The sequence below is a fragment of the Nerophis ophidion genome, linkage group LG12 (assembly GCF_033978795.1).
Source record: "Nerophis ophidion isolate RoL-2023_Sa linkage group LG12, RoL_Noph_v1.0, whole genome shotgun sequence".
NCBI classification, from domain to species: domain Eukaryota; kingdom Metazoa; phylum Chordata; class Actinopteri; order Syngnathiformes; family Syngnathidae; genus Nerophis; species Nerophis ophidion.
Window position 1 is genome coordinate 4,626,896 of NC_084622.1, and position 144,179 is coordinate 4,771,074.

The 144,179-nt window shown below is 41.5% G+C and overlaps 1 protein-coding gene across 1 annotated transcript; it reads left to right on the plus strand.

The window, feature by feature from the left end:
• Nucleotides 1–17,175: 17,175 nt before the first annotated feature.
• Nucleotides 17,176–104,819, plus strand: nuak1b (NUAK family, SNF1-like kinase, 1b). Its single transcript, XM_061916726.1, has 7 exons — nucleotides 17,176–18,201; nucleotides 48,372–48,492; nucleotides 73,591–73,742; nucleotides 86,482–86,547; nucleotides 86,626–86,745; nucleotides 95,607–95,739; nucleotides 97,616–104,819. Exons 1-7 carry the CDS (start codon nucleotides 17,950–17,952, stop codon nucleotides 98,707–98,709), a joined length of 1,938 nt encoding a protein of 645 aa, XP_061772710.1. The 5' UTR covers nucleotides 17,176–17,949; the 3' UTR covers nucleotides 98,710–104,819.
• Nucleotides 104,820–144,179: the final 39,360 nt, after the last annotated feature.

The window sequence follows — 144,179 nt, forward strand, 5'->3', positions numbered from 1 at the left end:
GGGCCAACACAGATAGACAACATTCACACTCAGATCACACACACGCTACGATTAATCCATCCCATCCATTTTCTACCGCTTATTCCCTTTTTGGGGTGGCGGGGGGCGCTGGCGCCTATCTCAGCTACAATCGGGCGGAAGGCGGCGTACACCCTGGACAAGTCGCCAACTCATCATAGGGCCAACACAGATAGACAACATTCACACTCACATCACACACACGCTACGATTAATCCATCCCATCCATTTTCTACCGCTTATTCCCTTTTTGGGATGGCGGGGGGCGCTGGCGCCTATCTCAGCTACAATCGGGCGGAAGGCGGCGTACACCCTGGACAAGTCGCCAACTCATCATAGGGCCAACACAGATAGACAACATTCACACTCACATCACACACACGCTACGATTAATCCATCCCATCCATTTTCTACCGCTTATTCCCTTTTTGGGGTGGCGGGGGGCGCTGGCGCCTATCTCAGCTACAATCGGGCGGAAGGCGGTGTACACCCTGGACAAGTCGCCAACTCATCATAGGGCCAACACAGATAGACAACATTCACACTCACATCACACACACGCTACGATTAATCCATCTCATCCATTTTCTACCGCTTATTCCCTTTTTGGGGTCGCGGGGGGCGCTGGCGCCTATTTCAGCTACAATTGGGCGGAAGGCGGTGTACACCTTGGACAAGTCGCCACCTCATCATAGGGCCAACACAGATAGACAACATTCACACTCACATCACACACACGCTACGATTAATCCATCCCATCCATTTTCTACCGCTTATTCCCTTTTTGGGGTCGCGGGGGGCGCTGGCGCCTATCTCAGAAACAATCGGGCGAAAGGCGGTGTACACCTTGGACAAGTCGCCACCTCATCATAGGGCCAACACAGATAGACAACATTCACACTCACATCACACACACGCTACGATTAATCCATCCCATCCATTTTCTACCGCTTATTCCCTTTTTGGGGTGGCGGGGGGCGCTGGCGCCTATCTCAGCTACAATCGGGCGGAAGGCGGCGTACACCCTGGACAAGTCGCCAACTCATCATAGGGCCAACACAGATAGACAACATTCACACTCACATCACACACACGCTACGATTAATCCATCCCATCCATTTTCTACCGCTTATTCCCTTTTTGGGATGGCGGGGGGCGCTGGCGCCTATCTCAGCTACAATCGGGCGGAAGGCGGCGTACACCCTGGACAAGTCGCCAACTCATCATAGGGCCAACACAGATAGACAACATTCACACTCACATCACACACACGCTACGATTAATCCATCCCATCCATTTTCTACCGCTTATTCCCTTTTTGGGGTGGCGGGGGGCGCTGGCGCCTATCTCAGCTACAATCGGGCGGAAGGCGGTGTACACCCTGGACAAGTCGCCAACTCATCATAGGGCCAACACAGATAGACAACATTCACACTCACATCACACACACGCTACGATTAATCCATCTCATCCATTTTCTACCGCTTATTCCCTTTTTGGGGTCGCGGGGGGCGCTGGCGCCTATTTCAGCTACAATTGGGCGGAAGGCGGTGTACACCTTGGACAAGTCGCCACCTCATCATAGGGCCAACACAGATAGACAACATTCACACTCACATCACACACACGCTACGATTAATCCATCCCATCCATTTTCTACCGCTTATTCCCTTTTTGGGGTCGCGGGGGGCGCTGGCGCCTATCTCAGAAACAATCGGGCGAAAGGCGGTGTACACCCTGGACAAGTCGCCAACTCATCATAGGGCCAACACAGATAGACAACATTCACACTCACATCACACACACGCTACGATTAATCCATCCCATCCATTTTCTACCGCTTATTCCCTTTTTGGGGTCGCGGGGGGCGCTTGCGCCTATCTCAGCTACAATCGGGCGGAAGGCGGTGTACACCCTGGACAAGTCGCCAACTCATCATAGGGCCAACACAGATAGACAACATTCACACTCACATCACACACACGCTACGATTAATCCATCCCATCCATTTTCTACCGCTTATTCCCTTTTTGGGGCCGCGGGGGGCGCTGGCGCCTATCTCAGCTACAATCGGGCGGAAGGCGGCGTACACCCTGGACAAGTCGCCACCTCATCATAGGGCCAACACAGATAGACAACATTCACACTCACATCACACACACGCTACGATTAATCCATCCCATCCATTTTCTACCGCTTATTCCCTTTTTGGGGTCGCGGGGGGCGCTGGCGCCTATCTCAGCTACAATCGGGCGGAAGGCGGTGTACACCCTGGACAAGTCGCCACCTCATCATAGGGCCAACACAGATAGACAAAATTCACACTCACATCACACACACGCTACGATTAATCCATCCCATCCATTTTCTACCGCTTATTCCCTTTTTGGGGTCGCGGGGGGCGCTGGCGCCTATCTCAGCTACAATCGGGCGGAAGGCGGCGTACACCCTGGACAAGTCGCCACCACATCATAGGGCCAACACAGATAGACAACATTCACACTCACATCACACACACGCTACGATTAATCCATCCCATCCATTTTCTACCGCTTATTCCCTTTTTGGCGTCGCGGGGGGCGCTGGCGCCTATCTCATCTACAATCGGGCGGAAGGCGGTGTACACCCTGGACAAGTCGCCATCTCATCATAGGGCCAACACAGATAGACAACATTCACACTCACATTCACACACATGCTACGATTAATAATGAATAAATTCACTGAGATTTTTTTTGTAGTCTTCAATTTCAGTAACCAACACCTTTTAAAGGCCTACTGAAACTAGGCTGACCATATTCTGAAATCCCCAAAAAAAGGACACATATATGCGTGCCAAGGCCGGGACTCGGTGAAAATATGCCAATGATACTCGAACTGGCTTTATAAATAATATATTCATTTAAATAAAGCATTTTTTCTCCTATGTTGACAGCAGTGTTGGCGCTATTAATTTTAAAAATGGGGTCCCAGGGACCCCATCAAGTCATAAAAATGGGGTCCCTTTGTACATTTTTAGGGTACCACTTTTTTGTAAGCATTTTGAAAAAAAATGACAAACGTATGCATTATCCTGTTATACCAACCGGTATAGCTCGGTTGGTAGAGTGGCCGTGCCAGCAACTTGGGGGTTGCAGGTTCGATTCTCACTTCCGCCATCCTAGTCACTGCCGTTGTGTCCTTGGGCAAGACACTTTACCCACTTGCTCCCAGTGCCACCCACACTGGTTTAAATGTAACTTAGATATTGGGTTTCACTATGTAAAGCGCTTTGAGTCACTAGAGAAAAGTGCTATATAAATATAATTCACTTCACTTCACTTCATCTAACATTCCATGTTGTGTTTTGGAAAAAGGTTGTCATAAACATTACTTCATCCATTAAAAAAATAATTTCAAAAAAGAAAACACATTTGTATGCATATGTAAATGTATTCAGTTATAAACATTCATTCACTTTCTTCTTTTCTTCATGGATCTGAACTTTACCGCTGCTGGTAGTTTTTTCTGTTTTTATTTAATAAGTTGTAGGTGTATTTATTTCAGTATAAAAGTGTAAAAAGTGTTTTGTTTGGGTCATGAAATGATGATAATGGTGTGCCAGGGCATACATACATTTTATATTTAACACTAAAATCTCTGGAGTCTACATCAACTTCTTATCCATCCCTCATTTCAAAATGTTTTAGTTCTTTTTATGTTGTTTGTTTTCTGCCCTTTTTTTGTCAAACAAAACTATCTTTTCAATGGCAAACGCACAAAATATGCAAAATCTTCCACCAAAAACATTTTTCAAAGTGGAATTTTTGATGTGATGTAATGGGAACCTTGGATAGGTCAATAATTCATAATAACATTGATTTTGATTCAATATTATGTTTTCAGCAACATTGCAACTTTTTCTAAATTATATTTTACCTTTTAAGCTTTTTTATTCACTTTTTTTATGTTTTTGTTTATTTTAATAGTATTTTTAGAATGTGCCAAGGGCCTTTAAAACATTAGCTCCGGGCCGCAAATGGCCTCCGGGGCACACTTTTGACACCCCTAATTCTGATAAATCTATCATAAAAAGCAGAGCCTGGCGACGCATGCGCGTTTATTATAACTCTCTTGCTCTCTCTGTCCATCCCTCACGAATGCTGCAGCTTGCGCACACTCCTTCACAATTTGATTTATTTTTAACCCCTTCTTAACCTTCGTACATCGAAAATACCGTACACGCAACCCTAACTCAAAATACCAGACTTTTGAGGCATTTAAGAAATTCCGCCCGAACAGCCCCGGCCAAAGACTACGTATGGTCAGTCTAACTGAAACCCACTACTACCGACCACGCAGTCTGATAGTTTATATATCAATGATGAAATATTAACATTGCAACACATGCCAATACGGCCGCTTTAGTTTACTAAATTGCAATTTTTAATTTTGCGCAAAGTATCCTGTTGAAAACGTTGCGGTATGATGATGCGTGCGTGTGACGTCACAGATTGTAGCGGACATTTGGATCCAGCACTGATCCCAGCTATAAGTCGTCTGCTTTAATCGCATAATTACACAGTATTCTGGACTTCTGTGTTGCTGAATCTTTTGCAATTTGTTCAATTAATAATGGAGACGTCAAAGAAGAAAGATGTAGGTGGGAAGCGGTGTATTGCGGCCGCCTTTAGCAACACAAACACAGCCAGTGTTTCCTTGTTTACATTCCCGAAAGCTGACGGTGAAGTTTTACTATGGAAAAGAGCGGTCAAGCGAACATGGTTCCCAACCACATGTCAACCGGCAGGTTTCGGTGAGAAAATGGTGGTAATAAGTCTGCTCTTACCGTAGACATGAGCGGAGAGCTTGCGTCGTGCCTCCTGCAGCTGCTGACTCTCTTGCCTCCTCCTACCGGCCGCCCCCGACCGTAGGATGCTTACACCGTGGAGGAGGGAGGGGGGGGGGGGATCTCAGCCCGGCTGCCTCTCAGCCTCGTTGAGAAACGTGGCTTCCATCGAAGACACTGGCGGTCACCACACCCGTGGTCACACCCCTCCGACTTTCAGGTACGACCATATAATCTCACTAAAACACTAGTAACACAATAAGCAGATAAGGGATTTTCCAGAATTATCCTAGTAAATGTGTCTAATAACATCTGAATCGCTCCCACTGCCCTCATCTTTTTTTTTTTCTAGTCCTTCACTCTCTCTTTCCTCATCCACAAATCTTTCATCCTTGCTCAAATTAATGGGGAAATCGTCGCTTTCTCGGTCCGAATCGCTCTCGCTGCTGTTGGCCATGATTGTAAACAATTTGAGGATGTGAGGAGCGCCACAACCCGGGACCTAATGTGCACATCGTCTGCTACTTCCCTTACAGGCAGGGCTTTTTTATTAGCGACCAAAAGTTGCAAACTTTATCGTCGATGTTCTCTACTAAATCCTTTCAGCAAAAATATGGCAATATCGCGAAATGATCAAGTATGACACATAGAATGGACCTGCTATCCCCGTTTAAATAAGAAAATCTCATTTCAGTAGGCCTTTAAGCCAGATAGCAGGGCCACTTCTTACCAGCGACGTGCTGTCAGGGGAGGCAAGTGAGGCAATGCCTCACCTTGCCGCCAGGGGGGTAAAAAGGCTTAACCATCCATCCATTTTCTACCGCTTGTCCCTTTTGTGGTTGCGGTGGGTGCTGGAGCCTACCTCAGCTGCATCCGAGCATGAGATGTTCAAAAACGAAGTAATAAAATAAAACAAGTTTTAATATTTCTCTTTTGGGCTATGCTATCTATGTGATTTTGCTGTTGTTCCTGTATAAAATTGCGGAAATTCTGTGTTTCCTGACACGAAGAAGTGAGGCGGACACAGGAAGTGCCTCCACGGCTACACACAAAGTGTATTGAGCGTGTGCGTGCGAGGGGATTGATTGATTGATTGAAACTTTTATTTGTAGATTGCAAAGTACAGTACATATTCCGTACAATTGACCACTAAATGTTAACGCCCGAATGAGTGTTTCAACTTGTTTAAGTCAGGGTCCACGTAAATCCATTCAAGGTAAAAGGGACGCGAGCTTGTTGCCACGGGGAAAAGGCAGGCCATGAGGCAGCAAGTACCTCTGCCTCAAAGTACGAGGTTATATATCAAAAGTTCATGAACTGCCAACATCGGTTAACCCTTAAGAAGTAGAAGAAGAAAACAACTGCTATGGTTTTCGCAAACAGTGACACTTTTTCGCCCTAAAAATGGAGAATTTGATTTCTAAAATAAGGAATTTTTCAAAACTGGAGGCAGCACGGTGGCAGAGGGGTAAGTGGGTCTGGGTCTACCTCACAATACGAAGGTCCTGAGTTCAATCCCGGGCTCGGGATCTTTCTGTGTGGAGTTTGTATGTTCTCCCCGTGACTGCGTGGGTTCCCTCCGGGTACCCCGGCTTCCTCCCACCTCTAGAAACATGCACCTGGGGATAGGTTGATTGGCAACACTAAATTGGTCGTAGTGTGTGAATGTGAGTGTCAATGTTTTCTGTCCATCTGTGTTGGCCCTGCGATGAGGTGGCGACTTGTCCAAAGTTTACCCTCCCTTCCACCCGAATGCAGTTAAGATAGGCTCCAGCACCCCCCATGACCTCAAAAGGGACAAGCAAAATGGATGGATGGATGGTTTTATGGTCAAAATCGTTGAATTTCAGTGTTTCCTGATCAACATAATGCGGCAGACGAGAAGTGAGGCAGACACAGGAAGTGCCTCCACGGCTACACACAAAATGTATTGAGCGTGTGCGTGCGAGGGGGCGCGTGCTTGTTGCCACGGGAAAATGGCAGGCCATGAGGCAGCAAGTACCTCTGCCTCAAAGTAGGGGATGATTGATCAAAAGTTAATGAACTGCCAACACCGGTTAACCCTTAAGAAGTAGAAGAAGAAAACAATTTATAATAATAATAATAGATTTTACTTATAAGGCACCTTTCTGGGCACTCAAAGAAACCGTACAGAATCAAAACGGCATGGCGTAGTGGGTAGAGCGGCCGGACAGAAACCTGAGGGTTGCAGGTTCGCTTCCCACCTATTGACATCCAAAAGATCGCTGCCGTTGTGTCCTTGGGCAGGACACTTCACCCTTCGCCCCCGGTGCCGCTCATACTGGTGGATGAATGATGAATGATTGATAGGTGATAAATGATAAATGGGTTGTACTTGTATAGCGCTTTTCTACCTTCAAGGTACTCAAAGCGCTTTGACACTACTTCCACATTTACCCATTCACACACACATTCACACACTGACGGAGGGAGCTGCCATGCAAGGCGCCAACCAGTATCCATCAGGAGCAAGGGTGAAGTGTCTTGCTCAGGACACAACGGACGTGACGAGGTTGGTTCTAGGTGGGATTTGAACCAGTGACCCTCGGGTTGCGCACGGCCACTCTCCCACTGCGCCACGCCGTCCCTATAGGTGGTGCTCGGAGGGGCCATAGGCGCTAACTGGCGGCCACGCTTCCGTCAGTCTACCCCAGGGCAGATGTGGCTACTGATGTAGCTTACCACCACCAGGTGTGAATGAATGTTGAGTCCCACTTCTCTGTGAGCGCTTTGAGTGTCTAGAAAAACGCGATATAAATCTAAATCTAAGTTATTAAAACAATAAAATCAATTGGATAAAAACAACAACAACAAAGATCGATAAAATTTACAGTGAATAAGCAGTCAGGAATAGGTGTGTTTTGAGTCTTGATTTGAAGAGGGATATTGGGTCTAGGTCTGGTGGTAATGAGTTCCAAAGATGAGGGGCAGAGCGGCTGACACTGCTACGCTTCTCGCAAACCGTGACACTCTTTCGCCCTAAAAATGGAGGATTTAATTTCTAAAATAAGGAATATTTCAAGACATTGAGGCAGCACAGTGAATGAGGGGTTAGTGCGTCTTCCTCACTATACGAAGGTCCTGAGTTCAATCCCGGGCTCGGGATCTTTCTGTGCGGAGTTTACATGTTCTCCCCGGGACTGCGTGGGTTCCCTCCAGGCACTCCGGCTTCCTCCCACCGCCAAAGACATGCACCTGGGGATAGGTTGATTGGCAAAACTAAATTGGCCATAGTGTGTGAATGTGAGTGTGAATGTTGTCTGTCTACCTGTGTTGGCCCTGGGATGAGGGGCGACTTGTCCAGGGTGTACACCGCCTTCCGGCCGAATGCAGCTGAGATAGGCTCCAGCACCCCCCGCCACCCCAAAAGGGACAAGCGGTAGGAAATGGATGGATGTATCGCAAAGGATTTTGAGCACAACCCATTGGGGAGGACACACGTGTCATTTACAGTCAGACTATGTTTTTTGCTCTTAATAATATCATTTGGTTCAGTTATTGGAACATTTGAGCCTCATATGTTTACCCAGAAGTTAAAAACACTCCATGTACTCTTTATTGGGGATGATATTATCCTTGGTAAGCATATTTGCACGTTGTGTCCGCGGTAAAGAATGTTGCCGCTTGCTGCTTGATCGCATTAATAACAAACTGCACCACTGAGTCATCAGTCTGCTGATGACTCACAGTGAGAAGGTACCTTCTCATTATGGCCTCCCTCTGCCGTGAACAAAAGGTCAAACATATACTGTCTAGTCATATACGCCCAGATTTTTTTTAGCACGACAGTTAGTTGTTAATGTGCCCTCTGGTAGATTTACAGAATGCCATTGTGTGGTGTCAGTCCCAAAGTAAAAAAAAGTCCTTTACCCTTACAGGCACCCTGTTAAATGTAGCAGAAAATGAGGCTGCTGTATTACTTTTCTACCGCAAGAGGTCAGTGTTGCTCCTTACTAAAGCACACCTGGCTTACAGTGAGTACAGTACATATAGTAGTAGATTTATACAATATAAAGAAAAAGCTGCAAAGTGGAACGCTTTGAAGCCTTCTATTGCAACTAGTTTCCAGGACAACCAAAGCAGGATGATTTTTATATCCGCCAAGGATGTGGTTTTCCCTTACCATTTGTCCGTCTGTCACATTATCTGTAAACAGGATTATGCAAACAGTAACATGATGACTTTTACAAGAACTCTTATGTGATGAGTGAGGCGTGGGCTCAGGAGGAATTCATTAAAAATGTTTCTCCTTTTTTTTTCGAATGCTCACACTGGAAGCAACTAATGTCCTTATTGGATTAACTTGCTTAGTGGTCTTCTATTACACAATGTGCAGTCATGACTCCTTTCATATTGTAACAGTTTACAAGAAGGTCCTGTACCGTGTATTGATGAATGGATAATGTTCATCCAGCTGTTATTATAATCACTGCTTGTCCATGATCACAGGGCCTGGGGGGGGGGGGAAACCCAGCTGACAAATAGCAAGGGGCATAGACGACCAGGACAAATCACACGTCAATCCCAAAGCAAGGTATTTCTTCACCTTTTTTATTGATTTAATTGCCATTTGATGGATTGTATGCAGGATTACGCAAAATATTAACATTTTAATGTTTTCACTTTCACTTTGACATTGTCTTTTCACATATATTTAAAAATGTGATGTATTATTCTTCATCTTAATTTGTATATAGTTTCAATGCAATGCTCTGACATATTTGTCATAAATGTATCAAAGATCCTCTAAAAGAATTACTAAAACGTTTTTCAAAGATCATATGGATGACTCGAACACGCTGCTGTTTTTAGGGATGTACTCCAAAAATGCAAGTCAGAGGTCTTCTACTATGACAGAAGCTCTACTGTTTTTACGGAAAAAGCTAGTCTAAGACACTCTAAATGACAGGAGGGCTCTTTTTTTTTTTCTTTTTAGCAATATTCTGTGAAAAGGCTAGTTATAGATCTTTTATGTAACAGGAGCACTCTTCTGTTTTTGAGTACTAACTGCAAAAACGTGATTCAGAGATATTTTCTATGACAAAAGTGCTCTGCCTTTATTTAGTAATCTACAGCAAAAAAGCTAGTCAAAAACATCTTTTAGACATAGTTTGTTAAGATCTTTTTTTCAAAGGCTATTGCAAAAATCCCTAGTGAAAGATCCTCTATTTGACAAGGTCAATCTACTGTTTGTAAGAGTTTGATGCAAAAAAAAAAATCCCACTAGTCATAGGTTTTCGTCATGATTTTGGCAGTTTTTGTTTTTTTAGGAAACTGAGCGATGTCAAAGATCTTCTATACAACACGATTTGTAGGAATCTTCTCTAAAAATGCTTGTTAAAGATATTCTACAGTTTAAGACAGGATTTCTATGCAGTTTTTTTTACGAGTCAGATAGAAAAAAACATGAGTCAGCTAGAGTGCTTTGCTGTTTTTTAGGAATCCAATGCAAAAAAATATGAGTCAAAGATCTTCTGTAAAACAAGATTGCCATGCTGTTTTTAGGAATCTGAGACAAAACAATTGAGTCAAAGATTGTCTAAATGTCTAAAAGTTAACATCCATTGTTTTTTAGTTGTGATTACACTGTTTTTTATTTTAGAAAACTATCTTAAATAAAGCCTTATATAATGCCTTATATACAATCTGCTGTTAAATAGGAATTCGCTGCTAAAAAGATTGTCAAAAGTCTATAGAATTAGACAGGATTGCTTTGCAGTTTTTAAGAATCCGATGCAAAAACGTGAGTCAAAAATCCTCTATACAACAAGAGTGCCTTATGGTCTAGGATTCTGACAGACAAATTATGGTCAAAGATCTTCTAGATAAGAGGAGTTGCCTGCTGTTTTTAGGAATCTGATGAAAATCCCTCACTAATAAAAGATCCCTCATATGCCAGACAGGAGTGCTCCGCTTTTTCTTTTTTTACGAAACTGTTTTAAATACAACTTTAGTCAAATACATTTGATATAACAGGAGCAGCCTGCTGTTTTGTAGAAATCTACTGCAAAAAATGATTTTCAAAGATCTTATACAGTATGAGATAGGATTGATTTGCAGTTTTTTAAGAATCAGATGCATAAAATTGAGTCAAAGACCAGTGCATACAAAAATGCTATTAACGATCCTCTATATGAGAGGAACTGCTGTTTTGTAGGAATCTACTGCAAAAAACTTGGCAAATATATTCTACAGTATAAGACTGGTTTGCAGTAAAAGATGCTCTGCTGTTTTTAGGAATCTGATGTAAAACATGTGAGCCAATTCAGAATTTGATACAAAAAAGGCTAGTCAAAGATCTCCTACAGTATAACACTAGGTTGCTACGCAATTTTTACAAATCAGATGTGTGCTTTGTTATTTGACACAGAAAATTCTAGTCAAAGATCCTCTCTATAACAGAGGAGCGGTCTGATATTTTCCAGAATTTGATGTCCAAAAAAGTTTGTCTGTGAAACATTTATACAACAGGAGCAGCCTGCTGTTTTGTAGAAATGTACTGCAAAAAAAGATTGACAAAGATCTTATACAGTATGAGATAGGATTGATTTGCATTTTTTAAGAATCAGATGCATAAAATATGATTCAAAGACCCCTGTATGCAAAAATGCTACTAAAGATCCTCTATTTGAGAGGAGCAGTCTGCTGTTTTGTAGGAATCCACTGCAAAAAAAAGTTGGCAAAGATATTTTACAGTAGAAGACTGGATGGCTATGTAGATCTCAGTAAAAGATGCTCTGCTGTTTTTAGGAATCTGATGTAAAACATGTGAGCCAATCAGAATTTGATGCAAAAAAAGCTAGTCAAAGATCTCCTACAGTATTACACAAGGTTGCTCTGGGTTCTCAGTTCTCTGTGAAATTCTTTGAGTGTCTAGAAAAGTGCTATATAAATCTAAACCATCATTATTATCATTATTTTGCAGTTTTTCCAAATCAGATGTCAAAAGCCTGAGTCAACAATAGAGCTTTGTTATGCGAGTCAAAGATCCTCTTTATATGAGAGGAGCGGAAATCAGATGCAGAAAAAGATGCTCTGCTGTTTTAGGGAATCTGATGTAAAACATGTGAGCCAATCAGAATTTGATGCAAAAAAAAGCTAGTCAAAGGTCTCGTAAAGCATTATACAAGTTTGCTATGGGTTCTCACTTCTCTGTGAAATGCTTTGAGTGTCTAGAAAAGTGCTAAATCTAATCCATTATTATTATTATTTTGCAGTTTTTACAAATCAGATGTAAAAAGCCTGAGTCAACAATGGTGGTTTGTTATGCGAGTCAAAAATCCTCTCCATATGAGAGGAGCGGTCTGCTATTTTCTAAAATTTGATGTACAAAAAAAGCTTGTCAAAGATCTTTGAAACAACTCCAGCATGCTGCTGCTTTTAAAGGCCTACTGAAATGAGATTTTCTTATTTAAACGGGGATAGCAGGTCCATTCTATGTGTCATACTTGATCATTTCGCGATATTGCCATATTTTTGCTGAAAGGATTTAGTAGAGAACATCCACGATAAAGTTCGCAACTTTTGGTCGCTAATAAAAATGCCCTGCCTTTACCGAAAGTAGCAGACGATGACGTCACCGGTGTGAGGGCTCCTCACATCCTCACATTGTTTATAATGGGAGCCTCCAGCATCAAGAGCTATTCGGACCGAGGAAGCGACAATTTCCCCATTAATTTGAGCGAGGATGAAAGATTCGTGGATGAGGATATTGATAGTGAAGGACTAAAGAAAAATAAAGTAAAAAAAAAAAAGGCGAATGCATTGGGAGCGATTCAGACACATTTACTAGGATAATTCTGGGAAATTCCTTATCTTTCTATTGTGTTGCTAGTGTTTTAGTGCAGTGGTCCCCAACCACCGGGCCGCGGCCCGATTGGTACCGGGCCGCAGAAGAATTTTTCATTCATTTTTATTTAAGAAAAAATATATATATATATTTTTATTTTTATTTTATTAAATCAACATAAAAAACACAATATACACTTAAAATGAGTGCACCAACCACAAAAACCTCATAACAAAGAAGAAAAAAAAAGAAAAGAAAAAAAGATTCTGTCCCCCACTACCCCCGGGCCGCGGGACAAACTATTAAGCGTTGACCAGTCCGCGGATACAAAAAGGTTGGGGACCGCTTTTTTTTTTGTGAGTTAAATAGTACCTGATAGTCGGAGGGGTGTGTCCACTGGTGTGTTGACGCCAGTCTCTGAGGGAAGTCACGGCAGCTGCATGGACGGCGCAAGCTCCGCTGATCCCCTGTAAGAGGGGCTTTTTACCACAATTTTCTCACCGAAACCTGCCGGTTGACAAGTGGTCGGGAACCATGTTTGGTTCCATAGTAAAGCTTCACCTCCAGGAATTTTAAACAAGGAAACACCGTGTGTTTGTGTGGCTAAAGACTAAAGCTTCCCACCTCCATCTTTGTACTTTGACTTCTCCATTGTTAATTGAACAAATTGCAAAAGATTCAGCAACACAGATGTCCAAAATACTGTGTAATTGCACGATGAAAAGAGACAACTTTTAGCAGCAAGTGGTGCTGCGCTAATATGTCCCCTCCAACCAATAACGTCACAAACACCCGTCATCATTCCGTGACGTTTTCAACAGGAAACTCCGCACGAAATTTAAAATTGTAATTTAGTAAACTAAACGGGCCGTATTGGCATGTGTTGCAATGTTAATATTTCATCATTGATATATAAACTATCAGACTGCGTGGTCGGTAGTAGTGGCTTTCAGTAGGCCTTTAAAGGCACTTTTTGTTGGAGGCTCCCATTATAAACAATGTGAATATGTGAGGAGCCCCCACACTTGCGACGTCATCGTCTGCAACTTCCCGGTAGAGGCAGGGCTTTTGTCTTAGCACCGAAAGTTGCGAACTTTATTGTGGATGTTCTCTACTAAATCCTTTCAGCAAAAATATGGCAATATCGCGAAATGATCAAGTATGACACATAGAATGGACCTGCTATCCCCGTTTAAATAAGAAAATCTCATTTCAGTAGGCCTTTAAGGATCAAACGCCTGAATAAATATGGTGACTGAACAGTGTAAATAAACTCCTGTATCCAGACCCTCACCAGCACTCCCGTCCAAAGGCAAAACCTAGTAACTCGCTTGTAGCTCATTTTGAGAAAACAAAGGAAAACCAATCTATGTTGATGCTGTCTTACAAAGATCTACAAAGTCATCAAACGTATAGATGTTTTCTTGAGCTTTCATTTTCTTGCCGATTGAGCCATCTATTGAATCTGCTCTCATGAACGTGTGCCCTTTCTCCAGATATTGTATCACAATCTCGGGTGGGCCCCAATTCTGCGTTTGGGTACAGCGTCCAGTTTTTATTTTGACCTCCACAGTTATATGCCCAAAAGAGTATGCAAGGGGAAGAATCAAGAACAATACATTTAACGAAGGTGCTTGCAACATCCTGGGCCAATCTTCCAAATATTCCCTTGTGCCATAATATTACATAATCAGGTTGACCGTCGGCCCCCATTCGTGCAAATGTCTCATTAAAGACAATAAGGCGACTGACAAAGAAGCTCCGATTGGTCCCTTGAGATACTAGGTTTTTCTGTTGTATCTACGCGGTTATGTGGTAGTTGCTAGGTCCTGCCATGCGCGTAACAGCTTACTTACGGAACAAATTACCATATCGCATACACTAATGTAAAGCATATCACCTAGGAACTCAAAAATTATTATCAGATCAGTTTTGACCAACATTGAGTTACTGGGTTTTGCCTTTGGACGGGAGAGCATGTAACAGGGGTGTCGCCAGACATATTTCAGTGGGGCACGTGCCCCACTGTTGATCTGCAGTGCCCCAGTAAAAATTTCACCAATAAAAAAAACGCTTCAGAGTTTTAAGTCTACATAACATAGACAACAGCGCACATACTACTTAGTATGGTAATTGATTGCTACTGTATTCACTCCAGGAAACAGTGAGCACATGGCTACTTAATATGGTAATTTATTCACGTGTGGATCGAGACTTCGCTGAGAGAGAGAGAGAGAGGGGATTCGAATCACTGGGTGAGGTAGGTGACGTTAGCCAACAACAATTTGTTAATTACAATATTTTGATTTTGATTTGACTCAAACTGTAACTCCTAGATGGATTTAAGAAAGTGTTTCGCCCGCAGCAGAGAAGAAGCGAGGAATGAGAGATGTAAGTGAAGTCCTAGCTAGCTAGGCAACATCATTGTCTTAAGTTGATGCTAAGTTAGCTAACGTTCTTCCTTGTATCAAGACAAACTCTGTTCTACATGGTAGTGTGCTGGGGGGGGGGGGGCGGTACATCTAAGAAGGACAGCTCCAGACTTGAGAAACTGATCAGGCGGGCCGGTTCTACAATCGGAATGAAACTGGACTCACTGGTGACGGTGGCAGAGAAGAGGACTGTGGACAAACTAGTGAGCATCCTGGATGATGCCAGTCACCCTCTGCATAGCCTGTTCAGTTCTAGACTGCTTCATCCCAAGTGCAGGACTAATAGACTCAAGAACTCCTTTGTCCCACACGCCATTAGACTGTACAACTCCTCTCTTGGACGGGGGACGGGGGGTATTAGGATGACAGGGGATCCAAAACATTAACAGTGCAATACGTTTTCATAACATGGTCACTACTGCCTACTTTGTCTTGTTATATTCTTATTTTACTGTTATATTGTTATTCCCATTGTTTTTATTCTTTTTGTAATATTTCTCTATTTTGTTTCCTTTTAAACCCCCATTTTTTACTTTTTAATTTGTTCTTTAAATTGATCTCAACTCTGTACACTGCTGCTGGAATTTTAATTTTCCTGAAGGAACTCTCCTGAAGGAATCAATAAAGTACTATCTATATATCTATCTAAACATATTCATTTGCTGTACGAGCTGTCGGGGGAATTTCCAATGAACATGAAACATAATGTTGGTTATTGTCTGCTGGTTCTGCATCAATGATGATTTGGAGTAAGCATGTGTGAGTTGAGTGCTTCTCAAATGGTTTTATCTTCAGGAAGAAAAACATTTTTCCATATCAAGTCGTGAGCATAATTTTTAAATCATTCAAGTTTATTTCACAGAAAAATAGCAAGGTAGTTTTGTCTTGTTAATCGGTGCGACTTTGACTAAAATAATCTTGTTTTATCACTAGAAAAATGGCTACAGCTAAAGCATCTGGTTTTGTTTCCAGAAAAAATAGTAACATTTCTGTATTTGTTTTCAGAAAGATGGCTGAAAATATCGGGTTTTGTTGCCCCATTTAGATTTTTTTTAAATATATTTCCATGTCTGTCCGGAGTCCTCCTCCAACTTGTTAGTCGGTTTGCCTTTTGCTAAAATACTCACTAATAGTCACTAGAAAAAAGGCTAAAATAATCTGGTTTTGTTGCCACAATTTGATTTTTTTCTCCCTAAATTTGTTTTTTTCATGCACACATGTGACTGCGACTCACTGAAAATGACACACAATCCACTTTTATGTCAGGAGCCAGCAGTTGGGAACCACTGGTCAACTGTATAACAGTTACTGTAATATTTCCATGTCTGTCCAGAGTGATTGACTACTTTGCAAAAATGAAAAGGAGACGTTACAGTTTACTTCTCAGAAAATGATTCCCTGAACAGACACACAACAGTTCTTCATTTATTCTACTACTGTGGCTTTATTGTTTTGTGTATATTTTATAGTTTTGTGTATCTGAAATAGGATTAGCCACATTGCCATACATGGAAATTAAATAATATAAAAGAACCCAGAGATGTAGTGGTGCTTTATTTTTTGTTTTACTTTTGTAGATGTTCAATTTGCAGATGATTACTGCAATATATATTTCAAAACGATTCATTGCTCTTCCTTTTTGCTTTTACCAGTAGCAGTTTAGAAGTCTGGAGTAAAAAAGTGCACAAGTAGGTCAAATGCATTAGTTAATTTCAGGTGGTTAATACAGGATCCATACAACATAATCTGATATGATTTCATAGTTTAAAGCACTATTTATGTATTTTTTATGATAAATAAGTGCTAAAAATGTTTTTGCTTGCGCGCTTTGCACGCTCACATGAATTATTTGTGCCCCAGGTGTGCCCCAGTACAGTATTAGGTCTAGTGACGCCCCTGGCATGTAATGACTTTTTCCTTGGTCCTTTTTTTTTTTTTCAAAGGAGCGGGTGAAAATAATGAAACGTCCAGTGCGTTTTATGTTTGCACAGTATGTTATTGTCTTTGTAGTGGAGGTGGCCCTGCCCCCAAAGTGGCGAGTTACGCCCCTGCTCGTCAGCTGCAGTGTTCTGCGGGATGAAAGCGCTCTCACAAAGAAGCGGAGGAAGACCTCCGAAGCCACGCCCTCCGGACCCCGCTCCTCCAGCCTTCCCCTTCCTTTACGTTAAGAAAAGCGAGAGAGAAGGCAGCAGCCAGCAAGACACGCAGGATAGGGGGAAGAAGAAAAAAAAAAGCGAGACAAGACGACCGGGAGGGAGCCAGTCCAGCGACCATGGCAATATCCACCGCGTCTCCGCTCCCGATCGTGTCCGGGCACCGCGCACTTCCACCCGGGTCGAGCACGGCACGGAGCCCGCGGGCGCACGACGACACGCAGCTGGGTCCGGATGAATGAGGAGCCAGCTGGGGGGCAAACATGAGGGTCATCTTCATCCAGAACGCCGGTTTCGTCGCAGCTTTCTCGCCTGGTAGATGTCGGCAGCGTTTCGGAGCACAGATGTTGCGAGCGAGCCCCAAATTAGGCACAAACAGACATTACTAGTCGATTGAGGAGTAGCTCGCTACTATATATTTATTATTAGAGGTGAAGTGTAGACTATCATCTTGAAATGATATTATTATACACTATTGACACGATATGTATGTCGTTATTATAAGCAAACCATGTGTAGACTTTTTGTATGCTTAGTGGACAAAACAGCCTCGTTAACAAGACAATCTGGAAATGTTTCGACAAATATGACAAGTAGCTTGCGCGTTATTCATTGTAATTTATTTATTTATTACTATTATTAGGCCTATAAGTATTACTGTATATTAATTATCGTATCGCTCGCTTATTTACAAAGAAGTTAAGTGCGATGGCTTACTTGGCGCCCCGCCGCGGGGAAAGCCGTCCCGAGGCCCCCAGGGGCCAGAGCTGCGCGCCCCAACTGGCGGGGGGCGAGCCCGTCCTTGCCGGAGGCTCCCCCGAGGAGAGCCAGAGGAACCCCGGCGTGAAAAAACACCACCACAAGCACAACCTGAAGCACCGCTACGAGCTGCTGGAGACTTTGGGGAAGGGGACGTACGGCAAAGTCAAGAAGGCCATTGAACGCCACTCCGGCAGAGAGGTAACACGCTTTATTTACACCTGTCACTCAAGCATGTCTGTCTAATGCACTGTTTTCCAACCACTGTGCAGCAGCACACCAGTGCAGTGTTTTGCAACCTTTTGTGAGCCAAGGCACTTTTTATTTTCAATGAAAAAATCCCGAGGCACGCCACCAGCAGAAAACATAAAAAAATGAAACTCGGCTGCCAATATTGACAATAAAAAGTCGTTCTCGCAATTTTTTGCTTATGCATTCAAACCATAACCAAGCATGCATCACTGTACAGTGGGGCAAAAAAGTATTTAGTCAGCCACCAATTGTGCAAGATTAGATAGATTAGATTAGATAGTACTTTATTCATTCCGTCAGGAGAGTTCCTTCAGGAAAATTACAATTTTCAGCACAATCCCATTCAAGATCAGACAAACATTACAGGGAGACAGAACAGGATCGCTGATGGGTCTGCCGGCTTCCAGCGCCCCTTACAAAAAAAGATGAAATACAGGTAAACAAGGGGGGGGGGGGGGGGGGGAATAGAAGATTAAAATGAAATAAAAAAATCGGTCTTAGCCTGGGCCTTGGAGAGGGGGTGCAGACTCAGGCCAAGGGGAAAAAAAAAAAAAAAAAGTTCTCCCTCTTAAAATGATGACAGAGGTCTGTAATTTTCATCATAGGTAGACTTCAACTGTGAGAGACAGAATGTGAAAAAAAAATCCAGGAATTCACATTGTAGGAATTTTAAAGAATTTATTTGTAAATTATGGTGGAAAATAAGTATTTGGTCAACCATTCAAAGCTCTCACTGATGGAAGGAGGTTTTGGCTCAAAATCTCCCGATACATGGCCCCATTCATTCTTTCCTTAACACGGATCAATCGTCCTGTCCCTTAGCATAAAAACAGCCCCAAAGCATGATGTTTCCACCCCCATGCTTCACAGTAGGTATGGTGCTCTTGGGATGCAACCCAGTATTCTTCTTCCTCCAAACACGACGAGTTGAGTTTATACCAAAAAGTTCTATTTTGGTTTCATCTGACCAGATGACATTCTCCCAATCCTCTGCTGTATCATCCATGTATCCATTTTGGTATAAACTCAACTCGTTGTGTTTGGAGGAAGAAGAATACTGAGTTGCATACCAAGAACACCACACCTACTGTGAAGCATGGGGGTGGAAACATCATGCTATGGGGCTTTTTTTCTGCTAAGGGGACAGGACGATTGATCCTTGTTAAGGAAAGAATGAATAGGGCCATGTATCGTGAGATTTTGAGCCAAAACCTCCTTCCATTAGTGAGAGGTTTGAATGGTAGACTAAATACTTATCCATCCATCCATCCATTTTCTACCGCTTATTCCCTTTCGGGGTCGCGGGGGGCGCTGGCGCCTATCTCAGCTACAATCGGGCGGAAGGCAGGGTACACCCTGGACAAGTCGCCACCTCATCGCAGGGCCAACACAGATAGACAGACAACATTCACACTCACATTCACACACTAGGGCCAATTTAGTGTTGCCAATCAACCTATCCCCAGGTGCATGTCTTTGGAAGTGGGAGGAAGCCGGAGTACCCGGAGGGAACCCACGCATTCACGGGGAGAACATGCAAACTCCACACAGAAAGATCCCGAGCCTGGATTTGAACCCAGGACTGCAGGAACTTCGTATTGTGAGGCAGACGCACTAACCCCTCTGCCACCGTGAAGCCCCACTAAATACTTATTTTCCACCATAATTTGCAAATAAATTCTTTAAAATTCCTACAATGTGAATTCCTGGATTTTTTTTTTTTTCACATTCTGTCTCTCACAGTTGAAGTGTACCTATGATGAAAATTACAGACCTCTGTCATCATTTTAAGTGGGAGACCTTGCACAATCTGTGGCTGACTAAATACTTTTTTGCCCCACTGTAGATCGTGTCCTATTTTTTTGTTGATTGTCATGTCATGTACGGATGTACTTTGTGGACGCCGTCTGCTTCACACGCTGTAAGTCTTTGCCAGTGACGTTCGGTGAACTATACTATGCATCGATACTTTTGGAGTTTTTTTCCTTCTTTTTTTTTAAACTTAAATTCATACGAGCAGTTCTAACCATTTTAGATTTAGGTTGCACATTAGAATAACAGGAAAAAGAAGGGAGTAATTTGCTTTCATAAAAACGTTATAATGATATTATGATTTGACAAATTGGTCCAAAAAGTATTTGACAAAGTGGTTATTAAATACTTTTTGATCCCATTTTCTTTTAACAAAATAAATCAAGTATTGTGAGTGTGTCTTACCTTTCTGTATTTGTACCTGAAGCAGCAATAACACCCACAAACACTGGCTTACCCTAATAAAAATGCCATGTTTGTTATAAATACAGTTTAAAAAAAGAAAAAAGGCTGGCTTCTGCTGGAGAGACATGTGTCTGCTAGCTTTAGCGCCCCCATTTCTCCCAGTGTGGTGAGTCAGATTACTGCTGAGGCATTGAACAATATATTGCCCCCTACTTTGAGGCAGAGGTACTTGCTGCCTCATGGCCTGCCTTTTCCCCGTGGCATCAAACACATTTACCCCCTTTTATGCACACGCTCAATGCACTTTCTGTGTAGCTGTGTAGGCACCACCTGTGTCTACCTCACTTCTGGTCTGCTGCGTTATTTTGATCAGGAAACACAATTTCCGTGATTTTGACCATGAAAATTATCCAAATATACAGGAACTACACCAAAATCTCCTGGAAAGCAGAGACCAAAAGATAATAATTCAAACTTATTTTATTACTTTGTTGTTTGAACATCTCATAGTTAAGCCTTTTACCCCTCCTGGTGGCAAGGTGAAGCACTGCCTCACTTGCCTCCCCTGACAGCACGTCACTGGTCTTTGCTGTCGTCCAGCGTTCTGTGTTTGTTTACTTTGTAGCCAGTTCAGTTTAATTTCATTTTGCGTAGCCATCCCTAAGCTTCAATGCCTTTTGTTTATTTTTGGTTTAAGCATTAGATACCTTTTTACCTGCACGTTGCCTCCCGTTGTCGTGTGCGTATTGGGATTACGACAAACAATGTTCCCAACATCCATCCATCCATTTCCTACCGCTCGTCACTTTTGGGGTCACGGGGGGTGCTGTAGCCTATCAAAGCTGCACTAGGGCGGAAGGCAGGGTACACCCCGGACAAGTCGCCATTTCATCGCAGTGTCTACAAAGCAATTCTACCTGCAGTCACTTTCTGATATGGAAGAGTTTTACACGTTTACTCAGCCGAGCTCGAACCAGCAAACGACACTTTAGCGGATTATGATTACTGATGTGCATAAAATGTTTTAAACCCCATTAAGTGAAATTACATAATCTCCCATGGCACACCAGACAATATCTCACGGTACACTAGTGTGCCGCGGCACAGTGGTTGAAAAACACTGCACTAGTGTACCGTGAGATATTGTCTGGTGTGCCGTAGGAGATTTTGTAATTTCATCTAATTGGGTTCAAAAATGTTTATGCAAACCAATAATTATTAGCTGTGAAGGTGCTGTTGTTGAGTGTCTGTGCCAGAGTAACCGTGTATTACTCTTCCATATCAGTAGGTGGCAGCAGGTAGCTAATTGCAAACATGGTTTGTCGTGATCCCAGTACGCAGACGACAGCGGGAGACAGTGTGCAGGTAAAAAGGTATGTATTGCTTAAACCAAAAATATGTGAAATAAAACTTAACTGGCTTGGCTGCAAAGTAAACGAAAACAGAATGCCGGACGACAGCAAAGACTTACATACAGCAAGTGGAGCAGATGGCGTCCACAAAGTACATCCGTACAAAACATGACAATCAACAATAAAATAGGAGCGCAAGACAAGAACTACAACACTACACGCAAGAAGACACAAAAAAACTCAAAATAAATCACGGCGTGATGTGACAGGTCATGACAGTACACCTACTTTGAGACAGGAGCTATAATGATGCATGCTTGATTATGGTTTGAGTTCAAACCCAACAATTTCGAGAAATACTTTTTATTGTCAATATCGGCTGCTGAGTTTCATTTTTTAATGTTTTCTGCTGGTGGTGAGCCGTGGGATTTTTCTCAATGAAAAAAATGTGCCTTGGCTCACAAAAGGTTGAAAAACACGGGTCTAATGTATTCCAACTGCTGCTGGGGATTCTCCAAAGGGTCCTTTGGGGCAGCTGCACACACGCCTCAGCCTATGCAGGGCAGCACGACCGGATGCTGGGGTGCAAAGCAGCAAACACCCACTCATAGACTAGCATCTTATTTAGGCAAGGCAACTTTATTTGTATACCACTTTTCATACACAAGGCAGACTCAAAGTACTTCACAGACAACAAAGTGAAATGAAAGAAAATATAAGAAAAATTAAAATGCAGACAATAAAAATAAAAACAGTGCGGATGTTAAAAGTTAAAAGATTTAGCTGAAAGCTAAGGTGAACATAAAAGTTTTCAGTCTAGTTTTAAAAGTAGTCAGAGTTGGGGAAAGTCTGACATCTTCAGGAATTTTATTCCAGCTATTTGTTGCATAGTGACTGAATGATGCTCTCCCTTGATTTAAGTTTACTCTGGGATCCGCCAACAGATTGGTCTCAGAAGATCTTAGTGATCTAGAGCATTGGTTCTCAAATGGGGGTACGCGTACCCATGGGGGTACTTGAAGGTATGCCAAGGGGTATGTGAGATTTTTTTAGAAATATTCTAAAAATAGCAACAATTCAAAAATCCTTTATAAATATATTTATTGAATAATACTTCAACAAAATATGAATGCAAGTTCTTAAACTGTGAAAAGAAATGCAACAATGCTATATTCAGTATTGATAGCTAGATTTTTTGTGTTCATGTTCCTTAAATATTGATGTTAAAGATTTCTTTTTTTGTGAAGAAATGTTTAGAATGAAGTTCATGAATCCAGATGGATCTCTATTACAATACCCAAAGAAGGCACTTTAAGTTGATGATTACTTCTATGTGTAGAAAAATATTTATTTATAATTGAATCACTTGTTTATTTTTCAACAAATTTGTCGTTATTTTTATATCTTTTTTTTCCAAATAGTTCAAGAAAGACCACTACAAATGACCAATATTTTGCACTGTTATACAATTTAATAAATCAGAAACTGATGACATAGTGCTGCTGTATTTTACCTATGTATCTCTTTTTTTTTTCAGCCAAAAATGCTTAGGGGGTACTCGAATTAAAAAAATTAAAACAATTTTCATGGGGGTACATCACTGAAAAAAGGTTGAGAACCACTGGTCTGGCCTACTGGTACTAAAGGCATGTACAGGTTTTTCTAAGTCTTGAGCTGACATGAGCCCTCTAAGTCTTGTTACATTTTTGAGGTCATAGTAGGCCGATTTTGTTACTGATTTGATGTGACTGTCGAAATGTAAATCAGAATCTAAAATAAACCCAAGATTTATTGCTTTATTTGAGGTGTTCAGGGACAGTGTTTGAAGGTGTTGGATGACTTTAAACCTTTGTTTTTTAGCACCAAAAACAATTATCTCAGTTTTATCTTCAGTTAGTTGTAGGAAATTTTGGCACATCCAGTGTTTGACTTGCTCAATGCACTGGCACAGAAGATTTATGGGGCGATAGTCATTTGGTGATAGGGCTACATAGATTTGGGTGTCATCAGCATAGCAATGATGGTCAATGTTATTATTTTGCATGATTTGTCCTAGTGGGAGCATACAAAGCTTTGGTTGATATCAGTACTTTGTCATCAAGAATTGCATAAAGAGAGAAGTGGACATTGAAACAGTATAGGTCTTACTTAGTAGGATATGTACAGCGAGCAGAGAACATAGTGAGTTCAGATAGCATAAGAACAAGTATATACAGTACATTAGAAATACATTCGATTATTTACATTAGGTTATTTACTATCCGGGGAGATGGGATGAATGGAGGAGGGTGTTAGTAAAGGATTGAAGTTGCCTGGAGGTGTTGCCTGGAGGTGTTGTGGTGGATGTACAGTAGATGGCAGTATTGTCCTGTTTAAGAGTGTCACAACATTGCTGTTTATGGCAGACAAACTGCTTTACGGTAGACAAAAACGTGACTGCTGTTGTTGTGTGTTGTTACCGCGCTGGGAGGAAGTTAATGAAACTACCTAACAATAAACCCACATAAGAAACCAAGAACTCGCCCTCTATCATTCTACAGTTATAACGTCATTGGGCAGACACGCTGTTTATATTGTGGGAAAGCGGACGTGAAAACAGGCTGTCCTCACTCAGGTCCGCATGGAGCTGGAGGGGGCGTGGCCTCCAGTTCCGCCTGAATTTCGGGAGAAAATTTGTCCCGAGAGGCGCTGAATTTCGGGAGTCTCCCGGAAAATCCGGGAGGGTTGGCTAGTATTAAAATGGGACACAATTAGACTGGTCACGATGTCTCGACAAACGGCTTTGTTAAATAGCATTTTTGTGTTAATGTCAACATTTCATTTTGATCCTGTCTTATGTGGAATCCTAGGACTTTATTATGTATTGCATTGTACGGAGGATGTCAAAGATCCTCTATGATGGGAGTGCTCTGATTTATTTAGGAATCTGATGCTAACCTGCTCTTCAAAGATCTTCTGCTCTGTGTATATTTAGCATAGTTTTTTATAACCCACACTTTGGATTAAACCAGCCAATCATTTTAGCAATATGTCTGTTATTGTAGTGCTAGGTTACTTTTGCACTTTTGTCCTGATACCAATATTTTGGTAACGGTATCAAAATTATTTTCTATAATTTTCGGTACTTTTCGATTCTTTGCCAAATAAAGGGGACCACAAAAAATTTATTTTTGGTTTTATTTTGACAAAAAATCTTAGGATACATTAAACATATGTTTCTTAATACAAGTTTCTCCTTAAATACAATTGCGAACATACCAGACAACTTGTCTTTTAGTAGTAAGTAAACAAACAAAGGCTCCTCATTAGTCTGCTGACATATACAGTAACATATTGTGTCATTTATTATTCAATTATTTTGTCAACCTTAATAAAGACAAGTAATAGAAAAATAATAATTAATCTACTTGTTCATTTACTGTTAATGTCTGCTTACTTTCTGTTTTAAAATGTTCTATCTACACTTCTGTTAAAATGTTATAATCATTTATTCTTAGGTTGTTTGGATGCTTTACATTAGTTTTGGATGATACCACAAATTTGGGTATCAATCCAATACCAAGTAGTTCCAGGATCATACATTGGTCATATTCAAAGTCCTCATGTGTCTAGGGATATATTTCCTGAGTTTATACACATAATATAAATAAATAAAAATACGAAAGAAAATGTTGTGATACCAAACAATATTGACGTAATCATTGTAGTATCTACTAGATACGCTGCCTAACTTGGTATCATTACAGTGGATGTCGGGTGTAGCTCCACCAATGGCGTTTGTTTACATTGTGACGCCGGTGAGCTACGGTGTGTAGTGAAGCATGTTTAGCTATTCCTCGTCCTGCAGGGATAATACTTGTAAAAAAACGTACTTTATTTGTCGCCATGGAGGCGAGGATTAGTGATTTAGAAGTATATAAACACAGCCGACTGGGGCTGAATTTTAGCCGCTAGCTAGGTAGCCATGTCTTAAAGCACCTCTTCCAGTGGGCGTTTCAGTGTTATAACTTCACCTTTATCGTTACTTTTTAAGCCAAAATGTGTCCGTTCTCCCTTTTCTGTCTACACACTGTGTCTGCGTGTAAGTTCTCCGTGATTGTGTGCTGCCGAACATGCTCCTCTGCTCGTAAAACCAGCAATGTCATGACGTGAGGGGCGTGCGGGAGGGTGGCGGATTGGCACTTTTCAGACCGACTATGATTCATTAGTATCGCGGTACTATACTAACAACCCTGAGTTGAGGTGTTTCTTATATTTTGACCCACTATGTAACTTAATAATGTGATTATCGGAAACTTCCAGTCCTGCGGTTGCCATAAAGATACATGTCTTTGGTTTAGGACAGTGTTTCTTAACCATAGTTGGGCTTCTTAGAGGGCCGTCCAAAAAAATCTATTTCTCGGTATTGGTCGCAGCGGTACCCATTTGTAATACATGTTTCCACCACTTGTGGCAGTAATGACAATCAAACAAACAAAAGAAGTCTGGATCTAAAGTCATATAGAAGTTGCTTAAGCGCAAAAATTATGACTAAAGTGGTGAAGCTGTATTTTCATTTTCACTTCAATTTCATTATTGATTTAACTACAATTGATTTGTTTTAGAATTGCATAACTGTATGTACATGTCCCTCCTTTTGTAGTATATTTGATTAGTACTTGTTTTTGTAATCAGTCTGACCTAAGCCTTGATAATAATCTTTGTGATTAACACATGATTTCCTTTCATTTGACAAGGTTTTTCCAGTTTCCTGTAATTTGATTGGATATGTTTGAGCATGATTGAGAGTAAGATTACTATTTCAGTGTAAATATTTGAGTAGGTTTCAGGCCCTTGTGTAGTGAAAAACTTGGGCCCAGGGGTTATAAAGGTTAAGAACCCCCCCATTTAAGAAATACGTGACAGCATGCAACATAACCGATGTTGAAACTGTTCAGTCATCATACATTTTGCAGAACAATCCTCAAGTCAGGGGCACAGGCAATATTTTAAAGTGCATGCAGATATAGATAAAGCTGCTGGATGCTGACCACTGTGATGGTGATACTTAAAATGCAGCTATTGTGATCTTGTGATGTCTGTAAAAATGTTATATCAGTAGGTTGTCTACAGCCACAGTTGTTAATGCCACTGTTAAACAATAGAGACCCTGACAGTTTTGTATGTACCACACATCCTCTAAGAGACTCTGCGGTTAATTGAAGAAAGGCGTTTTATGAAAGCAGTAATGGTTTTGTCAGAAATGTGTCTCATTTTTTGGTCCATGTTGAGATTTTAGTACTCTTAAAACACACAGAACTTGAACATTCTCCAAATATTCTGTATGACGTTTCAGTAGCAACATTTTAAAGCGTTGATAAAGTTGTTAGATGCTCATCACTCATGACACTTCGAATGCAGCGGCTGCTATCTTGTTATTTGCATAATTGGAGCAGTTTAATAACAAATTCCTGTTTGTAAAAACATTCATTTCCTGGAAAAGTTGTGGAATTATTTTTTTTTGCTTACCGAGACAAAATCAGTGAAACTATTGTCAAGATCATGCTGATGCAGCTCTTGTTTGGCACCGTATTGAATTGTGCAGGTGTACCTAATGCAGTGGCCTGTGTGTTAGTCCCTGAGCAGTTTGTTGACGCAAACACACCCAGCACTGCCGTTGACAACGCCATCATCACGTTTGAGATCTATGATTGTCGCTCCCCTCTGCGTCACATTATTTCCACGTGTGGGGAAATTCTCACCCCCCCTTGCCCTCAACTAACCTGGCGGGACACGAGGAACTTTCCATGAGCTAAAAATACGTCCAGGAAACTAAATATAGGTCCCCTGTGTCGCCCCCACAGTGATGCTTTTGCCCCCTGCCCCTAACGACATGCTTCCAGTTGGTTTTGTTATTGACGCAGCTTTACTGTGCTCGTTAAATTATGCTTTGTGGTATCTCATGCAGATAGCAGGATTCCCTTAAACTGCCAAGATAACTGTGGTGGTGGGGGCGTGGTCACCATGACGTCATCGACTAATTTGCATAATTTGCAGTGATATGATTTTCTTTAAAAGGCTCAAATATGTAAACATTATTTTTTTTTAAACTAATATTATTAATGATATTAACTAGGGCTGCGAATCTTTGGGTGTCCCACGATTCGATTCAATATCGATTCTTGGGGTCGCGATTCGATTATATATCGATTTTTTTTCGATTCAACGCGATTCTCGATTCAAAAACGATATTTTTCCGATTCAAAATGATTCTGTATTCATTCAATACATAGGATTTTAGCAGGATCTACCCCAGTCTGCTGACATGCTAGCAGAGTAGTAGATTTATTTTTAAAAAAGCTTTTATAATTGTAAAGGACAATGTTTTATCAACTGATTGCAATAATGTAAATTTGTTTTAACTATTAAACGAACCTAAAATATGACTTATTTTATCTTGGTGAAAACATTGGACACAGTGTGTTGTCAAGTTTATGAGTTGCGATGCAAGTGTAAGCCACTGTGACACTATTGTTCTTTTTTTTTATTTTTATAAATGTCTAATGATAATGTCAATGAGGGATTTTTAATCACTGCTATGCTGAAATTATAACAAATTTTGATACTGTTGTTGATAATATTCATTTTTGTTTGACTACTTTTGGTTTGTTTTGTGTCGTGATTGTGTCTCTCAATTGCTCTGTTTTTTGCAGTTCTGAGTGTTGCTGGGTCAGGTTTGGTTTTGGAATTGGATTGCATTGTTATGGTATTGCTGTGTATTGGTTTGTTGGATTGATAAAAAAAAAATGAAGCAACATTTTTTTTTTTTTTATTTAAAAATGAGAATCGATTCTGAATCGCACAACGTGAGAATCACGATTCGTATTCGGATCGATTTTTTTTCCCACACCCCTAATATTAACATATATTTTATTTTTAATTGTTTTGCCAAATTTTCGATTGTTGCTGCTTTTTGTACTTTCTTGAGATTTGTTTCAAGTATTTACAGACTTTTTTTCAATCAAAAACAACTAACAACAAATCTTACATCTTCTTCTGGTTTTATTATAGAATGTATTCATGTTTAGAGACTCTACTTCTGCCCTGACTAAAGAGGCTGCAGCCAGCATGACATCACGCTTGCTTGGCGCTTTTGCTCCAGTTTCACTTTCTCTTCTTAAAAGGCGTCACTGTACTCTTAATATTTGCACATTTTGTTGATGGCTCTGCGCAGGTATATCTGCGATATACCAAAAGGACGTCGTCATTGCAGACATGCTGACAAGGGGGGTATTGTTGAGCTGGGGGAGGTTGCAGGGGTGAATATATTTTCAAGTATTTTATACATATATCCATCCATCCATTTTCAACCGCTTATTCCCTTTCGGGGTCGCGGGGGGTGCTGGCGCCTATCTCAGCTACAATCGGGCGGAAGGCGGGGTACACCCTGGACAAGTCGCCACCTCATCGCAGGGCCAACACAGATAGACAACATTCACACTCACATTCACAAACTAGGGCCAATTTAGTGTTGCCAATCAACCTATCCCCAGGTGCATGTCTTTGGAGGTGGGAGGTAGCCGGAGTACCCGGAGGGAACCCACGCATTCACGGGGAGAACATGCAAACTCCACACAGGAAGATCCCGAGCCTGGATTTGAACCCAGGACTGCAGGAACTTCGTATTGTGAGGCAGACGCACTAACCCCTCTGCCACCGTGAGGCCCCATATATATATATATATATATATATATATATATATATATATATATATATATATATATATATATATATATATATATGTATATATATGTGTGTCTATATATATATATATATATATATATATATATATATATATGGGGCCTCACGGTATGGCAAGATGGCGGCGCCCGGACGGGCTGCGACACTGCGGTGCTCTTGCTAAAGATGGAACATTTGGCGGAAATGCCGGACAGTTCTGCAGACTTCATGGCTGGCTCGCATCGTGGTCACTCCGTGATCACGTACGACCGCCAGACACTTCTGGATATGGACACATCGGGCCGTTTTGGACTGATAGACGCGGGCGTGCTAAACATGCTAACTAGCATGGGGATACGTCGGCGGCTACATCCAGCGGCCTGTGAAGCAGCGGAGTCTAGTGGCAGCGGGGGCCGTCTACGGAGCAGACGCCAGCGGTGTGATCGGAAACGCGGATGTCGAGCGGGGCTAAAAACAAAGCAGAAGGCTAATCCCCACAGAACACCACTTCCCTCCACCCTGAAGACGGATTTAAATAAGGGATGCGAGACTACTGGTCTGGGTAAGGAGTCAGTTAAATTAGAACAAGTTTTTTCTGCTTTGAGTGTTTCAGAGTTGGACATGTGTTTTACTGAGGTGGCTAACTATGATGCGTGCAGTTTATCAAAGCAACAAACAAACACTCGGAAAATCCCCGTTACTGAGGAGGCTAACCATGATGTGTGCAGTTTATCAAAGCAACAATCAAACAATCGGAACATTCCCGTCGTATCAATTCCTAGATATGGTCGCAATTATACTGAATGCACTGGGCATAATAAACACAACATTATTAATATTGCTACTACGGATAATTTGATCAAAAATTCCCTAAAACAGCCCACTACCTATAATATAGGTTTTTTAAACATAAGATCATTGTCTCCCAAAACGTTGTTAGTTAATGATATCATCAGAGACAACAATCTTAACGTCATCGGTCTCAGTGAAACCTGGCTTAAACCAAACGACTTTTTTGCGCTAAATGAGGCATGTCCTCCTAACTTTACACATGCGCATATTGCCCGTCCGCTTAAAAGGGGATATACAACGAAAACTTTAACCTTAGTCCTAACATAAATAATAAATATAAATCGTTTGAGGTGCTTACTATGAGGTCTGTCACACCGCTGCCTCTACACCTGGCTGTTATCTACCGCCGCCCAGGGCCCTGTTCGGACTTTATCAATGAATTCTCAGAGTTCGTTGCTGATCTAGTGACACACGCCGATAATATAATCATAATGGGGGACTTTAATATCCATATGAATACCCCATCGGACCCACCGTGCGTAGCGCTCCAGACTATAATTGATAGCTGTGGTCTCACACAAATAATAAATGAACCCACGCATCGCAACGGTAATACGATAGACTTAGTGCTTGTCAAGGGTATCACCGCTTCCAAAGTTACGATACTCCCGTATACTAAAGTATTGTCCGATCATTACCTTATAAAATTCGAGGTTCAGACGCATGTTCGTCAAACTAATAATAATAATAACTGCTATAGCAGCCGCAACATTAATACGGCCACAACGACAGCTCTTGCTGACCTACTGCCCTCGGTAATGGCACCATTCCCAAAGTATGTGGGCTCTATTGATAACCTCACTAACAACTTTAACGACGCCCTGCGCGAAACCATTGATAACATAGCACCGCTAAAGTTAAAAAAGGCTCCAAAAAAGCGCAGCCCGTGGTTTACAGAAGAAACTAGAGCTCAGAAATTATTATGCAGAAAGCTGGAACGCAAATGGCGCACGACTAAACTTGAGGTGCACCATCAAGCATTTAGTGATGGTTTAATAACTTATAAACGCATGCTTACCTTAGCTAAAGCTAATTATTACTCAAATCTCATCCACCGCAATAAAAACGATCCTAAATTTTTGTTTAGTACGGTAGCATCGCTAACCCAACAAGGGACTCCTTCCAGTAGCTCCACCCACTCAGCTGATGACTTTATGCAATTCTTTAGTAAGAAAATTGAAGTCATTAGAAAGGAGATTAAAGACAATGCGTCCCAGCTACAACGGGGTTCTATTAACACTGACACGATTGTATATACGGCGGATACTGCCCTCCAAAATAGTTTCTCTCGTTTTGAGGAAATAACATTAGAGGAATTGTTACAACGTGTAAATGGAATAAAACAAACAACATGTTTACTTGACCCTCTTCCAGGGAAACTGATCAAGGAGCTCTTTGTATTACTAGGTCCATCAGTGCTAAATATTATAAACTTATCACTTTCCTCGGGCACTGTTCCCCTAGCATTCAAAAAAGCGGTTATTCATCCTCTTCTTAAAAGACCTAACCTCGATCCTGACCTCATGGTAAACTACCGACCGGTGTCTCACCTTCCCTTTATTTCAAAAATCCTCGAAAAAATTGTTGCGGAGCAGTTAAATGAACACTTAGCGTCTAACAATCTATGTGAAACCTTTCAATCCGGTTTCAGGGCAAATCACTCGACGGAGACAGCCCTCGCAAAAATGAATAATGATCTATTGCTAACGATGGATTCTGATGCGTCATCTATGTTGCTGCTCCTCGATCTTAGCGCTGCTTTCGATACCGTCGATCATAATATTTTATTAGAACGTATCAAAACACGAATTGGTATGTCCGACTTAGCCCTGTCTTGGTTTAACTCTTATCTTACTGATAGGATGCAGTGTGTCTCCCATAACAATGTGACCTCGGACTACGTTAAGGTAACGTGTGGAGTTCCCCAGGGTTCGGTCCTTGGCCCTGCACTCTTCAGCATCTACATGCTGCCGCTAGGTGACATCATACGCAAATACGGTGTTAGCTTTCACTGTTATGCTGATGACACCCAACTCTACATGCCCCTAAAGCTGACCAACACGCCGGATTGTAGTCAGCTGGAGGCGTGTCTTAATGAAATTAAACAATGGATGTCCGCTAACTTTTTGCAACTCAACGCCAAAAAAACGGAAATGCTGATTATCGGTCCTGCTAGACACCGAACTCTATTTAATAATACAACTCTAACATTTGACAACCAAACAATTAAACAAGGCGACACGGTAAAGAATCTGGGTATTATCTTCGACCCAACTCTCTCCTTTGAGGCACACATTAAAAGCGTTACTAAAACGGCCTTCTTTCATCTCCGTAATATCGCTAAAATTCGCTCCATTCTGTCCACTAAAGACGCTGAGATCATTATCCATGCGTTTGTTACGTCTCGCCTCGACTACTGTAACGTATTATTTTCGGGTCTCCCCATGTCTAGCATTAAAAGATTACAGTTGGTACAAAATGCGGCTGCTAGACTTTTGACAAGAACAAGAAAGTTTGATCACATTACGCCTGTACTGGCTCACCTGCACTGGCTTCCTGTGCACTTAAGATGTGACTTTAAGGTTTTACTACTTACGTATAAAATACTACACGGTCTAGCTCCATCCTATCTTGCCGATTGTATTGTACCATATGTCCCGGCAAGAAATCTGCGTTCAAAGGACTCCGGCTTGTTAGTGATTCCCAAAGCCCAAAAAAAGTCTGCGGGCTATAGAGCGTTTTCCGTTCGGGCTCCAGTACTCTGGAATGCCCTCCCGGTAACAGTTCGAGATGCCACCTCAGTAGAAGCATTTAAGTCTCACCTTAAAACTCATTTGTATACTGTAGCCTTTAAATAGACTCCCTTTTTAGACCAGTTGATCTGCTGTTTCTTTTCTTTTTCTTCTATGTCCCACTCTCCCCTGTGGAGGGGGTCCGGTCCGATCCGGTGGCCATGTACTGCTTGCCTGTGTATCGGCTGGGGACATCTCTGCGCTGCTGATCCGCCTCGACATCTCTGCGCTGCTGATCCGCCTCCGCTTGGGATGGTTTCCTGCTGACTCCGCTGTGAACGGGACTCTCGCTGCTGAGTTGGACCCGCTTTGGACTGGACTCTCGCGACTATGTTGGATCCATTGTGGATTGAACTTTCACAGTATCATGTTAGACCCGCTCGACATCCATTGCTTTCCTCCTCTCTAAGGTTCTCATAATCATTATTGTCACAGACGTCCCACTGGATCATTATTGTCACCGATGTCCCACTGGGTGTGAGTTTTCCTTGCCCTTATGTGGGCCTACCGAGGATGTCGTGGTGGTTTGTGCAGCCCTTTGAGACACTAGTGATTTAGGGCTATATAAGTAAACATTGATTGATTGATTGATGATATGTGTGTGTATATATATATATATATATATATATTTTTTTTTTTTCAATATATTTATATAAATATAAATATATATATATATATACACAATAATCAGTTTATGAACGAGTATATCCGTTCGGCCACCGTGTTCAATAGAGAAGTCTGATCTACAAAATTTGCAGGCATCATACTCCTCCCCCTTCGAGCTGTCTTGGATGAACTCAAATAATTTTTTCCAATCATTTTGGAACTTCCAAGCGTCCTTCGTCTTCTTACTCATCGTCGCCATGTATATTTTTCGTTCTTCTGCTTCGTCTCTGTTATGTTTTTGGACATTACTACTTGCTGTAGTTTTGAAACAATGCATGATGGGAATCCGGAAATAGTGTATTAACGTGCCGGCTGAAATAAACACACACTGAGAAATAGCTCCGTGCCTGTCTACTTGATGGGTTATAGATAAACCTATGGATAACGGAGACATATATAATAGTCTCCTTTTCAGGTGAGAAAGGACGCTAAAGGCAGTGCCTTTAAGGCACGCCCCCAATATTGTTGTCCAGGTGGAAATAGGAAGAAATACGGGAGAATGGTTGCCCTGGTAGATATTCGGGAGGGGCACTGAAATTTGGGAGTCTCCTGGGAAAATCGGGATGGTTGGCAAGTATGTTGATGATGTTGTTATCGTTTCACTGGACGACAGAGGAGCCTTCCCATGCTACCCTAATACGCACTACTTCGTGGACGCCATCTGATCCACATTTCCCATGAGGGTTTTGCTGGGTTTCAGCAGTTTTGGTTAGTTTTTTTCATAGTCTGTCAAGGGCAGAGCACTTCTCGTTGCTCTCGCTTTTTGTTCGTTTATCCATAAATACCCCTTGTTATCTCACGCTCCTACTGTACCTCGTTTATCTGCATCTTCAAAATCACAACATGACGCACCATTTATCAACACTTGACAGAAACCCTGGATCATGTTTAGCTTGAAAGGAAGTCTATGCATAATTAGTTACTAGAAAGTCGTATTATACGGCTGTTTAGTCAGGCTTTTTATTGTGGAATACCTTGCTGATGTGGCAGAAAAGCCTGTAATATTCATTGTCAGCGCTTTTCGCATCTCTTTGTTGTCACATTGTGTATCTTTTACTCCCTTGGAAACATAGCATAACATAGAGCGTCTTCTCTACAAGCCGCACGTCGTTAAAATTGCTCTGACATTTGACCCTCGCTATGATGACTCAGTGCGGTGGGACTGTTCGTTACCCAACAGACACTTCGCCGCAAACCTGTGGATAGACAGAAAGTGAGTGGCCCACGTGCAGCATGGCCTCCTGTGCACTCGGAAGAAGATGGATGCGATGCGCGGCAAATGTTGAGCTGTCGCCGACTGTCTGCTTTAATCCTCACGGGCCGTATGTTGGGGGTGAGGGATCTGAAGGCGGGTGACGTGCAATTCATCACAAAGGGATCACGCGCCCATGTGTTTTTGACGCACGCCGCCTCTGGATTTCATCTCGTGTTTTTATAGGGTGGCGAGTCGGGCACGCGCGCGTTCATGTGGCGTCTGTTGTCAAGATGAATTAAATTGAAGGGGCTTGCGGCGATGAAAAGAGCATACACAGAAGGATCAAACTCTTCGCCTGAAGGCGCCACTTTTGAGACGTTTGACATGATATGTGTACGCCCACCAAAGAAGGCTTCACTACACATCTTAAATGAAGCCTGGAGCTTTTCCAACTATCCGCTACAGACTTGGGAGCGGCCTTTTTTTTTTTTATCATTTAGGGCCTGATTTATGTGATTTGCGTGTGCATCTACTAACTAATTGTGATTTGCGTGTGATCTACTAACTGAAAAGTGGTGCGGATCCATCCATTCATCCATTATCCGATGTTTATCTGAGTCCGGGTCGCGAGGGCAGCAGTCTAAGCAGAAATGCCCAGACTTCCCTGTTCCAGGCCACCTCCTCTAGTTCTACAGGGGGGGGATACCGAGGCGTCCCAGGCCAGTTGTGACACATAGTCACTCCGACGTGTCCTTGGTCTTCCTCGAGGTCTCCTCCCGGCCGAAACAACTCCCCAGGGAAGCGTCCAGGAGGCAGCCGTAGTAGATGCCCGAGCCATCTTAGCTGGCTCCTCTCGACGTGAAGGAGCAGCGGCTCTACTCTTGAGTCTCTCCTGGAAGACCGAGCTCATCACCCTATCTCTGAGGGTGATCCCAGACATCCTGCGGAGGAAACTCATTTCTGCCGCTTCTATTCGCGACATTGTCCTTCAGGTCATTACCCAAACTTCATGACCATAGGTGAGCGTAGGAACATAGACTCATTTGTAAATCGAGAGCTTCGCCTTCTGGCTCAGCTCCTTTTTCACAACAACAGACCGCTACTGTGACTGTCAATCTTGCGTTCTATTCTTCCCTCACTCCTGAACAAAATCCCGAGATACTTGAACTCCTCCACTTGAGACAAAACTTCACTACCGACCAGAGGGGTGCAGTCCACCCTTTTCCGACTGATAACTGTTTGGTTTGGTTTTTATTCAGCAAATAGGCTCACCTTGCATGACATTGTTCAATTGTGAGTGTACTGTTAGCATTGCAGCTCATGTGGCTATGCTAGTGTTGCAAACGTTTGTGTCCTTCTGTCCCACTCCTTAACGCTACGTTGCCGTATTTGATACATGGCAAGAGGTTGGACAAGTGCAGAGTTACATTGAAAAAAAGTGCAAAATAGCACTATTATGGAGACATGCACATTGGCCTAGACAGGCAAAGACCATCTCAGCTCATTAGCATTACAGCTACCGGCACACCAGTGTGGCCAGCCGTGCTTAATAAAGGCACTTTAAACTGTCTAAATTCCAAAAATCGAGGCTATATTTTGGACAACACATTTCTGAGACTGATTTAAAACTGGTCAAAAATAGTATAGTGTGGGACCTTGAAGCGTTTACGCCTAATGTACCGTGTAAATAATGCCTCAAATCGCACCTTTTTTTCAGCTATGCATCAGAATAAAATGGCTTCTTTCTTGGTCACAGTTTTGTCGAACTTTGTTTCAGCTATGTGAACCACTGCACTGCCAGTGTACTGGAGTCACCTGGAAGTTAGTGTTGTCGCAGGTGTGTAGTTTCCAAATACATAGGAAACTCTCGCGAAGAGAGCCCCTTTTCAAGGCGTATCGATAATACATTATTTAAGCTCTCCCCCAAACTGCCAAGATACCTGTGGGGGCGTGGTTATGGGCGTGGTCACAATGATTTCGTGGAGTAATTTGCATAATTTGCTATGATGATATGATTTTCTTTAAAAAGGCTCAAAAATGTATAATTTTTTTTATATTTAGGACAAATCTGTTATCATTAACACACACACACATGTATATGTATGTATATACATATATATGTATACATATATATATATATATATATACATATATATATATTCATTCGCTAACGACCAAGTAATGTTAATGTTTTACGTTCGTGTGGTTTGGATTTGATGTCAGTGTTTCACATGTTAACAAACAAACACACCGTCCGTGCCTGAAAGATGATTGGCGGAGAATGAAGAAGTGTTATGTGTGACCGGCGGGAAAACGAAGACCCAAGGAGACAAAAGTGTTTTCATGGGAAGTAGAACCTGTTATAAAATTGGTAATAAAAGTTAAAAATAGCATCGGAATTTGTTTGATTACTTCAGGGAGCTACAATATATCACATTACTTTAATTTGTTTTCAAATACCAACAAAACCAGACAACCTTATTTCAAGGTGTATCGATAAAAAAAAAATATGCTGTGGCGGTTCGCCACATTCAATTACATTAAGGGGAAACCTTGTTATCATATTAATACAAAGCGCCACGTTACATCACCTTTCAATAATGGAGAGGTACAAGAAAGGGAAACAACATGGACATTCCTCCGCTCCTTGCGGCGCTGTTGATGAGGTATTACAACTTTTGGCTGTTTTAGGGATTGGAAACGTTCCTCCTCCTTCGCTTGAACTGTGACTCAATCCCAATACGTAAGAGATGATGGGGGTCTTGAGAAAACACCGGGATGAGCCGGTTTGCGATGAATCCTTCATCTGTTTTAATGATCCGAGAACAAAGGCGAGAAGACTTCAGGCTCCAGTGAAGCGGCGCATGGTCTTTCACTTCAAACAAGGGGGAGTCAGCCCTCCATACCTGGCAGCGAGGGTCCAACGTGGGCAGTGTTGACTGTGAGCGACATTAATAGGGCTCCACTTCAGGACAAGCGTGGCCGAGTCTGCCAGCTGGCAAGTGGACGGTCTGCGGCGCTGTTTAATGGTCCACGTCGGGGTCAGGAACACGAGGAGATACACTACAGATACCTGGCTCGCTCTCAAGGCCTTTTTTTTTTTCGCATTACGGCGCCGAATCGGGATCATTATTGCGGTTCGAGATGGATCGCTACCCACTTCACTTGGCACGCTGCTTTTTGTAGGTCATTACTCAGGTATTTCCTAAATAAGTGAATTCCTGATTTAATAAAAGCAAGAGGATGACTCACCAGATTAAAGGATCGTAAATCTTAACAAGCTAAAAGGGAAGAAACACAAACAGCTCTTACTAATGATGAACGCAACACTTGGAACCCCTGGGGCGCCATCGTGTTTATTCTTATCATTTCTTCAAATTCAATCTAATAAAGGCATGCGCTTGAAGCCAACTATTCTGGTTTGGGGTTATTTTTATTGATGCCCACGGTAATTAGCTCGGCACTGGCTACTGGCCTGTGGTTTTGGCCTGCATGGGAATAAAAACTCTTCAATACTATACTGGTGCTTCGATAGCAGAGGACAAAAGTTTAAAGTAACAAATGAACCGACTGCTTGCTGGCCTCATCAAAGGAAGGACCAGGACTCTGTCCAGAATGTTTAGGCTGCAATTACAGTAAACATGTGCAGCACTGTATATTTTCAACGGGGTTTATTTAGAGTAGCCTCTCATTTAAGGCGTGCATATAGACCGAAGTTTAGCCACGGTAGCTTTGCCGTGACGGTTAAAAAAAAATCTTGACCTCCTGTTGGCATCACTCACTCATCCTACTTTTCCAGATTCCTCTTTAAAGAAAAAAAGTCCCAGCCGGCTTTCAGAAAGGAGGCCAAAGCTTTTTTTTCTTCTTCTGAAAGGGAACTACTAAAAATAAATGTGCTTGCGAGGCCTTTTGGACAGGTGAGTCAACAAGGCTTTTTCACCTTTTGAACTCCCTGCCGTAATCACAATGGATAAATCGCCCCCTTTTCTTTTTGGCCGCAGTACTCTGTTGCTCTTTCGACGCCGTTTCACAAGTGTCCGTCAAAAATGAATTATGAAAGTCATTTCACAATGGAAGCATATGTTCCAAAACACATCTGGATTTCCCCTGGATTGCAAAGATACCTGTGGCAGTGGGGGCGTGGCTAGGAGCGTGGTCAATATGCGCCACCGTGCTGTAGTAATAATATACCATATTTTTCGGAGTAAAAGTCGCTCCGGAGTATAAGTCGCACCTGCCGAAAATGCATAATAAAGAAAGGAAAAAACATATATAAGTCGCACTGGAGTATAAGTCGCATTTTTTGGGGAAATCTATTTAATAAAACCCAACACCAAGAATAGACATTTGAAAGGCATTTTAAAATAAATAAAGAATAGTGAACAACAGGCTGAATAAGTGTACTTTATATGAGGCATAAATAACCAACTGAGAAGGTGCCTGGTATGTTAACGTAAAATATTATGGTAAGAGTCATTCAAATAACTGTAACATATAGAACATGCTATACGTTTACCAAACAATCGGTCACTCCTAATTGCTAAATCCCATAAAATCTTCTATGTCTATTCTCTTGCGTGAATGAGCTAAATAAAATTATTTGGTATTTTACGGTAATGGGTTAAAAATTTCACACATAAGTTGCTCCTGAGTATAAGTCACACCGCCGGCCAAACTACGAGAAAAAATTGTGACTTATAGTCCGAAAAATACGGTACACAGATTAATCCAAATTAAAAAAGTGTGATTAATATTAATTTAAAAAATATTTGATTGACAGTACTACTAATAACATATAGTGCAGGGGTAAGGAACATATGGCTCTCGAGCCAGATGGGGCTCTTTTGATGACTGCATCTGGCTCTCGGATAAATCTGAGCTGAGATTGCTTAACATAATAAATAATTCCACTTGTAATCACAGTGTTAAAAATAATGTTCAAAATATAAAACATTTTCATGCATTTTTAATCCATCCATCCGTTTTCTACTGCACCTGTTCAAGAAGTTGCGTTATTGGTAAGAAGTTATTTATTTTTCATTGGTTAGTGTGGGGCTTGCCCTCATGGGGGTCCTTCAGACCACCAAGCACCGACATGAGAGCCTGTTTCTAGGTCACAATATTGGTTTACTTTTCAATAAATCTCTCAGTTGCTTTCCACCAATTGTCTTTTTCTTTTTCGTTCTCGCTCGCGCTCTGGGTCCAGCCCCAACCCCGTCTCTCCTCCTGGCTACTGCTTATAACAGAGTGACAGGTGATTAGATATCAAGGCCCAGGTGGGCCATCTACGCACCTGTCACTGACTTCCAGGCCGGTCCTGGCACACCCCGTTTCGCTGCAGGCCACGTCCCCTCCACAGTTAGCTTCAGAATAACAATGTTATAACAAACAATGAGAGACCTACTATACTCTAAAAATGTTGGTCTTACTTAAAAATGCACGCGTTTAGTTGTGTTCAGTGTAAAAAAAAATATTATATGGCTCTTACGGAAATACATTTGAAAATATTTGGCTTCTTGGCTCTCTCAGCCAAAAAGGTTCCGACCCCTGATATAGTGTAACTTTTGAGGGGTTGATGATGGAATGATGGAAAGCTCAAATATGTTTTCTAGTGTACAAACTATGTGTTGCTGAAAGCTGACAAAAATTGAGCTGTTTCGGCATTACTGAAAGTAAAATAATTTTTTGTAAGAGTTAAAATGTAGGAAAGAAGGGCTTAATACGGGAGCACAAATGTATACACTACAAACTTGATTGGACACTTTTTGTGACATACAAGATGACATCACTCAAATATTCCAAATCAAAATGCCATATGCTGGGTTGACTATGTAGGATATCATTTTATTAAACTTTATTTGCCGGTTGAAATGTTACCAAAAGATTTTGAAGCATACGTGAGAGACCGTACTTTCAGCAAAGCTTCCTTGTTGCTGTCATTTTGACATTGGTCCGCGTCTTTGGTACCAATCTCCTAAGGTCCGCTTGTTTTGTACACATCAGGGTTCTAATGATTGCATTAATATTAGACCAAACAGACGATAGCAACAAATAATATGCAGCCAAGTTCCTTTTAACCAAACTAAACACGACAGTCAGCTGCTTCCGGGTAGACCGCTATGGAAACCCCCTCCTGCAAATCTCTCCCCCTGATCTCACAAAGGTCAGGACCCAGGCACTGACTAATACCTGGTTGAATGTAGTCCTTTGGTCCTGCATTAAAGGCCTCTGCATGCCAGTCAGGTCGTCCCGTCCCCCTTCAGACAGCTCCTTCACACTTTCAAAGAGGCTCAGTAAATTGCACAGTGTGAATGACGCCGCTTATTCTCTGACTCATCTTGCTATCGTGTCAACAGAGGCCGCTGATAGGGTCAAAGGTTGCCACTGTGCAACAAAAGGAGCACTCAGAGGAGGGCTTGATGGACTAGAGCAGTGGTGCCCATTACGTCGATCGTGAGCTACCTTTCAATGGCAGAGGGTGTGTCAGTCAATCGCCAGCCAGGCAATAAAAACATACACCTAAGAATTAGTGCTCATCAATCTTCACTATAACGTCACTTGATTGGGTCTCGTAAGCTGACGCTGGCTGCTGCTAGATCATTAAGACAAAATGACTGACAGGAAGGCGAGAAACACTTTTTATTTCAATAGACTCTCGCGCCGTACCTGATGTCAAAACTCTAAAGACTTGACTGCACAGTTCCTGTCTTCACAATAAAAGGGGTGCTCTATCCTGCCTGCGCTAACAAAATAAGAGTCTCAGTAAGCTAGCGCAAACAAGCCAGTAAGCTACGGAGTTTGCCGCCAATGTATTTCTTGTAAAGTGTATAAAAAGGAGTATGGACAAATAAGATGCCAAAAACCAACCACTTTCATGTAGTATTGGACAGAAAGGCAGACTTTTTTTCTCCTCCATTTGAAAATGTGGACGTTTTCAGCACTATTGTCTTGATTCCAATCAATGCAAGTCATCAGAATCAGGTGATCCATGTGTTAAACATGCTTGTATTTAGGGCAGGGGTCAGGAACCTTTTTGACTGAGAGAGACATTAAAGCCAAATATTTTAAAACGTATTTCCGTGAGAGCCATATGATATTTTTAACACTGGATACAACTGTCAGGTTCAAACACTGATGACATCTATTAAATAGACAAAAAGCAAGGAATTAAACAGAGACAGGATTCAATTTAGCTCAATGAGGAGAAACAAGCGAATTCTAGGCCTCTTTTATTTGGACTTTCCCTGATTACTACAAAAAAATGCGTGCATCTCTTATTCTTTTTCAATTGTTATTCTATTCTGAAGCTAACCAATAATAAATAAAATACTTTTGAGCATTAATGCAACTTCTTGAACAGGTGCGATAGAAAAGGATGGATGGATTCAAATGCATGAGAATGTTTTATATTTTGAACGTTATTTTTTACACTGATTACCAGCGGAATTATTACTTATCATGTTAAGCAACGTCAGCTAAGATTTACCTTAGAGCCAGATGCAGTCATCACAAAAGCCACATCCGGCTCGAGAGCCATAGGTTCCCAACCCTGATTTAGGGCTAGGCGATATGGCCTTTTATTAATATCTCGAAATTTTTAGGCCATGTCACGATACACGGTATATATATCTCGATATTTTGCCTTAGCCTTGAATGAAAACTTGTTGCACATAATCACAGCAGTATTATGATTCTATGTGTCTACATTAAAACATTCTTCTTCATACTGCATTAATATATGCAAATGTAAAACTTCCATGCAGAGAGGGAAATCACAACTAAGTCAATTTACCAAAACTGTATTTATTAAACATTTATTAAGCAGTGGCACAAACATTCATGTCATTTCCAAAACAGAAAGTGCAAGATTGTCAAAGACATTTTAAAACAAGCTATGAGTGCTCTTTTTTTTATGATGTCACTAAGATGACATATCAAAACAACACTACAAGTGCACTTTTTGTACAGAACGCCACTACAATAGTTTGTGAAACAAAGTGCAGTTTTGTGCATGATGTCACACAAGATATTTCAATAAAAATGAACTGCATAATAGGAAATCAAAATGTGTATGTCCTTCGCTATGTGGTAGGTTCCTGCAGATGTTATCTCCTTTTTTTTTCATACGGTGTTGATGTGGAAATGGTTGCCTCTGCATTTTGTTGGTGTGGCACCAAACGGAGATGTTGACATGCAGAGTATCAAGCACTCCGTATTCTCTAGCGAGTAACTTTTCAAATGATGCTACATTAGCAGCGGTGCTACTTTTTGCCGCAACGCTTTTGCCGCATAATTGTTCAACATTTTCCCGCTTGAAGCCAAACCACCGCCAGACGTGGGATCCTGTGCTGTTTTTCTTAAGAATTCATTCTTCCTTCATTTGTTACCAGATTTGCAGCTTCATTTTCTCGTATTACCACCCGCACCGCACCGTTAGCATCACAGCTAACGTTACCATGTCGCTACCCGTCTGCTCCGCGGGAGCGTGTGACGTTGCACACGTGACATATTTAAGATGGTGCGCTTGTTTTAAGTCTCTGTGAGAAGAGAGACAAAGATTGGGAAACGCATGCAGTTAAAAGCAACTGCGTAAGAACGTATACGAGACAAACCCGTGACCCAGCCCTACTTGTAATTTTTTTTAAACACCTTAAGCATGTTTACAAAAAAATTCTGTTTGTAAATGAAAAATATATATATATGAGGTCGATTGCCTCGACTTGGTCATTTAAAGAGTAGCTCGCGATCGACGTAATGGGCACCCTTGGGCTAAATGAATTGCAGAGTGTATGAAGCCAGGTATTAACCCATGACGTACAGTGTGTGTAGCCTAGTTTAACGTCGTAGATAAGGCAAATGTGAAGGTCCGATCTCGCGCTCAATCATCCCGTTCAAACATTGTATACGCATGAATTGATGTGCAGTAGCTCCAAGTCGTATGTCATGAGTTGACCCACAAAAAAATGTCTCAACAGCCCATACCAGAAAATGCACACAAAGTCAGCCATTTTGATTTCAAGCACCAGTTACAGGGCTAATTTTGGTGGTCTTTTACAAACAGACCAGTCCGATTGCCACCAAATTTAAACCATCAATCAATCAATCAATGTTTATTTATATAGCCCCAAATCACAAATGTCTCAAAGGACTGCACAAATCATTACGACTACAACATCCTCGTAGAGTAGTCCGATTGGCAAAGCTAAAGATTAGATTAGATTAGATAGTACTTTATTTATTCCGTCAGGAGAGTTCCTTCAGGAAAATTACAATTTTCAGCACAATCCCATTCAAGATCAGACAAACATTAAAGGGAGACAGAACAGGATCGCTGACGGGTCTGCCGGCTTCCAGCGCCCCTTACAAAAAAAGATGAGATACAGGTAAACAAGGGGGGGGAGAAAAAAATAGAAGATTAAAATAAAATAAAAAAATCAGTCTTAGCCTGGGCCCTGGAGAGGGGGTGCAGACTGAGGCCAAGGGAAAAAAACAACAACTCATAGCCATAGTACACATCCCTCTTACATGTGTGTAAGAGGGAAACATCAAACATCAAAGAACACATAGGACATTAAAGACATTGAAGCAGCAGATACAACCAGACACTTCTACATACAGCTATGAATAAAAAGTAAAAGAAACATATCCACTGTGGTGGCCTCTGCGGTGTTCCACGCCATCGTCCGCTGTGGTGGAGGGAGGATGGCCAGAGACAGGAGCAGACCCAACAAAGCAACCAAGACAGCCGACTCCACTCTCGGCCAATGTCCAGTCCGCATGGATGAGCGATGATACGTCCAAGGAGACTGAGGTGTCCGACACCTGCTCACCCAGCCAAGACACCGCGAAGCCTCTCCGTCCCAGCGCTCAGTGCCAGCTCCGCAGCCCTGTCCCCTCATCCGCATCTCCTCCAGTCCCTCCAAAGCGACTCCGGTGTGGCAAAGACCCAGCAGCTGGTCTCCATGGCCAAAAGGCTCCCGGGAGGCAGATCCAGAAGTCCACAAAAAAAAAAAAGCACCACAGAGGTCACGAAAGTGCCACCCCTTGTCACACAGTCCCAAAGGGTCCCTGGACCAAAAGGCAAAAAAATATAATAACACATGAAAACAAGAGGGAAACACAAAAGGATGACACAAGAGCACAGAGCTCCTGCCTACAGCAAAGTGTGAAAGGTTTGCGTTTTCGCTACTGAATGGGGGAGGGGCAAATGCCAAAATGTCTTTCGTGCATGCATCTAAAGCAGATCTACTCAACAATACCAGCCGAGTTCCGTACAACATTTTGAGACAAACATTTTTGCAGCAAGTTCCGACAAACACTCGAGTGCTCCTGTTGTATAGAGGAACTTGGACCATTGTATACACACTGGCAGATCCTTGCATTGACATATTAACCTGGCTAGCAAATACTGGGGGCCAAATTCTCGATTTACCCCTACTGGCAAGAATGTATCGACACGCGAACCCAATATACTCCTTGACCGATAATGTTTCAGTTTCAGTTCAGTTTCAGTTTATTTGGAACATGCATATGAAACAATGTTATTCATCACGCGTTCCAGTTGTTTCATTACCGCATGTCCGAAAAGGAGGAGAAAGAAGCTGAGCTAATTTAATCCTACCCCTTTTCATACCATAGCAATTTTATCCTATTTCCGTGTTCTCTGTAACAAAACTGTCAACAAATAAATAATAAACAAATAATGGTAACACTTTAGTATGGGGAACATATTCTAAGTAACAAATACTTTATTTAGAGTTATTTGGTTAGGGTTAGGGTTAGTTGTATAATAAAGCCATGCAGAATAAGGCATTAATAAGTACTTAATAATGACTAATTAAGAGTCAATAGGTTACTAATTTGCATGTTAATAAGCAACTAATTAATGGTGAATATGTACCCCATACTAAAGTGTTACCCAAATAATATAACATAGTAAGTAAACAAATATTAAATACATAAATAATATCTGTCTCAATTAAAAAATAAAAAAAATATTAAGATATTGATCATAATTCTTGTTCTGTGTACTTTTTGAACACCTGTAGTTTGTACAGTCTTTTAAACCGAATCATATTTCTGCTTTGTTTGATTTATTTGGTTAATCCATTCCAAAATTAATCCATAATAGTTCACAGTAGCACTATACATACTCCTAATACCAGGGTGTCTAGTGAGGAGCATTTTGTACTCCCTCGTCCCAGGAAGAATGCTTTGCGGAAATCTTTTATTCATAGATCTGTATCGCTCTGGAATAACCTGTCTCGAATTCTCCCCAGCATTGAAAGTAAACAGGTTTTTAAAAGGAAAGTAATATTTTATGAGTCTTTAAATTAGTTTGCTTGTTGATGATTTCGTTTGGTTTTGTGTTGTGTAGTTATATTTATATAGTAATTATTATTTTGTGACTGTAAATTGTGTGCTTGTTTTCTTATTGATGCTTTTATATTTTTTGTGTATTGTGTAGTTATGGTTGTATGCTTTTACTTGTAGTTGTTTTGAGTTTGTGGACCCCAGGAGGACTAGTGGGTTGTTGTGGCAACCAGCTAATGGGGATCCTTAATAAAAATCAAAAATCAAATAAAATGTTATTCCACATACTGATATGCTTAATGTTTTAAGTGTTGTACGAGCATACAAATGTTTTAAAATAGATATTCCTCTAAAGTTATATTTCTCCTCTTTTGTTGAGAAGAACTGTTATACATTCTTGGCTAGCAGGTTATATTTTGCTTTGTACATCATTTTAGCTGTTTGCAAATGCACCAAATCGTTGAATTTCAATATTTGTGATTCAATAAATAAAGGGTTTGTATGATCTCTATGTCCATATGCATACGTAGTATTCTAACTGGTATTTTTTGTAACACTGTTAGTGAATGAAGTGCACATTTGTGGTTGTTTCCCCATATTTCTGCACAATACCTCAGATATGGTAACACTAGCTAGGAGTAAAGAATATGAAGTGATTGATGGTCCAGAACATGTTTTGATTTGTTTATTATTGACGTGTTTGTTGGTACTTTATGTTGTATATTTTTTACATGAGGTTTCCAATTAATTTTATCATCTAGTGTTACACCCAAAAATGTGTTTTCTTTTACCCTTTCAATGTCTACTCCGTCTATTTTTATTTGTGTTTGACTTTCTCTTCTACTGTTACCGAAATAGCATTATTTTAGTTTTACTGAGATTCAATCAAATACAGTCTGGTTTTTTGTCAAACCATGTTTTTAATTTGTTAATTTCGTCAGTTATTGGTTGTACTAAAGCATGGGTGTCAAACTCTGGCCCGCGGGCCAAATCTGGCCCGCCGTGTAATTTAATTTGGCCCTTGAGGCAATATCAATTTAGCATTAGAGCTGGCCCGCCGGTGTTATACAGCGTCGGTGCCGCTGTAACACCGCATTCACCGCTAATACTCATACTTGCCAACCCTCCTAATTTTCCCGCTAGACTCCCAAAGTTCAGTGCCCCTCCCGAAAATCTCCCGGGGCAACCATTCTCCCGAATTTCTACCGATTTCCAACTGAACAACCATATCGGGGGCGTGCATTTAAGGCACTGCCTTTAGCGTTCTCTACAACCTGTCGTCACGTCCGCTTTTCCTCCATACTAACAGCGTGTCACATAATATTTGTGGCTTTTACACACACACACACACACACACGCACAAGTGAATGCAAGGCATACTTGGTCAACAGCCATACAGGTCACACTGAGGGTGGCTGTATAAACAACTTTAGCACTGTTACAAATAGGCACCACACTGTGAACCCACACCAAACAAGAATGACAAAAACATTTTGGGTTAACATTCGCACCGTAACACAACAGAACAAATACCCAGAACGCCTTGCAGCACTAACTTTTCCGGGAAACTTCCAGCAAACTGACCACTAATTAACGTTTTATTCATGCATTTTCTCTTGCTACTTCAAGGCTTGAATGTTTGGTTCATTCATTATTGTTATTTCATTTTCTAATTTATTATTAGCCTGTGGAGAAAATGTTATATTTACCTCAGAAGATTGCAAATAGAAAAAAAAGGCGTACAATTTTTATTTAAATTTTATTTGATATGCCATTGATATTTTTTGTATTATTATTAATATTATTTGAAACTGGATTTTGCATGTCACCAAAGTTGTATAAGCCTTGCTTGTTCAATATCTAATGCAAAACTTGTTTGGGTCCCTATTAAAAGGTTAATTTGTTCAACCTTGGCCCGCAGGTTTGTTCCGTTTAAAATTTTGGCCCACTCTGTATTTGAGTTTGACACCCCTGTACTAAAGGGTTAATCAAACACATACTCTCTCTTCACAGGTGGCCATCAAGTCGATTCGGAAGGAGAAGATCAGGGACGAGCAGGACATGGTTCACATCCGCCGAGAAATCGAGATCATGTCGTCGCTCCGCCACCCGCACATCATCTCTATATACGAAGGTGAGGTTGACCGCAGTTGAATACAAATGCAGATGCGGGATTGGTGTCTCGGCCGTGGGACTGTCGTGTTACGACAGGCAAAGGTCATTTAAAAAAGATCTGGGATGTTATTCATCTCTTCTGCCGCGTCTGTAAAAGTCTGGACGGCCTTAGATTGTGTGTGCGCCCGTGTGCTCTGTTGAACGTATAAGAGGCTTGGCGTTCCGAGGGATTGCCTCTCCCACATCTGAAAGGTTTCATCCCTCGTCTTCGGTCTTGATCTCTGGGCCAGACATCTGCTGACACTTAGGAGACAACAGCAGCTGGGAAGCAGACTCTGCTTGTGAACATTGCACGTGTGTGTGTGTGTGTGTGTGTGTGTGTGTTTGTGTGTGTGTGTGTGCGGGTGCGTGTGCGTGCGTGTCTCTTGGATTGACCTCTGTCACTGGGCCCCGCACACTGTCTGACTGCTGTCCACTTGTAATGATGAGAGAGGAAAGATCTTAAGCCTTCCCTGAAGCAGCATCCATCTAGGCTGGGAGGCAACTATCAAAACGACAAGCCAAGCTCGTCCATATATACACAAATATTTCTGAAAGACACATTTCTTCTCCACTCCAGGGTTGGAAAAAAAGTCTACACACAATGTTGTTTTGCTTGCTGTGTGCATTGGTGTTCTGTGAGGTTTGTATTTGCCATATAAGAAGGCTTAAAAATCTCAATGAAATGACAGTAGTATTTATGTCAGGGCAGTCAAAAACAACAAGTAAATTCATGTAGTTGATCATAGAAAATACTGCATTAATCGTAAATACATACACAGATTAATCACAGAATTGATGTTTATGTTTAAGGGGAACTGCACTTTTTTTGGATTTTCGTTCACAATCATTTGGAAAGACGACAATTTTTTTATTTTGATTAAAGATGTCCGACAATGGCTTTTTTGCTGATATCCGATATTCCGATATTGTCCAACTCTTAATCACCGATTCCAATATCAACCGATCCCGATATACCGTCGTGGAATTAACACATTATTATGCCTAATTTTGTCGTGACGCCCCGCTGGATGCATTAAACAATGTAAGAAGGTTTTCCAAAATAAATCAACTCAAGTTATGGAAAAAAATGCCAACATGGCACTGCCATATTTATCATTGAAGTCAAAAAGTGCATAAATTTTTTTTAACATGCCTCAAAACAGCAGCTTGGAATTTGGGACATGCTCTCCCTGAGAGAGCATGAGGAGGTTGAGGTGGGGGGGGATAGGGGCTAGCGGGGGTGTATATTGTAGCGTCCCGGAAGAGTTAGCGCTGCAAGGGATTCTGGGCATTTGTTCTGTTGTGTTTATGTTGTGTTACGGTGCGGATGTTCTCCCGAAATGCGTTTGTCATTCTTGTTTGGTAAGGGTTCACAGTGTGGCGCATATTTGTAACAGTGTTAAAGTTGTTTTTACGGTCACCCTCTGTGTGACCTGTATGGCTGTTGACCAAGTATGCCTTGCATTCACTTGTGTGTGTGAAAAGCTGTAGTTATTATGTGACCGGGCCGGCACGCAAAGGCAGCGCCTTTAAGGCATGCCCCCAATATTGTTGTCTGGGTGGAAATCGGGAAAAATTTGGGAGATTGGTTGCCCCAGGAGATTTTCAGGAGGGGCACTGAAATTCGTGAGTCCCTCTGGAAAATCGGGAGGGTTGGCAAGTATGACTGGGAGACGCAACTGCTCTGTACTTCTCCCTACGTCCGTGTACCACTGCGTACAGCAGCGTTTTAAAAAGTCATACATATTACTTTTTGAAACTGATACCGATAAATTCTGATATTGCATTTTAAAGCATTTATCGGCCAATAATATCTCTAATTTTAATGCATTCAATATATTACAAACCCCGTTTCCATATGAGTTGGGAAATTGTGTTAGATGTAAATATCAATGGAATACAATGATTTGCAAATCCTTTTCAACCCATATTCAATAGAATGCACTAGAAAGACAAGATATTTGATGTTCAAACTCATAAACTTTTGTTTTTTTTTTGCAAATTATAATTAACTTAGAATTTCATGACTGCGACACGTGCCAAGGTAGTTGGGAAAGGACATGTTCACCACTGTGTTACATCACCTTTTCTTTTAACAACACTCAATAAACATTTGGGAACTGAGGAAACTAATTGTTGAAGCTTTGAAAGTGGAATTCTTTCCCATTCTTGTTTTATGTAGAGCTTCAGTCGTTCAACAGTCCTGGGTCTCCGCTGTCGTATTTTACGCTTCATAATGCGCCACACATTTTCGATGGGAGACAGGTTTGGACTGCAGGCAGGCCAGGAAAGTACCCGCACTTTTTTTTTTACGAAACCACACTGTTGTAACACTTGTCTTGCTGAAATAAGCAGGGGCGTCCATGATAACGTTGCTTGGATGACAACATATGTTGCTTCAAAACCTGTATGGACCTTTCAGCATTAATGGTTCCTTCACAGATGTGTAAGTTACCAATGTCTTGGGCACTAATACACCCCCATACCATCACAGATGCTGGCTTTTGAACATAGTGCCTAGAACAATCTGAATGGTAATTTCCCTCTTTGTTCTGGAGGACACCACGTCCTCTGTTTCCAAATATAATTTGAAATGTGGACTCATCAGACCACAGAACACCTTTCCACTTTGCATCAGTCCATCTTAGGTGAGCTCGGGCCCAGCCAAGCCGGCGGCGTTTCAAGATATTGTTGATAAATGGGTTTGGCTTTGCATTGTAGAGTTTTAACTTGCACTTACAGATGTAGCGACCAACTGTAGTTACTGACAGTGGTTTTATGAAGTGTTCCTGAGCCCATGTGGTGATAACCTTTAGACACTGATGTCGGTTTTTGATGCAGTACCGCCTAAGAGATCAAAAGCCCGTAATATCATCGCTTACGTGCTGTGATTTCTCCAGATTCTCTGAACTTTTTGATGAGTTCACGGACCGTATATGGTAAATCCCTAAATTTCTTGCAATAGCTCGTTGAGAAATGTTGTTCTAAAGCTGTTCAACAATTTGCTTACAAAGTGGTGACCCTCATCCATCCTTGTTTGTGAATTATGTAGCATTTCATAGAAGCTGCTTTTATACCCAATCATGGCACCCAACTGTTCCCAATTAGCCTGCACACCTGTGGGATGTTCCATATAAGAGTTTGATAAGCATTCCTCAACTTTATCAGTTTTTATTGCCACCTTTCCTAACTTCTTTGTCACATGTTGCTGGCATCAAATTCTAAAGTTAATGATAATTTGCAAAAAAAAAAACGTTTATCAGTTTGAACATCAAATATGTTGTCTTTGTAGCATATTCAACTGAATATGGGTTGAAAATGATTTGAAAATCATTGTATTCTGTTTATATTTACATCTAACATAATTTCCCAACTCATATGGAAACGTGGTTTGTGAATAAACCGAAATAAAAGTCCGCTTGCAGAGGAGCCAATGGGAGTTCCACTTTTTTGGCCATAAAATCCGATAACTATTGAAAAAGCACCAACAATACACCATTTAAATCTTGTGACTTGTATATTAACCAAGTGTTAGTAATAGTGTCATTATAAGTATTCATAGCGACACCGTGATCACTTCATGTGTGCCAATGTTTACATCATTGAGTTTTTTGCTGTTTCCTCGCTTCCCTGCTCCCTATAAATTTATTGTGGATCATAAATTATGCCTCTCACCTGAAAAGTAGATGGCTAAGGATACAATCCAACAAGTTGGGACACTTTGACAGCTATTTAGGACCTGAAACTACCCCCCACCCACACACACAACTCAACCCCGCCTACCTCAACCTCCTCATGCTCTCTCAGGGAGAGAATGTCCCAAATTCCAAGCTGCTGTTGTGAGGCATGTTAAAAAAAATAATGCACTTTGTGACTTCAATAATAAATATGGCAGTGCCATGTTGGCATATTTATTTTCATAACTTGAGCTGATTTATTTTTGAAAACCTTGTTACATTGTTTAATGCATCCAGCGGGGCGTCACAACAAAATTAGGCATAATAATGTGTTAATTCCACGACTGTATATATCGGTATATGTTGATTGGAATCGGTAATTAAGAGTTGGACAATATCGGCTTTCAGAAAAAAAGCCATTAGTGGACATCTCTAGTATAGTTCTTATATCTGTCATACCCCATATGGAAGCGCTAAAATCCACAACATGGCTGACGAGGGGAAGACACAGTCCAAGGGAAGGCATGTAAATAAGACCGCCCACAAAATGGTGCATTCTGAAGGGACAGTCAGGAACCGGCTTGAAGATGGTCTGTAAAACGAAATCCATGCAACATTTTGACCAAAGCACCACCATTACATGTTATGTAGACCACAAGAAAGTGTTTTAAATCTACAGGGGAAAAAAAGTCACATCAACCCTTTAAAACATTGGAACAGGAAAAAACAAAAAGAAAGGAAAAGAAAAACATATTTTCTAAAAATACATGTGTTTTTGGGCGTGGCCTAAAACTGAAAGCATCAGCCTTTTTCTGTTTTTTTGAACGCCTTTAGTTATTTTCTGTAAAAAGAAAACATCCAGCACAAATAATGGCAAGTGTAAAAGGTTGAGCAATTCCCATTGAATTCTTTCAACATATTGCTTGCAATCCATCATCCCTCACAATGTCGCCTTGGCCCCCGACGCAGGCAGTAGAAGTCACCAGCAGGCAGTTTCACTTGATTTGTTGCTGGTGATTATTTTTATGCCCTTGTCAACACATGGCAACGCATTCAGGACTCCGCCTGGCACAATGGTGCCAGGCGGAGTCCAAAAAAAAACTGGTCTAACGACTGTCCCTTTGTTGCGTCTCAAAGTCCTCGAGGTTGTTATCAGTGCAGGGAGCATAAAACAAACTGCAGGGTTTGTTTTTGGTAAGGTGCCAGCATGTCAGCCATGTGGAGGGCTAAAGGGCAGCTGACTTCATAATAAACAACCAAAGTATGTGTTTTCACCGGTTGGACTCCAGCAGGAAGCTTGACCGGATACCTCGAAACACGGCAAGGCCTCCGCCCAGGCTGGCTGCAGAGATGTAAAGGAGGCCCCCAGATTTTGCTTATCCAGCAACACCCTCTCCAATAGCTCCTGCACTTGTGTGAAGCAAAGCTGAACCAGATGTGTGTGTGATGAAGACGCAGTAATACCACTCCCTTTCCACAGTCACATTCTGCAGCCATCAGCATGATGGGAGGGACTTTAGAAGAGGATTTTGTTCTTTTAAAACAAACAGTCAGATAGTGTTGTGAATGCACAAATTGCTACAGGAAATTCAAATGTCAGTAACCCTAATTGGAGTTGGGGGTTTAAATAATAACTCTAAATGTAAAAAAAAAAAAACCTAAAAAAGCATGTTTTACACAAGGGTTATTCAACTACATCATGAAGAGGGCCGCGGTTTCAATCAAAATGTAGATGTTTCTTCAGAAAGTCCCGCCGGAGACTGTGTTTACTTAATTGCAAAGTAAACATCAGTTTTCGTAGTACACTGACAATAAAGTCATTATTCTGACTTGGCTACTCGTTTCCAACCAAATACTTTAGAATGCATTCTTCTCCTTTAGGTTTGTAAGACTGGAAATATAAACATAAACGTATAACGTACATTGCATATTTTACATAAATAAAATAGTTTTAGTGCTAGTATATTCACACTAGGGCTGGGCGATATGGCCTTTTTTTACAAACCCCGTTTCCATATGAGTTGAGAAATTTTGTTAAATGTAAATATAAACGGAATACAATGGTTTGCAAATCATTTTCAACCCATATTCAATTGAATGCACTACAAAGACAAGATATTTGATGTTCAAACTCATAAACTTTATATATTTTTTCTCAAATAATAATTAACTTAGAATTTCATGGCTGCAACATGTGCCAAAGTAGTTGGGAAAGGGCATGTTCACCACTGTGTTATCACCTTTTCTTTTAACAACACTCAATAAACATTTGGGAACTTAGGAAACTAATTGTTGAAGCTTTGAAAGTGGAATTCTTTCCATTCTTTTTTTATGTAGAGCTTCAGTCGTTTAACCGTCCGGAGTCTCTGCTGTCGTATTTTACGCTTCATAATGCGCCACACATGGGAGACAGGTCTGGACTGCAGGCGGGCCAGGAATGTACCCACACTCTTTTACTACAAAGCCACGCTGTTGTAACACGTGGCTTGGCATTGTCTTGCTGAAAAAAGCAGGGGCGTCCACGATAACGTTGCTTGGATGACAACATATGTTGCTCCAAAACCTGTATGTACCTTTCAGCATTAATGGTGCCTTCACAGATGTGTAAGTTACCCATGCCTTGGGCACTGATACACCCCCATACCATCACAGATGCTGGCTTTTGAACTTTGCGCCAATAACAATCCGGATGGTTATTTTCCTCTTTGTTCCGGAGGACACCACGTCCACAGTTTCCAAATATAATTTGAAATGTGGACTCGTCAGACCACAGAACACTTTTCCACTCTGCATCAGTCCATCTTAAATGAGCTCGGGCCCAGCAAAGCCGGCGGCGTTTCTGGGTGCTGTTGATAAATGTGCTTGGCTTTGCCTAGTAGAGTTTTAACTTGCACTTACAGATGTAGCGACCAACTGTAGTTACTGACAGTGTTTTTATGAAGTGTTCCTGAGCCCATGTGGTGATATCCTTGACACACTGATGTCGGTTTTTGATGCAGTACCGCCTGAGGGATCAAAAGTCCATAATATCATCGCTTACGTGCAATGATTTCTCCAGATTCTCTGAACTTTTTGATGATTTTACGGACCGTAGATGGTAAAATCTCCAAATTCCTTGCAATAGCTCGTTGAGAAAACAATTTGCTTACAAAGTGGTGACCCTCGCCCCATCCTTGTTTGTGAATTACTGAGCATTTCATGAAAGCTGCTTTTATACCCAACCCACCTGTTCCTAATTAGCCTGCACACCTGTGGGATGTTCCAAATAAGTGTTTGATGAGCATTCCTCAACTTTATCAGTATTTATTGCCTTCTTTCCCAACTTCTTTGTCACGTGTTGCTGGCATCAAATTCTAAAGTTAATGATTATTTGCAAAAAAAAAAAAAATGTTTATCAGTTTGAACATCAAATATGTTGTCTTTGTAGCATATTCAACAGAATATGGGTTGAAAATGATTTGCAAATCATTGTATTCCGTTTATATTTACATCTAACACAATTTCCCAACTCACATGGAAACAGGGTTTGTAATATCTCGATATTTTTAGGCCATGTCACGATACTCGATATATATCTCGATATTTCACCTTAGCCTTTAATCAACACTTGATGCATATAATCGCAGGAGTTTGATGATTCTATGTGTCCACTTTAAAACATTCTTGTTCGTACTGCATTAATATATGCTCATTTTAAACTTTCATGCAGAGAGGGAAATCACAACTAAGTCAATTGACCAAAACTGTATCTATTAAACATTTATTAAGCAGTGGCACAAACATTCATGTCATTTCAAAACAGAAAGTGCAAGATTGTCAGGGACATTTTAAAACAAGCTATGAGTGCATTTTGTGCATGATGTCACTAAGATGACATATCAAAACAACACTAAATTAAAGCGCACTTTTTGTACAGAACGCCACTACAATAGTTTAAAACAAATAAAATGAACTTTTGTGCATGATGTCACATAAGATATTTCAATAATTTCAAATAAAATTGAGCTGCATTAAAGGAAATCAAATAGTGTATGTCCTTTGCTATGTGGTAGGTTCCTGCAGACGTTATCTACTTCTGTTGTACTATTTCTTTCATACGGTGTTGATGTGGAAATGGTTGCCCCGGCATTTTGTTGGTGTGGCACCAAACAGAAGTTTTGTAGCAACGCTTTTGCCCCACACTTGACAAATTACGGTTGTCTGTTCGACTTATTCCCGCTATAAGCCAAACGACCACCAGGCGATGGACCCTGTGTTGTTTTTCTTGGGAATTCATTCTTCCTTCATTTGGTACCAGATTCGCACCTTCTTTCTCTCGTATTACCACTCGCACCACAGCTAACGTTACCCATGCTGCTACCTCTCTGCTCCGCGAGGGCGTGTACGTATGTGACGTGTGTAAGAAGGTGCGCTTGTTTTATCTCTCTTGTGAGAAGGAGACAACAAAGAGAAACAATAGAGAAACGCCTATGGTGTAATGCAAGCTGCTAAAAGCAACTACGTGAGAACGTATACTCAAATATCACGATATAGTCATTTTCTCTATCGCACAGAGACAAACCTTTGATGAATCGAGTATATCGATATATCGCCCAGCCTAATTTCATACAATAAACTACAAATGTTTGCACATATGGACATTAAACAACATTGCAAGCACTGTATATGACTTATCACAGTTAAACCTAAGGTGAAATGTAGTGCTACATGTTTAACGAGTTTGATCGCAGAGTTACTCTCAGACAAAAACAACGCGACCACTAATACAAAAGACTTCACAAAGTCAGCCATTTCAATACAAAACCAATTAAATATATTTATGCAAAATATCTACTAACGAATGTTTGACCAAGTTAGGTGATGAAGCTTATACGCTGGGATTTCTTCCATTGTTGGTGCTTGTCTGGTTCGATGTGTCCGTCACTTAAAAAGTCCGCCAGAAAACAATGACACAAGCACTTGTTCGGGGCAGAACATTCATATTTTGTTGTCCAGTCGTTGTTGAAAGTCCGATTTTTGCCATTTATTTAGATTTTTTTTTTTTTCATTGTGGCACATATGCCTTGCTGTTGCCCCCTGCGGGGTGGTGGGAGTGCTGCATACATGATCAACCCTTAAAATTGCAGTAGAGTGGAAAAAACAAGTTCCCTCTATATTGAAACTATTATTATATATGTCCGATTTATGGCACAAAAAGACTTCCAAACTTTGAGAATAAATAGATATGATCAAAATAGTAACAATCTCACGGAGATTTCCGAGCCATTTGAGAGACTGAGGAACCCAGTCTTATGATCGCGTGACAATGAGGCGAGGAACCAAAGATCCCTTCCCCATCAACAACAGTGCCAATCAAGCAGACATTGTGAGAGCCAACAACGATTACTTTTGGAAAATATATGATCCTAGACCTTATATTTTTGAGCCCGAACACAAAGAGGATGGGCAATTAATTTTAGAAGCTGAGTGACGGATGCAATTTTATTGTGACCCAATAGCATCCACAGCATTGCTCGGTGCTAAACATACAAACTATAAATAACGAACCAGAATAAAACAAACACTATAATATTTTCACTCTCGCTGGGATGCCGACCGACGGGACGCTCACATAATTCCGTTTGGATGAAAATTCAATCACAATCTTCGCGAAGGGTTCCTACAGGAAGCGTCTTGTGGGGTCTATTTCATGGCCACATTAATAAAATATTTCTGATTCTGATTCTGATTTGCCTAGTAGTAGGTGAGAGATGCATGAATTAGGATCTGGAATTTACTTTTAGGAAGTTTGACACCAAGCAGAAGCAGACGTCATCTCAGAGTGTCAACAATAGCAGCGTAAACTAGCAATAGCTCACTACTATCGATGCGCTGCTAAAATAGTCGGTCTGCGTTAGCACTTATAATAACAATATTACTAATATTTGGTTCATTTTCAGTTCACGACATGTAAATGTAATATTGTTGGCAGTTTCTGGATCTTTTTAGAGTGTGTATTGGTAGGACCCTCAATCTGTAGACCCAGTTGTTAACTATTTAGGATTTCAAATGCATAAAAAAGCCAAGCATATGTGTTCATGTCTTACATAAGGATTGTGAATGATAAACAACACATCTCTTTCTAATTTTTGTTTATGTCCAGTATGTCTGATCTGATAACATGGTCAGAGTGCAGAAGTGTTACTACTGTGATGTCAATCTCTGAAAATAGCCAAAGGTATTCGGAGTGCAATATTCAAAAAGACTGACTGAATATTTGACGTTTTGCGATGTTTAAACAGTGTTTTCATACACTATGCAGATTGTAAATATAATTGGATATGGTTTAATAGATAGAATAAAACACAAATAAGCTCAAAGTCAACGCGTTTCTCCACTCTACTGCTACTTTAATGGTTTCATCAACCCTATTTGTGCGATGTTCGGCGGGCCAAATAGAGAGCTTTGGCGGGCCGTGAGTTGAATAGACCTGTTTTTCACAATAACATTTAAAGTTCCCATATTACTGTGTTTTCAACAATTTCGAACAAGTCCATTAATATAATAATACATAAATAAATGAATAAGTTCCAGTCACCATCAATGGCAATGTGCCATTGTTTGTGTCTGTAGCTTTATACTAAAGATCTGTGCTTGCATGCCTGTCTCCGACGGAGAGAGTGTCTCCAAAGGGCGTTTTAGGATAGTTGGCGGAACCCCATGATTTACTTTGGCCCGAGTTACATGACAGTTTAGTGGGGTAGCAGTGTGATCCGGTCAACCCGACCATCCTGAGTTATGTGAGCCAGGTAATTACCCCACCGCTCCGGGGTCAAAGGTAAATGGAAGTGCAATCTGAGAATTTGCGCTTTAAGAAGAAAAAAAAAAACCCTGCCGCAGGTCACCATGAATGTCAGGCCGGGTCACACGGCTCCGTCCACCAATCAGACGTCCCGGTCCCCCCTTAACATCCAGTCTGTGACGTCCAGATAGTCACAATCAGGCAGCATTAGCATCACTCAGCAACTGTGTGTTTTTGTAGAGGATTAAATCTTTGAAAGGACCCCAGGAAAGACAGGGAGAGGGGGGGAGCTAGAAAAGTCGTGGAGGTGTTCACTCAAGGGTGCAGAAAGCAGAGGCCCTCACCCCCAGTGACCCAGCTGTGTGGGAAAAGCAAGGCCCAGAACGGTCAACTGTTATCTTCTTGGTCCCGAGCTCTTAGAGTGATTTATGTTGCTTGAAACGATTTGTTTCACTGCAAACGTATTGCCATCCATTTACTTTATACAGTGTTTATCAATTATTATCTGTTATGCCCCCCCAGGAAGAAGAAAACATTGTGATTTGTCTTAATACTGTATTTTTTCGGACTATAAGTTGCAGTTTTTTTCATTGTTTGGCCAGGGGAGCGACTTATGTGTGAAATGTTTAACACATTACCGTAAAATATCAAATAATATTATTTAGCTCATTCACGTAAAAGATTAGACGTATAAGATTTCACGTGATTTAGCGATTAGGAGTGACAGATTGTTTGGTAAACAAATAACTATAACATGTTCTATATGTTATAGTTATTTGAATGACTCTTACCATAATATGTTAGGTTAACATAGCAGGCACTTTCTCAGTTGGTTATTAATGCGTCATATAACGTACACTTATTCAGCCTGTTTTTCACTATTCCTTATTTATTTTAAATTGCCTTTTAAATGTCTATTCTTGGTGTTTATCAAATCAATTTCTCCAAAAATTGCAACTTATACTCCAGTGCGACTTACCTGTATACTCCGAAAACTACGGTAATTGGTCTAAGTACACTTCTGCATAACATTGTATACTCATTAACATTAAAACAAAATAAAAAAGAAGAGAACATTTTGTGCCCTATAATAGTATGATTTGTGTATAACATAGGCACAGGCAGCGGCGGCGATGACCAAGAAGAACGCGGAGTTGGAATAAAATTACAACACTTTATGTACATATTTATATAATATTTACATATTTATATAATATGTAACTACAAGCTCCATTCACAGACAGAGTCCCATTGCTTTTATAAGCGCTCGAGCGAGTCAAAAGCCGAAAAAAAAATACAATTATCCATCCATCCATCCATTTTCTACCGCTTATTCCCTTTTGGGGTCGCGGGGGGCGCTGGCGCCTACCTCAGCTACAATCGGGTGGAAGGCGGGGTACACCCTGGACAAGTCGCCACCTCATTGCAGGGCCAACACAGATAGACAGACAACATTCACACTCACATTCAAACACTAGGGCCAATTTGGTGTTGCCAATCAACTTATCCCCAGGTGCATATTTATATATATATATATATATATATATATAATTTTTTTTTTTTTTTTTTTGTTTATTTTTCTTTATTTGTGGCGGCCGTAATTCTTTCGTGACGGGCCGCCGCAAATAAATGAATGTGCGGGAAACCCTGATACCTTTGGTAAGTGCCAGAGTGAGAAGAAGTTTTAAAATAATTAGCACTTTAACCGCATGCCTTTGGTAAGCGCAGGAGTGAGAAGAGGTTTTAAATTAATTAGCGCCCCGGCGGCAATTCAAGGAAATACGGTATATACTTGCAGTGTGTATATTGTACATAATACACATTTATATTGTTATGAAGGTGTCTTGTTACTACATTTTATATATATATATATATATATATATATATATATATATATATATATATATATATATATATATATATATATATATATGTATATGTATATATGTATATATATTTATATATGTATATGTATATATGTATATATATTTATATATGTATGTATGTATATATGTATGTATATATATGTACATATATATATATATATATATATATATATATGTACATATATATATATATATATATATATATATATATATTCATATACTTGCAGTGTGTATATTGTACACATTACATTTTGTTATGAAGGTGTCTGTTACCACACAATATATACAAACCCCGTTTCCACATGAGTTGGGAAATTGTATTAGATGTAAATATAAACTGAATACAATGATTTGCAAATCCTTTTCAACCCATATTCAGTTGAATGCACTACAAAGACAAGATATTTGATGTTCAAACTCATAAACTTTTTATTTTTTTCAAAATAATAATTAGCTTAGAATTTCATGGTTGCAACACGTGCTAAGTAGTTGGGAAAGAGCATTTTCACCACTGTGTTACATCACTCAAACGTTTGGGAACTGAGGAAACTAAATGTTGAAGCTTTGAAAGTGGAATTATTTCCCATTCTTGTTTTATGTAGAGCTTTAGTCGTTCAACAGTCCGGGGTCTCCGCTGTCGTATTTTACGCTTCATAATGCGCCACACATTTTTCATGCGAGACATGTCTGGACTGTAGGCGGGCAGGAAATCACCCACACTCTTTTTTTACTAAACCATGCTGTTGTAACACGTGGCTTGGCATTGTCCTGCTGAAATAAGTAGGGGCGTCCATGATAACGTTGCTTGGATGACAACATATTTGCTCCAAAACCTGTATGGACCATTCACCATTAATGGTGCCTTCACAGATGTGTAAGTTACCCATGCCTTGGGCACTAATACACCCCCATACCATCACAGATGCTGGCTTTTGAACTTTACGTCTATAACAATCCGGGTGGTAATTGTCCTCTTTGTTCCGGAGGACGTGACCCAGGACACGTTGGGAAGATTATATCTCCCGGCTGGCCTGGGAACGCCTCCGGATCCCCCGGGAAGAGCTGGACGAAGTGGCTGGGGAGAGGAAGTCTGGGTTTCCCTGCTTAGGCTGTTGCCCACGCGACCCGACCTCGGATAAGCGGAAGAAGATGGATGGATGGATGGATGTTCCGGAGGACACCACATCGACAGTTTCCAAATATGATTTGAAATGTGGACTCGTCAGACCACAGAACACCTTTCCACTTTGCATCAGTCCATCTTAGATGAGCTCGGGCCCAGCGAAGCCAGCGGCGTTCCTTGGTGTTGTTGATAAATGGGTTTTGCTTTGCATAGCAGAGTTTTAACTTGCACTTACAGATGTAGCAACCAACTGTAGTTACTGACAGTGGTTTTATGAATAGCTCGGTTGGTAGAGCGGCCGTGCCAGCAACTTGAGGGTTGCAGGTTCGATCCCCGCTTCCGCCATCCTAGTCACTGCCGTTGTGTCCTTGGGCAAGACACTTTACCCACCTGCTCCCAGGGCCACCCACACTGGTTTAAATGTAAAAATTAGATATTGGGTTTCACTATGTAAAGCGCTTTGAGTCACTAGAGAAAAAGCGCTATATAAATATACTTCACTTCCTGGGCCCATGTGGTGATATCCTTTACACACTGATGTCTGTTTTTGATGCAGTACCGCCTGAGGGGTCAACGGTCGGTGATATCATCGCTTACGTGCAGTAATTTCTCCGGATTCTCTGAACCTTTTGATGATTTTACGGACCGTAGATGGTAAAATCCCTAAATTCCTTGCAATAGCTCGTTGAGAAATGTTGTTCTAAAACTGTTCAACAATTTGCTTACGAATTGGTGACCCTCGCCCCATCCTTGTTTGTGAATGACTGAGCAATTCATGGAAGCTGCTTTTAATACCCAATCATGGCACCCACCTGTTCCCAATTAGCCTGCACACCTGTGGGATGTTCCAAATAAGTGTTTGATGAAAATTTTTCAACTTTATCAGTATTTATTGTCACCTCTACCAACTTCTTTGTCATATGTTGCTGGCATCAAATTCTAAAGTTAATGATTATTTGCAAAAAAATAAATGTTTATCAGTTTGAACATTAAATATGCTGCTTTGTATCATATTCAACTGAATATGGGTTGAAAATGATGTGCAAGTCACTGTATTCCGTTTATATTTACGTCTAACACAATTTTCAAACTCATATGGAAACGGGGTTTGTATCTCTACTTGCAGTGTGTACATTGTATATATTACATATTGTTATGAAAGTGTGTGTCACTACATTATATGTATACTTGCAGTGTGTATACTGTGCATATTACATACTGTTATGACGGTGTCTGTTACTACAATATATATATATATATATGTATATATATATATATATATATATATATATATATATATATATGCATACTTGCAGTGTGTACATTGTATATATTACATATTGTTATGAAAGTGTCCGCTACTACATTATATGTATACTTGCAGTGAGTATACTGTGCATATTACATATTGTTATGAAGGTGTCTGTTACTACATTATATATATATATACATATATATATATATATATATATATATATATATATGTATATATATATATATATATATATATATATATACTTGCAGTGTGTATATTGTACATATTACATATTGTTATGAAAGTGTCTGTTATTACATATATACAGACTTGCAGTGTTTATAGAAAATGTTGCTGAGGGCTTTGAAGACTACAACAGTCATCTTTTGTCATCTTTTAAATCGTAAAGAAAAAAAAAGATGTGTGTTGATGTGTTGTTGTTAAAAATCCACAAAAAGTGCAGTTCCCCTTTAAGAGGGGCTTTGTTTTTAAGGCCTTTGGAAATATTTCAGCCTAAAGTGAGATATTAACTCTGACTTGATGAACAGTGGTAACAAACTGCTCAGCACAGACTTTCGAAATCTAGTGGGTTTACTCGTCACATTAACATTGACACAAACTGTAAAAAAAAAAGAAAAACGAATAATAAGCATCATAAAGCAGATCATTTACTTCAACAACCTTGCCAAAACATTTTGGGCCAGTTAGACGATCAATAAAATAGCTTTCTGCATTGTGGTTCGGTGACCCACAGTTTGTGAAACCCCATTTTGTAAAATGATCATTAAGTCATCATTTTAATATTAGTGTATGTATCGCAGCTGTCAGGCACAGAATTTGAATGGATCTTGTATGAACCCTTAAGAAAGATGATATCATTGTTGAATTAAAATGGACGGGGGAGGAGAAGGAGGCCCGCTGTCTCTGCCTTTGAGCCGCGACTTACAGACGACTACGCCGCATTATTGTTCAATCCTTCTTGTGATCCTATCAGGCGAGCAGCCCCGGCGTGCTCGCTGCGGAATGTGGGAGTGAGTTGAGAAATGTGGTGACATGATGCCGATGTGTGACACGTCGAGGGCATCTCTTGACACCGCGGTGGACCGCCGCCTCTTGGAGAACGCCCTCCGGTCCCCCCGGAGAGTCTCTTGTTTTTGCTGGCCTGCGATCGCCCCCGAGGAGCGGGCCTGATTGGGTTAACGGTCCCTCCCTGCTTTGTTGCAGAGGAGCCAGCAGGTGGGGTTCTTGATTGGCGGCGTGCCCGGCGACGTTTCGCATCTGAAGGGGTGTTAGTCCACAGTGTCCAATCTCGTCCTCCCATCTTATCTGGTCATGATATTTATTAGGGTGTAACGGTATGCCATAGTCACAGTACGGTATGTATCTTCGCTACAGAAAGGGAACAAAATGCAACACGTTAGATGAAGAATAATTATACTTTTACATGTTGAAATACTGAAATAATGTGAATAATTCAAGCCTGTTCAACTGGCGGTCCGCCGAACATCACAAAAATAGGCGTTAAAGGGGAACATTATCACCAGACCTATGTAAGCGTCAATATATACCTTGATGGTGCAGAAAAAAGACCATATATTTTTTTAACCGATTTCCAAACTCTAAATGGGTGAATTTTGGCGAATTAAACGCCTTTCTATTCATCGCTCTGGAGGCGATGACATCAGAATGTGACTCGCCGAGGTAACACATTGTAAACATTGGGTCTCAGCTCTGTTATTTTCCGTTTTTTCGACTATTTTTTGGAACCTTGGAGACATCATGCCTCGTCGGTGTGTTGTCGGAGGGTGTAACAACACTAACAGGGAGGGATTCAAGTTGCACCACTGGCCCGAAGGTGCGAAAGTGTCTGCCGCCAGACCCCCATTGAATGTACCGGAGTGTCTCCACATTTTACCGGCGATGACAGACATGGCACAGAGATGTATGGATAACCTGTAGAGGTATTTGCAACGATAAAGTCAACGAAATCACAAAGGTGAGTTTTGTTGATGTTGACTTATGTGCTAATTAGACATATTTGGTCGCGGCGTGACTGGCAGCTAATCGATGCTAACATGCTACGCTAATCAACGCTAACATGCTATTTACCGGCGGTGCTAAAGCAGACATGGCACAGAGATGTATGGATAACCTGCAGATGCATTTGCAACGATAAAGTCAACAAAATCACAAAGGTCAGTTTTGTTGATCTTGACTGCCAGCTAGTCGATGCTAACATGCTACGCTAATCGATGCTAACATGCAATTTACCGGCGGTGCTAAAGCAGACATGGCACAGAGATGTACGGATAACCTGCAGATGCATTTGCAACTACATTACGTTTCCTTCCACCCACATTTAATGCGAAAAAAACAATCGACGGATTTAAGTTGCTCAAGTGTCACAAGATGCGAAAGTGTGGTCTGCACATTTTACCGGCGATGCTAACGCAGCTATTTGGCCATGCTATGGCTATGAATAGCATCAATAGCTATTCGCTCAATAGCTTCAGTTTCTTCTTCAATATTTTCATACTCCAACCATCCGTTTCAATACATGCGTAAACTGTTGAATCGCTTAAGCCGTTGAAATCCGAGTCTGAATCCGAGCTAATGTCGCTATATCTTGCATTGGTATTCGCCATTGTTTGTTTACATTGGCAGCACTGTATGACGTCACAGGGAAATGGATAGTCGCATCGCAAATAGCGAAAATCAAGCACTTTACAGCTTCCGAGACCGGTAAAATTTTGAAAAAAACTTAAAAAAATACAACAAGCCACTGGGAACTGATTTTTATTGTTTTCAACCCTTTTGAAATTGTGATAATGTTCCCCTTTAAAGCTGGGGTTGATCATGTATGCAGTACTCCTGCCACCCCAATGAAGCAGCAGTGAAGTGTGTAGAAGAAGACTATTCATTCAACTCTGAAAAAATATATAAACAAAATTGCGAAAATTGGACTTTTAAGGACTGGACAACAAAATTTGAATGTCCTGCCCCGAGCAAGTGCTCCAGTCATTGTTTGCTGGCGGACCTTTTGGGGTGGTATAGCTCGGTTGGTAGAGTGGCCGTGCCAGCAACTTTGAGGGTTCCATGTTCGATCCCCGCTTCCACCATCCTAGTCACTGCCATTGTGTCCTTGGGCTAGACCAGGGGTCTGCAACCTGCGGCTTCGGAGCCACATGCCACCGCCATGGCTCCCTTTGGCTTTGAAACAAAATGTCAACAAATAATGGTTACTAAATTAATTACATTTATTTAGCTAATTTTAATGTAACAGTTGTTATTTTGGAGAGTTCTGGTATCTTACCATATGATAATAAAATATTTTGATATATTGTCAATCAAAGGTAGGTAGGTAGGTAGGTAGGTAAATCGGTAGGCAGGCCTTTATTGTCATTGCACAAGTACGACATTTTTTTTTTCAGCACAAACCCGTTCAAGATTAGACAGTGTACACGGTGACAGAACAGGAACGCTGATTGGTCGCCACAAGGCGCCCCGTAAAAGATGGGAAAAAGGTAAACGCTGGGGGTTGGGGATTGAGTAAAACAATACAATCCAGACCGGGGAAAACCTCCATACATATTACAACATACATCCTGAGACTTTCAACACAGGGGAGGGAACGGGGGCTATGGTGGCAGGCTGCAGCTCCTCTAGCGCGGCGCAGTTGTCCATCACCCCTAAGGGATTCGCGTATGTCACAGCCCCTGTACGTCATCTCTTGCTGCCAAGCAATTGTATTGTTTTTAGTGGTCAACCTCCCGATAAGCTAGCAATGGATCAATTTATCAAACTTTAATGTTCTTATCAAAAGTCTAGCAGCCGCATTTTGTACCAACTGTAATCTTTTAATGCTGGGCATAGGATGACCTCAAAATAATACCATCCATCCATCCATCCATCATCTTCCGCTTATCCGAGGTCGGGTCGCGGGGGCAACAGCCTAAGCAGGGAAACCCAGACTTCCCTCTCCCCAGCCACTTCGTCTAGCTCTTCCCGGGGGATCCCGAGGCGTTCCCAGGCCAGCCGGGAGACATAGTCTTCCCAACGTGTCCTGGGTCTTCCCCGTGGCCTCCTACCGGTTGGACGTGCCCTAAACACCTCCCTAGGGAGGCGTTCGGGTGGCATCCTGACCAGATGCCCGAACCACCTCATCTGGCTCCTCTCGATGTGAAGGAGCAGCGGCTTTACTTTGAGTTCCTCCCGGATGGCAGAGCTTCTCACCCTATCTCTAAGGGAGAGCCCCGCCACACGGCGGAGGAAACTCATTTCGGCCGCTTGTACCCGTGATCTTATCCTTTCGGTCATGACCCAAAGCTCATGACCATAGGTGAGGATGGGAACGTAGATCGACCGGTAAATTGAGAGCTTTACCTTCCGGCTCAGCTCCTTCTTCACCACAACGGACCGGTACAACGTCCGCATTACTGAAGACGCCGCACCGATCCGCCTGTCGATCTCACGATCCACTCTTCCCTCACTCGTGAACAAGACTCCTAGGTACTTGAACTCCTCCACTTGGGGCAGGGTCTCCTCCCCAACCCGGAGATGGCACTCCACCCTTTTCCGGGCGAGAACCATGGACTCGGACTTGGAGGTGCTGATTCTCATTCCGGTCGCTTCACACTCGGCTGCGAAACGATCCAGCGAGAGCTGAAGATCCCGGTCAGATGAAGCCATCAGGACCACATCATCTGCAAAAAGCAGAGACCTAATCCTGCGGTTACCAAACCGGAACCCCTCAACGCCTTGACTGCGCCTAGAAATTCTGTCCATAAAAGTTATGAACAGAATCGGTGACAAAGGACAGCCTTGGCGGAGTCCAACCCTCACTGGAAATGTGTTCGACTTACTGCCGGCAATGCGGACCAAGCTCTGGCACTGATCGTACAGGGAACGGACCGCCACAATAAGACAGTCCGATACCCCATACTCTCTGAGCACTCCCCACAGGACTTCCCGAGGGACACGGTCGAATGCCTTCTCCAAGTCCACAAAGCACATGTAGACTGGTTGGGCAAACTCCCATGCACCCTCAAGAACCCTGCCGAGAGTATAGAGCTGGTCCACAGTTCCACGACCAGGACGAAAACCACACTGTTCCTCCTGAATCCGAGGTTCGACTATCCGACGTAGCCTCCTCTCCAGTACACCTGAATAAACCTTACCGGGAAGGCTGAGGAGTGTGATCCCACGATAGTTGGAACACACTCTCCGTTCCCCCTCCTTGAAGAGAGGAACCACCACCCCGGTCTGCCAATCCAGAGGTACCGCCCCCGATGTCCACGCGATGCTGCAAAGTCTTGTCAACCAAGACAGCCCCACAGCATCCAGAGCCTTAAGGAACTCCGGGCGGATCTCGTCCACCCCTGGGGCCTTGCCACCGAGGAGCTTTTTAACTACCTCAGCGACCTCAGCCCCAGAAATAGGAGAGACCACCACAGATTCCCCAGGCACTGCTTCCTCATAAGAAGACGTGTTGGTGGGATTGAGGAGGTCTTCGAAGTATTCCTTCCACCTATCCACAACATCCGCAGTCGAGGTCAGCAGAACACCATCCGCACCATACACGGTGTTGATAGTGCACTGCTTCCCCTTCCTGAGGCGGCGGACGGTGGTCCAGAATCGCTTCGAAGCCGTCCGGAAGTCGTTTTCCATGGCTTCCCCGAACTCTTCCCATGTCCGAGTTTTTTCCTCCGCGACCGCTGAAGCTGCACACCGCTTGGCCTGTCGGTACCTGTCCACTGCCTCCGGAGTCCTATGAGCCAAAAGGACCCGATAGGACTCCTTCTTCAGCTTGACGGCATCCCTCACCGCTGGTGTCCACCAAGGGGTTTTAGGATTGCCGCCCCGACAGGCACCAACTACCTTGCGGCCACAGCTCCGATCTGCCGCCTCGACAATAGAGGTGCGGAACATGGTCCACTCGGACTCAATGTCCAGCACCTCCCTCGTGACATGTTCAAAGTTCTTCCGGAGGTGGGAATTGAAACTTTGTCTGACAGGAGACTCTGCCAGACGTTCCCAGCAGACCCTCACAATGCGTTTGGGCCTCCCAGGTCTGTCCGGCATCCTCCCCCACCATCGCAGTCAACTCACCACCAGGTGGTGATCGGTAGAAAGCTCCGCCCCTCTCTTCACCCGAGTGTCCATAACATGAGGCCGCAAATCCGATGACACAACTACAAAGTCGATCATGGAACTGCGGCCTAGGGTGTCCTGGTGCCAAGTGCACATATGGACACCCTTATGTTTGAACATGGTGTTTGTTATGGACAAACTGTGACGAGCACAAAAGTCCAATAACAAAACACCACTCGGGTTCAGATCCGGGCGGCCATTCTTCCCAATCACGCCTCTTCAGGTTTCACTGTCGTTGCCAACGTGAGCGTTGAAGTCTCCCAGTAGGACAAGGGAATCACCCGGGGGAGCACTTTCCAGTACTCCCTCGAGCGTTCCCAAAAAGGGTGGGTTCTCTGAACTGCTGTTTTGGTGCATAAGCACAAACAACAGTCAGGACCCGTCCCCCCCACCCGAAGGCGGAGGGAGGCGTAATACGTTAACAGTAATTGAGATGAGACGTAACGAACGCATGAATAATGATCTTAGACAAAATGGGACGAATTTTAGCGATATTGCGGAGATGAAATAAGGCCGTTTAAGTAACACTCTTGATGTGTGACTCAAACGAGAGGGTTGGGTCGAAAATAATACCCAGATTCTTTACCGAGCCGGCTTGTGGAATTGTTTGGTTTTCAAATATTTAGTTGGTATTATTAAATAACTGTTAGTGTCTAGCAAGACAGATAATCAGCATTTCTGTTTTCTTGGCGTTGAGTTGCAAAAAGTTAGCGGACATCCATTGTTTAATTTCATTAAGGCACACCTTTAGCTGACTACAATATTGAGTGATTAGTAATGATAATTAGTTTGTTTTGTATTGTATGTCTTTTATATTCATGGTTGTGTTGTTTTTGTCTTGAAAGTAATGGCAAAATGCGTTTAACATGTAGTATTAAATTTGACCTCAAGTTTAACTGAGATAAGTCACACAATATGCGCAATGTTTGGTGTGTGAATGTTGTGTAAACGTGTAGTTTATTGTGTGAATATATTCACAGTAAACCGATTTTATGTAAAATACACAATGGGTGTTGCTTTTATGTTTAGATTTTCAGTCTTACAAACCTAAAGGAATAAGTGTAAATAAATAATCAATCAATAAATCCATCAATCAATCAATGTTGATTTATATAACCCTAAATCACAAGTGTCTCAAAGGGCTGCACAAGCCACAACGACATTGTCGGTTCAGATCCCAAATAAAACTGAGGAAGGAAAAGAATGCAAAAGAAGGAACATCAATCCTCACCAAAACTTTTAGAGCTTCTGTTGGAAATGAGCAGGAAAGTCAGAATAATGAATTTATTGGCAGTGTGGTGTGAAAACTGATGTTTACTTTGCAATTACAATATAATATGGACTTTATTGTCATTATATTTGCATATAACAAGATTAAGGACTCCAACTTAAAGTGCGGTTGTGGAAACAAATATGGAAAACAAATAAGTAATAAATATAAAAAATAAGAATTGAAATAAACAGACTGCTGTCCAATAAAAACAATAAGCAATCCTGTACGATATACAAAAAACTGTACAATATAGTTAATTTTAACTGTATATTATACAGCTTTTTTTGTATATTTTAATATATATAAATATAATTACATAAATATGTATAATTATATAAATATACAATTATACTTCTATAATTATAATAATATCAACTAATTATAATATACAATTAAGTAATTATAATATACAATTAAGTAAACACAGTCTCCGGCAGCACTTTCTGACAAAACATCCCCATTTCCTTTTCTGGCCCCCAGCTCTTGGGCTTTTGAAACTGTGGCCCTCTTCATGATGTAGTTGAATAGCCCATGTCATCATCATGCTTTTTTTAGGTATTTTTTATTTTTTTTTCCATTTAAAGTTGATGAGACTTGGTCAAACATTTCAAAGTAGATATCATTTGTGCATAAATATATTGAGTTTGTTTTGTATTAAAATTGCTGACTTTGTGATGTCTTTTGTATTTGTGGTTGTGTTGTTTTGTCTCAGAGCAACTCTAGCGGTAGGAGCTTGTTCAATACATGTAGCACTAAATTTGATCAGGGGGCAATAATGCTACACCTTGGATTTAATTGTGATGAGTCACATAACGATACATTGTGTGCAATGTTGGATGTACTGTAAAATATTTTTATATGGGCAGACATATGTAGCTGTGTGAATGAATTAACACCAAACCTTATTTATTCATATAAAATACACAATGGACATTATTTTTGTAAAATACACAATGATTGCTCTACTGTCTTCTGGAGCTTCTGTTCCTTCACACTGTTAACTATCTGTCGCGCTGCACACGCTGGATTTGAGTTGTGAGGGCGAATAATGGATTTATTGACAGTGCAGTGTGAAAGCCAATGTGTTTAGTTTGTGGTTAAGTAAACTAAGTTTGAAAGGAATATAACTTTTAGAGGCACTTTCTGACGAAACATCCACATTTCCATGTCCGGCCCCCAGCCCTTGGGCTCTTGAAACTGAAGCCCTGTTCATGATGGATTAGAATAGCCCAGGACTATTTCAATGGCTAAATGAACATGTAACATCACTTTTGTATTTATTGAAGAGCCACGCAGACGCCACCTTTGTACTAATATGAGTTTTTTCTTAAATTCAACAGTGTTTCTCACCTTATTTATCAAATTGCTGGCACTCACTTATTTTGCTGTCACACTCATCAGAAAAAAAAAAAAACACAGAATCTCAGTTTCCAACATGTGGAAGTCTTCGTCTGATCAATGTTTGGCTACGCGATAACCCAGATTGTATCCAAAAAAACAAGACAACATTGTGGCGGGAATTTTTGTTAAAATCCCAATCATAAAAAAATGAGGGAGGACGAAAACCGAGGTATAACTGAAGTGAAAGTTCCTAATTGGCTCAAATGCTGCATTCGTAGTTTCAGCTTGTCCGAAGGCAAAGTGTTCCTAAACAGGAGACTTTTTACTATGGAGGAGTGTTTTCAAGCTCTGGATTCTCCTTGGCACTGTCGCTAGCAGTGACGTGCTGTCAGGGGAGGCAAGTGAGGCATTGCTTCACCTGCCACCAGGTGGCTTAAAAATGAGATGTTCCAAAACAAAGTAATAAAATAATATGCGTTTTAATATTTCTCTTTTGGTTTATGCTTTCTGTGTGATTTTGGTGTGGTTCCTGTATATTTTGATAATTTTGATGGTTCAAAATTGCGTAAATTCCATGTTTCCTGATCAAAACAATGCAGCAGATGATAAGTGAGGCAGACACAGGCGGTGCCTCCACGGCTACACACAGTGTGTATTGGGCGTGCGTGCGAGGGGGCGCATGCTTGTTGCCACGTGGAAAGGGCAGGTTTTGAGGCAGTAAGTACTTCTGCCTCAAGGTATGGGGTGATATATTTTCAACTTGCAGTTCAATGCTTCAGCAGTACTCTGACTCGCCACACTGGGAGAAGTGGGGGCGCTCAAGCTAACAGACACAAGTCTCTCCAGTGCAAGCCAGCATTTTTTTCTTTTCTTTTTTTTTTTAACTGTATTTATAACAAATATGGCGGCATTTTTATAAGAGTAAGCCAGCGTTGAGTGTTTTTTGTCAGATGCAAAAATATTGTTTAATCTCTTGGAATGAAATTGAATTAAATGAATGTTTCTGCCAATATGGATGATTATATACTGTATCCAAGATTAAATACTTCTCTAAACTGGACTTTTGAGACAAAATGAATGCGATCATACAAAGTACGTTTTCATGAAGGATAGCTATTGCTGCTTCAGATACAAATACAGAAAGGTAATATATACTCACAATACTTGATTTATTTTGTTGAAAGCAAATGGGACCAAAAAGTATTTAATAAAAACTTTATCAAATCGTTTTTGGACCCATTTATCATATCGTAATATCATTATGATAACGTTTTTATGAAAGCGAATAACTCCCTTTTTTTCCCTGTATCTCTAATGTGCAACCTAAATCAAAAATGACTAGAGCTGCACATATGAATTCAAGTGAAAAAAAAAAGAACAAAAAGTATGTATGCCTCACCTGGTGTTTAGTTCACCACACGTCACTGATCACTAGCCATGAGTACCATATCGTGAGGCAGTTAGACTTCGTACTGAAAAACCCACATATACTGTAAATACACGTACCGTTACATCACACACATGAATGTATTTCTTCGCAAGCGCACACTGTGACCATGTGTTGGTTTATCCCCCTTGTCTTCCCTCAGTGTTCGAGAACAAGGACAAGATCGTCATCGTCATGGAGTACGCCAGCAAGGGCGAACTGTACGACTACATCAGCGAGCGGCGGCGCCTGAGCGAGCGAGAGACTCGACACTTCTTTAGGCAGATCGTTTCTGCTGTGCACCATTGCCACAAGGTACGAAAAAGGCACACACGCACAGAGACTTTAACTTGTCGCCCTCGCACGCACCCGGACGTGATTTCCAGGCTTGGCTGTTGTAACAGTCAGCATGCAGCTCCACAGTTAATCTGCGAGCCTTTACAGTGAATGCTTTTCTTGGCTCGCCGGTGCAACAGAGTCATCTGTTTCTGAGTGAAGATGGAACACAGGCTAGTTTAATTCAGGCTTATGCCCTGATTACACAACGCCAAAAGAGGGCCCCCCGCATTAATTCTGTCCTCATCTGACACGCACACTCGTGGGTGTCCCAGGGTACACCCAAAGTAGAGATCTCCCCACTAAACTTGGCTCCAGGCACTCCCATGTCAACTGAACACCAGTGTCCTGCAGTTAAAGGGGAACATTATCACAATTTCAAAAGGGTTAAAAACAATATAAATCAGTTCCCAGTGGCTTGTTTTATTTTTCAAAGTTTTTTTCAAAATTTTACACCTCCCGGAATATCCCTAAAAAAAGCTTTAAAGTTCTTGATTTTCGCTATTTGCGATGCGACTGTCCATTTCCCTGTGACGTCATACAGTGCTGCCAATACAAACAACATGGCGGTTACCACAGCAAGATATAGCGACATTAGCTCGGATTCAGACTCGGATTTCAGCGGCTTAAGCGATTCAACAGATTACGCATGTATTGAAACAGATGGTCGGAGTATGGAGGCAGATAGCGAAAACGAAATTGAAGAAGAAACTGAAGCTATTGAGCCAATAGCTTTTGACGCTATTCGGCCACAGCATGGGTGTACCTAATGAAGTGGCCCATAGCATGGCTGCTTTATTAGCATCGCCGGTAAAATGTGCGGACCAAACGATCAGGACTTTTGCATCTTGTGACACTGGAGCAACTTAAATCCGTCGATTAGTGAGTGTTGGTTTGGCATTAAATGTGGGTATCTGGTTTCAAATGTACATACAGCTAGCGTAAATAGCATGTTAGCATCGATTAGCGTAGCATGTTAGCATCGATTAGCTGGCAGTCATGCTGCGACCAAATATGTCTGATTAGCACATAAGTCAACAAGATCAACAAAACTCACCTTTGTGATTTTGTTGACTTTATCGTTGCAAATGCATCTGCAGGTTATCCATACATCTCTGTGCCATGTCTGTCTTAGCATCGCCGGTAAAATGTGCAGACACTCTGATTAGCACATAAGTCAACAAGATCAACAAAACTCACCTTTGTGATTTTGTTGACTTTATCGTTGCAAATGCATCTGCAGGTTATCCATACATCTCTGTGCCATGTCTGTCTTAGCATCGCCGGTAAAATGTGCAGACACTCTGGCACATACAATGGGGGTCTGGCGGCAGATTTCTTGCCAGTGGTGCAACTTGAATCCCTCCCTGTTAGTGTTGTTACACCCTCCAACAACACACCGACAAGGCATGATGTCTCCAAGGTTCCAAAAAATTGTCGAAAAAACGGAAAATAACAGAGCTGAGACCCGGTGTTTGTAATGTGAAAAATGAAAATGGCGGGTGTGTTACCTCGGTGACGTCAGGTTCTGACGTCATCGCTACAAGACCGATAAACAGAAAGGCGTTTAATTCGCCAAAATTCACCCATTTAGAGTTCGGAAATCGGTTAAAAAAATACATGGTCTTTTTTCTGCAACATCAAGGTATATATTGACGCTTGCATAGGGTTGGTGATAATGTTCCCCTTTAAAAATTGGGTTTTGCATAATGGGGCAATTTCCTCCCGAAATGTATAACTCTGACAAAAGTAATAGACCCTGCACTGCAAAAACTGAAATCCAAGCAAGATTAAATATCTCAAAAAAGGGTGATATTTGCTTATTTTCTGTCTGATAAGATAATTGTTCTCACTAAGCATATTTTATGTAAGAGTCTTTGACTTGTTTTAAGGATTTTGGTCCGGAATGATATCAGTAAGATATTACAGCTTGTAGCTGGGATTTTATTACCTATATTGAGTAAATCATGCTTGAAACTTGAATATCAACTGAAGTATAAAACAACTTTTTTTAAGTAATAATTTCTTACTTCAAGCATGAAAAAAAAAATCATGATGCCGAGCTCATATCATTATGTCAAGATAATGACACTTGCATTTACTTAGTTTAGGAATATTTCTCAACATATTGAGCAAAAAGGTCTCTCTTTTTTTCTACCAAGAAAATTGCACTTGTTAATAGTGAGAAAATACTTATTTTAAGGTACTTTTAAGTTCATTGGAGTTAGCTAATTTTACTTGTTTTGGAAAGTCTGGACAAGCCAAAATGTCTTGTTCTATTGGCAGATAAGTTTGCTTAGTTCAAATAAAATACCCCTATTTTTAAAATAATTAATTTATTTATTTTTGAACACTGACTTTTTGCAGTGTAGATACTGTCCACCGCATAGAACTTTGAATTATATTCTGTTAAACCTCCAAAAATAAACATTTTGTGCAAAAGTTCATTCATGTCTGCAATTCAACTTTAGATTTGAAATTAATATTTCCTATAAACTCATCAGTAGCTAAGCTAGGTAGCTTAACTATGTTTTCCAGTATCTCGGCAGTAGCTTAGCTACTTTTTGATCCATATATTTTACATCAACGCTACAAGCTACAAAGAGAGAATGTTGACTGAATCCATCCATTCATCTATTTTCCCCTGCTTGTGAGAACGTCCACGATGATTGGTAGGTGTTGGTACAGTATGATGAGTCACCATTGGCTAAGGTTAGGGCCAAACATTACGGACTGGCCAATCAGAGGCAAGGTAAGACGGGTCATCAAAACTAGTAAACAAAATTATAATAGACACTCATGCCACATGACGACAAGGGAGTCATTGACAGAGCTAGATTAGATTAGATCAGATAGTACTTTATTTATTCCTTCAGGAGAGTTCCTTCAGAAAAATTTAAATTTTCAGCACAATCCCATTCAAGATCATACAAAAATTACAGGGAGACAGAACAGGATCACTAACGGGTCTGCCGGCTTCCAGCGCCCCTTAAAAAAAAGATGAGATACAGGTAAACAAGGGGGGGAATGGGAGAAAAAAATAGAAGATTAAAATAAAATACAATAAAATACAAAAAATCGGTCTAAGCCTGGGCCCTGGAGAGGGGGTCCAGACTGAGGCCAAGGGAAAAAAACAACAAAAATTCATAGCCATAGTACACTACATACTACAGGGACGCTTCAAGCTGACCACTCCAAAAAAAAAAATAGTGAACATACTTGAAAATAAAATGTTCCTTTATTGCTGAAGATGACGTGCTGGAAACCCAGAATGGTATTTTTTTCGGTATTTTTTCAAGAAAAGATATGAAAAAAATATGTTTTCATGAAATTGTTTTCAAATATTTCATTACAGACATTTAACTTGTTATAATGTATTTTTGTGGTAAAGATCAAAATGTTTATTTTTAAAAAAATGTTTATAGACAAAAATAAAATAAATCTCTCGTAGATCCACACTGATGTCTCCTTGTCCCTTCTACTTAACAGCCATAAAAAGATTACAACCCTCCCAAATATAAAGTATGAAAGGGTGTATATACTGTAATATTTTACTTTACTTTCACGTTAGGCTGGGCGATATGGCCTTTTTTAATATCTCGATATTTTTAGGCCATGTCACCATACACGATATATATCTCAATATTTTGCCTTAGCCTTGAATGAACACTTGATGCATATAATCACAGCAGTATGATGATTCTATGTGTCTACATTAAAACTAGGGGTGTGGGAAATAAACTATTCGAATTCGAATCGCGATTTTCACGTTGTGCGATTCAGAATCGATTCTCATTTGTAAAAAAAATAGATTATTCTTATTTTTTATTTATTTTTTTATTTATTCATTCGTATTGTGAAGCAGACGCACTAAACCCTCTGCAGTCCTGGGTTCAAATCCAGGCTCGAGATCTTTCTGTGTGGAGTTAGCATGTTCTCGCCGTGAATGCGTGGGTTCCCTCCGGGTACTCCGACTTCCTCCCACTTCCAAAGACATGCACCTGGGGATAGGTTGATTGGCAACACTAAATTGACCCTAGTGTGTGAATGTGAATGTGAGTGTGAATGTTGTCTGTCTATCTGTGTTGGCCCTGCGATGAGGTGGCGACTTGTCCAGGGTGTACCCTGCCTTCCCCCCGATTATAGCTGAGATAGGCGCCAGCGCCCCCCGCGACCCCGAAAGGGAATAAGCGGTAGAAAATGGATGGATGGATTTATTTATTCATTCATTTTTAATTAATCAATCCAACAAAACAATACACAGCAATACCAAAACAATGCAATCTAATTCCAAAACCAAACCTGACCCAGCAACACTCAGAACTGCAATAAACAGAGCAATTGAGAGGAGACACAAACACGACACAGAACAAACCAAAAGTAGTGAAACAAAAATGAATATAATCAACAACAGTATCATTATTAGTTATCATTTCAACATAGCAGTGATTAAAAATCCCTCATCATTAGACATTTATATATATATATATATATATATATATATTACACTTGCATCGCATCTCATAAGCTTGACAACACACTGTGTCCAATATTTTCACAAAGATAAAATAAGTCATATTTTTGGTTCGTTTAATAGTTAAAACACATTTACATTATTGCAATCAGTTGATAAAACATTGTCCTTTACAATTATAAAAGCTTTTTACAAAATCTACTACTCTGCTTGCATGTCAGAAGACTGGGGTAGATCCTGCTGAAATCCTATGTATTGAATGAATAGAGAATCCTTTTGAATCGGGAAAAATCCTTTTTGAATCGAGAATCATGTTGAATTGAAAAAAAAAATCGATTTTGAATCTAATCGTGACCCAAAAATTGATATTGAATAGAATCATGGGACACCCAAAGATTTCTAGTTAAAACATTCTTCTTCATACTGCATTAACATATGCTCATTCTAAACTTTAATGCAGAGAGGGAAATCACAACTAAGTCAATCGACCAAAACTGTGTTTATTAAACAGTTATTAAACAGTGTCACAAATATTCATGTTATTTCAAAACAGAAAGTGCAAGATTGTCAGAGACATTTTAAAACAAGCTATGTGTGCACTTTTGTGCATGATGTCACTAAAATGGCATATCAAAACAACACTAAATTAAAGTGCACTTTTTGTACAGAATGCCACCACAATAGTTTAAAACAAAGTGCATGATGTCACACAAGATATTTCTATAACTGTATAAATAAAAATTAGCTGCATAATAGGAAATCAAATAGTGTAGGTCCTTCGCTATGTGGTAGGCTCCTGCGGACGTTATATCCTTTTGTTGACTATTTTTTTCATACGGTGTTGATGTGAAAATGGTTGCCTCTGCATTTTGTTGGTGTGGCACCGAACGGAGATGTAGACATGCGGAGTATGCACTCTTCATTCTCTAGCGGGTGACTTTTTAAACGATGCTACATATTAGCAGTAATGCAGTATCACCACTCGCACAACGTTACCCATGCTGCTACCTCTCTGCTCCGCGAGGGCGTATACGTATGTGACATGTGTATGAACGTGCGCTTGTTTTATATATTTGTGAGAAAGAGTGAGAAACGCATGTAGTGTAATGCCCGCAGCTAAAAGCAACTGCATGAGAAAGGTATACTCGAATATCACGATATAGTCATTTTGTATATCGCACATAGACAAACCTGCGATATATTGATATATTGCGATGTATCGATATATACTCTATATAAATATATATATATATATATATATATATATGTATATGTATATATGTATATATATGTGTGTATATATATATATATATATATATTTATATATATATATATATATATGTATATGTATATATGTATATGTATATATGTATATATATGTGTATATATATATATATATATATATATATTTATATATATATATATATATATATGTATATGTATATATGTATATGTATATATGTATATATATGTGTGTGTATATATATATATATATATATATATATATATATATATTTAAACTTAAACCAGCCCTACTTTGACGTACAAAACACAAAATGTTTAATGTGTTGTGACTTTTACTTTATTTTGTAGTAGTAGCGACTTCCTCCTGGTCAATTTACTTTGTTTTCACTTTATGGAAGTGGGCATGCAAGTGACGTCAAGCCCACTTTAGGGGCCTTTTTTGGATTTCCACTGGAGTCTGATAAAAAAACACATTTAACTTGCAGTGTAAACAGTCAGCTGGAAAAAAATCCGATCTAAAAAAAATCTGATTTGGGCCACTTTGGCCTGCAGTGTAAACGTAGTCAATGCAGTGTGCAAAAAGAAAATGTTCTTTGTTGTACGCCTCTTGAATCAAAACAGCCAGACTAAAAAAAGTGAGACAAAACAGGCAGAATTAAAGTGGCTCAATAATTTCCATCAGGTCTCAGGCTTGTTCGGACGGGCCTTCCTTGTTGTCATGCCACTCCTCAGCTGGAGATGAAGATGATGTAATGGCCCTCAGATAGGAAAGTCTGTCACAAAGAATGATTCGTCATCCTAATCTCAAACGGGGCGGGGCAGCGTGACTCCCTGCCACCACAAGCAAAACAAAATTCAAATGAAGCTAACTTTGTCGAGCCGTGGGAGATGTCGTGCAGGGAAAATAACTTAAAGCATTCCCGACCTTTTTTTTTTTTCATGTAAATCTCACGATGTTGTGAAAACATAATTCACACAGGCTGGAAATTACAGGCCAATGTAATTGAGACAAATGGGAATCGACTGAGAAGGCAAACCACAGCAGATGTCAACAGCAGACAATGAAAGGGGTGGAGACACCGCTGACTGCGGTGACTCTTTACAATAAACTTTCTCCCTATACAACCAAAACAATCATTTACTGCAAATATTTCATGTGAATGCTGGAAGAAGCTGTCCTGAAATGACCATTTGTTAATGCATCAGAGCATATTCTACAAAACCCGTTTCCATTTGAGTTGGGAAATTGTGTTAGAGGTAAATAAAAACAAAATACAATGATTTGCAAATCCTTTCCAATCCATAATCAATTGAATGCACTACAAAGACAAGATATTTAATGTTCAAACTCCTCAACTTTATTTTTTTTTTGCAAATAATAATTAACTTAGAATTTCATGGCTGCAAGACGTGCCAAAGTAGTATTACTCCATCTTAGAGAAGCCGGCGACGTTTCTGGATGTTGTTGATAAATGGCTTTCGCTTTGCATAGTAGAGCTTTAGCTAGCACTTACAGATGTAGCGACTAACTGTATTTAGTGACAGTGGTTTTCTGAAGTGTTCCTGAGCCCATGTGGTGATATCCTTTAGAGATTGGTGTTGGTTACAGTGCCGTCTGAGGAATCGAAGGTCACGGTCATTCAATGTTGGTTTCCGGCCATGCCGCTTATGTGGAGTGATTTCTCCAGATTCTCTGAACCTTTTGATTAAATAATGGACCGTAGATGTTGAAATGCCTACATTTCTTGCAATTGCACTGTGAGAAACATTGATCTTAAACTGTTTGACTATATACTCACGCAGTTGGGGACAAAGGGGTGTACCTCGCCCCATTTTTTCATGTGAAAGACTGAGCATTTTTTGGGACGCTGTTTTCATACCCAATCATGGCACCCACCTGTTCCCAATTGTGGGATGTTCCAAATAAGTGTTTGATGAGCATTCATCAACTTTATCAGTATTTATTGCCACCTCTACCAACGTCTTTGTCACGTGTTGCTGGCATCAAATTCTAAAGTTAATGATTTGCAAAAAAAAAAAAAAAAAAGTTTATCAGATGGAACATCAAATATTTTGTCTTTGTAGCATATTCAACTGAATATGAGTTGAAAATGATTTGCAAATCGGGGTACTATCAAGTACTATTTCTATTGCCTGGTACGAGTAGTAATCCAGGCACGGTGTTGGTGACAGGACCCCAATGTATATGCGTTTTTGGTTTGCCTTTTGTTTTTGCCCTAAGTAATGTGGGACGTTATCAAATGTGTTCAAACCTTCGTATACAACACAGGAGGATGTTATTGACTTACGAGTAGGGATGTGCGATAAAGGCTTTTTTTGCCGATATCCCGATATTGTCAAACTCTTAATTACCGATACCAATATCAACGGATACCGATATATACAGTCGTGAAATTAACACATTATTATGCCTAATTTTGTTGTGATGCCCCGCTGGATGCATTAAACAATGTAACAAGGTTTTCCAAAATACATCAACTCAAGTTATGGAAAAAAAATGCCAAAATGGCACTGCCATATTTATTAGTGAAGTCACACAGTGCATTGTTTTTTTTTAACATGCTTCAAAACAGCAGCTTGGAATTTGGGACATGCTCCCCCTGTGAGAGGTTGAGGTGGGTGGGGTTGAGGTTGGTAGCGGGGGGTGTATGTTGTAGCGTCCCGTAAGAGTTAATGCTGCAGGGGGTTCTGGGTATTTGTCTTGTTGTGTTTATGTTGTGTTACGGTGCAGATGTTCTCCCGAAATGTGTTTGTCATTCTTGTTTGATGTGGGTTCTCAGTTGTTAATACGGCCACCCTCAGTGTGACCTGTATGGCTGTTGACAACGTATGCCTTGCATTCACTTGTGTGTGTGAAAAGCCGTAGACATTATGTGATTCAGCCGGCACGTAAAGGCGCAGTGCCTTATAAGGTTTATTGGCGCTCTGTACTTCTTCCTGCGTCCGTGTACACACCGGCGTTTTAAAAAGACATGATTTTTTTTTAAACCGATACGGATCATTTCGAAACCAATACAGATAATTTCCGGTATTACATTTTAAATCATTTATTGGCCGATAATTTTGGCAGGCCAATATGACCGGACATCTCTACTTACGTGCAGCGGTAGGCGTTGTTTTATAACGCACAACCAAGTCAGCTGTAGTACGTGCAGATGTTGTGTTAATAAGCAGAGCTACTACTTTTGGAGTCGATCATGTGTTGGTGAACCATTCAAACAAGCCAACATCTATTAAAATCCCGTGGCTCCCTGGAGCTTTTTCAAAAATGTGTGAAAATGGAAAAAGATGAAGGGAAAAATATGTTTTTTCCTTCAATATGGTTTCTTTAGAAGCATAAACATGACACAAACCTTCCTAATTGTTAAAAATAAACACTGTTTGTATCAAACATGCTTCACTGATGAGTATTTGGCGAGAGCCGTTTTGTCCTACATATTTCAGTGGTCCTTAAACTCATCGTAGTTGGTTCACATGTACAACTTTCTCAGACGCTGCCACAGAAAGACGTGTTTTATGCCACTCCTTCTTCGTCTCATTTTGTCCACCAAACTTTTTATGCTGTGCGTGAATGCACAACGGTGAGCTTTGTTGATGTTTTTGATTTGTTGGAGTGCCAATCAGGCATATAGGGGGCGGTGTGGCGTAGTGGGTAGAGCGGCCAGCCAGAAACCTGAGGGTTGCAGGTTCGCTTCCCACCTATTGACATCCAAAAAATCGCTGCCGTTGTGTCCTTGGGCAGGACACTTCATCCTTTGCCCCCGGTGCCGCTCACACTGGTGAATGAATGATAGGTGGTGGTCGGAGGGGCCGTAGGCGCAAACTGGCAGCCACGCTTCCGTCAGTCTACCCCAGGGCAGATGTGGCTACTGATGTAGCTTACCACCACCAGGTGTGAACGAATGTTGAGTCCCACTTCTCTGTGAGCGCTTTGAGTGTTTAAAAAAGCGCGATATGAATATTAAGTTATTATTATTATTATTATTATTATATTTGGTCACTACAGGACTGCAAGCTAATCCATGCTAATGTGCTATTAAGGCTAGCTGTAAGTACAAATTGCATCATTGTGCCTCGTTTGTAGGTATATTTGAGCCGGATTAATGTCCTTTACTTAGGTCCTCTGTGTATTTAATTTTTATTTGTATGTCTCAGGACACATTATCTGTATGTAATATTGGCTGCATTTATGATAGTTGTTTGTGTGCCATGTTGTACCAGACCACAGCAAACGTTACTCGTCTTGCAAAGATTTAATTAAATCCATTAGAACAGGGGTCTCAAACTCAATTTATCTGGGGGCCACTGGATGCAGAAACTGGGTGAGGCTGGGCCGCGAGAAAAGATTTCTTAAAAAAATTTAAAATACACTTTTTAATGATTTTACTTTTTACATCACATAATCAGCGTGCCGGCTATGTAACATGTTATACAAGGTCTGTACAATTCCACGTAAATGGCTGCAAGACATATTTGTTCAACAGCAATACAGGTCACACTGAGGGTGGCGGTATAAACAACTAACACTTTTCCAAATATGCGCAATACTGTGAACCCACACCAAACGAGAATGACAAACACATTTCAGGAGAACATCCGCACCCTAACACAACTTAAACACAGCAGAACAAATACCCAGAACACCTTGCAGCCCTAACTCTCCTGGGCTACAATATACACCACCTCAACCGACGCAAGTAGGGGGGTGGGGGATTTGGTGGTAGCGGGGGTGTATATTGTAGACCGGAAGAGTTAGGGCTGCATGGGATTCTGGGTATTTGTTCTGTTGTATTTATGTTGTGTTACGGTGCGTATGTTTTCCCTAAATGCGTTTGTCATTCTTGTTCGGTGTGGGTTCACAGTGTGGCACATATTTGTAACGGTGTTAAAGTTTTTTTTACGGCCACCCTCAGTGGGGCCTGTGTAGCTGTTGATCAAATATGTCAAGCAATAACACTCATGCGTTTATAATGGCCAGATACAACATATAACTGGGCTTGCACGCTGTTGGTACAGAAAGTAGAGGGCGCCATAGGTTGCCCCATAATGGCACCTCCTAAATATTGTTGATTTGGTAAATGTCGGCAGGAATTGGAGAGAATGGATGCCCTGCAATTCAGGGATCTCCCTTGAAAATTTGGAGCGTTGGCAAGTATGGCAAGTTCGTATTAAACTCGCGGTCCGCACCAGCATTATATTGTCATATCAAAGTGCGGGCCGCTAGAGATACGCGGATAGGCAATTATATCATCCGCATCCGCGTCACCAAAATTGTCATCCACCCGCCGTCCACCCGAACCAACATTTTGTCGGGAACGTACCCGCCCGCCAACCGCCCGCTGAATTACATCAGAGTTGGCCACCTTTACCACTCAGAGCTATTTAAAACTTCATAGAGTAATGTAGTCAATTGGAGCCGCTAACGTTCTCGCGACTATACAATATTGTTCATCCTGATGGCAAGAATATGGGCGTGCTGTGAAGCCATTGCCTTTGACACCTTCAACAATATGTACGAACCGATTGTGGGTCCAACGACATGTTGTGTGCAGCTTCGGCAATCACAGGTATGAGATTGAAAGGCATACTGGGTGATACAGAGTACACTGATGGTTGTGATATAAACAACTTTAACACTTACTAATATGCGCCACGCTATGAAGCCACACAATACAAAATTAACAAACACATTTCGGGAGAACATCCTCACAGTAACACAACATAAACGCAACCCAACTAATACCCATAATCCTTTGTATTCATGACACATCCTGAATATATTTTACACCCCCGCGCCCCCAACTCCGCCCACTTTACCAAAATAGTCAGACAGTGTCATGAATACAAAGGATTATGGGTATTTGCTGTGTTGCGTTTATGTTGTGTTACTGTGAGGATGTTCTCCCGAAATGTGTTTGTCGTTCTTAATTGGTGTGGCTTCAAAGCGTGGTGCATATTACTAAGAGTGTTAAAATTGTTTATATCACAACCATTAGTGTACTCTGTGTCACCCAGTATGCCTTGCAGTTGTGTGCGTGTTGCCGCGGAAGCCACACACAACATGATGCTGGACTGACAAGCAGAGCGTACATGTTGTAGAAGGCAACAAAGCCAATGAAATCATAGCACGCACTAATACTTATTATCTGGGTGACTGCCGGCAGTCATTCAAGAGAATAATAGCGTCTCCTATTGACTTCTTCGCTTTATGACACGGGTCTTAAATGGCTCTTTGAATGGCAAAGGATACCGATCCCAGAACCAAATGTGTCCGAATGGTTCAACCGCCACCCGCCCGAATCTAATTAAAATCTATTTTTTCGTCATGTCAACCGCCCGACCCGCGCTTTACCCGCGGACTCCGCGGATGAGATCGCAAACCGCGCATCTCTACGGGCCGCGTTATAACGTCTTGTTTGAGACCCCTGCATTAGAAGAAGACAGTATGCCGTTTCCTTTACCTTGGACACACACATAAATGATAAATGGGTTGTACTTGTATAGCGCTTTTCTACCTTCAAGGTACTCAAAGCGCTTTGACACTACTTCCACATTTACCCATTCACACACACATTCACACACTGATGGAGGGAGCTGCCATGCAAGGCGCCAACCAGCACCCATCAGGAGCAAGGGTGAAGTGTCTTGCTCAGGACACAACGGACGTGACGAGGTTGGTTCTAGGTGGGATTTGAACCAGTGACCCTCGGGTTGCGCACGGCCACTCTCCCACTGCGCCACGCCGTCCCTATCTATATAAGACAGTCATTTCCAGGAGTTATCTCACCCTCTGAGAAGTTTTACTAATGTTTTCCAATGTTGTAAAAATGTGCTACGTTCTTCCACTGCCCTCAGTCTCTTTGCAGATAAAATATATTTCAAAGCTGTGACGTAAATGCAGGAGACCCTAAATTCCCCGATTTAAGAATTGTTCACATAATCATTTCAGTCATAATTCATTTGTGCATCTTCTTTCAGAATGGAGTGGTCCACAGGGATCTGAAACTGGAAAATGTGCTACTGGATGAAAACTGTAATATTAAGGTAATTGTAAAGGATTTATAAAAAGAGATACGCCACCTAATCAGTTTGTGATGAATTAATGCCCACAACCTCCTCCAGATTGCTGACTTCGGCCTGTCTAACTTGTACCACAAAGACAAGCTTCTGCAAACCTTCTGCGGCAGCCCGCTATACGCCTCACCGGAGATCGTCAACGGGAGGCCGTACCGTGGGCCAGAGGTAAGCGGCCAGTGACGTAAAGTTTGTTTGCAAATTCCCTTCGAAAAAGTTGTCAGGATCCCTCAGTTGAGTGCCTCATGGCATTGTTGACTTTTTTTTTGTCACAATCACTATCACAGTCTGTGCACAAAGGGTTCTCTAAGCTTTATTTGCACTTCTTTGATGGGATTAGGAGATCTCTTTTGCAACGCCACAGTGGTCCAGCCCATCACTCCCTCTCCTCCTTCTGTGTTCTTTGATGTGAGAAAATGAGGGATAGATGTTGCTCACCTTCCCTTTAGTCTAATTGGATTGCAGCCTCAAAGGTCACATGTTGAAAAATGTCTCGTCAAGGCCACTCATACTCGGCAGTTGATGCCAAGCTTAATTCCTGTCCCATCCACCTTTGACCCAAACTGGAGACACGGCTTGACAGTGGAACCCTGATTTACAAAATGGTTCTCGAACAGTGTTCGTAAGTAGAAAAGTTTGTATATTGAAGCAACAATCTATGAGAAACAATGTAAAAGTAATGGGTTGCAGCCTTGACAAAGTCCACATTTTAGTCAAAGCGCTACTGTTTGTAGTACTGTATATCAAAAAAAACATAACACGGAGGTGATGGACTGACTCTCTATTCAAAAACAAAGTCAAAACCACGACAACTAGCTGAACTGTCCTCGTTACGAGCCGCGCTGCCGACACGCACACACAATGTCACTAGCCCTGTGGTGCATTCACAGTTTGAAATCCCCAAAGTCCTTAACTTTAACAGCCAGGTTTCTACAATGATCAAAATATTTACCTTTTGGTTAATCTTTTTTGGGTGCAGTGGTAGGGAGTCTGAGTATGTGTCGACAATGCTGTGGACACCTCTGGATGAATTAATCAATGTTTTAGACCACACATCGCTTATCCATTGTGTTATTTTGATTCTTATCGAGTGGGCAAAAAAATAGAAACATTTTGTATAAAAGCTTAAAGAAACAATTAGCATTTTATTGATTACTTTGTTTAGCTTTGTTTTATGTATTGCATGTTTTGTCTTATGTGATTTTTTTTATTCTTTAAAAAAGGTTTTACCTTTCTGTTTGGTTTACAATTGTGCTATATAAATAAATAAACACTTTATCGGACATCTCTACTGCGTAGTAATCCACGAAGTCCACAGTTTGCACATGCACTGGTACAAAACGTGGATTTGTCATAAGACAACTCGGCCATAACAGTTACTAATTTATATTATATATTATAATAACTAAGATGTTCTACTACGAGTCGGTGGTGGCGAGCGCTTTCTTGTATGCCGTGGCTTGCTGGGGCAGCGGGCTGAGAGGGAGGGACGCAAACAGACTGGACAAGTTGGTAGAGAAGGTCAGTAACGTGGTGGGAGTGGAGCTGGACTCTCTGTCGGTGGTGTCAGAGAGAAGAAGTCTAGCAAAACTCCTAGCCATTACGGACAACACAAGTCTAGCAAAAATCTCCTAGCCATTATGGACAACACCTCCCACCCACTACACTCGGACCTTGCGGAGAGAATGAGCACGTTCAGTGGAAGACTCAGACCCCCAAAATGTAACACGGAACGACACAGGAGGTCCTTCATACCCACAGCCATTAGACTGTCTAATGCATATGTTCCTTGACTGCACTTAAATGTAGAATATATGTAGAATATATTTATATTATTCATATATTATATAATATATGTCATATATTATTTATTATTATTATTGTTTATTGTGAGCGAACTGTGGTGCTGAATTTCCCCCAGGAATCAATAAAGTACTTTCTATTCTATTGTATTCTAATTTGAACAAACACCTTGCATAGTATAAATAAAGAGTATGACTAAAAAAATGTCAGGATGGATGTCACATGCAAACATGTAAAGTACAAATGAGAGGGTGAGGGGGGCCCAGTGTGGATGGATGGATGGGTGCTCTAAATTGACTTACCGTATTTTTCGTACGATAAATCGCTCCGGAGTATACGTCTCACTGGCCGAAAATGCACATTAAAGAAGGAAAAAAACATATATAAGTCGCACTGGAGTATATGTCACATTTTTGGGGGGAATGTATTTGATAAAACCCAACACCAAGAATAGACATTTGAAAGGCAATTTAAAATAAATAAAGAATAGTGAACAACAGGCTGAATAAGTGTACGTTATATGACGCATAAATAACCAACTGAGAAGGTGCCTGGTATTTTAACACAACACATCATGGCAAGAGTCATTCAAATAACTATAACATATAGAACATGCCATACGTTTACCAAACAATCCGCCACTCCTGATCGATAAATCCGATGAAATCTTCTTCCTCGGTGTCGCCTCTGGTATGGGCCCCGCTAGCATCCTTTCTTTCTGCTGCTCGATTGATGTTCTCTGCTGCATATTTCACTACGTCCAACTTGTAATCTGCAGTATATGATTTCCTTTTCGGTGCCATTTTAGTTCAGTTTTTATAAGTTACCGCCAATGTTGATGTGATCCATTTTAATATCTCCGGCAGTAGCGTATAGCATATAGCAGTTAGCATATCATGACCCACAATGCACTTCTGCAATGACATTGGTTGGCGTGTGAGTGACGATTGCGGACATTTTCCTCGTCGCTCACGCGAATGAGATAAATAATTTTATTTGATATTTTACGGTAATTTGTTAATAATTTCCCACATAAGTCGCTCCGGAGTATCCCAGGGTATCCGCGGATCCTTAAAAAGTCTTAAAAAGTCTTAAATTCATGTATCTAAAATTAAGGCCTTAACAAGTATTACATTTATTAGAAATTCCTTAGATGGTGTTAAATTCAGTACTCAATGGTCTTAAATTGTCGGGCCAGTTTTTTTATTTTTATTTCAGGGCACGTCTGTGAGTAAAAGTTACGGCACGTTTTTGAGTAAAAGTAAGTGATTTCAGTGTCAGTCGCGCGCATAGTCGGGTCGCACGCAGACTCCTTCCTTTCTTCCTCGCGTCCCGCCTTTCAGTCAGCATTGGGAAATGCAAGTTTTGCGAGCGTTGGCTGGAGGACAACCGGTTTAAAAGATGGCTTAAGCCTGTGGCCAATCCCGAAGAGGCCAGGTGCATACTTTGTAAGAGGGATTTCAAACTTGGCACCATGGGAATTAGAGTTGTCAAATCGCACATCAATCAATCAATCAATGTTTACTTATATATCCCTAAATCACTAGTGTCTCAAAGGGCTGCACAAACCACCACGACATCCTCGGTAGGCCCACATAAGGGCAAGGAAAACTCACACCCAGTGGGACATTGGTGACAATAATGACCCAGTGGGACGTCAGTGACAATGATGACTATGAGAACCTTAGAGAGGAGGAAAGCAATGGATGTCGAGCGGATCTAACATGATACTGTGAAAGTTCAATCCACAATGGATACAACACAGTCACGAGAGTCCAGTCCAAAGAGGATCCAAGACACAGCAGCGAGAGTCCCGTTCACAGCGGAGCCAGCAGGAAACCATCCCAAGCGTAGGCGGACCAGCAGCGCAGAGATGTCCCCAGCCGATACACAGGCGAGCAGTAAATGGCCACCGGACCCCCTCCACACGGGAGAGTGGGACATAGAAGAAAAAGAAAAGAAACGGCAGATCAACTGGTCTAAAAAGGGAGTCTATTTAAAGGCTAGAGTATACAAATGAGTTTTAAGGTGAGACTTAAATGCTTCTAATGAGGTGGCATCGCGAACTGTTACATGCAATCACGGCAGAGAGCCAAAAACAAACACCGGGCATCTCTCAGTTCTGCGTGGGTCCAGCGCCAACGCCCCCCCCAGCTAGCAACAACTGCCGCTAGCAGCACTGACCTGACACTAATCTTCGGCGGGACAGCAACATTAAAATCCGAGGTGTTATGGATCTTGCACACTGTGGGGAAACATCAATCCTACACCTCAAATGACGGGATTGGCGATCTTTTTCGTGTGATGTTTCCTGATTCTCAGGTTGCTAAAACATTTTCCTGCGGAAAGGATAAAACAGCATATATTACGAGGCACGGATTAGCACCTCACATCCAAAACCTGCTCTTCGACCAAGTCAACGGGTCTCGGTATGTGTTAATGTTCGATGAAACACTGAATCACAGCACGAAGAAGAAACAACTGGATGTCCATGTTTTGTTGTTGATGTTATAATACTGTTTTGCACTACTATTGCACTATTATTGACCAAATGTAATTTATTTTTACCCTCACCTCGGTTAGTAAGTTTTTACTGGTGTTGGTTTGTTTGTTTTGGATGTCAAATTTTTTGGATCTTTCAAGATTTTTGATAAGCTGTTTGGCAGAGTGGTGCTTATCAGTTTGTTTATTAATAAACATAAAAAAAGGAAACTTGACTGATTGTCATTGAGGTTGTAGTACAGTGGGATCCCCAACCATCGCTTATATTTCATCCGTTTTCTACCGCTTATTCCCTTTTGGGGTCGCGGGGGGCGCTGGCGCCTATCTCAGCTACAATCGGGCGGAAGGCGGGGTACACCCTGGACAAGTCGCCACCTCATCGCAGGGCCAACACAGATAGACAGACAACATTCACACTCACATTCACACACTAGGGCCAATTTAGTGTTGCCAATCAACCTATCCCCAGGTGCATGTCTTTGGAAGTGGGAGGAAGCCGGAGTACCCGGAGGGAACCCACGCATTCACGGGGAGAACATGCAAACTCCACACAGAAAGATCCCGAGCCTGGATTTGAACCCAGGACTGCAGGACCTTCGTATTGTGAGGCAGATGCACTAACCCCTCTCCCACCGTGAAACCCTATAGATTGTTCATTATTTTTTTCGGTCTTCAATTTCATTCAAGGTGGCATTAAAAAGGTCATAAAAAGTCTTATATTTTACTTGCTGAAACCTGCAGATACCCTGTATACGTCGCACCCACGGCCAAACTATGAAAAAGATGTCGACTTATAGTCCGAAAAATACGGTACATAAAACAAAAGTTGTGAGAAAAACCTTTTACAGTCAAACCTAACCATTCCACTTTGTCTAATTCACTATAATTTCCTATGGGCGTGCTAAAAAACACAGCAGTTCAATTGTAATCGAAAATTACACATCCACAGTTGGTCTGAGGCCACAAATTATAGCAACAGAAAATAGAACAGGACAATAGCGTGTGCCCTCAAACGGTCTAACCAACGGACCAATCGCGAGCAGAGTGCTCTGATGCATTCTTGGTCTGCGTCCAGAGCCTTGGAAGGAAGTACACAAGTTTCTTAACTGGTCTTATCTGATTTCCTCTTTGTGTCAGAACCTCCATTGCACTCTGCCTGAAACCCCAGCCTCCAACTTCAACACTAACCAGATGCAACGCTCATGTTGTCTTACATTCTCTGTCACACATTCCTAATCAGCGAATGGCACCAGGAGCCAGGAAATCACATCTCGGCCATCTTTGCTGGAATCATCTACCTCATGTCGCTGCACCTCGTCATGCTTCAGACACCGGCCCTTATGTAATTGCTTCCTTAGAAAGCCACATTGCATTAGCTCGGCGGTCAGAAAGTCCTTGCGGAGCACAAAAGGCAGAGGAAAAGGATTTATCTAGATGGAAACGAGCCCTTTCCCTCCGGGAGCCCTTTGTCATTAGCTCTCGTGAAAGACGTGCCGGTGAGGCGGCGCAGTCGACAAAGTGCTCGCGGAGAAGTCATTCGAGTGCTTATTAACGTCAGTGTAATCTCCGAGGCATAGCTTCAAATGTCCGTTCTGACGTTAGACAGAGCTGAGTTCTTTCCACAACATTTATTTTAAACGCCATGAGTCATTAATCACGTAAGTCTCCATTGCATAACATAACATTCTTCAGCCTACTCTTTGTTATGTACGTACATACAAAGGGTGTCCCTATCCGATATTGAAATCGTATATTGGTCCAATATCAGCAAAAAGCAAGTATCGGATGGTAATCGGTTCACATCTAAAATATCTGCTATAAACTCCAATACAAGAAGTGCGTTTACTTAACATCTAAATGTCCTCCAATAAGAACACAAGGTTGTTCTTGTATTTTAGTTAAGTCATTTAAAGAAAGTAAACATAGTGCCCTATAGGCTGCTAGGAGTTGGCAGATACACAACAGCTAAGCTAAGCACACAATATCACATAAGCTAGGCGTAAGTAGCACGTTTCCAAGCGGTGTGTCGAGTGAGACGACGAAGGCAGGTTGTAACTGTCAGGTTTAAACACTGATGGGGGGTGGGAGGGTTGCCCACATATGCGGTCCTCTTCAAGGTTTCTCATAGTCATCATTGTCACCGACGTTCCACTGGGTTTGAGTTTTCCTTGCCCTTATGTGGGCTGTACCGAGGATGTTGTTGTTTGTGCAGCCCTTTGTGACACTATTGATTTAGGGCTATATAAATAAACATTGATTGATGATTGATTGATATAATTCACTTCACTACAACTCTTATTTTTTGTGATAGTGATTGGAGCACATACTTGTTCGTCACAAAAAAACATTCATGAAGTTTGGTCCTTTTAAGAATTTATTATGGGTCTACTGAAAATGTGACCAAATCTGCTGGGTCCAAAGTATACATACAGCAATGTTAATATTTGGTTACATGTCCCTTGGCAAGTTTCACTGCAACAATCTATAATTTAAAACACTTCCATGTGGACCAGATAAAATGTATTGGCTATGCTTTAGTGTAACACAGGGGTGGGCATTACGTCGATCGCGATCGACTGGTCGATCTCGGAGGGTGTGTCAGTCGATCTCAAGCCAGGCATTAAAAAATAGACATAAAAATGAGCAATCATCAATCATACCAAGACTTCAGTTTCGTCAGTTGTTTGACATTCTCGGCACCCGAGGATCTTGTGAGATGACGCTGGCTGCTGCGAGCTCATATTTAAGAAAAAAATCACTAACAGGGCGGACGCAGAGAAACACATTTTATTTCTAGAGACTCCATACCTACTGTCAAAACTCTAAAGACCGACTGCACAGTTCCTGTCTTCACCATAAAAGACCTGTTTCATCCTGCCTGTGCTAACAAAATAAGAGTCTCAGAAAGCTAGCAAGCTACGGAGTTTGATGCCAATGTATTTCTCCCCCGCCCTCAGCGACCGCTTTCTCACTTGCTTGCCCACCCGCACAGTCACTGACGTCACTCACCTGCTGCCAGACATTAAAGGGCCACACACATATGCTACTCTCATAACAAAGTGTTTAAAAACGAGTATGCAAGTTGGACAAATGAGATGCCAAATCCAACCACTTTCATGTGGTATTGGACAGAAAGGAGGACTTTTTTTTTTCCTCCATTTGAAAATGCGGACGTTATCAACACCACTGTTAATTCCAATCAATGCAAGTCATCAGAATCAGGTAATACACCAACTTATATTCTTGTCTTCATGAAAGAAAGGAATCTATGTGTGTTAAACATGCTTGTATTATCATTAAACACCATTAACAAAAATGTCTCTTTCATAAATAAATAAATATAAATTATAAATAGGAATGAGGTAGATCTCCTCGACTTGGTCAATTGAAAAGTAGCTCACCTGCAGAAAAAAGTGTGAGCGCCCCTGGTGTAACACATTTACAGTATAGCGGGTTTTTTGAGTCAGTTTGCAAGATGTTTGTTTGTAGAGGCGTTCCCAGACTGCAAAACTACCGTAATTTAACTTTTGAAAATGTACACTGTTTTAATATAAATCTTGCAGTCATCACCATTGTTGTTTAATTCAGACAGTGTCCAAAATAAACTTTACAAACATATGAATCACTGGGCAACAACATTAGGTACACCTGCCTACTTTAAGTTCGCATTAATGTCACTGGATGTTGCATGTCAGTGTTATTATGCAGATGCCAAGATTATCATCATAGCTTGAAGCAAATGGGGAGAAGCTCCTCCAATTCTGAGTCAGAGCTTGACTTAAAGTCCTTATACAGTCGCGGTCAAAAGTTTACATACACTTGTGAAGGACACAATGTCATGGCTGTCTTGAGTTTCTAATAATTTCTACAACTCTTATTTGTTTGTGATAGAGGAATTGGAGCACATACTTGTTCGTCACAAAAAACATTCATGAAGTTTGGTTCTTTTATGAATTTATTATGGGTCTAGTGAATATGTGATCAAATCTGCTGGGTCCAAAGTATACATACAGCAATGTTAATATTTGGTTACATGTCCCTTGGCAAGTTTCACTGCAATAAGGCGCTTTTGGTAGCCATCCACAAGCTTCTGGTTGATTTTTTGACCACTACTCTTGACAAAATTGGCGCGGTTCAGCTAAATGTGTTGGTTTTCTGACATGGACTTGTTTCTTCAGCACGTATAAGTCAGAACTCTGGGAAGGCAGTTCTAAAACCTTAATTCTAGCCAGATTTAGCCATTCCTTTGCTACTTTTGATGTGTTTGGGGTCATTGTCCTTTTGGAACACCCAACTGCACCGAATACTCAACCTCCGGGCTGATGATTTTAGGTTGTCCTGAAGAATTTGGAGGTAATCCTCCTTTTTCATTGTCCCATTTACTCTCTGTAAAGCACCAGAGCCATTGGCAGCAAAACAAGCCCAGGGCATGATAGGTGTGGTATTCCTGGGATTAAATCCCTCACCTTTTCTCCTCCAAACATATTGCTGGGTAGTGTGGCCAAACAGCTCAATTTTTGTTACATCTAACATGGACAAAGACAAGACCTCCTGGAGGAAAGTTCTGTGGTCAGATGAAACAATAATTTAGCTGTTAAAACGGAAACGGAAAATAGGTCGTTGACGAGAACTCGGACAAAAGATTTCAGTCAACAAAATGACACGGGTATCTGGAGTCCCTAATTCAAACATCTAACAGGGTTTACTTTGTCTTGTTTCCCCAGGTGGACAGTTGGGCTCTGGGGGTGCTGCTGTACACACTGGTGTACGGAACCATGCCGTTCGACGGCGGCGACCATAAGAACCTCATTCGGCAGATTAGCAACGGAGAATACAAGGAGCCCACACAGTCCTCAGGTACTGCAAAATCCACTCATAAGTATTCACAGTCCTACTCACCATTGACGTTAATAACGCGGGCTACTACAGGTTACTCCAACACCTGCTCATTTGATGATAAATAGATTAAAAATGACTAACGCACATGCCAACGGTATCTTAGCAGTATTATGCACCACATTGTCAGTTTTCTTGCCGCCCTAAGTCTCCTCTTGGATACAGGTTTTTGAAATGTCCGGGAATTTGCAGTGGCCTATTAGCTGCTAGGAGTTGGGAGATCCACAACAGCTAAGCTAAGCACACGATATCACATAAGATAGACCCAAGTGGCACGTTGCCAAGTGGTGCGTCGAGTGAGACGACGAAGGCAGGTTGTATTTGTCAGGTTCAAACACTGATGACATCTATTAAAACCGACGAGAAGCAAGGAATCATGCAGAGACTTTTCGAGTTAAATTTTGACAGGAATCCGCAGTTTTAAATATAATTTTTCACACCCAAAAACCCCTTTTGTTTTTTAAAATTAAATATATACTATCCCTCAAAATTTTTTGGAACACTCTTCTCAGTCTCGTGTAGTCTCTGTTCTGTTCCTTTTGCTTAAGTTTCAGGACCAGCTAATATGATTAGCAGCAGAGTAAACAGCCGTCAACGTTGTCATCTCATACGACAACAAGTAAGAAAGCCAGAAGGTTAGCTAACCAGCAAGCTTGTTTTCGGTAGAAAATTTAAAGTTAAGACCATGGTTGAGAGCACAGAAACAAGCTCGCTAGTTAGCTAACCCTGTGGTTAGCTTACTTGTGGTCGTCTCATACGATCACAAGAGACAAACCCATAATATATCGAGTACAGTGGGGCAAAATAAGTATTCAGTCAGCCACCGATTGTGCAAGGTCTCCCACTTAAAATGATGACAGAGGTCTGTAATTTTCATCATAGGTACACTTCAACTGTGAGAGACAGAATGTGGAAAAAAAATCCAGGAATTCACATTGTAGGAATTTTAAAGAATTTATTTGTAAATTATGGTGGAAAATAAGTATTTAGTCTACCATTCAAAGCTCTCACTGATGGAAGGAGGTTTTGGCTCAAAATCTCACGATACATGGCCCCATTCATTCTTTCCTTAACAAAGATCCATTGTCCTGTCCCCTTAGCAGAAAAACAGCCCCAAAGCATGATGTTTCCACCACCATGCTTCACAGTAGGTCTGGTGTTCTTGGGATGCAACTCAGTATTCTTCTCCCTCCAAACACGACGAGTTGAGTTTATACCAAAATGGATACATGGATGATACAGCAGAGGATTGGGAGAATGTCATGTGGTCAGATGAAACCAAAATAGAACTTTTTGGTATAAACTCAACTTGTCGTGTTTGGAGGACGAAGAAAACTGAGTTGCATCTCAAGAACACCATACCTACTGTGAAGCATGGGGGTGGAAACATCATGCTTTGGGGCTGCTTTTCTGCTAAGGGGACAGGACGATTGATCCGTGTTAAGGAAAGAATGAATGGGGCCATGTATCGTGAGATTTTGAGCCAAAACCTCCTTCCATCAGTGAGCGCTTTGAATGGTTGACCAAATACTTATTTTCCACCATAATTTACAAATCAATTCCTTAAAATTCTTACAATGTGAATTCCTGGATTTTTTCTTCACATTCTGTCTCTCACAGTTGAAGTGTACCTATGATGAAAATTACAGACCTCTGTCATCATTTTAAGTAGGAGAACTTGCACAATCGGTGGCTGACTTAATAATTTTTTGCCCCCACTGTATATGTATGTATCGCCCAGCCCTAGAGTGAACCCCAAACACCTCAAATTGTGCTCCTTTGTCCACGTTGCGTACAGAGACTGCGCGTCTTACAAATGTTTGGTTTCCCCTGCCAGACGCGCGGGGACTGATCCGCTGGATGCTGATGGTGAACCCGGAGCGCCGCGCCACTGTGGAAGACATCGCCAACCACTGGTGGGTGAACTGGGGCTGGAAGAACAGCGTGTGCGACTGTGACGCCCAGCGCGACCACGGCGGCTCGCCCATGCTGGCCCGCTTTATCGACTGGCAAAACCGCACTGAGCCACGCGGTCCATCCGCCAAACCTGCCGCCTTGCCCCAGCTGCTACTGCGCCAGAGGCCCAAGAAGTCCAAGAAGGAAAACGTGGAGGAAAGTCAGGCGCACGGCAGGGGCGAGGACAAACCGGGTCTGAAAAGACCAAAGAGTATCTTGAAGACCAGAGTGGCAGAGGAGCAACACTCGGCCAGGATGGAGGAGGCGCCGACGAGCCAGACGGCGGCGGCGGAACGAGCTGAAGGTGGAGGGCACGTCTCCAGTCCAGATCGAGACGGGGAAGAGCCCGCCTTTGGGGGAGGCTCGCCTGCAAAGATGGTGCCCACCTTGCCCAAAAAAGGCATTTTGAAGAACAACCAACAGCGGGAATCAGGGTATTACTCCTCCCCCGAGCGGAGCGAGTCTTCAGAGCTGCTGGGCGGAGCCAGCATGACCGTGCTCGCCACCTCGCCGCACAAGAGAGCCATGGGAAGAAAGGGCATCCTCAAGCGCAACGGCAAGTACTCCACCTACAGCGGACCGCCCTCCGCCGCCGCCGCCGCCGCGGCCGCAGCCGGAGGTCTGAGTGAGCCCCCCGCGCCGGCCGACTCGGGCCTGTCGCGCAGTCAGAGCCGCCCCTCCAGCCTGGTGGGGGAGGACATGTCGCCCGGCAACAAGTGCGCCGAGTGGCATCCCTCCACGCCGCACCGCCGCCCCAACATCCGGGCGTGCGTGTCTGCCGAGAACCTGCTGCACCTGGCCAACTTCAAAGGCTTCCAGGCCGCGCCCACCATCCTCCAGGCGCCCAAGTTCGGACGCGGCCCCAAAACAAAAGGCTCGCCGGGGGACAATGGCAGCTTCTCATTGCTGGGGGACCTGGAGGACATGACTCAGGTGTACCAGCAAGCCCTGGACATTAGCAGCAACCTCACTTAGCACACGGCTGCAGAGGCAGGAAGCGTGTGTGTGTGTGTGTGTGTGTGTGTGTGTGTGTGTGTGTTTAGGCATTAACGACCAGTGTGTTACTGGGATACACCTTTTGGGAGGTTGAGGTTTTTCCAAATAGGGCTGACATCTTGATGGGATATGTTTACCCACCACTTACACACACACACACACACACACACACACACACACACACACACACACACACACACACACACACACACACACACACACACACACACACACAGGTGTACACACTCAAGTCCACTTCTCAGGCCAGTGGAAACTTGGTCAGGGCTTTTTGTGAACAGGATGGAGAGGGGAGTTGGCAGCAACACAAGCCACCCAAGTGTGTGTGTGTGTGTGCGTGTGTGTGTGTGTGTGTGTGTGTTCCCCTTTGTCACTCTCCTGCGTTCCCACATGTTTACATATCCAACCAGAAGCGTAGATTCCCACCCATTCAGAGTTTACAAAAGCACCTTTGATTAATACACACAGAGCACACGCTTTGTGATCTTTTTATTTTGGTAAGAAAAACAAACCAACCAGGGTCGTATTCAAAAAGTTTCTCATTATTTATTATTATTTGCCTCGCTTTTTTTTTTTTGTTTTGTGGGCAGAACTTGGATGTTGGGTGTTGGCTGTTACTGGAGTGCATATAATAAATAATATTATTATTGATGCTATATAATTAGCAGATATATCCAACTATGTTTGGCAAGTATTTTGTCCTACAGTACTACATAGTTGCGGTTTTTCATAATATAGTACTATTGCGTTATTTTTTCCAGCAGTATCGTCAAAAATTGTGCGATACCACACGTACATCACACCACCCACGATACGGAGAAAACGGCATTTTTCCAATGAGACCAATACACAGCGATTGCCCGATATTTGGAAGAAGACAGTATCGTTTCACAGCACAGTTATTGTACGGTACATGGCGATCAGGTGCGATACTAAATAATCCCGCAGCAATGTCACCATGAATTGGAAGAAAACGTGCTACACAAAATGATATCTTGATAACCTAGAAAGAGTATGTTTTCGCAAAACTTGAAAACCACCTCAGAAAGGGACTCTTTCCAATAATATCGATTGTACGACGTATCAGATATCTTGATAACCTAGAAATAGTGTTTTCGTAAAGCCTGAAAACCACCTCAGAAAGGAACTCTTTTTAATAACATCGATTGTACGACGTATTGGATATCTTGATAACAATAGAAAGAGTATGTTTTCGTAAAGCCTGAAAACCACCTCAGAAAGGAACTCTTTCTAATAAGATCGATCGTACGACATATCGAATATCTTGATAACCTACAAAGAATGTTTTCGTAAAGCCTGAAAACCACCAAAGGAACTCTTTCTAATAACATCGATTGTACGACGTATCGGATATCTTCATAACCTGGAAAGAGTATGTTTTCGTAAAGCCTGAGAACCACCTCAGAAAGGAACTCTTTCTAATAACATCGATTATACGACGTATCGGATATATTGATAACCTAGAAAGAGTATGTTTTCGTAAAGCCTGAAAACCACCTCACAAAGGAACTCTTTCTAATAACATCGATTGTACGACGTATCGGATATCTTCATAACCTAGAAAGAGTATGTTTTCGTAAAGCCTGAGAACCACCTCAGAAAGGAACTCTTCCTAATAACATCGATTGTACGACTTATCGGATATCTTTATAACCTAGAAAGAGTATGTTTTCGTGAAGCCTGAAAACGACCTCAGAAAGGAACTCTTTCTAATAACATTGATCGTACGACATATCGAATATTTTGATAACCTACAAAGAATATGTTTTCACAAAGCCTGAAAACCACCACACAAAGGAACTCTTTCTAATAACATCGATTGTACGACGTATCGGATATCTTCATAACCTGGAAAGAGTATGTTTTCGTAAAGCCTGAGAACCACCTCAGAAAGGAACTCTTTCTAATAACATCGATCGTACGACATATCGGATATCTTGATAACCTAGAAAGAGTACGTTTTCGTAAAGCCTGAAAACCACCTCACAAAGGAACTCTTTCTAATAACATCGGTTGTACGACGTATCGGATATCTTCATAACCTGGAAAGAGTATGTTTTCGTAAAGCCCGAGAACCACCTCAGAAAGGAACTCTTTCTAATAACATCGATTGTACGACTTATCGGGTATCTTTATAACCCAGAAAGAGTATGTTTTCGTGAAGCCTGAAAACGACCTCAGAAAGGAACTCTAATAACATCGATTGTACGACATATCGGATATCTTGATAACCTACAAAGAATGTTTTCGTAAAGCCTGAAAACCACCAAAGGAACTCTTTCTAATAACATCGGTTGTACGACGTATCGGATATCTTCATAACCTGGAAAGAGTATGTTTTCGTAAAGCCCGAGAACCACCTCAGAAAGGAACTCTTTCTAATAACATCGATTGTACGACTTATCGGATATCTTTATAACCTAGAAAGATTATGTTTTCGTGAAGCCTGAAAACGACCTCAGAAAGGAACTCTTTCTAATAACATCGATCGTACGACATATCGGATATCTTGATAACCTACAAAGAATGTTTTCGTAAAGCCTGAAAACCACCAAAGGAACTCTTTCTAATAACATCGATTGTACGACGTATCGGATATCTTCATAACCTGGAATGAGTATGTTTTCGTAAAGCCTGAGAACCACCTCAGAAAGGAACTCTTTCTAATAACATCGATTATACGACGTATCGGATATATTGATAACCTAGAAAGAGTATGTTTTCGTAAAGCCTGAAAACGACCTCAGAAAGGAACTCTTTCTAATAAAATCGATCGTACGACATATCGGATATCTTGATAACCTACACAGAATATGTTTTCGTAAAGCCTGAAAACCACCTCACAAAGGAACTCTTTCTAATAACATGGATTGTACGACGTATCGGATATCTTCATAACCTGGAAAGAGTATGTTTTCGTAAAGCCCGAGAACCACCTCAGAAAGGAACTCTTTCTAATAACATCGATTATACGACGTATCGGATATATTGATAACCTAGAAAGAGTATGTTTTCGTAAAGCCTGAAAACGACCTCAGAAAGGAACTCTTTCGAATAACATCGATCGTACGACATATCGGATATCTTGATAAACTAGAAAGAGTATGTTTTCGCAAAGTTTGAAAACCACCTCAGAAAGGAACTCTTTCTAATAACATCGATTGTACGACTTATTGAATATCTTTATGACCTATGAAGAGTATGTTTTCGCGAAGCCTGAAAACGACCGCAGAAAGGAACTATTTCTAATTACATCGATCGTACGACATATCGGATATCTTGATAACCTAGAAAGAGTATGTTTTCGTAAAGCTTGAAAACCACCTCAGAAGGGAACTCTTTCTAATAACATCGATTGTACGACGTATCGGATATCTTCATAACCTAGAAAGAGTATGTTTTCGTAAAGCCTGAGAACCACCTCAGAAAGGAACTCTTTCTAATAACATCGGTTGTACGGCGTATCGGATATCTTCTTAACCTGGAAAGAGTATGTTTTCGTAAAGCCCGAGAACCACCTCAGAAAGGAACTCTTTCTAATAACGTCGATTTTACGACTTATCGGATATCTTGATAACCTAGAAAGAGTGTTTTCGTAAAGCCTGAAAACCACCTCAGAAAGGGCATCGTTCTAATATCGATTGTACGATGTATCGGATATCTTGATAACCTCGAAAGAGTATGTTTTCGTAAAGCCTGAAAACCACCACAGAAAGGAACTATTTTAATAACATCGATTGTACGACGTATCGGAAGAAAAACAACGTACAAAACATCACGATATTTGTATATAATCCGACAATACCGATATCACAATATATCAATGGGCGAAAGGGTATTTTTACAACAATACCGATTACATGGATTACATACCAAACACAGCAATATCAACGCAACCGATTATGATTATACATCGATAGTATGATACAGTTGAAGAAAATTGTACCATAGATCACATTGTCCATAATGCTGATATCACGATACTGGTATTGTGTGATATATCGGAATAACACAACTCACAGGAGTCACAATTAGTCATAAATGACCATTACATCGACTACTTGTATGGATACTGTAGACAATATCTGATCCCACCCCTATTGTATAAGTCGGAATTGCCTTTTTTTCGTAATTGTACGTCAATACCCGCCGAGCTATACCAAATGGTGATTTTTTTGTGTTTTTTAAGGGGTTTCAAAGGTCAGCACAGTGTAGCGGTGCTTGAATGACTGCCCCCTGCTGGTGCGGAGTTGTGGGACATGTCATGTTTGACAAGAGAGCTCAGCTTACAGCTTCGACATGGTCGGCGCTCCACCCGTGTACACTCGGCCGCCGCGTCGGGCGAGCACAATCAGCCAGCTGTTGTTTGAGAGGAAGTGGATTTAAATGGAAGAGGGAGAGGCGGAAGTGTAAAAGGAAGTGAGAAGAAATAAGGGCTGTTCAACTGGGCCAAATCCTGCATTTTAAATGTCATCAAACTGGCACTTTTGCAGTAGGTTCCTACAAACTGTAGTCATAAGGGCCCCGTTTACACTGCACGCCAAATCGGGATTATTTTTTAACCCTCAATGGACACAGATGGGATTTTTATATATATATATATATTAATCAGACTCAGGCCACAACAGGAGGTAGTCCTGAATCCCATTGGAATAGGATCTTTTCAAATGTAACTTCAGTCTAAATGCCCGAATGTGATTTTTTTTCGTCGTCTTTGGGCGAGTTACGTCACTCGTGTGCACTTGCAAGTGATGTGGAGGCCACATCGGGGCCACATTGGGGCCTCTGTGCCTTTACACCGCAGTCTGATAAAAAAAAATCATGTTTTACTCGCAGTGTAAACAGTCTGCTGTTTAAAAAAAAAATCCCGATTTGGGCCACTTTGGCCTGCAGTGTAAACATCGTCTTGGACTATAAAGTATGGCCCCTGGAAGAAATTGAGTTGAACGGCCCTGTTCGAGAAGGTTTCTAAATACAAAGAAAAGGTGGATGGCAAGGTAGATTAAAGAAAGTGAATGGAATGTTTTTTTGTTTGCAAACCAAAGATGTGATGAAGCTTTGACATCATTCATGGGAGCCATGCATTTTTTTTTTCTTCTTTGACGTGGGAATCCACACCGGTGTATATAATCATACTCCATGGCTTTTTTTTAAACGACCTCAGGATTCCTTGTATTTTACACAGCTTGACTTGAGGGGAGACGAAAAAACACGACAAAAAGCCAAATGGGAGATTGGTTTCACCCTAAAAATGTCAGGAAAAACGGGGCCCGAATTGGATGAATGTGCTGGTGTGACGGAAGAAACATTGAGTATTGTCTTCTATTCAGTTGCCTTTTTTTTTGTATTGTATGTGTTATTGTCAACTGGATTCACAGTGATATAATTATACTATGTTAGTATTTTTCTTTTATTACGCTCTGTTTTTGATTTTTACAAAATATACGATTTTTTTGGTTTGTTTTTGGTGTCATAGCGGAAAAATTGCTTCCTTGCTCGAAGTGTTTCGGTGTCAGTTTTTAAAGCCACCACAGAATGTTTAATTTGCCAAAGCACGCATATCCGAATTGCTGGAAGCTACTAAAAACAAAAACAAAAAAAGAGGTGATGATTGAACTGGAACGAAATGTTAGCAAGCAGGAAGTAGACTCTTAGGAAAACTTGACTGGATATTAATATGACAATAATATAATGATTATATTATTTAAGTATTCTTTTTTTTCTCATTTACTCTTGTTGCCATGTTTTTAATTTGTTCGATGAATCCTGGACTGCCAAAGTGAATTTAAAAGTTGTGTGCCTTTGGTATCTTTTATGTACTTGTTTTTTTTTTGATAATGATTATCAATGTGTTTTTTATTCTTGTATTTATTGGTGATGAAGCCATTTATATTGGTGCCTGTGTGGGAAAACATCTAATTAGAAGTCAGCATCATCTCATCGTGGAGGCAGTTAGTCACAAATTATACAGATGTAAAATGTCTTAATAAACTGTTCATTTAGCACAATCATCTCCTGTGCTACAACAAATAAATGGATTTGGAACGATACATCTTTTCTTCTCTTTTACTTCACCGACAAGCGCCCTCGGTTTTTCAAAACATGGACTCTAAAAGCCAAATTAAGTGCATGAAGAAGGCGATTTTTTTCCCCAAGGTAAAGCAATATACATTATTTGTTTTAATAGTTGCTTTGTTCTAAGACTAAGTCTTGGGTTTATGATTCTCAATGTTTTCAAATACTTGGCTCTCCAAGTACCACCATAATGACCAACATTAAAATACAGTAGTGTAGTAGACCTAAGTATTGATTAAGTACCACCATTATGACTAACGATAAAATACAGTAATGTAGTAGACCTAAGTATTCATCAAGTATCACCATAATGACCAGCAAAAAATAAAGTAGCGTAGTAGACCCAAGTATTTATTAAGTACCACCATTATGAACACATTAAAATACAGTAGTGTAGTAGACCTAAGTATTCATTAAGCACCACCATAATGACCAACATTAAAATACAGTAATGAAGTAGACCTAAGTATTATTAAGTACCACCATAATGACCAGCAAAAATAAAGTAATGTAGTAGACCTAAGTATTTATTAAGTACCACCATTATGAGAACATTAAAATACAGTAGTGTAGGAGACCTAAGTATTCATTAAGTACCACCATAATGACCAACATTAAAATACAGTAATGAAGTAGACCTAAGTATTATTAAGTACCACCATAATGACCAGCAAAAATAAAGTAATGTAGTAGACCTAAGTATTCATTAAGTACCACCATTATGAACACATTAAAATGCAGTAGTGTAGTACACCTAAGTATTCATTAAGCACCACCATAATGACCAACATTAAAATACAGTAGTGTAGTAGACCTAAGTATTGATTAAGTACCACCATTATGACTAACGATAAAATACAGTAATGTAGTACACCTAAGTATTCATCAAGTATCACCATAATGACCAGCAAAAAATAAAGTAGCGTAGTAGACCCAAGTATTTATTAAGTACCACCATTATGAACACATTAAAATACAGTAGTGTAGTAGACCTAAGTATTCATTAAGCACCACCATAATGACCAACATTAAAATACAGTAATTTAGTAGACCTAAGTATTAAGTACCACCATAATGACCAGCAAAAAATGAAGTAGTGTAGTAGACCTAAGTATTCATTAAGTACCACCATAATGATCAACATTAAAATACACTAGTGTAGTAGACGTAAGTATTCATTAAGTACCACCATAATGACCAGCAAAAAATAAAATAATGTAGTAGACCTAAGTATTCATTAAGTACCACCATTATGAACACATTAAAATGCAGTAGTGTAGTAGACCTAAGTATTCATTAAGCACCACCATAATGACCAACATTAAAATACAGTAATGAAGTAGACCTAAGTATTATTAAGTACCACCATAATGACCAGCAAAAATAAAGTAATGTAGTAGACCTAAGTATTTATTAAGTACCACCATTATGAGAACATTAAAATACAGTAGTGTAGGAGACCTAAGTATTCATTAAGTACCACCATAATGACCAACATTATAATACAGTAGTGTAGTAGACCTAAGTATTTATTAAGTACCACCATTAGGAGAACATTAAAATACAGTAGTGTAGGACACCTAAGTATTCATTAAGTACCACCATAATGACAACATAAAAATACCACCATAATGACAACATAAAAATACAATAGTGTAGTAGACCTAAGTATTCATTAAGTACCACCATTATGAACACATTAAAATACAGTAGTGTAGTGGACCTAAGTATTCATTAAGCACCACCATAATGACCAACATTAAAATACAGTAATGAAGTAGACCTAAGTATTCATTAAGTACCACCATAATGACCAGCAAAAAATAAAGTAATGTAGTAGACCTAAGTATTCATCAAGTACCACAATAATGACCAATAATAAAATACAGTAGTGTAGTAGACCTAAGTATTTATTAAGTACCACCATTATGAGAACATTAAAATACAGTAGTGTAGGAGACTTAAGTATTCATTAAGTAGCACCATAATGACAACATAAAAATACAATAGTGTAGTAGACCTAAGTATTCATTAAGTACCACCATAATGACCAACATTGAAATACAGTAGTGTAGTAGACCTAAGTATTCATTAAGTACCATCATAATGACAACATAAAAATACAATATAGTAGTAGACCTAAGTATTCAATAAGTACCACCATATTGACAACATTAAAACACAGTAGTGTAGTAGACCTAAGTATTTATTAAGTACCACTATAATGACAACATAAAAATACAATAGTGTAGTAGACCTAAGTATTCATTAAGTACCACCATAATGACGACTTTAAAATACAGTAAAAAATTACACCTAAGTATTCATCAAGTACCACCATAATGACCAACATTAAAATACAGTAGTGTAGTAGACCTAAGTATTCATTAAGTACCACCATAATGACAACATAAAAATACAATATTGTAGTAGACCTAAGTATTCATTAAGTACCACCATATTGACAACATTAAAATACAGTAGTGTAGTAGACCTAAGTATTCATTAAGTACCACTATAATGACAACATAAAAATACAATAGTGTAGTAGACCTAAGTATTCATTAAGTACCACCATAATGACGACTTTAGAATACAGTAAAAAAGTACACCTAAGTATTCATCAAGTACCACCATAATGACCAACATTAAAACACAGTAGTGTAGTAGACCAAAGTATTCATTAAGCACCACCATAATACCAACTTTAAAATTTAGTAGTGTAGTTGACCTAAGTATTCATTAAGTACTACCATTATCAACACATTAAAATACAGTAGTGCAGTAGACCTAAGTATTCATTAAGTACCACCATAATGACCAACAATAAAATATGGTAGTGTCGTAGACCTAAGTATTCATTAAGTACCACCATAATGACCAACAAAAAGCAGGAATTCTGGAATATTCCAGAAATTTCTTTAACTCGGAAAAAAAAGGTAGTTTGAATTTGTAGGATGGTGGAATGTGTTAAAGGTGAAATGGTTTGAATAGGTTGAAAAATGTGAAAATGGTGAAAGTTACAAAAATGGCCAATTCATTTTAAAAGGGGAAACATTTCCCGGAAAACTTGGAATTATAGGAAATCTGGGAATTTTTCGGAATTAGTCAAGGGAAAGTCTGCGATTCCCGAATAGGCTGAACAGTTTGAAGCTGGAACGGTTTGAATCGGATGAAAAATGTGGAAGGTAGAGCGCGCCAAAATCTGGAGAAGAAGTATCGGAATGTTTTTGGAGCATTCACACAATAATACATACATGCACTTTGGTGTTGAAAACCATATGTGCGAATGCTTTGAAGCATTCGCACAACTAGATGAGGCAATTCCGGAAGCAATTGCGTGTGAAATGCTCCAATGCTGACTGAAATTGAACTGAAATCCTGGAAAAAAAAATTCGGAATTGTGCACACAATTCCTGAACAGGCCGAATATTTTGAAATTGGAACAGTTTGAATCAGATGCAAAATGTGGGGGTTGTGGATTTTTGAAAAATGTCTCATTAATTTCAACGGGAATTTACAAAAAATTGGGGAATTTCGGGAAAAGTGGGATTTTTTTTGAAAATGGTCCCAAATAGGACAAGCAGTAGAAAATGGATGAAAGGATGATAAAAAAAAAAAACAACCTTGAATTTTCTGAATGAGTTGAAATGGTTGGTGTTGATCATTTTCAAATCGGTGGAGAAATGTTGAAGAAAAAATTTCTTGGAAATTCGGGTAAAAAAGGAAATTTTTCCTGTTCAAAAAACAACTTGGTTTTTCGTCTTAACTAAAAGGAATGTTTTGATGGTGGAACAGTTGAAGTGGGTTGAAAAATTTGGGTGTAATAGTCGCCAGACAAAAGGGTGGAAATAGGGCTTTGGGAAACCAGGAACTTTAGGAAAATCCTGGAATTTTTTTTTAGCTTGGAAAAATGATAGCTTGAATTTCAAGAATGTTGGGATATGTTGATGGTGAGGTGGTTTGAAAACGTGGAAATGGTGAAAGTTTGAAAAATGGACAATTCATTTTGAAAGAAAAAAAATGTTCCGGACAAGCTAAAATTCTGGGAAATTGGGGAATTTTTGGACTTTGTCAAGGGAAAGCCCGCAATTCCCAAATAGGCTGAACAGTTTGAGGTTGAAACGGGTTGAATCGGATGAAAAATGTGGAAGGTAAAGCGTGCTAAAATCTGGAGAAGAAGTAGAGAAATCATTTGGAGCATTCACACAATAATACATATATGCATTTTGGTGTCGAAAACCGTATGTGTGAATGCTTTGGAGCATTCATACAACTAGATGAGGCAATTCCTGAACTAATTGCGGGTGAAATGCTCCAATGCTGAATAAAGTTGAACTGAAATTGTCAGGCTTGCCCCTGACAGTTTGTCTATGTTTTAGTTTTTTCATCAGCATTTGTCTGTTTCCTGTGTTTAGTATTTCCTGTCTTATAGTTCCTGTCAAGTGCTCTTAATTTGTCAGCTTCCTGTCTTGCTCCCTGAGTGCTGTGTTCCTCCTCAGTGTGTTTTAGTATTTCCTGTCCTTAGTTCCTGTCTAGTGCTCTCATTTTGTCAGCTTCCTGTCTTGTTCCCTGAGGGCTGTGTTCCCCTTTAGCTGCGGCTGATTGGCATCTGGCCACACCTGTTGCCAATCAGCCCGCTCCTATTTGTACCTCCTTTGTCTTGTGTCAGTTGCTGGATCATTGTATTGTCATTTGTATTGTCTTGTCGATGTCACGTCTAGTCGCTCTTGTGATGTGTTATCGCTCCTGTCGTGTCGTACCTTGTCTTTGCAGCGTAGCGGTACGCTATATTCAGTTGATGTTTGTAGCTTACTGTTTTTTGTTCCCTGCTTCCGTTTTATTTTTCATTATACAAGTACGACTTCTGTTTGCCTTTTCGCTACCCGCTAGCTTCCACGCTAAGCTCCTGTTCGTTATTTTCTAGCTCCCAGGCTAGCTCCTTTTGTTTGATTATCCGCCTCGTGCGCGCTTTGTGTTTGTACCCTTTTGGTTTTGTTTTTGTCTCAGTATTTAATTAAATCATGTTTTCACATTCCATGCCTGCCTCCATCTCTTCATCTTGGGGTTCGACAACAAACAACTCTGACAGAAATCCTGGAATTTCTTTTTTAGAATTGTGGAAGTAGAGCACACAATTCCTGAACAGGCTGAATGTTTTGTAGTTGGAACAGTTTGAATCAGATTACAAATGTGGGAGTTGTGAAAGTTAAAAAAATGTATCATTTATTTCAAAGGGAATTTCGGTAAAAAGTGGGAATTTTTTTGAAAATGGTTGGTGTTGATCATTTTCAAATCGGTGGAGAAATGTCGAAGTAGTAACATTTTGACTTGAGAAATTGTATTAAGGAATTCCTGGGATTTTGGGAAAACCGGGAACTTTTCCTGTTCAAAAAACAACTTGGGTTTTTGTCTTAATTAAGAGGAATGTTTTGATGGTGGAACATTTGAAGTGGGTTGAAAAATGTGGGAGGAGTAGTTGTCAGAAAAAAAGGGTGGAAATAGGGCTTTGGGAAACCAGGAACTCGGGAAAATCCTGGAATTTTTTTTTTGTACGAAAAATGATAGTTTGAATTTCAAGAATGGTGGAATGTGTTGAAAACGTGGAAATGGTGAAGTTTGAAAAATGGACAATTCATTTTGAATGGGAAAAAATGTCCCGGAAAAGCAAAAATTCGGGGACATCTGGGAATTTTTGGAATTTTTCAAGGGAAAGCCTGAAATTCCCGAATAGGCTGAACAGTTTGAAGTTGGAACGGTTTGAATCGGATGACAAATGTGGAAAAAAGAAGAATAAATAAATGAATTTTAGTGTAGAAAAACCATATGTGTGTTCACACAATTAGGATCATAGCACTTTTAGCTTATATACAACATGGAACAAACAGGAAAAAAATGGTGTTTCATGGGAATGCAAATTCCTAGCACACTTGAACACCTCAATCCTTAAAACCAAACGTAATGTTTCATCTCTTTTTTGACCTTTTATAAAATAGACGTTTTCGCCGCGTGAATATAAATATAGTTGAAGCACGCTGCTGCTGAAACACATGAATCGTTGCAACAATGACGCAGTGAAAGGTTCCTACCTGCAGTCTTTGCTTGGTCCCGATCCAACATTTCAGCTCCTGCGGTGCATGCTTAGACAACATTCTGTAGGTGTTCTGTTGACACATGGTTAAGTTGTCCACTATTAAGTGCACTTGATGGAAACGATCACACCATAGAACTATGTCTTGCCAACACTAACAACATGTGTGTTTATAGGTAGTAAAAAAAAAGAAAAAAAAAAGTGTAATTATCTTACAAACATCCTAAATGAAGACTATTATAGTTTATAGTCACAGCACACCTGACTGCAATTACTCAAATACACCATGGGAGTGAAATTTAAAGTGACAGAATCAAACAAACACGGGAGAAAATAACACTGAATTTTGAAGGAGGAGGCTGACGCTGGCCAGGACATTTCACACACAATTTGAGGTACAGGTGGCTGTGAAGTCACGATTATACAAAAAAAAAAAAGTGAATCTTGCTTGGAATCAGGGCCGAATAAGTGTGTGTAAAATGTCCAAAAAGGGCGTTTCATATAACATTTTTGTATTGAACATATTTGTCATCTATTAAACAAGACAAGAAGCAAAGAATCAAACAGAGACAGATTTAAAGGCCTATTGAAATGAGACGTTCTTATTTAAACGGGGATAGCAGGTCCATTCTATGTCATACTTGATTATTTCGCGATATTGCCATATTTTTGCTACAAGGATTTAATAGAGAACATCCACGATAAAGTTCGCAACTTTCGGTGCTAAGAGAAAAGCCCTGCCTCTATCGGAAGTCGCAGACGATGACGTCACAAGTGTGGGGGCTCCTCACATATTCACATTGATTTTAATGGGAGCCTCCAACAAAAAGTGCGATTCGGACCGAGATAACGACAATTTCCCCATTAATTTGAGCAAGGATGAAAGATTCGTGTTTGAGGATTTTGATAGCGACGGACTAGAAAAAAAAAAACGCGATTGCATTGAGACGGATTCCGATGTTTTTAGACACATTTACAAGGATAATTCTGGGAAATCCCTTATTTTTCTATTGTGTTCCTAGTGTTTAAGTGAGTTTAATAGTACCTGATAGTCGGAGGGGTGTGTCCACGGGTGTTGACGCCAATGTCTCAGGGGAGTCGACGGCAGCTTTATGGACGGCACAAGCTCAGCTTTTCTCCGGTAAGAAGCGACTTTTTAACCGCAATTTTCTCACCGAAACCTGCTGGTTGACATTCAGTCGTGATTCATGTTCGCTTGACCGTGCTCTGATCCATAGTAAAGTTTCACCTCCAGGAATTTTAAACAAGGAATCACCGTGTGTTTGTGTGGCTAAAGGCTAAAGCTTCCCAACTCCATCTTTCTACTGTGACTTCTCCATTATTAATTGAACGAATTGCAAAAGATTCAGCAACACAGATGTCCAAAATACTTTGTAATTATGCTGTTAAAGCAGACGACTTTTAGCTGTGTGTGTGTGCGGCGCTCATACTTCCTGAAAACACGTACACGTCATCATTACACGACGTTTTCAAGACAAGACTCCCAGGAAATTTAAAATTGCAATTGAGTAAACTAAAAAGTCCGTATTGGCATGTGTTGCAATGTTAATATTTCATCATTGATATATAAACTATCAGACTGCGTGTTGGGTAGTAGTGGGTTTCAGTAGGCCTTTAAATTTGGCTCAATTTGAGGAGAAACATCTGGTCTGTACTTTTGTACGGTCTCCAGCACGCTCTGCCAAACGATTGCACGTCTCGTTCTTTTATTTGGACCTTCCCTGACCACATGGCCACAACCGTTTCTAGGGGATGAGGCTCGTAAAAAGTTCACAAAAAAGGTCGTAAACAGTTCACAGAAAAGGTCGGTTCAAAAAAGAGGTCGTAAAAGGGTTCAAAAAGAGAGGTGCCTGGAGGGGAGTCTGGTTCTGCTTGCTCTTCGCTTTTGTAGTTCTTGGGTCAGACAATACATTTCTTTTGATTACAATACATGAAAGAAACAGAAAAACCTTCATGTTACTTCCCCCCCTACACAGTGGAGTTTTACAAGCCTTCTTCTTTGTAGGATCAAAGACAGCTTTTGGTCTTCTCGTTTTTGTGATAACTTCGAAAAAAATATTCTAACAAAATTCCTAGCGCCTTCCTGCTCTGTCATTGATAAACATTTGATGGCAAATTTCCCCTGTAATGTTCATTGGCCCCTGCGATTAGTTAGTGTTGGGCTTGTAAACAGTTGTGCTGAGTTCGAATCCTTGGGTTAGTACCTTCGCCTCACAATACGAAGGTCCTGGGTTCGATCCCCGGGGTCGAGGTCTTTCTGTGTGGAGTTTGCATGTTCTCTCCGTGATTGCGTGGGTACTCCAGAAACATGGACCTGGGGATATGTTTATTGGCAACCCTAGAGCAGGGGTCGGCAACCCAAAATGTTAAAAGAGCCATATTGGACCAAAAATACAAGAAAAACAAATTTGTCTGGAGACGCAAAAAATTCAAAGCCTTATTTAAGTGTTATAATGAAGGCAACACATGATGTAAGTGTCCATATTAGCTGTATTAGCCTACTATCAAAGGCTGACGCAAATATTCGTTGACAGAAATGTTGTATTTTAATTTTTATTCTACACATTTTTGGAACGTTGGAAAACATTAGTAAAATAGAAACTTCTCACAGGACGAGATAACCTCTGGAAATTACTTAGAATGGCCAAAGGTATATAGAAGTGTGTGTCCAAGTTTAAGGAAACGACAGGCTGTCTTCTTCTCATGGATTTATTACAAGCAAGGTAACATTTGCTGTGGTCTGGAACAACATGGCACACCAACAACTATCATAAATGCAGCCAATTTTACATACAGATAATGTGTCTTGAGACATGCACATAGAAATTAAATACACGGCGGACATACGTGAAGGAAATTAAATGAGCTTAAAAATACCTACAAATGAGTAATAATGATGCAATATGTGCATAGGGTTAGCCTAAATAGCATGTTAGCATCGATTAGCTTGCAGTCATGCAGTGACCGAATTTGCCTGATAAGCGCTCCAGCAAATCAAGAACATCAACAAAGCTCAGCATAAAATGTTTGGTGGACAACGTGAGACAGAGGAGGAGTGGCGTAAAACATGTCTTTCTGTGGCAGCATCGGAGCAAGCTGTACATGTAAACAAACTACGATGAGTTCAAGGATCGCGGAAATTAATAGGACAAAACAGAGCTTACCAACTACTTTCATCAGTGAAGCGTGTATAACATAAATAGTTTTTTTTATAACAATTAGGAAGGTTTGTGTCATGTTTGTCCTCCTACAGAAAACATATTGAAACAAATTATTTATTTTTTCATCTTTTACCATTCTCACACATCTCTGAAAGAGGTCCAAGGAGCCACGAGGGCGGCGCCGAATGTGGTTCTAGAGTCGCGGGTTGCTGACCCCCGCCCTAGACTGTGACTATGAGTGTGAATGTTGTCTATCCGTGTTGGCCCTGCTATGAAGTGGAAACTTGAATGCAGCTGGGATAGGCTCCACCACCCCTGCCGCCCTGATAGGGTCAAGCGGTAGAAAATGGATGGATGGATTGTAATTTTGCACCCAAATATGATTATTGCAGAATTCCTTTCCCATTCATTTGGTCTAGTACAAAACATGCATCAAATGAAATAAAAAAAAGTGTCAAAAGATATTTTAATGGGGGCCCCAAAATAAAATTTGGCTTAGGGCCGTGTGGAGGTTGCCCTCCTGATCACAAGGATTCTCGTGGTAGTCTGGTGTAACGATGTTTTTTTGCTTGCACATGCGCCAGGTCAGGTCTTTTTAACAACTCTCCAGTCTTTTCTGGCTCAAACTCCAACTCCAACTCCGACTGACTTGTCTCGTCTCGGCTGCTGCTAATAAGCATGGCAGGTGATTGGATGATCAATCCCAGCTGGGTAATCCAATCGCCTGCCAGCTGTGCTTCGAGGCCGGTCCTTCACACCCCGCTCCGTTTCAGGCCCGCAGACCACGCCCCCCTCTGCAGGCTGGAATTTAGCCCGTTGCGGCCCTGCTTAGGACGCGTTCACCAACACAGGTGTTGTGCGTGTGCCCATTGGGTTGTTTTTTTCTTGCCCTGATGTGGTTGTGGCTTGTGCAGCCCTTTGAGACATTTGTGATAAAGGGCTATACAAATTAACTTTGATTGATTGACTGATTGGCCAGTTTTAGGGTCATCCATCCATCATTTTTCTACCGCCTGTCCTTTTCAGGGTCACGGGGGGTGCTGGGGTCTATCTCAGCTGCATTCGGGCGGAAAGCTGTGTACACCCTGGACAAGTCGCCATCTCATCGCATCTGCATTCATTTGAAAAAAAATACCCTATTTTCCGGACCATAGGGCGCTCCGGATTATAAGGCGCACTGCCAATGAATGGTCTATTTTTGATCTTTTTCCATATGAGGCGCACCAAAGAAGTCATAATATTTGTTTACTTTTTCTAAATGTAGAACACTTCCTTGTGGTCTTCATAACATGTGATGGTGGTTTTTTGATCAAAATGTTGCATAGATGATGTTTTACAGATCATCTTCAAGCCGCTTTTTGACCGTCGCTTACGGCTGCGCCGTTTTATTTACGTGGCTCACCTTCAACAGTGTCTTCTCCCCGTCATCTTAGTTGTACCGGTGTACGCAACACCGGAAATGTGTCCCGTGAAAAACAGTCCGACCGAAACTCTCTAATAACTAAAGTTCCTTGGGTGTATAATGTAAACTCACTACACCGGTATGTTTTAGCACTTTCATGGCGAGTTTAGTGACACATAGTAACGATTACATGTCGTTACTATCATGAATGAGCAGGTATCTGACACTTCGGTCTCCTTGGACGCATCTTCGGTCATCCATGTGGACTGGACCCTGGCCGAAAGTTGTTTGTTTGGAGTCGGCCCTCTTGGTTGCTTTGTTGGGTCTGCTCCTGTCTCTCCCTCCACCCCAGCAGACGATGGCGTTGAACAGCGCAGAGATCACCACAGTGAATGTAGAAATGGCTGGTTGCTCTTTTAATGTCTTTAATGTCCTTTGTTATCTTTGATGTTTCCCACTTACACACATGTAAGAGGGATGTGTGCTATGGCTTTAAGTTGTTTTTTTCGCTTTGCCTGAGTCTGGACCCCTTCTCCAGGGGCCCAGGTTTACCTGTATCTTACTCTTTTTGTAAGGGGCGCCGGAAGTTGGCAGACCCGTCAGCGATCCTGTTCTGTCTCCCTGTAATGTTCGATCCTGTTTTGTCTCCCTGTAATGTTTGATCCTGTTCTGTCTCCCTGTAATGTTTGATCCTGTTTTGTCTCCCTGTAATGTTTGATCCTGTTCTGTCTCCCTGTAATGTTTGATCCTGTTTTGTCTCCCTGTAATGTTTGATCCTCTTCTGTCTCCCTGTAATGTTTGATCCTGTTCTGTCTCCCTGTAATGTTTGATCCTGTTCTGTCTCCCTGTAATGTTTGATCCTGTTTTGTCTCCCTGTAATGTTTGATCCTGTTCTGTCTCCCTGTAATGTTTGATCCTGTTTTGTCTCCCTGTAATGTTTGATCCTGTTCTGTCTCCCTGTAATGTTTGATCCTGTTCTGTCTCCCTGTAATGTTTGATCCTGTTCTGTCTCCCTGTAATGTTCGATCCTGTTTTGTCTCCCTGTAATGTTTGATCCTGTTCTGTCTCCCTGTAATGTTTGATCCTGTTTTGTCTCCCTGTAATATTTGATTCTGTTCTGTCTCCCTGTAATGTTCGATCCTGTTTTGTCTCCCTGTAATGTTTGATCCTGTTCTGTCTCCCTGTAATGTTTGATCCTGTTCTGTCTCCCTGTAATGTTTGATCCTGTTTTGTCTCCCTGTTATATTTGATCCTGTTCTGTCTCCCTGTAATGTTTGATCCTATTCTGTCTACCTGTAATGTTTGTTCCTGTTCTGTCTCCCTGTAATGTTTGATCCTGTTTTGTCTCCCTGTAATATTTGATCCTGTTCTGTCTCCCTGTAATGTTTGATCCTGTTCTGTCTCCCTGTAATGTTTGATCCTGTTCTGTCTCCCTGTAATGTTTGATCCTGTTTTGTCTCCCTGTAATATTTGATCCTGTTCTGTCTCCCTGTAATGTTTGATCCTGTTTTGTCTCCCTGTAATGTTTGATCCTGTTCTGTCTCCCTGTAATGTTTGTCTGCTCTTGAATGGGATTGTGTTGAAAATGTTAATTTCCCCTCGGGGATTAATAAAGTTGTGGCAGGGGGCGTGGTCAGCGCGTTCCCTGCGGACGGGGTGTGTGCAGAAATCGGTCATGAAGCAGCTGACAGGTGAGTGGATAATCTCAGCTGGAACGAGTTATCTAATCACCTGTTCCTTTATTAGCAGCGCGGGAGACCGTGATCGGGAGGACGGACGACACTGAGGGGAGCGTGCTGAAACGCCAGAACCCAGAAAGACTCGAAAAGGGACTTGCAAGAGGGGCTGCAAAGCCTAATTGATTGTTGTGTACATATTACAAGTTGTAAAGACCCCTGAGTGAAGTGTGCGGAAGTCACTGATCCAGAAGATGCAGGTACGAGACTTGCTACAGTGGCGCCCAACGTCAAAGAAACAAGGAAAAGATGTCGACACCAACCCCCCTGGAAGCGTTAGGTCAAGTCCTGTCAGAGGTCTCTGCTGTGAGCCGGCAGCAGACCAAGGTGCTGCAAGTGTTGATGGGCCAGGCGGACGCAGCAGGAGGCTCGACATCCATGAAGCGGATGGTGGAAGGGGAAGACCCGCAAACATTCCTGGAGGTGTTCGAGACGACGGCGGCAGCGTGCAAATGGCCGGAGGAAGAATGGGGAGCGAGGCTGCTGCCGCTTCTGGCGGGGGTGGCGCAGCGGGCGGCGTTGAGTCTCCCAGCGTCGGCCCGCACGCAATACACCAATCAGCGGCACGCCATCCTCGACCGGGTAGGCAGCAGCCCCGAGGATCATCGCCGGCAATTCCGGGCCATGAAGCTGGCGTCGGAGGGCCAGCCCTTCATCTTCTCTCACCGGCTTAGGGATGCCGCAACCAGATGGCTCCAGCCCAACGGCCAAGACCCCAAGATGCTGGAAGCAGTGGTACTGGAGTAGTTCCTGGACGGCATCCCAGCGAGAACATCCGTGTGGGTCAGGTACCACAGTCCGCCGGATGTCCAAAACGCGGTGAGGCTGGCGGAGGAGCACCTGGCGGTGCACCGGGAGGCAACGCCGACGACCGTCAGGAAAACCCCCCCGACACATCGACGACAACTCGCCCCACGGTGGGGGGCAGCAAGTCAGGAGAGACGGGGAGGGCCCTGCCCGGACTACAGGGGGCCAGCGAGCAGGTTTCCCACACAGACATCCAGAAACACAACACACACACACATACACAGACATATACATCATCGGGGGACTCACAGAGAAATAATAATAAGAACAATAATATGTACTCTTGTGTGTTCCAGGGTCCCGGCGCTGGTGAAGGGGGGCTTCCCTCGCGGAGTGCACCTCAAACGCCATGGCCGGTGTGCTGGGGGTGCGGACAGCCGGGGCACCTGCGCCGGGAGTGCGCCATGATGGAGGTGGGGCAGGTGTTGCGGGTTGTCGGACCTCCAGCACCCGCCCCCGATATGAGAGAGACGTACTGCGTACCGGTAAGGATACAGGGGAGTACATACCGGGCGATGGTGGATTCGGGTTGCAGGCAGTCCATGATCCACCCAAACCTGGTTCGACCCGGGGCTTTAGGGCAGGCAACACGGATAAAAATACGGTGTGTGCATGGGGATATACACGAGTATCCGATGGTGCCAGTGGAAATTTTATATCAAACCCAAAAGCATAGAGTTAAGGTTGCCGTAAGCGCGCAACTTACGCACCCTATAATTTTAGGAACCAATTGGCCGGGATTTAATCATTTAGTGACACGATGTGGAGGGGTGCGTTCACGGACAGTAGGCAAGGGGATTATCCGCGCCGTTTTCAGCGGCGACGCAGTTTCATCCGGGAATGCCGAGCGGGAACCGGTGGGGGCTTCGCGGGAGGCCCCCCCGGCCCTCCGATGGCAACCTACGGAGGATTTTCCCCTCGAGCCGGCCCGTGATGAAACCTTGCGCGAGGCCAGGGATCAGGTCGATTTTGTGGACGGTCAGCTGGTGCGCCCGGGGAAAGCGCGGGTATACCCCCATTTTTCCATTATTAGAGACAGACTGTATCGAGTGGGCCGTGACACGCAAACTGGGGAAGAATACACCCAATTGTTGGTGCCGAAATGCCGCCGGGAAATGGTTTTCCAGGCGGCACACTTCAATCCCATGGCTGGCCATTTAGGATATGATAAAACACTTAATCGGGTCATGGTCCGATTCTATTGGCCGGGCCTCCGGGCAGACATACGGCCATTCCAAAGGCGCCTTTACGCCCATTACCACTCATGGAGGTCCCGTTCGAAAGAATTGGGATGGACCTCATCGGACCATTTAACCCGAGCACACGGGGATACCATTTTGTGTTAGTTCTGGTGGATTACGCAACACGGTATCCTGAAGCAGTGCCACTGCGCTCCATCTCTGCCAAGAGTGTGTCGCAAGCACTCTTCACGGTCATTTCCCGCGTCGGAATCCCGAAAGAGATTTTGACGGACCAGGGCACGTCCTTTATGTCACGCACGATAAAGGAACTTTACGGGTTACTGGGGATTAAGTCCATCCGCACCAGCGTATACCATCCACAAACGGACGGGCTGGTGGAGAGATTTAATAAAACGTTTAAATCCATGATCCGTAAATTTATGCACGAGGACAAACACAATTGGGATAAATGGTTGGACCCACTAATGTTTGCGATGCGGGAGGTACCTCAGGCCTCCCTCGGTTTTGCACCGTTCGAGTTGCTGTACGGCCGAAGGCCCCGCGGAGTATTGGACGTCGTTAAGGAAAGCTGGGACGACTGTCCAAGCTCCAGCAAAAATGAGATTCAATACGTCTTGGACATGCGGGCAAAACTCCACAAGGTGGGGCACTTGTCACGTGAGAATTTGCGCCTTGCCCAAGAGCGTCAACAGCGCACGTATAATAAGCGGGCCCAACTGCGTAAATTTTCACCGGGAGAAAAAGTGCTTGTGTTGCTTCCAAAGTCAAGCTCCAAATTACTTGCAAAGTGGCAAGGACCCTTTGAGGTCACACGGCAAGTGGGGGCTGTCGATTATGAGGTCCGGCGCTCGGACCGACGCGGAGACACCCAAATATACCATTTGAACCTGCTGAAGGCATGGAAAGAGGCCGAGCCTGTCGCCATGGTAACAGTAGAGGGGGGGGAGGAGGAGGAGTTGGGGCCAGAGAGCCCGCGCTCTAGCCCGACCCCTCAGCTTCTCTGTGATGACCAGCTCACATTGGCGCAAAGAGCGGAGGTGGCTGAATTACAGCGGCGCTACTCAGATGTGTTCTCCTCTCGGCCCGGGCGCACGGATCTTGTCCGACATCACATAGAGACCAGCCCGGGGGTTACGGTGCGGTCTCGGCCATATCGGCTGCCCGAACACACACGTAAAGTAGTTCGGGAAGAATTAAAAACTATGCTTGAGTTGGGGGTGATAGAAGAATCCCACAGCGCATGGTGCAGTCCCATTGTCTTAGTGGGGAAGAAGGATGGAACTGTGCGGTTCTGTGTGGATTACCGCAGGGTGAATGACATTTCACGTTTTGACGCGTACCCAATGCCTCGGGTCGACGAGCTCCTAGATCGGCTGGGCACGGCTCGTTTTTTTACGACACTGGATTTGACGAAGGGCTACTGGCAGATTCCCTTGTCTCCAGAGTCCCGAGAAAAGACGGCCTTTGCCACTCCGGAAGGTTTGTACCAATTTGTGACACTTCCGTTTGGCTTGTTCGGTGCGCCGGCCACGTTCCAGCGCCTCATGGACCGGGTGCTGCGACCCCATGCGGCATACGCGGCTGCCTGCTTGGATAACGTAATCATCCAGAGTAGCAGCTGGGAACATCACATGCGGCGGGTGGGGGCGGTGCTCGAGTCCTGGAGGCGGGCGGGGCTCACCGCCAACCCGGCGAAGTGCGCTGTTGGCCGGAGGGAGGTGCAGTATCTGGGGTAACACTTGGGGGGGCGGGACAGGTGCGGCCCCAAGTGGACAAAACGGCGGCTATTGCGGCCTGTCCACCTCCCAAGACAAAAAAGGAGGTGAGGCAGTTTTTGGGGTTGGCAGGCTATTACCGCCGGTTCATTCCCCAATTTGCGGACTGGACCACCCCACTGACTGACCTCACCCGAAAGGGTGCTCCAGAACTTGTCCAGTGGATGGAGCAGTGCCAGCGGGCGTTTGAGAAGGTAAAAACAGCACTCTGTGAGGAACCGGTACTGCACATGCCAAAATTTGACATCCCTTTTCGTCTGCAGGCGGACGCGTCGATACTGGGACTGGGGGCGGTGCTGTCCCAGCGGGTGGAGGGCGTCGACCGCCCCGTACTCTACATCAGCCGAAAGCTGTCGGACCGGGAGGCGAGGTACAGCACAGTGGAGAGGGAGTGCCTCGCCATCCGGTGGGCGGTGGGAGCCCTCCGCTACTACCTGCTGGGGCGCGCCTTCAGTCTCTACTCAGACCACAAACCGCTATAATGGCTCCACCGCATGAAGGACGCCAATGCGCGGATCACCCGGTGGTACCTGGCTTTACAACCCTACAATATCCGGGTGGTCCACAGGCCGGGCGCGCAGATGGCCGTGGCCGACTTCCTCTCTCGCCCAGGGGAGGGGGGGGGGGTGGATGCGGCCGGATGGGTTCCCGGCCTGAGTCCGGCGGTGGAGGCATGTTGCAGGGGGCGTGGTCAGCGCGTTCCCTGCGGACGGGGTGTGTGCAGAAATCGGTCATGAAGCAGCTGACAGGTGAGTGGATAATCTCAGCTGGAACGAGTTATCTAATCACCTGTTCCTTTATTAGCAGCGCGGGAGACCGTGATCGGGAGGACGGACGACACTGAGGGGAGCGTGCTGAAAAGCCAGAACCCAGAAGGACTCGAAAAGGGACTTGCAAGAGGGGCTGCAAAGCCTAATTGATTGCTGTGTACATATTAAAAGTTGTAAAGACCCCTGAGTGAAGTGTGCGGAAGTCACTGATCCAGAAGACGCAGGTACGAGACTTGCTACAAAAGTATTTCTGATTTATAATTTCTGTTGTTTTTATCAACTTGCTGCAGCAGTAATAGCAGAATTGCAGGCATGTTCTCCACTATTTATTTATTTTAATATTTATTTATTGATTTGACAGGGAAATCATCATACAGACACTGAGAAAACAGACCCTTTTTTTGTTTTTTTTTCTCCCCCCCCCCCAAAAAAAAAATACATAAATAAATACAAAAAAGTAAATAAAAATACAAAAAATAAAATGATATAAAAAAAAAAAATTCACAAGAATAAACATTTCAGTTACAGTGAGTAGCAATGTGCTGCCTTCCTCTTCACCACAAGCAGATAGAGAATCACAATAACTGACTAAAAGGAAGAAAAAAGTAACAAACGTTCTTCACTATTTTAAGACGACTTTCACGGCAATTTGTATTGCATTCTCTTTTCTCACGGTGATTTGATCCAAGACGATATAAGTCATGAATCATCATAAGGAAAGTACAGCAAGAGCCTGTCAGTCATGCGCTCCAGTCGTGTAAACACTCCCGGGAGGGAAAAAGAAAAGGAAAGACACATCTTTGGCGACTGGAGCAGCTGCACTTCTGACACTGATATGACCTGAGTTTCAAAGGAGCCCTTTTTTTTTTTTTTTTTTGCCTTCATGTCTTCAGAAAAAAAATAAGTCTTTTTGACCTTTTTAAATAAAGTCCATCTGCAAAGACCCTCTAAACTACCCCCTGCCTCACTTCCTCCTACCGACATCTGTAGAAAGGGTGGAAGAGGATGAGAGGGGAAGGTGGAGGAGGGTGAAAAACTAGAGATGTTTAATAATATCGGACTGCCGATATTATCGGTCGATAAATGCTTTAAAATGTAACATCGGAAATTATCCGTATCAGTTTCGAAAAGTAAAATTTATGAATTTTTAAAAACGCCAATAAACCTTATAGGCACTGCCTTTGCGTGCCGGCCCAATCGCCTTTTCACACACACAAGTGAATGCAAAGCATACTTGGTCAACAGCCATACAGGTCACACTGAGGGTGGCTGTATGAACAACTTTAAAGGCCTACTGAAATGAGAGTTTCTTATTCAAACGGGGATAGCAGGTCCTTTCTATGTGTCATACTTGATCATTTTGCGATATTGCCATATTTCTGCTGAAAGGATCTTGTAGAGAACATCCACGATAAAGTTCGCAACTGGAGAAAAGCCCTGCCTCTACCGGAAGTCGCAGACGATGACGTCACATGTTGATGGCTCCTCATATATTCACATTGATTTTAATGGGAGCCTCCAACAAAAACAGCTATTCACACCGAAAAACGACAATTTCCCCATTAATTTGAGCGAGGATGACAGATTCGTGTTTGAGGATATTGATAGCGACGGACTAAAAAAAAAAAAAACTAGTTAAAAAAAAACAAAGCGCGATTGGATTGAGACGGATTCATATGTTTTGAGACACATTTATTAGGATAATTCTGGGAAATCCCTTATCTTTCTATTGTGTTGCTAGTGTTTTAGTGAGTTATATAGTACCTGATAGTCGGAAGTGTACGTCCACGGCCGGGTGTTAACGCGCAGCTGATATCCGGTAAGAGGCGACTTTTTAACCACCATTTTCTCACCAAAACCTGCTGGTTGACAAGTGGTCGGGATCCATGTCCGCTGTGATCCATAGTAAAGTTTCCCCTCCGTGAATTTTAAACAAGGAATCACCGTGTGTTTGTGTGGCTCAAGGCTAAAGCTTCCCAACTTGGTCTTTCTACTTTGATTTCCCCAATATTAATTGAACAAATTGCAAAAGATTCAGCAACACAGATGTCCAGAATACTGTGTAATTATGCCGTTAAAGTAGACGACTTTTAGCTGTGTGTGTATGCAGCGCTAATATTCATAACAGCCCGTGACGTCACGCGTACACCTCATCATTACGTGACGTTTTCAAGAAAAATGTCCTGGGAAATTTAAAATTGCAATTTAGTAAACTAAAAAGGCTGTATTGGCATGTGTTGCAATGTTAATATTTCATCATTGATATATAAACTATCAGACTGCGTGGTGGGTAGTAGTGGCTTTCAGTAGACCTTTAACAATGTTACAAATGTGCGCCACACTGTGAATCAAACAAGAATGACAAACACATTTCTAAGGAATTACAACAAAATGAACACAGATTTCCCTCGCCCGGACGCGGGTCACCGGGGCCCCGCTCTGGAGCCAGGCCCGGAGTTGGGGCACGATGGCGAGCGCCTGGTGGCCGGGCCTATCCCCATGGGGCCCGGCCAGGCACAGCCCGAAGAGGCAACGTGGGTCATCCCTCCAATGGGCTCACCACCCATAGGAGGGGGCATAGAGGAATATCCCGAAAAAAGGCTTTAAAGTGCCTGATTTTCGCTATCTGTAAATCCACCGTCCATTTTCCTGTGACGTCACATATTGATGCCAATACAAACAAACATGGCGGATAGCACAGCAAGATATAGCGACATTAGCTCGGATTCCGACTCGGATTTCAGCGGCTTAAGCGATTCAACAGATGTATTGAAACGGATGGTTGGAGTGTGGAGGCGGATAGCGAAAACGAAATTGAAGAAGAAACTGAAGCTATTGAGCGAATAGCTATTGAATTGATTAACGTGGACCCCGACTTAAACAAGTTGAAAAACTTATTCGGGTGTTACCATTTAGTGGTCAATTGTTCGGAATATGTACTGTACTGTGCAATCTACTAATAAAAGTATCAATCAATCAATCAATCAAAGCTATTCGGCAATCGCCTTCTAACCAACGATTGCATCTTTTGACCACTGGAGCAACTTAAATCTGTCGATTGGTAAGTGTTTGTTTGGCATTAAATGTGGGGAAAGGCTGGATGCAAATATAGCTACAAATGTACATACAGCTAACCTAAATAGCATGTTATCATCGATTAGCTGGCAGTCATGCCGTGAACAAATATGTCTGATTAGCACAATAGCATCAACAAAACTCACCTTTGTGATTTCGTTGACTTTATTGTTGGAAATGCATCTGCTTTGAGTGTCGCAGGATATCCACACATTCTTGTCATTTCTGGCATGTTAGCATCGATTAGCATGCCGTGCTTATCGATGCACACTCCACGTAAAACAACTTGAATCCGTCCATGATCGTGTTGTTACACCCTCCGACAACACACCGACCAGGCATGATGTCTCCAAGGTACGGAAAACAGTCGAAAAAAACGGAAATAACAGAGCGGATTTGACTTGGTGTGTGTAGTGTGTTTGAGAAAATGGTGGATTGCTTCCCGGTGTAACGTCACGGGTGAAAGGTCATCGCTCCGACAGCGAGCAATTGAAAGGCGTTTAAATCGCCAAATTCACCCTTTTAGAGTTCGGAAATTGGTAAAAAAAAACATATGGGTTTTTTTCTGCAAATTCAAGGCATATATTGACGCTTACATAGGTCTGGTGATAATGTTCCCCTTTAACAGTGTGAGAATATAACATTTTGACGTACAATATGGCACTTGTAACGACTAAAGGCCTCCAAGACCTCAGGGTCACTGTGGCTGCCGGTCAGAAATCATGTCACGCAGTTGAAACGTGATTCAGAAATTAATATTTAAAGTAAATTGAGATTAAGAGCCCCTAAATAAATGAACAAAGCCCAAAACCAGTGAAGTTGGCACATTGTGTAAATGGTAAATAAAAACAGAACTCAATGATTTGCAAATCCTTTTCAACCTATATTCAATTGAATAGACTGCCAAGACAAGATACTTAATGTTCGAACTGATAAACTTTGTTATTTTTTGCAAATATTAGCTCATTTGGATTTGAGGCCTGCAACATGTTTCAAAAAAGACTGACAACGTTGAGGATTGCTCATCAAACACTTATTTGGAACATCCCACAAGTGAACAGGCTAATTGGGAACAGGTGGGTGCCATGATTGGGTATAAAAGCAGCTTCCATTAAATGCTCAGTCATTCACAAACAAGGGCCGCTTTTTGAACAAATGTCTGAGCAAATTGTCAAACAGTTTAAGAAAAACATTTCTCAACGACGTATTGCAAGGATTTTAGGGATTTCACCATCTACGGTCCGTAATATCATCAAAAGGTTAAAAGAATCTGGAGAAATCACTCCACGTAAGCGATGATATTACGGACTCTTCATCCCTCAGGCGGTACCGCATCAAAAAGTGACATCAGTATGTAAAGGATATCACCACATGTCGCACAGATAATGTTTTACTGCTCATCTTCAAGGCGTTTTCTGACAGTCGCTTCAGGATGCACCATTTTGTGGGCGGTCTTTTTTATGTGGCTCACCTTCGACAGTGTGCGAGGACGGGAGCGGAAGAAATGTCAAAAGATGGAGCTAACTCTTTTAATGACATTCAGACTTTACTTGAATCAAAAACGGAGCAGCATCTTCTCATCCGGGAACAACGACACCGGAAATGTGACCCGTGAAAAACCGTCCAACCGGAAGTCTAATAACTAAAGTTCTTTGGGTGAATAATGTGAACTCACTAAACCGGTAGGTTTTAGCGCTTTGATCGCTAGTCTACTGGAAGATATAAATAAGAACGTTACACTACTTTATATAAGAAATAGCAACAGCGAAGGATGAATGTCTCATAACAAGAAGATAGAAAAAAAGAAGAAACTTATCAACTACGCCGTACAATGGCGGACGTGCGCACATTTTCAGGACTTATACAGATCCCAAATACAGATCAGCAGGCACCAGAAGGTAAGAAAAGTTGCCTTTGCATAATATCGCAAAACAAAACGGCAGATAATATGTCTTACCTTGTGCACACACCATAATAATACTCGTATGTTGAAGCACAGACATCAAGCGGTGTGGCTTAATAGCTTACCAAAGTGGTACTAAAACATTTTGACCAATTTTTGAGCGCCGTGTGTTATGTTCTGTATTCTCAATGGAACATTTAAAGTGTTGGTGTTGTTTACTGGAATCATCTTGTACTTTACACTATCTCTTATGTGTGACTGCCATCTAGTGGTCACACTCATCATTACACAATTAGGAAAATCAAATTGCTTCGAGGTCGGTAAGCACAACCAGAATTATTTTGTACATGATGTGCATTGGGTTATAAGGCGCACTGTCGATTTTGGAGAAAATTAAAGGATTTTAAGTGCGCCTTGTAGTCCGGAAAACAGGGTACTGCATTTGCTTGCAATCAATGGAAACGCATTTGGGAAAAATGATTAAGTGTTTTATTGACACATATTCACAGATTTTTGTGGGCCACCTCAAAAGATTTAGCAGGCCATGCGTGGCGTACGGGCCTTGTTTTTGACACCCGTGCCATAGGGAATGGTGCCAAAAACCAAAGGGAACGTAAGAGAGCCATGATGCAATATGAGCACAACAGCAAATGAATTTAAAGGGGAACATTATCACCAGACCTATGTAAGCGTCAATATATGCCTTGATGTTACAGAGAAAAGACCATATTTTTTTTCACATTCTGTCTCTCACAGTTGAAGTGTACCTATGATGAAAATTACAGACCTCTGTCATCATTTTAAGTGGGAAAACTTGCACAATTGGTGGCTGACTAAATACTTTTTTGCCCCCACTAGGTGAAAATTTGCCAATGATACTTCAACTTGCATTATAAATAATATATTTATTTAAATAAAGCATTTTTTCTACTCTGTTGACAGCAGTGTTGGCGCTAGGAATTTTCAATTGTATAATTGTAGTGGTCTTTCTTGACCGCGACCCCAAAAGGGAATAAGCGTAGAAAATGAATGATTTCTACACATAGACGTAATCATCAACACAAAGTGCTCTTTGGGGATTGTAATAGAGATCCATCTGGATTCATGAACTTAATTCAAACATTTCTTCACAAAAAAACATCAATATTTATGGAACATGTCCACAAAAAAATCTAGCTGTCAACACTGAATATTGTTAAATGTTTAAATTGTCAGTTTACTGTACTGTGCCAACTGTACTACTATATGAGTACGTATTTTCTATTGTTTCATTGAAAATAAAACAGCAAATGTAACGTCCTGGGGGGCTCATTGCTGCCCTAGTAGCGTTCCTTCCAACTCAGGAGACAAGCAGAAGAAGCGTGCAGGTAAGATTAAGTGTTTTTTTACTAATTAAACGCAGGACAAATATACAAAACTGAGGATACTAGCAAGCCCGGAGCTTAAAAAAAACACAAAAGGTCACCAAAGGTGAAAAACGAAGAATTCTGGTGTGTGTAAAATCACTACAGCGAAGAGAAAAAACAGGAGATTGTAAGTGTTGCCTATAGCAAACATTGACCCCGCAACCCCAAAGGGAATAAGCGGTAGAAATGGATGGATGACCCAGCAACTACTGCTGGGTGACAGGAAACTATAAAGGGGAGCGATTAACCAAAACACCTGGTGGGAACACTAATTGCAAAACTAACACAGGTGAGGCGAATCAGTGCCCATGGAAACCAACAGAAAACAGGGAAAGACGTTGCACCCATGAAACAGACTAAAACAGAAAAACTACCAAACATAAATCATGCCATGACCCGGGTAACGGATCATGACAGCAAAGTCCTTTTGGCCATCATCTGTTTTGATTATGAGACACAATCATGTCAAAGTCCTGATTTTTTTTTTCATGCTTGAAATGGGAAATTATTACTTAAAAAATATATTTTTATACTTGTGAGTGTTGATGACACAGATTTGCAACACAATTGATATTTCAGTTTCAAGCATGTTTTACTCAATATAGGTCATCAAATCTCAGCAAAAAGCTGTAACATCTTAGTGAGATCATGTAGGACCAAAACGCTTAAAACATGGCTGTCAAACTCTGGCCCTTAATCTAATTTGGCCCTTGAGGCAATATAAAATTAACAATACAGCTGGCCCGCCGGTGTTATACAGCGTCGGTGCCGCTGTAACACCGCATTCACCACTAATACTCATACTTGCCAACCCTCCCGATTTTCCCAGGAGACTCCCGAATTTCAGTGCCTCTCCCGAAAATCTCCCGATTTCCACCAACACAACAATATTGGGGGCGTGGCTTTAACGTCCTCTACAACCTTTCGTCATGTTAACTTTTCCTCCATACATACAGCATGCCGGCTAAGTCACATAATATATGCGGCTTGTTCACACACATTAGTGAATGCAAGCCATACTCGCTCAACAGCCATACAGGTCACACTGAGGGTGGCCGTATGAACAACTTCAACACTGTTACAAATATGCGTCAGACTGTGAACCCACACCAAACAAGAATGACAAACACATTTCGGGAGAACATCCGCACCGTAACACAACAGAACAAATACCCAGAACCCCTTGCAGCACTAACTCTTCCGAGACGCTACAATATACAATCCCCCCATGCCCCCGCCCCCAACCCCGCCCACCTCATTGTTATTTTATTTTCAAATTTATTAGCCCGTGGAAAAAGTTCATGTTAGTAACTACCTCAGAAGGCTGAAATAAAAAAGAGGCATTCATTTTTATATCAAAATTGTATTTAATTTACCATTGATGTTTTTTTGTTTGTCTTTTGAAAGTTGATTTTGCACTATTAAGTTATATAAGCGTTGCTTTTTCCTGTTTCAGTGTTAAAGCAAATCAGTGTAGCAAACTGAGCAATAATTAAGGTTTTATTCCTGCACTTTCTCTTGCTACTTCAGGGCTTGAATGTTTGATTCATTCATTATTCTTATTTTATTCTCAAATTTATTATTAGCTTGTGGGAAAAAGTTGATTTTGATATTTACCTCAGAAGGCTGCAAATAGAAAAGAGGCATTCAATTTTTATTCAAATTTTATTTGATATGCCATTGATATTTTTTTAAAGGGGAACATTATCACCAGACCTAAGTAAGCGTCAATATATACCTTGATGTTGCAGAAAAAAGACCATATGTTTTTTTAACAGATTTCCGAACTCTAAAAGGGTGACTTTGGCGATTTAAACGCCTTTCAATTGTTCGCTGTCAGAGCGATGACCTTTTCACCCGTGACGTTACAACGGGAAACAATCCACCATTTTCTCAAACAGATTACACACAAAAAAGTTAAATCAGCGCTGTTATTTTCTGTTTTTTCGACTGTTTTCCGTACCTTGGAGACATCATGCCTGGTCGGTGTGTTATCAGAGGGTGTAACAACACGATCAGGGACGGATTCAAGTTGTGATAAGTGGAGTGTGCATCGATTAGCACGTCATGCTGATCGATGCTAACATGGCACAGAGATGGCAAGAATTTGTGGATATCCTGCGAGACTCAAAGCAGATGCATTTCCAACGATAAAGTCAACGAAATCACAAAGGTGAGTTTTGTGGATGTTATGGACTTATGTGCTAGTCAGACATATTTGGTCACGGCATGACTGCCAGATAATTGATGCTAACTTGCTATTTAAGCTAGCTGTATGTACATTTGTAGCTATATTTGCATCCAGCCTTTCCCTCCACCCACATTTAATGCCAAACAAACACTTACCAATTGACGGATTGAAGTTGCTCCGGTTGTCAAAAGATACAATCGTTGGTTAGAAGGCGATCGCCGAATAGCTTCAATAGCTATTCGCTCAATAGCTTCAGTTCCTTCTTCAATTTTGTTTTCGCTATCTGCCTCCATACTCCAACCGTCCGTTTCAATACATGCGTAATCGGTTGAATCGCTTAAGCCGCTGAAATCCGAGTCTGAATTCAAGCTTATGTTGCTATTATCTTGCTGGGCTATCCGCCATGGTTGTTTGTATTGATGCACTATGTGACGTCACAGGAAAATGGACGGGTGGATTTACAGATAGCGAAAATCAGGCACTTTAAAGCCTTTTTTCGAGATATTCCACGATGGGTAAAATTTTGAAAAAAAACTTCGAAAAATAAAGTAAGCCACTGGGAACTGATTTTTAATGGTTTCAACCCTTCTGAAATGGTGATAATGTTCCCCTTTAATAATTATTATTATTATTATTTGAAACTGGATTTTGCATGTCACTATAAAGTTATATAAGCCTTGCTTGTTCAATATTCAACGCAAAACATATTTGGGTCCCTATTAAAAGGTTTATTTGTTCAACTTTGGCCCACTGCTTTGTTCAGTTTTAAATGTTGCCCCACTCTGTGTTTGAGTTTGACACCCCTGCCTTAAAACAAGTAAAACACAAAAGAATCTGCTCAGTGAGAAGAATGATCTTATCAGACAGAAAATAAGCAAACATCACCCTTATTTGAGATATTTAATCTTACTTAGATTTTAGTTTTTGCAGTATGGGCAAAGTATGTGAAACAATGTGTCAGCTCTCGCAGACAAACTCCTTTTCTTCTTCCCTGCGAGTCAACTTGCTGCTCCGTTTACAACGTCCACCCCAAAGCAGGGCTGTGGAACATCCTGCCAGCCAAGGCCAACGACACCTTGCCAAGTCATCAGCTGCTGTTTTTTTTGCTCCTCGAGCACGACTTTTCAAACACTGCATGTACTGTAGGTCCAATTTAAAACACTTTCATCAATCTACATCCTCTAGCTTGAGGGGAAACTGCACACTACAGACTCAACTCGCTAACAACCACAGAGACCAGGCTGCAATCAGTTGTCCAGAACATGCTAACATACAACAACAGTTGATATTTTTCATAGTAGTTTGTTGTATGCAAGAGACAAGCTTCTTCTACTTAAAAAAAAACCCCACTAACTACGAGGGTTGTACGGTATACTGCTAGTAGTATAGTACCGCGGTACTAATGGATCAGAAACGGTACTATACTCTGGTTGAAAAACAGTGTTGGGACTATATTCGTTCTCATAAGTTTACATATCCTGGGAGAATTTATGATTTCTTGATAACCAAAAAACGTTCTCCCACTCATGCTTAATGGTTGTGTGACGTTATTTATTGGCAAACAAATTTTTTTGTGTACTCTTTTTAAATCAAAATGACAAAAGAAAGTACCCAAATGAACCTGATCAAAAGTTTACATACCCCAGTGACTTTGACATGATCCGGGCTCACATGTCAATGTCTGGTGGTCAGAAGAACCCACTGTAGGGCAACCGATTGGCCGGGGTTACAACACTGTTTTATTTTTCCCAAGTTCGGCGGGTTGCTTTTCAGCAGTTCTCCTTTGCGTCCGTGTCAGGCATGCCCTCGCTCTCACGCCATCTCCAACAACCTCTTTCCTACCTCCTGCTTCTTATAAAGGACGACAGGTGATTAGATGACAAGGCCCACCTGGGCCATCTATGCACCTGTCGCTGTCTTCGAGGCCGGTCCTGGCACACCCAGTTCCGCTGCAGGCCTGCAGGCCACACCCTCTTCCCCAATGTCACTTTTGTCACTTGACTGACATTCACGGCACCCAAGGGTTGTGGGGGAAAGGCCCGAAGCTTAAATTGCAAACAAAGTGGTTTTAGTACAAAAGGTTTATTTACCCATATTCAAAAGTACAGGTTGGATTGAATTGCAGACAGCATCCTTCGAAGGATCCAGAATCAAGCAGAATCATGCAAATCATATCAAATATTGGTCCACTGGCTTTTTATATGTTCTCCTCATGTGTCAAGGTTTTGTTGTTTTGCAACTGCTGGCTCCAAAACAACCGTGAATCCCTTAGTCATAAGAAACTATCAAAACATTTTTTGGAATAGTCAGAGCGACCACAAACTGAACTTTTCCTCATTTATGCTCCTTTTGGTTCTGAATAGAAAAAAAGAAAAGAGCAGACCTCTTGAAGTTTTTTGACAGATTTTCTTTTTGGACTAAAACAGACACAAAATATGGTATAAAAGTCAAAAAATCCACTACAGGGTCCCGAGAGATGACACTGGCAGCTGCCAGCTCATTATTAAGAAAAAATGACCGACAGGAAGGCGAGAAAAACTTTTTATTTCAACAGACTATTGCGCCATACCTGCTGTCAACACTATAAAGACCAGTTCCTGTATTCACAATAAAAGCGCTGCTTCATCCTGCCTGCGCTAACAAAATAAGAGTCTCAGAAAGCTATCAAGCTACGGAGTTTGCCGCAAATCTATTTCTTGTAAAGTGTATAAAAAGGAGTATGAAAGCTGGACAAATAAGATGCCAGAAAGAAAAAAAAAAATTACGTGTATTCTTCTTCCTCCAAACACGACGAGTTGAGTTTATACCAAAAAGTTCTATTTTGGTTTCATATGAACACATGACATTCTCCCAATCCTCTGCTGTATCATCCATGTATCCATTTTGGTATAAACTCAACTCGTCGTGTTTGGAAGAAGAAGAATACAGAGTTGCATCCCAAGAACACCACACATACTGTGAAGCATGGGGGTGGAAACATCATGCTTTGGGGCTATTTTTCTGCTAAGAGGACAGGACGATTGATGAAAGAATGAAAGGGGCCATGTATCGTGAGATTTTGAGCCAAAACCTCCTTCCATCAGTGAGAGCTTTGAATGGTTGACCAAATACTTATTTTCCACCATAATTTACAAATAAATTCTTTAAAATTCCTACAATGTGAATTCCTGGATTTTTTTTCCACATTCTGTCCCTCACAGTTGAAGTGTACCTATGATGAAAATTACAGACCTCTGTCATCATTTGAAGTGGGAGAACTTGCACAATCGGTGGCTGACTAAATACTTTTTGCCCCACTGTATGCGTCCTCTTTTTGGGATTTCAGCATATGGTCAATCATTCGAGGTTAGCTAATTTTACTTGTTTTGGAAAGTCTTGACATGCCACATGTTCTTGTTCTATTGGCAGATAATTTTGCTTAGTTCAAGTAAAATACCCCTCATTTTTGTATTATTTTTTTTCTTTGTTTTTGAACACTGACTTTTTGCAGAGCAGGCCTCCATCTTTGTCACTCCCACAGGTTGAACCGTTCAAATCCCTGCTGGACTCCTTTTCCTCTGCGCTGCTGCGATAACATTGTGACCGCAGTACGGGATGGGAATCCAACACCCGCCCTTTCCTGCTCGCCTTTTGAAACCTTTATCATCCGTCCTCCATGCAACCTTCTCTCCTTCCCTACCTCCTTCCACTCCACGCCCACAGCTCTCCATCCCTTCTCTCCTTGACTATTTTTAGCGCCGCTGCTATTCTGGAATTTAGCTGCTGCTGTGGGGTGTCTGGGAGAGGCGATCCCTCCAGGAATGTCTGGCCCCGTCTCAAACCGCTGCAGTGGTCTGGTGCTCGGGTTACAACTTCTAGTCTGGGGGGAAGACAAAAAGACGTTTCTCTGTTTTCTTGGTTTTTGGTCTGGGCTCATCTTTGCTTCCCTATCTTATTGTTTGAGTATAAATGTGTACAGGACGGGGGTCAGCAACCCGTGACTCTCGAGCCGCATGCAGCTCTTTCCGGCCGCCCTTTTGGCTCCCCGGAGCATTTAAAAAAAAAAATGATTGAAAATAGAAAAATATGTATGTTTTTTGTTTGAGGACAAACATGACACAAACCTTGTTGTGTACAGAGAAGAGAAGGAGCCGACAACCAGGGCAGAACTGCGGTTTTAAAAGGTTTATTTAAACCTTTGATGATTACGTGGCGTGTGTATGCTACTTTAAGTGAATTAGTGTAGACTATGTGTAATATTAAAAGTGTAAATGTTACCACGGGTTGTTGTCTATGTTGTTGAATCAAGAGGGGTAAGGCGGAGAGGCAGTTGGTGGACAGGCAAGAGGTTGAGGGCAGGAGCGAGGCAGCAGGGAGGTCGTGGACCGAGGGAGGCAGTCAGGAATCCGGATGGATATCGGGTGACAAGTCCCGATCACGGAAGGCAGGGGAGTCGCTGTGGTAGACTTAAGGGACATGAACCAGGGAGACACAGAGAGAGCAAAACAAAGTAAAGCACGGGGAAGGGAATGCCAGACGTGATGCTTACTAGAAGGTCAGCGTCGTTCTGGAAAAGGTTCCTCGGGTCCGCTGGTCTTCATGCCTCTCCCTCACATCAAAACCGGGGGTGCTGATTATAGATTGTCTGCAGACTCTTCGCTGTGCGGGCGTGTTGCGCTCAGCGCGAGCAGGGGCATGTCTGAGTGCGCGGTCAGCAGAGGTGCCTGCAGCTTCCGAAGAAATGTGGGTTCGACAAACCTTCCCAAATGTTAGAAAGCCCACTGTTTGATACAGGGGGTGTCAAACGTACGGCCCGGGTCAGGCCCACGAACGTTTTTTTTCCGGCACGCGTGCTGACTTTTGCCAAGTATAAAAATAAGATGCTTTATTTTTTTTTCAATGAAAGAAAACTGCCGTTCCAAATGTGTCACAATGTCTAGATGCATACTTGCCAACCTTGAGAGCACCTAATTGGGGGTATGGGGTGGGGTTGAGGTGGTAGCGGGGGGGTGTATTGTAGCGTCCCGGAAGACTTATTGCTGCAAGGGGTTCTGGGTATATGTTCTGTTGTGTTTATGTTGTGTTACGGTGCGGATGTTCTCCCGAAATGTGTTTGCCATTCGTGTTTGATGTGGGTTCACAGTGTGTGTTAAAGTTGTTCATACGGCCACCCTCAGTGTGACCTGTATGGCTGTTGAGCAAGTATGGCTTGCATTCACTTACTTGTATGTAGCTCCAATTTTCACATTTTCACCTTTGTGTCACTTTCACCTCAGCTCTGTAATTGCCTGTGACTGTAATTGCTCTAGTGCATTTACTCACGTGTGACTTAAACAGAAATCTATGTTCCTAGACAAGATGATAGTGCCTTCCCGGTTAGGTTGAAAGCTGTCTCTCATCAGCAAGCCTGGTTTGCCCCGGAAAGAGGGCCAATTATCCATATACGTTAGTCCCTGTTGTCTACAGAAGCTAGCCAGCCACTTATTAAGCGAGACCAATCTGCTATATCTCTCATCATTGCCTCTCGCAGGCAGGGGGCCAGAGACAATTACTCGAAGCCTGGACATCTTTCTAGCGAGATCACAAGTCCTGGCTATGTTTCTCTTTGTAATCTCTGACTGTCTCATCCTAGTGTCATTGTTATTTTGTATAACTATGTTCGCATAACTAGTGGTGCGATTAGCCTGTCCTACGTGTTTACTAGGCCTGTTGCGAGTTAGCTCCCTAAGATTAGCTTCAATGTCAGGTGCTCTGGCCCCGGGAAAGCATTTAATTGTGGCTGGTTTGCTAAGCTTTATGTTTCGGGTGATGGAGTCCCCCATTACTAAAGTGTGGTGCTCGGTAGACTGGGGTGTAGGACTAGCTAAAGGGCTAAATCTGTTATGCGTCTCAACCGGTACATCGTAGCTTGTAGGCCGCTTAGGGCTGCTACAGGCTAGGCTAGTTAGCTCGCTACAGCTAACGCTAACAGATGTGTCCGCAACATCTAAGGTTACAAAATTGCACTGCTCTAACTGGCAGAAAGGGCTCTCTAGCAGAGCCAACCTATCCATGAGTAAGGTGCATGAAGCGCAGGATGCCATACTCACAGTACTTTCTGTCGCCGATCGGAGTGCCAACCGTCTTCGAGAAGGGGTGGTCACGGTGGCGGGGGAGTAGCTTCCTATAGACTGGCGCTGCCTTTCTCCGCGCTAGCTTTGTTAGCCTAGCAGCTAGCTAGTTTTTTGCAACAGTGAGCAGTCAGTCTACATTTTATATATATATATATATATATATATATATATATATATATATATATATATATATATATATATATATATATATATATATATATACTTGCATTGTGTAGGTTTTACATATTACATATTGTTATGACAGTATCTGTCACTACATTATACAAACCCCGTTTCCATATGAGTTGGGAAATTGTGTTAGATGTAAATATAAATGGAATACAGTCATTTTCAACCCATATTCAGTTAAATGCACTACAAAGAGAATATATTTTATGTTCAAACTCATAAACTTTATTTAAAAAAAAACAAAAAAAAAACCTTAAATTTTCATGGCTGCAACACGTGACAAAGTAGTTGGGAAAGGGCATGTTCACCACTGTGTTACATCAACTTTTCCTTTAACAACACTCAATAAACGTTTGGGAACTGAGGAAACTAATTGTTGAAGCTTTGAAAGTGGAATTCTTTCCCATTTTGTTTTATGTAGAGCTTCAGTCGTTCAACAGTCTCCGCTGTCGTATTTTACGCTTCATAATGCGCCAAACATTTTCGATGGGAGACAGGTCTGGACTGCAGGCGGGCCAGGAAAGTACCCACACTCTTTTTTTACGAAGCCACACTGTTGTAACATTTGTCTTGCTGAAATAAGCAGGGGCGTCTATGATAACGTTGCTTGGATGACAACACACAAGAATGGTGCAAACGAGCCACATCCAGTTCTGGAGCCGCAGGTTGCAGAACCCTAGGCTAGAGTATACAAATGAGTTTTAAGATGGGACTAAAAGGCCTACTGAAACCCACTACTACCGACCACGCAGTCTGATAGTTTATATATCAATGATGAAATATTAACATTGCAACACATACCAAAACGGCCGGTTTTGTTGACTAAATTGCAATTTTAAATTTCCCGCGGAGTTTCTTGTTGAAAACGTCGCGACACGTGCCCGTGACGTCACGGACTGTCAGGAAATATTAGCTCAGCACCAGTTACGGCTAAAAGTCGTCTCTTTTCATCGCATAATTACATAGTAATTTGGACATCTGTGTTGCTGAATCTTTTGCAATTTTTTCAACTAATAATGGAGACTATAAAGAACAATGCTGTTGGTGGAAAGTGGTGTATTGCAGCTGTCTTTAGCACCGAGACACAGCCGGTGTTTCTTTGTTTTTTAACACAGAGCGGTCAAGCGAACATGTTTCTCTACGTCAACCAGCATGTATTTGGATGGGAAAATTGTGATATGTATCTTACCGGAGACATCATTGGATTATTCGTCCTCCTGCAGTTGCTGTTTAAAAGGCAGCTGTGAGCTTGGCTCCTCGGCTTCTCTCTGAGACACTGCGTGTTCACCGCAGCCATCCGACCTCGAGGTATGTCTTTACAATCTCACTAAAACACTATTAAAACAATAAGCAGATACATAAGGGATCTTCAGGAATTATCCTAGTAAATGTGCCTAAAAACCTCTGAAACGCTCACACTGCCGCCGCCCGGAGCCATGGCTTTTATTTTATTGTATTATTATTATTTTTTTCTATCCCTTCGCTATCAATATCATCATGCACGAATCTTTCATCCTCGATCAAATTAATAGGGAAATTGTCGTTTTCTTGGTCCGAATAGTTCTTGCTGCTGGAGGCTCCCATTAAAAACAATTTGAGGACGTGAGGAGCCCTCACCCTTGTGACGTCATCGTCTGCGACTTCCGGTAGAAGGCGAGGATTTTTTATCAGCACCAAAAGTTGCAAACGTTATCGTGGATGTTATCTACTAAATCCTTTCAGCAAAAATATGGCAATATCGCGAAATAATCAAGTATGACACATAAAATGGACCTGCTATCCCCGTTTAAATAAGAAAATCTCATTTCAGTAGGCCTTTAAATGTTTCTAAATTGTGTGTGTGTGCGTGTGCGTGTGTGTATGTGTGTGTGTGTGTGTAGGATATGGCTCTTTGCAGTAATACAGTAAAAAAAAAAAGTGGCTTTTCGTCTCTGACTGGTTGGCCACCCTTGGTATAACTTATGCTAAAAAATAATGAATGCGAATTTGGAGATTAATTCCGTTACAACTGCGGTGGCCATATTTCATTCTGCTAACTTTCAACGTGAACATTCTGTTGCATGATGTCATCTTAAAAAAGCAAAACAAGGTCTCAAAAAGGTCTTGGCTCGCCCCAGGATCGACAAAATCTTTGGCCTGGGTGTTGGTGTACATTACACTCCACTGCAACCGTCCCTCCAAATGACACATATCTGTTCCTAAGCAGGGTGCTATTCAATAACATTAGATAAACAGTTACAGTGTTCATTTTTTTAGTATTCGGAATGATTTATTGTGTACAAAAGTAGGTTGTAAAATGTTCCAAAAGCCCGGGAGAGAAACTGTGACTTTGCCACATGAGAAGAAGCAAAGTGTTTGAATGTTCCATTGGTGTTGCTGATGACTTATAAAACAGCTTCTTTATAATATATATTGTAGTATATTGTACATACTAATACACATGCAGACTCACGCGCACACAATTATTCTAGTGTAGATATTTTGGTACTGGTACCAAAACGTATTTGGATGTTTTTCGGTACTTTTCGACACCTTTGTAAATAAAGGGGTCCACAAAAAATTGCATGATTGGCTTTATTTGAACAGAAATTAATAGGGTACATCATTCCTTATTGCAATGTTGTCCTTAAAGGGGAACATTATCACCAGACCTATGTAAGCGTCAAAAGACCATATGTTTTTTTAACCGATTTCCGAACTCTAAAAGGGTGAATTTGGCGATCTAAACGCCTTTCAATTGTCGGAGCGGAGACCTTTCACCCGTGACGTCACAATGGGAAGCAATCCACCATTTTCTCAAACACATTACACACACACAAGTCAAATCAGCTCTGTTATTTTCCGTTTTTTCAACTGTTTTCCATACCTTGGAGACATCATGTCGGAGGGTGTAACAACACGATCAGGGACGGATTCAAGTTGATTTACGTGGAGTGCGCATCGATTAGTACGGCATGCTAATCGATGCTAACATGCTATTTACGCTAGCTGTATGTACATATTGCATCGTTATTGTTACGTCGGTTCGGCATTGTGATGCCGGGTTCGATTCCCTCGAGGATGCGTCAAACGAAGAACACAACAAAGGTAAGATCTAACAAATTAATTAACAAAAAGTGAGCTCTGAACAAAAACACTGGAGCTAATAAAAAGGGAAACAAAAAACGCTAGCGTGAAAGCTAGGAAATATAAAGAACTAAGACTTGGCACGATGGCACAAAAAGTGAAAACAAAGATGATTAGCATGTGAGCTAAAGATGACAACAAAGTGGCTTAGCTAATGAGCTAGCGAGAAAAACATACCTGACGTTACTTGTTGCATGTGAGCAAATTAGAGTCCCAGAAAGAATAAACAGAAGAGGCTGGCTTATAAAGGGAAGGTAATTAGCAGAGAACAGGTGTGCAGGAACCGGGAGTAACAGCTGAAACTAATAAGTTACCATGGTGATGGACTAAACGGGAAATAAACGGATCAGACGGAGAATGAGAACAAAGATGGAAAAATAAACAATAATATTTGAAGATCCGAGTCACGGATCGCAACAGTTATGCCTCATTTGTAGCTATATTTGCATCCAGCCTTTCCCTCCACTCACATTTAAAGCCAAACAAACACATACCAATCGACGGATTTAAGTTGCACCAGTGTCAAAAGATGCAAAAGTCCTTCGTTTGGTCTGCACATTTTACCGGCAATGCTACGACAGATATGGCATAGAGATGGCAAGAATGTGTGGATATCCTGTGGCACTCAAAGCAGATGCATTTCCAACGATAAAGTCAACGAAATCACAAAGGTGAGTTTTGTTGATTTTATTGACTTATGTGCTAACCAGACATATTTGGTCATGGCATGACAGCAAGCTAATCGATGCTAACATGCTATTTAGGCTAGCTGTATGTACATTTGTAGCTATATTTGCATTCAGCCTTTCCCCCCACTCACATTTAATGCCAAACAAACACATACCAATCGACGGATTTAAGTTGCACCAGTGTCAAAAGATGCGAAAGTCCTTCGTTTGGTCTGCACATTTGACCGGCGATGCTACGACAGACATGGCATAGAGATGGCAAGAATGTGTGGATATCCTGTGGCACTCAAAGCAGATGCATTTCCAACGATAAAATCAACAAAATCACAAAGGTGAGTTTTGTTGATGTTATTGACTTATGTGCTAACCAGACATATCTGGTCATGGCATGACTGCCAGCTAATCGATGCTAACATGCTATTTAGGCAAGCTGTATGTACATTTGTAGCTATATTTGCATCCAGCCTTTCCCTCCACTCACATTTAAAGCCAAACAAACACATACCAATCCACGGATTTAAGTTGCACCAGTGTCAAAAGATGCAAAAGTCCTTCGTTTGGTCTGCACATTTTACCGGCAATGCTACGACAGATATGGCATAGAGATGGCAAGAATGTGTGGATATCCTGTGGCACTCAAAGCAGATGCATTTCCAACGATAAAGTCAACGAAATCACAAAGGTGAGTTTTGTTGATTTTATTGACTTATGTGCTAACCAGACATATTTGGTCATGGCATGACAGCAAGCTAATCGATGCTAACATGCTATTTAGGCTAGCTGTATGTACATTTGTAGCTATATTTGCATCCAGCCTTTCCCCCCACTCACATTTAATGCCAAACAAACACATACCAATCGACGGATTTAAGTTGCACCAGTGTCAAAAGATGCGAAAGTCCTTCGTTTGGTCTGCACATTTTACCGGCGATGCTACGACAGACATGGCATAGAGATGGCAAGAATGTGTGGATATCCTGTGGCACTCAAAGCAGATGCATTTCCAACGATAAAATCAACAAAATCACAAAGGTGACTTTTGTTGATGTTATTGACTTATGTGCTAACCAGACATATTTGGTCATGGCAAATCGATGCTAACATGCTATTTAGGCTAGCTGTATGTACATTTGTAACTATATTTGCATCCAGCCTTTCCCTCCACCCACATTTAATGCCAAACAAACACTTACCAATCGACGGATATAGGTTGCTCCAGTGGTTAGAAGGCGATCGCCGAATAGCTTCAATAGCTATTCGCTCAATAGCTTCAGTTTCTTCTTCAATTTAGTTTTCGCTATCTGCCTCCACACTCCAACCGTCCGTTTCAATACATGCGTAATCTGTTGAATCGCTTAAACCGCTGAAATCCGAGTCTGAATCCGAGCTAATGTCGCTATAACTTGCTGTGCTATCCGCCACGTTTGTTTGTATTGGCGTCACGCAGTGACGTCACAGGAAAATGGACGGCTGGATTTACAGATAACGAAAATCAGGCACTTTAAAGCCTTTTTTTGGGATATTCCATGATGGGTAAAATTCTGAAAAAAACTTCGAAAAATAAAATAAGCCACCGGGAACTGATTTTTATTGGTTTTAACCCTTCTGAAATTGTAATCATGTTCCCCTTTAACATCATTTTCTCTCGCTTCCCGCCAGGGGCGGTTCTAGGCATGCTTATATGAGGGGGCAGTCAGAAATGTGAAGGGGGCATCATGTGTACACATCATGCTCCAGCACTTTTTTTTCTGTGCTTATATTAACGATGCTTTCTTCATTGAAGTGGGTCTTTAGCTATGTGTCCAACCCCACGCACAGCGGAGGGAGGGAGGAGAGGGAAGCCGACACTACTATATCGTGTGTGTCCCTTTTTCGGCGTATTTTTCCGCTAGTGCAGATAATTTTGTCAACTTGTAATTAGTAATTTTGTGAGTTTATTAAAATTATCTTTCTCAAATTTTGATTTGAGGGGGCAAGACATTTATTTAAGGGGGCTCTGCCCACTCTTGCCCCCGCCGTGCGTTTATGAGCGCAATGCTGTGCTTTGATGGAGACAAGTGTGGACAATATTGGAGAAAGTTGTCCCCACGCTAAAAGTACACAGCAAAGGAAGAAAAAAACATTTGATGTTGCTTTTATTTTCTCAATGAAACGTCCATCAGCTGCTTTGACTGAAAGTTATTGAGGTCCGGAAACATGCAGCAGGTGATGTCCTAAACATTGTCACAAATAGCCTTTACTTTTTTTACTGGGAGGTTCACTCCTCCATTATTTAACTGCAAACTGTATCAGTGATCAAATAACATCAATACCAGCTAAAATGGGTTAGGGTTAGGGTTAACCCTAACCCTAACCCTAACCCTAACTGAACGAAGGCTGTGAAGATAGTGTATTTGATGTGAGAGGTGTCACTCCTCTTAATGTTTGTTGGCAAACTGTTGTCCTGAACCAGGAGAAGAACAAAGCTTGTTTATTAGACTTCACCTTCATTAGCCAAACTGCTTTGTGCTTTATTTTAATATTAAAAAGCAAACACACGGTTTGTATACATTACTTGTGTTTTTTTCATGTCACAAAGATATTACTTCCAAAAAACTCATGTGACAGAGAATTTTGTTTATGTGTTAATGTGTATAGTTCATTCCTGTATGACATATTTCCAGGATGGACCGCTCGCCTGTATCGGTTGGGGACATCTCTACGCTGCTGATCCGCCTCCGCTTGAGATGGTTTCCTGTGGACGGGACTCTCGCTGCTGTCTTGGATCCGCTTTGAACTGAACTCGCGCGGCTGTGTTGGAGCCACTATGGATTGAACTTTCACAGTATCATGTTAGACCCGCTCCACATCCATTGCTTTTGGTCCCCTAGAGGGGGGGGGGTTGCCCACATCTGAGGTCCTCTCCAAGATTTCTCATAGTGTCAGCATTGTCACTGGCGTCCCACTGGATGTGAATTCTCCCTGCCCACTGGGTGTGAGTTTTCTTTGCCCTTTTGTGGGTTCTTCCGAGGATGTTGTAGTCGTAATGATTTGTGCAGTCCTTTGAGACATTTGTGATTTTGGGCTATATAAATAAACATTGATTGATTGATTGATTGAAATAAATAAATAAAAATACCTCTCTCTATCAAAATGTAGAAATAGACATAAAGGCATCGTCAAACGACAAAAAGCTGACAAGTTCATATTAATAGTCAATTTAAAAACAGTTGTGTGTGTGTGTGTGTGTATGTATGTATGTATGTATATATATATATATATATATATATATATATATATATATATATATGCTAAAAATTCATGCTAAAATTTAGACAGTTTAAAGGTGTATATATATATATATATATATATATATATAATATATAATATATATAATATATATATATATATATATATATATATATATATATATATATATATATATATATGTATATATACTTTGAAATATAATAAAGTTTGCCTTGGTACCCTAAAATACACACATACTGTACATATATATTCACTGTACAAACATACATATACACACAGTACATATACAAGAACATATACATACATACACTCATGCATATAATCATGTTTCATCAAACTGTAACACTGTAACACACAGCACACTGACAAAGCTTAATCTATGGTTACTATAACAATCTACAAGGTTAATACAATTGACCTCTCTTTCTTCCCCTCCATTTTTTTGCTTTT

Bases quoted from the DNA above. Each gene is read 5' to 3' on its own strand.
- nuak1b (XM_061916726.1), top strand. From the start codon at position 17,950: ATGGCTTACTTGGCGCCCCGCCGCGGGGAAAGCCGTCCCGAGGCCCCC. The intron at 86,548-86,625 runs GTAATTGTAAAG...AACCTCCTCCAG, and splicing joins ATGAAAACTGTAATATTAAG to ATTGCTGACTTCGGCCTGTC. The intron at 95,740-97,615 runs GTACTGCAAAAT...TTCCCCTGCCAG, and splicing joins GGAGCCCACACAGTCCTCAG to ACGCGCGGGGACTGATCCGC.